The 144,179-nt window shown below is 42.2% G+C and overlaps 2 protein-coding genes, 1 long non-coding RNA gene and 10 other non-coding genes across 14 annotated transcripts in view; 7 read left to right on the forward strand and 6 right to left on the reverse strand.

The window, feature by feature from the left end:
• Nucleotides 1–1,928, forward strand: part of LOC138242341 (antigen WC1.1-like) — an 11,829-nt gene extending 9,901 nt beyond the window's left edge. The window contains exons 16-18 of the mRNA XM_069197835.1: nt 253–339; nt 464–535; nt 1,370–1,928. Of these exons, the coding sequence (XP_069053936.1) occupies nt 253–339; nt 464–535; nt 1,370–1,545 (335 nt within the window). The 3' untranslated portion in view covers nt 1,546–1,928. The remainder of the gene's footprint in view (nt 1–252; nt 340–463; nt 536–1,369) is intronic.
• Nucleotides 1,929–31,107: 29,179 nt separating this feature from the next.
• Nucleotides 31,108–45,155, forward strand: LOC138242363 (uncharacterized). 2 transcript variants are annotated; one of them, XR_011191514.1, is made up of 3 exons: nt 31,108–31,710; nt 34,191–37,308; nt 42,915–45,155. It is a non-coding gene; the product is annotated as an uncharacterized lncRNA (long non-coding RNA). The 2 variants fall into 2 exon arrangements; XR_011191513.1 differs by lacking the exon at nt 42,915–45,155 and having other exon boundaries at nt 34,191–37,452.
• On the reverse strand, nt 41,768–41,840 carry trnak-uuu (transfer RNA lysine (anticodon UUU)). The gene has a single exon. It is a non-coding gene; the product is annotated as a tRNA-Lys (tRNA).
• Nucleotides 45,156–58,193: 13,038 nt separating the features above from the next.
• trnak-uuu (transfer RNA lysine (anticodon UUU)) lies at nt 58,194–58,266 on the reverse strand. Its single transcript has one exon. It is a non-coding gene; the product is annotated as a tRNA-Lys (tRNA).
• Nucleotides 58,267–66,271: 8,005 nt separating this feature from the next.
• On the reverse strand, nt 66,272–66,343 carry trnaa-cgc (transfer RNA alanine (anticodon CGC)). The gene has a single exon. It is a non-coding gene; the product is annotated as a tRNA-Ala (tRNA).
• A 1,541-nt stretch (nt 66,344–67,884) lies between these two features.
• On the forward strand, nt 67,885–67,957 carry trnak-uuu (transfer RNA lysine (anticodon UUU)). The gene has a single exon. It is a non-coding gene; the product is annotated as a tRNA-Lys (tRNA).
• Nucleotides 67,958–83,501: 15,544 nt separating this feature from the next.
• On the reverse strand, nt 83,502–83,614 carry trnal-caa (transfer RNA leucine (anticodon CAA)). Its single transcript has 2 exons — nt 83,577–83,614; nt 83,502–83,547 (listed from the first exon to the last, which is right to left on the reverse strand). It is a non-coding gene; the product is annotated as a tRNA-Leu (tRNA).
• Nucleotides 83,615–92,908: 9,294 nt separating this feature from the next.
• Nucleotides 92,909–92,980, reverse strand: trnat-cgu (transfer RNA threonine (anticodon CGU)). The gene has a single exon. It is a non-coding gene; the product is annotated as a tRNA-Thr (tRNA).
• Nucleotides 92,981–94,630: 1,650 nt separating this feature from the next.
• Nucleotides 94,631–94,702, forward strand: trnaa-cgc (transfer RNA alanine (anticodon CGC)). Its single transcript has one exon. It is a non-coding gene; the product is annotated as a tRNA-Ala (tRNA).
• Nucleotides 94,703–95,944: 1,242 nt separating this feature from the next.
• trnak-uuu (transfer RNA lysine (anticodon UUU)) lies at nt 95,945–96,017 on the forward strand. Its single transcript has one exon. It is a non-coding gene; the product is annotated as a tRNA-Lys (tRNA).
• Nucleotides 96,018–100,279: 4,262 nt separating this feature from the next.
• On the forward strand, nt 100,280–100,351 carry trnaw-cca (transfer RNA tryptophan (anticodon CCA)). Its single transcript has one exon. It is a non-coding gene; the product is annotated as a tRNA-Trp (tRNA).
• A 29,322-nt stretch (nt 100,352–129,673) lies between these two features.
• LOC138242357 (zona pellucida sperm-binding protein 3-like) lies at nt 129,674–130,562 on the forward strand. The gene is made up of 4 exons (XM_069197858.1): nt 129,674–129,841; nt 129,913–130,030; nt 130,216–130,316; nt 130,394–130,562. Exons 1-4 carry the CDS (start codon nt 129,717–129,719, stop codon nt 130,533–130,535), a joined length of 486 nt encoding a protein of 161 aa, XP_069053959.1. The 5' UTR covers nt 129,674–129,716; the 3' UTR covers nt 130,536–130,562.
• Nucleotides 130,563–133,816: 3,254 nt separating this feature from the next.
• trnaf-gaa (transfer RNA phenylalanine (anticodon GAA)) lies at nt 133,817–133,889 on the reverse strand. The gene has a single exon. It is a non-coding gene; the product is annotated as a tRNA-Phe (tRNA).
• Nucleotides 133,890–144,179: the final 10,290 nt, after the last annotated feature.

The raw sequence follows: 144,179 nt of genomic DNA on the forward strand, positions 1-144,179 counted from the left end.
TCTCTCTATGCACTACAGAGCATATCACACTGAGTCTGTTTACTCTGCTGCCATTGTCCAGCTCCACTTCAGATATTTCACAAGGATTCACAGCATTGCACTCTCTGTCCTGATACAGGCTGCACTGTTGTCATTCACCATCTCAATTAAAAAAAATGGAATGGGTTTGAAATGTATTATATAATCAGGTTGCCTGATCCCCTGTATTTTAAATCTGATGTTTAACAGTAAAATTGTCTCTGTGTGCTTCAGGAGAGCTGATGTCCTCTGTGAAAGAAGAGGCTCCAGAGTACTATGATGATGCTGAAACTGTGCCCCAGAGCCCAGACACTGTGTCAGGTGAGTTATTATAAATAAGACTCAGTCATTGGAAAAAAACACTACCTGGAAGAGAAGAGGTCTCTGACAGGCCAGTCTTTGTCAGAATGACAGAGCCATTACTGTCCTGCTCTTCTTTTCACAGGGAGACTCCTCTCTGATGAGGCACCCTCTGGATACAGTGATGTAGGCGACAGTGAGGGAGACCCCACTTCAGGTAAAGAGGGCTGCAGCCAGGGGTCTCAGTGTGAATGAGGTAGTTCAGGGATGGAGAAAACGACCCCCAGTAATCAATTTCTGTGCCACTTCATCCAAGACAAGAGGGCACCAGGTCTAAGTGGTGGCTCAAATTGTGCTTTATCCTGCAGGGATCAATAGTAGCTAATACAGATTGAGAGTCTTGTTTGCCACAAGATTTAAACTCTTAGATCAGGGTCTCAGCAAAACACAGCTACTGTCACATCCAGCCAATCGGATGCTTTCAGTATCGTTTTCTGGCTATAGTCCAGCCAATCCCTGACCAGGAGTCCTGAACTCTACATGTCAGCCTAGTGTTTCCCTGTCCTGTTCAGCCCTGCTAGAGGCCTGAGATCACCTACTAATCTGACCAGAGAGAGGTCTTCAGATACCCAAAGAGAATGACTAATTTTAGACAATACTGTCAAAGCTTTTCCGCACTCTGGTTTTATAACACTGGTACATTGTTGGTAAGTAAAATCTGAAGTAATCATCAATTTGTTCTAAAAGGTACATTTTTAATTTTAATTCAAATGAATTCCTATAAAAGCTTTGGATTATAATATACTTTCAATAACTTATTCATCTGACCAATCATATTCACATGTCTTAAGTATAACATTCTTTTTTGTAATCCTGTCTAATATTATTTGTTTATATAATTAATGGTTGTTAAAATCACAAATATACAACTTAAAAAAAACATGCTTAAAAATTCATGGGTCCAATTCTAAACCAAAAATATAATCTAAGAGAGTCATCCCCATCCATCAGCTGTCCACTGACTGTCTCTTAGTCTGTGTCTCTCTGTCAGGTTTCCTCCACCCTGGCCCTGGAGTGGACAGGGTCCTGCCCACACTGCCCTCTGAAGAAGGAGTCCCTGCCCCTGACAGGACTGACTACGATGATGTTGGGGACGAGTCTCAGGGAGAGGATGGGTGCTGTGAGACTGACAGGGCTGTCTGGGAGAAGCTCCTCCTCCGGGTCTAGACACAGAAGAGCTTCACCAACAGAGTCACACAGTCTTAGAACAACTCTGAGCACTGAGACTGTCTGTGCCCTGAGTCCACTTCACTCCACTGTTTCCACACTGATACTGTCTGTGACCTGAGTCCGCTTCACTCCACTGTTTCCACAGTGATGCTGTCTGTGACCTGAGTCCACATCACTCCACTGTTTCCACACTGTCCTCAATGTCTGTATCTGCAGCTTGTGTTTTACAAAAGGAAGGCTTGAACATCCCATTTTTTCATCCTTTTCTTCTTTCTACAATTTGATGTTTCAGAAATAAGAAATTAAACCATTCATTGATGTAAATTCTGAATGTAACAGTTTTGATGGGAACAATTTTTTATACATTTTATTAAAGGTTTTTTTGCAACAAACTTTTTTTTATGTGCTTATAATTTCTAATGTATGATATTAAAACTATCAATTAAAAATGAAGGAGCTCTTCATATTTCAACTCACAATGAAAATATCAAATACACAAAGAGGAGTGGTGGAGTGTTACTGCAATATCATTCAGAAGGGATGTGATCCAGCTCAGCTCTCTGAGGTCTGTCAGATACATCTTCCTCACACGGATTCCAGCTCGGCATCTTCCGAGTGAAGTCCTGTGATGCATCCGTCTTTGGGCCCAGACATGCACCACATCATCCTCGCTGTGCCTGCTGGGCGATGAGTAATGTAGAGACAGCTTCTTCAGGCTGAAGGAGGGATTTGCATTTCGGCAGCAGGACCTACTTGAACAGCAACTTCAAGGACCTGCTCTTATCAGGTTGCTTTGAAAAGCATCAGAAGGAAGTTTTTCTAAGTCTCGCAGTTCAACTTTCCATTCAGACACTGAAATGGTTTGTCAGCTACTGGGTTGTCTTTTCAGCTTTGACATGAAATCACAGCACTCTGAAACAGTGTGGGCCAGGAAATAATTAACGTCTGTCTTGGCAAAACAGATCTCCAAATGACTAAGTAAGATCCTGCCACGGTATGAGGTCAGTGTGTTTGCTTTACTCAATTGTAAAGTGATTCCCCAAAAAGAAGCTCGTGATCAAGGTAGGAAGTACTTTTTTAATGCACTGAAAAACTGACTGACCACACGGTGTATCCTGAGGCTTCTTTACACAAAAGCAACACCAATACAAATGAAGAAAGTCTGCAAACACTTCCTCTCTTCTGCTCTTCCTTTATTACCGGATAAATTTATTGAAATGAAGAAATTATAAGGAAAAAAAAGTCACATTCAAACTTCGTGTCACTCTGAGCAAATGTATTGCCTATTTTTACATCGTTTTATACACCACCTCACATAGAACAAAAGCACTGCTTAAGAGTGTCCTGAGCCGATGGACAATTGTGCAATATTTACCGGCCTGTAAATATTGCAGGAGAATGTAAAGGAATGAAAGAGCTGTAACCAAAAGAATAACAACAACAAACAGATTGCTTTGTTATGTCATGTCCTTTCGAGACGAGCAATGTCAACGCACAAAGGCAAATGCTTGACTTCGTTAGAACCTGGACAAATATTTTTTATTGGGACTGTGAAAAGATTTAACAAGTTATTCCGACGCCGGTGAGAGGGAATAAAAGAGCAGACTCTTTATGAGACAAAAACAACACATTGTCATAACCAATGTTAATTAAAACAACTGCACAGTGGTTTACTGAACATTTGAATGATTAAATGCATTTTTTAGTAGGCGTTTTTCTCTACATATTTTCTCTACATCTCTACATCCCATCATATCACATCTTTAACAGAGAAAAGGGATTACAAAACACTTAAACAGCAAGTGTGTTAGTCGTTTAGTGAGTAATTTCAATTACATGAAGCTTTATGATTTTAATATGTAAATACATTAACTCGGTCAATTAAATAAAAACTGAATGAGTATTACACAAAATAACAAGCTTGCATCATAAGCAGTTTGGTACAATAATGGTGAACATAGCTGCCTTCCAAGCAGTGAATCCGGGTGTGGTTCCCACCTCACGCATCGATAAACCTTTTCCAATGAATATTTGACCGATATAAAAAACTCCTGAGGCATGTAGCCTAGGGAAGAAGCACTGTTTGAATGGACTGCGAAAATACGCTATCGGGCTGTGCAGCTCCAGTAGCGCAATCGGTCAGCGGTGGTACAACAGTTGGCAGCGGAGTCGTGCTGACGTTGTGAGATGAAGCTTCAGCTAGAGCGCCATGGCTGTGTTTTCAGCTACGGAAACGTCCTGTTGACTTTAAGTTGGTCTTTGTGTTGCTTTTTCTGCTCGAGCTATATTAATGCAGGCACACATGCTTCCACGGCAAGTTATTTTATTGCTGCTCACATACTGCAGACACCTCTGATACTGTCACTGCTTGTGGGCCAAGTGTTCCTGCTGTACTGAACTTCACAAGGATGGAATTCACACCCACGCGTGCAGAGCACAATGGATTAGTAGTCCATCACCGTAAACACCACCTCGTCACAGAAGTTAGCCTCCTGACATGAGTTAACGCTTGAGATGGTCGTCTTTCCTCTACTCAAAGATTATTTTCCTCTTCCACCTGCGATTTCACCATTTTCCTCGAAGATGTCGAACATAAAAAGCATATTGAGTTCCTTGGACTAGAAATTACCAGATAAAAGCCATTTCTCATCACTTGCTTGGTAAGCAGGCTCAGCGCACACAGAACGCAGGTGTCTCAGAGCGGTGTGTCCAAGCGGCTGTAAAAAGAAAGGGCTCTGCCGGCCCTGTGTTAACACGCATGTCTAGCAAATGCAGAATTTGTCGTTATGGACAGCAACAGGTGTCTGCCTTAAGTTTAATGGAAGTGTTCATTTCTGGAACAACTTGTTTTTAAAAAACATATTGCGATAGATTAAATACTAATCTTCCCTGTCGGTGCAGACAATGACAACGATTTTTTTTGTCTTTAGTCTAAAACCTGCGAATGTAGAACAAAAAATGACGTGTCAGTTTTTATGGCACCGTGAGCGTGTCCTTCAGTCAACCACAACATCGGTAATTCAAACACACCCAGAGACACACTTCGAATTAGCTTTGACCTAAATACTATCTCCTCTAAATGTGAGTGGGCTTCTTTCCACATTGTGATATATGCAGAGAATACAAGCTTTTGGCATGAGTGAATATAAATGTAAACATAAAAAATATTAAATATATTGCAATTTTGTTGTATTTAAAAAAAATATTTTAGCTGGGGATCCTCAAATCAGGAGTGTAGAAAAGAGCACCGCTAAACACCATCGGGAGTACAGAACATGTGATAAAAGTGTTCTTTAAACAAAAAGTGAAGATAGTGAATTTGTCTTTCACTTAGACTTTCATCGAAAGCTCAGTAAACGATAAAGTGGAGGCTCGTGTTCTGAATTCTCCTCGCATTTGATTGTCTTCCTTCGACCTTTAAATTGTGCACTGTGTAGACGTGTCACTCTTCCTAACACAATTAAAGAGCCACAGGCAAAAGCACCTCTCAGGAGCTTAGTTCAGTGGTAGGACTAGCATCGTGTGTATAAGCCTTTGTTTTCTATCGCCACTCTGGTTTTCTTTTTAAACACGATATCTTATCCGTGATTATCTTTCGTGTGACTTTCTCCGTGTGTGAATTTCAGCGCGACACATAAAACCGTTTGTCTGTTTTAAAGAGATGCTATTTTTAAAACAGACCAAATGAAAGACCTAGTAGCTAAATACAAGTAGAAAACACGTGATTCTAATTGAGAACATTTGGACCGGAGCGATGTATAGTATTACTAATAGCGGCACAAAGCTCACAGTGGTATTGTCTGGGTATCAGGACCAGTGGCGCAATATATAACAGGTCTGACTTTGGATCAGAAGATTGTAGGGTTGACTCCTACCTGGTGCGTAAAGTTTTTAAACCACACTTCTCAGCGTCTTTTACACAACCTTTCAATCGACTGGATGACTCTCCCGTTACATTCTGCTTGTTTCACCACTGATATTGTTGGACCGCAGAATCGAGAAGAGATACGGTTCCGAGAAACTGTCTTTAATAATCACGTTGAAAAAGGTGACAAAGTTTTTTTTACTTTAACATAACCTTACATTTGCCTGTTCAGTTCAAGTTACTTTCTGTACCCGCAAATTCCACCATTTTTCTGATGTCTCCTGAGAAATACAAGTTTGTGTCAAATCACAAAAACTAATACAAAGAATCTATTCAGTTAACACCCAGATGTGACAGAACACATTTAAGACTTACACCCCCTTTAAATATGTATTTCCTTCATTTAGGTTTTTCTTCCCTCCCCAGGATACCTGCAAATTCACTATTGCATATCAAAGGCTGTACATGCATAACCTGTAATACACTAAAGGACCGAAGGACACCCTGACTGAGAAAGTGACACACATTGTGTTTTTTCTACATTCTACATTCACAGGTTTTTGGCTAAAGACAAAAAAAAATTATCATTTTCTTGCCAGCTGTCAGTAATTCTGCATTTTATCTTTTTATGGATTTCTTGAATAACAAGTTGTGCCAAAAACGAAATGAACACCTCCATTAAACTTAATGCAGAAGAATGGTGCTATTTATAAAGATAAACTGCACAGCAGGACAAGCACCACTGGGATTTGAATCCAGGATTTCCTGTCAACAAGGCAGGCACTTTAACCAAGTGAGCCACAGCACCAACAGAGAAGTGTTTTTTTACGGCCACTTGGACACACCGCTCTGATACATCTGCGTTCGGTTTGTGTTCTGCCTGCTTGCCGAGCAAGTTGAGAAAGGATGGGAAATGGCTTTTATCTGGCAATTTCATGACCAAGGAGCTCAATATGCTTTTCATGATCTACAGGGTGTCCAGCACAGCCGGCACTGAAGTGCAACACAGGCTTGGTGGCTTGAAAAAAGTGTAGAAAAGAGCACTGTTAAACACCGTCGTGAGTGCAGAACATGTGATAACAGTGTTCTTTAAACAAAAAGTGAAAATAGTGAATTTGTCTTTCACTTAGATGTTCATCAAAAGCTCAGGAAATTATAAAGCAGAGGCTCGTGTTCTGAATTCTCCTCACATCTGATTGTCTTGCTTTGACCTTTAAATTGTACACTGTGTAGACGCTTCACTCAATACCTAACAGACTACAATCCCACTAGATAAGGTGTTTAGGATGACCTATATGTAGCAGCATCTAAACTGGACAGTTGCTTTCAGTAGCTAAAGACCTGCCCAGACTGACGTTGCACAAACACAGGGTGAAACAGGGTTTTGGCATGTTTTCCATCTACGCCTGGGGGGGAAGGGACAGTAAAATAGCAAGGAAAATACAAGGGAAGAAAGTTAAAAAACAGTGCTCACTGCAAAACAAAAAGAACATTAAAAGCATATCTGGGGAACAACAAAAACACAGAATCTAAGTGCTAGAGCTTTTTCAGGTTTTTGGTACTCCATCATGCTCCTCTCATCTAAGAAGATATCTCTCATCTATCTGTGCACAGGCCAGCTGGGGGTCCACAGCTGATGGTAATTTAAGTAAGTAGCTGTGTCAGCATGCGTGGGCTGCAAAGGAACGAGTAAAGGTTTATTCCATCCTGAATAACGTTTTGGCAGTGGAGCCTTCTTTGGGTGTGGTACAGAGTAAAACTTTACTTGTTTCATTTATGTTAATTTAGACCTGATCTCCAGCAAATACCTAAGAGCACCTAAACTCAGGAGTTGCTTTCAGTAGCTAAAGACACCGGCCACACTGGTCTAGGTGAGGCTCAAATTCACAACCTGGGCATGACTCCGCTGTGCACTGCTATATAAGTACCACATGCTGACCAGTTGCACCACTGGAGCTGCATGGTTTACATTCCTGTACATTGTACATTGTACAAGTTGCACAAACACAGGGTGAAACGTGGTTTCGGCATGTTTTCCGTCTCCGTGTGGGGGGAAAAGGACAGTAAAAGAGCAAGGAAAATACAAGGGAAGAAAATGAAAAAAATAGTGCTCACTGCAAAGGAGAGAGGAGGTCCCAGGTTTTTTTGCCTTCATTCGTGGACGTAGTGAAAGCAGACGCCCCTATTCTGCTGTGACCCGGATTAAAACCGGGGTTGTTGTGGCCACAATGCAAAGGTTTGGTCATTAGACACATGTCGGGTGTTATTCTGTTCTTGCTAATTGTTTCCTGCCCGTCGCAGGACAGAGCTCAGAGGGCGCACCTGGGTGGCTTTCCTTCTGAGTGACGTTCCTGCAACACTCTCCCGCTACTCCTGGTGCGCTCATGCCGCAACACAGGAAGGCTGGAGCAGGTGGCTGAGTACTGTGCGCACAGCTGAAAAGCTCAGTTGGGAGAGTGTTAGACTGAAGATCTAAAGGTCCCTGGTTTGATCCTGCGTGTGGGGCATTTTGTTTCATCGCACCCTTTGTTCCTCTCTCCAGCGCACCCTTGCCTAAAGTGACACTTCCCTTTCTCAGCCTGAAATGCAAGCGAGACACCAGCAGCAGCCCCTGCAGGTTTCTGTAGTGTAGCGGTTATCACGTTTGCCTAACACACAAAAGGTCCCTGGTTCGAGACTGAGCAGAAACAGCCTCTTTCTGCAGACTCCTGTACTTCACAGAGGTCTTGAGCCACCGGTCATTTGTTCCCAATGTATTTCTGGTGCCTTCTTGCACTCTTGTACCAAACGCTAGTTACTTCTGTACGCGGAGCCGATCATTTGCAATTGGGCTGTGCCGACAGGCCAAAACGAGCTATTTCGGCTTAAAAGCAGCTCAGCACCTGCAAGAAAAACAGAAAGATTAGCATCCAGCGGGGGCTCTTAGTGAGCCCAAGATCTCATCAAGAATCGACTCCAGCAACAGGGCTGGGTGCATTGTTCCGTACTCCGACTACTCTCGGTGTAAACAGGTCCCTCCTGGTCTCTGCTTGAAATGCACTTTCCTGCGTTTGCTTTGGTGTAACTGGCTTCCCCTGCATGGGAGGATGTGAAGAAAATCCTTAGTAAGTCATTGAAGAAAACCGAGAAGAGGTCGGAGTGGCCTCTGTCGTTCATCAACGATCCAGTCAGGCAATACCCCTCTGTAAAGCACCGTTCGTTCACAGCGATTGGCTTTTTTTTGCAGTGATTCGTGCAAGTAGTAAAAGCGGAGAGAGAGCACGGTCCATCAGCGCACTCCAATAAAGGCACTGGAAGCAGCTGAATCGAATTGGCGAAGCTCAGCACTGGGCTGCTGGGCACAGTTTCCCACTGTTTCCGTAGTGTTGTGGTATCACATTCACCTCACACGCGAAAAGTCCCCAGTTACACCCTTGTGTAGCGGAAGACACTGATGTGTGTGACGACAAGCTGTCAAGTTCCGGCTGTCAGGGTGGAGAGGAAGTGGAGAGAAAGGGCGCTTTCAGAAGCTCCACGGTTTCAGCATATGTTGCAGCCGGGCCGAGAGTGTGTAAAATGCGCTGTCCCTTGGTCCCTAGGCTGTGTATGGGGATCACTTTTTTCCAGGCATCCAGCATGTTTCTGAGGTCAAGTGCAGCCCATTAAGTCTCAAGAAAGTCCAGGCAGCGAGTCCAGGGCACTGTAGGCTCGCCAGGTTAAAGAGAGGAATGGGGAAGGTGGTGACAGTGAGCTCCATCCTCGTCGCCAATGTTACACCGCGAAAGCCCTTTATGGTGCATAACTCGAAACTAACACAGAATGGCAAAAACCCGCCAAGGCACGTGAGTACCATTAAAAGGTAACCCCCAACCCAAGCACGACATCGTCGTAAACCCCAAACTGAGGCAGTGAGCGACACAACACACTCTTATTATCACAAAGCTTGAAATGAAAATCAAACATGATACGTGATGTAATTTGCTGGAGCAAGTGCGTTTTTCTATTGGCATTGTAATCTCTTCTGAATGTGTGCATTGATACTGTTGCTGGTTTATATATGACTGTAAAATGTCTCCTTTGTATTATTCTGAATTTATTTGTGAAAGAAGGCTTTAACAGGCAACTATGCGCTTCCACTTTGAAAAAGAGTAACAGTAACAGACGTTTTGCAAGGTACTTGAAGACCTAGATAAGGAACAGGACGATGAATGAAGAAAACACAGAGAGGGCTCAAACCCATGGTCTTCAGTTTACAAAACCAACGACTTCCCACTTGGCCAACACACGAACCAGGGACCTCTAGATCTTCAGTCTAACGCTCCCCCAAGTGACCTACTTCGGCTGTGCGCACAGCATACAGCCACCTGCTCCAGCCTTCCTGTGTTGCGGCATGAGCGCACCAAGAGTAGCGGGAGACTGTTGCAGGAACGTCACTCAGAAGGAAAGCCACCCAGCTGCGCCCTTTGAGCTCTGTCCAGCACATCTTCTTTGCATGGACTCCTGCCTGCGATGGGGAGGAAACAATTAGCAAGAACAGAACAAGACCCCACGGGTGTCTAATGACCACACCTTAGGTTGTGACACGTGCAGGTGTGAGGGGTTGCCAGTCAGGAAGAGTGGAACTACAAGTAAAGAATGTGTCCCTGTGCAGCTGTTATGCAGCTGTGCAGCTTATACAAATGTACGTTGCTATTTTAAATATGTACCTCAATTGTAATATATATAAACATAATTGCTTTGATATGGATGTTCATTTGAAGAATTTGAGGAAACTATCAAGGATCTCAGAACAACCAAAGATACATTTGGGCATCTGCTATTGGTAAAGATTAAAGAGTAACATAAGTGTGAAGCTTGCATACACACGAGAGAAAAAATTAGTTTTAATGCACTTCATTAAACGGATGGTGTGGTTATCAATCGTGCATAAAATGTTTATAACAGAGGATGGTTTCGATCCATCGACCTCTGGGTTATGGGCCCAGCACACGTCCATTGCACCACTCTGCCGACAGCTGTCTTATTATGATTCAACACAACTTTTCTATCTTTGCTTTCGAAAAGTGCGCCCAAGATGAAAAGTCTAAATGGTTAACGCAGACGTCACTTTGAGTACTTGGTCTTTTATAGTACGAATCATCACACGCTGCTCTACATGGGCATGTCTTCAAGATCGTTGTGAACCAAAGCTTCTGCCTAGGCAACTGATTCTTTCGTCGTTAATTCCCAAATCTTCAATGAGAAACAGTTAAACGAAAACCAAACACACTCGCTTCCTAGCATGAAAGAAAAATGATTGAAGCATTTGAGAAATAGCAAGAGTAGTCTGAACAGCTCCAGCCTATCAACTGCTCTACAAAGAGATCGCTCCCTCTACACCCAGTTTATAACACTGAAAATGATTCAGGAAGCACAGCAAAGTTCTAAAAGCAGAGGTTGAAAAGCGTCTGAAAAAAAATAAATAATAAATAAAAAATAAATAAATAAAAATAATAATAAAAAAGCGTCTGGATACATAAAATTTCAATTTATCTAAGTAACATCTTCAGCTTTGAAAGATTGTAATCCATATATTTTTGTTTCACTCTTTTTTACATACCAGGCTTTCGATAAATGAACTGTATTGTAATGAAGGCTGCATTAGAAAATGTGTATCTACTGTAGCATTGTTAAATAAAATCGGGACATGTGCCAGTCTCGAATTAATCACTCTTTGCAGGCACACTACGGAAACCTGCAGATGTTTGTTGGGAGAAGTGACTCCTGCAAAGAATGTTAATCGTCGAGAAAAGCACTCCTCTCGGGAATATATTTCCAATTTCTGAAGAGCCGATTTTCACGTTTTTTTCCCCGATATTTTTTTCCGGTGCGGTTATTGATCGCGTTCGAAAGATGATTTTCATAATAGACGTGTTACCTGCAAAGTCACAGTGAAACTGTTAATGGCGAAAAGATTCAGAATATTTTTTTTAGAATACCCATTTAATTTTTTAGCATTCTTACGAGCAAATTGTTTATGGAAATGCTAGTGTAAATTACAGTGTAAATAGACAGGAGCTATTACTATTTTAAACACTAGTTGTGATAGCTGTAGCTCTTATCACCGGGGTAAAGTTAGCTTGAAGTTCGAAAACAATTTTGGCACGCTTGTAGCGTTTACACGGAACCTCTTAGAGTTGCGAGAATATTTCCTTTGTGTAGAAAATATATTGTGAATGCTTTCTCAGCATTTACTTTTAGTTTTTATGACATTTTTTTGACCAAGCACGAATATTCTTTTGTCGATATCTTTGCAATGGAAGCACAGAACGCCTTCAAACCAAATGCATTTTAAAGACCACGACTTGTGGATATTTTCACAGCATTTACATCAAACTATTAGTGAGCTAATTATCTTTTTTAAAACCTCCGGTTTTTCATTGATGCTTAATTACGCACTAACTGGAACCTGGGGGACTGCTGTGTACAGACGTTCACAACGCGAGAAATACTGTTCAACATGGCTTTGTGCGAAAAACCCGTATATGACCTTAGGAAGCAGAACAGCCCTGTCTCCAATTACCCAGACTGTAAGCATGGGAATAAAGCTTTGTTTGATTTCTGAAACCCTTCCTTTACGCCCTGTTTTCATTCAGGTAAGGGTCAACTATATTGACAATACTACTGACAGCAGGAAGATGAAAATATTCTTTACTCAGCAGCTTATTAAAAACAGCTCCCATGATGTTCAAACCGATTTTTTACACAGAACAATGACACAGCTTTGCGTTCTGAATCTCTTTTTCTCGTGCTTTTATTTAATATGGCACAATGCACTGGGATAGGGGTATTCTGTTCAGAAACCATTAGCATTTAAACCACAGCACCCACAATGCTGCACGTAAGTGTTTTGCACACTAAGCAGGTCCTCTGACTTTTCCCAGCTTTGTTTTGGGTTGTGGAACATTTCTTTATTTTTTAATGATTTTTTGACTGTAATCAAGTGTTGTGCTCACTAGGCAGGCCTCCTGACCTTTCACAGTCATGCTTTGTTGTGTGCAACTTTAATTATCTTTATAGTATTTTTTTAACATGGCAACTTCCACCGAGATGGGTGGGGGGTGTGGGGGTGCTCTTCAATAGCTTTTTCATCTATACACACAAACGGATGTAACCAAGACACTCAGAACCTGTCACACAGAATCGACAGGCGAAGGTGTAGTCAAGGGACTGGCAGGGGTCGGAGTCTGGGAAGGCGTAGAAGTTGCGTCGGTGTGGATTCAGAAGGCAGAGGCGTAAACGAAGAGACAGGCTGGGGTCAGGATCCGAGAAAGCGTAAAACAGGCGAAGGTACAAAATCGAGTGGCTAAAGCGGTAGTCGGAAAAGCGGGGTCGAGGTCCAGGGGAGAAGTCATAGTAAGGCAAAGGCGTAGTTTGAAGGGTAGCTCCGGGAGAGAATCTCAATCGTGAGCAATGACCGGGGGACAGATGAGGGTTTAAGTAGAGGACTGATTGACGCGTGCACATTTGGTATGGGGAGAGCTCGAGGGAATGCGGGATCGCTTGCCTGCGTGAGGGAGATTCGTGACAGAACCAACAGAATCAACCTGAACAAAATTATTCATACTGGTATCGTGAAGCTCATTGTCCTTTAGCTTACCAAAACCAGAATCACTTGGGACTCCGGGGGGATCGGTGTATGCAAAACATGAATTCCTTATGCAAGAAATTGTATATGGTCAATATAGTGATCATACAGATGCAGCCATTCAAAGTGAGCGGTACAGACACGTACCGCAAGTATGATGACACGGGGTACCGCGGTGCGTGATTGGTTGACCGACAGGGGCACTCGTGGTCCGTTGGTCTGTCGTAGAAAGACTTACTGTAAACGTCTTTACTGTGCCCGTTGTAGATATTGAATTTTACCACTGAAGGGAAATCTTGTAGCCTACTGGTCTAGGTGCGTGACTACCAACTGGCAGGTTGTGTGTTTGAATCCAGCTGGTGCTGGACTCTTATTTTAACAAACATTTCTTCGAAAAAATAGGTAAGCGATATTATGGACAATCAATTGACTTTTATATTTCAAAATATCGCAACATGATCGATATTTGCGATATTTTGAACATATCTTCCCTTCTGACAGCGGTTCCTGCTTCTATTGTGTGTGTGTGTGCAACAGTAAATTTTTATAGAGAAATGGAGGCTGGACAGTATGCGTTACAATATAAACATTTATATTGATTTAAATCGTGTTCTGATTCAAATCGCAAACGCGTGTTTAATTATGTGTTTTTTAATCATAATCAGGCTAATGCATTTCTACATTTTCTGTATGAACCAGCTTAGAGGTTCATACAGAAAGACAGCGTGTGTTTAAATTGAGTTTAAGGTAATTTATGCTTCTAAAGTCATGGTCAGTATTATTGTACTGTGCTGTACTGTGTCACATTATTTTATAGCGTTTTTATTGCGTTATTAAATCCGGTGGCGCTGTGTTAGTTTCCTGACTCACATTATTTAAACTGCGACACTGATCATTCATCTCTAAATAAACTTTATTTTATATAGCGTTTTAAGCGAATAGGTAATTAGATTGCTCATAAACCTAATCACTTTTTCTACATAAACACAGCGTGATTGCTCTCTGAAAATGCTTTTCCTTTATTTTTAAAGTAGGCTCAGATTTCAACTATAGATCGTATTATTATAAACTTTCTTGGAAAAATGTATTTTATGTAAACCATGTTTGCTATTAATTCATTTAGGGCTAAAATACGTTCATTGTCTTCCAATCGAGTTGAGTTGACATTGGAAGCCTGCCACACCCGGACTGTTAAACCAACGCATTAGCACGTCAAAGCCCATTGAGCCAGTATTGGCTTTAGTATTTAGTATTTAGTATATTGTAACGCTTACGGCAGACAGGCACTGTGTAGGAGCTGACGCACCAGAGCAGCGCATCGAGGGAGCGTCTGCATTTATAACTTAGTTTTTAAAATTAGTCAAGCAATACGAAGCATCTCCTTTTACTTAGTGCCTGAGCATACTGCAACGCGTGTGAAGCCCATAAACGATATTAATTTTGGAACTTAAACATACAGTATATGGCTGGTCTCGGTACTTTAAAGAAAACATACACACCAGTATTCCATTTCTCCCTAAACATTTTAAGCATCGAAGTCTTTAACTAACGCGATACCGGAGTCAACAAGCATACTTTTAGAATTTGATTAAAAGGGAATATAATATGGAATCGCGTATCTCAAGAATTTAAAGACCAGGCAATCGCAAACTCGTTTTCAATAAAATTATTTTATTCATTCAGCAGTTTGTGAGAGGGACATCCAGCAGGGAGAGACACACACACCGGTTTTCATTGACAAAATTGTTTTTTTTTTCAATTCCTCTTGTCTAACAGGAATGTTTTGTTTGTGGACAGACTGTTAGACAAGAGGAAAAGACCGCCTCCTCCTACGAAGCATTTCGTTGATCCGATCACGAATTCTTTTCCAGTCGTACGCAGCAAGGGTTGAGAATCTCCGATTCACCATCGTTCTAGTGGTTTCCCGGAGATTGCAAGGCAAGGCACTTTTGCCTCTGGACCCATCGAAATTTACAGACGTGGTCCACCTCCAGTAAATTTCAAAAGTCACAAGATTTCGAAACACGAGGGCGGCGTAGCGGTCGGCTCTTGCTTTCCCGTCTATGCCAATGCACTGCAAGTACAACCCCCCCTCCATCTCCTGGGTGATGGGTAGCAGTTGGACATCTGGGAGAATTATTCGTCCCACTGGCATCTGTGAATTCCGCTGTGCTTCCTGGGGGGAGATAGCCGGCGGGGACAGCATCAACAGATTCCTGCGCGGTGGTGAACTGAGAGGCCGGGATGGAGTGTCCTGAGGCGGTGTGTGCTCTGCGGGGGGCAGAGCTTCCGCCAGGCATTGCAGCCTGCGCGGCGGGGAGAGGCACTTTTCGGGACACAGCTGCTCAACTGTTTGACTGCTGGAACTCTAGTCTCCCAATCCTCCCCAGTAATGCATCGTAATGCTCCCGCTGCTGCCGAAATGTCTCCATACAGGTGCTGCTTCTACAGGTTGGCACCCTAGCCAGTGGCCGAGAGCAGAGACCCACGGCCTGTGGCAAAATAACATAATTCATGTAAGAAATAAAGTCACACAGTGGTATTCATCAGTCGCGGAACAGAAGTCAAAATAAACTTTTCTTTTTTTTCGTCTTACCGCTTTCTTTTTTACTGTCCTGGTGGTAGATCGTTTCGCCCGTGCGGTGTTTTCTTGAAGAACAGGCTACAAAGAAATAATTATAATTGAATTTAAAATTCAAAACGGCAATAATACCTTGTAATATGCGCTGTAATCACGTATTTCAGATGAAGTCTGCTGTATTTGCTTACCCTTCGCTCTTTGGAAGCTGGGGTGGCAGAAGCACCCCGTCTCTTCCCGTAAAACGCCTTGGTCTCCATACTGTACTATGGTCGCTGTAGTGCAGGTTCGCAGTTTTTTTTTTGTGATGGGAGCTCACCCAATCCCTTGGTGTCTTTTATGCGTCACACATACTGTATTTCAGCGCCATATATTTCATGGATATTATGGAATATAATGGATGGATATCTTAGTTATCTTTCTAGTTCACAGGTTTGCATGCATAATTTAATTTTGAAAGCCACTGAGACATCAGGTACTACTGTTGTATTTATGAAAAAGAAACAAAACAAAAAACATACTAACAACTGTGCCATCCTACTCCTTAGTTAATACATTTTATTATTCATAAACAGTTAACATTGTTAGCAAAATATTTTGAATTATATTTAACCCTATTTTTTTTTAGTTTTGTATTTAACTTATTATATGATAGTCAGACTTAATGTATATTTGAACAATGAAAATATATTTTTACAAGATTTTACATTAAGCACTTAAAATTAATATGGTTAATAATAGTAAACTGTAACATGCTGTAACAAGATCGGTTAAACTGTGAAGAAAATGCTTTCAGAGAAAATGTTTCAGGTGTGAAGAACATAGATCTCCAATGCAATTTCAACCAAACCTGTTCCCACACACCCCGCCCCCACTACCATTAGAATATACACAAACATTTTAGCGTTTCATTCTGAGCAGAAGACCCTCACACCTGAAGAGTGCTGGCTGTGACGAATTAAACCGGTTTTACAGGTTTCAATCACAGACCATGTGACATGGGACTCAGTAAACTACAGTAACACCGTATTTGATAACGCTATAAAAACGCTATAAAATAATGTGACTTGGCACAGAACAAGTTTACAGCACAGTACAAAGATAAATGCTGACCATGACTTTAGAAGCATAAATTGCCTTACACTCAATTTAAACACAAGCTGTCTTTAGCCCTCTAAGCTGGTTCATACAGAAATGTAGAAATCCAGGCTCAGAACACACAGCTTTATTAGCGAATACATATGCAGGACAACTAGAGAAGACGTTTTACAGAGGATGGATTTTTAGAGACATCCCATCAGACATCCCATCATATTCACAACGTGAAATCTAGAAAATAATATTACGTAACCAAAATCCGCAATATGGAAACAGAACCTGTGTAATTGTTGATAGATGATGTACTCGTAACATTTTTTCAAGACGAACTACAACATTTAAAAAATGACTTGTATGTACTTGATATCTCTAATCAATCCACGGGTCCCAGCACAAAATGAAAGTAAAACACATACCGTTTCGCGCTTCTTATTAGTTGCTCAAAAGTAATTTGACCGTATGAAATGCATAATATAAACCTAGAAACATATACGTGAGCAGTACTTAAGCACTGTAGTATCGGTGTTAAGACATACCTCTCAAATACTGTAAATCAAGTTAAAAATATCTCAAGACCGATTCTGGTCGTAATGAAACCATGCAAGGGAGTTTTTATGTCCGTTGCAGTTCTTTTGCAACATGAATATAATTATATCGTTATTAATTTCTTGAGATACGCGATTCCATATTATATTCCCTTTTAATCAAATTCTAAAAGTATGCTTGTTGACTCCGGTATCACGTTAGTTAAAGACTTCGAAGCTTTCAATGTTTAGGGAGAAATGGAATACCGGTGTGTATTTTTTTCTTTAAAGTACCGAGACCAGCCATATACTGTATGTTTATGTTAAGATTTCCCTTCAGTGGTAAAATTAGATATGAATATTCAATACTTAAACGGGCACAGTTAAGACATTAAATATACATATACATATTGTATACAGTACAGTTTGCATACTGTAATATGTTTATGTTACGCGATTAAAAAATAAATAAATAAAACTGCAAGGTCCAGCACCACCATTATGTTTATATGGTTGTTTTTGTTGGTTGGTTGTTATTATGGTTATTAATAATACGATCTATAGTTGAAATCTGAGCCTAAATAAAAAGAAAAAGCAAGTGATGAGGTTTATGAGCAATCTAATTACTTATTCGTTTAAAACGCTATATAAAATAAAGTTTATTATTAATTTGCTGGACAGAGCGGTGAACATTATTATGCATAAGACAAAGATAACGATCCTGATCAGTTTAGAAATCTGTGTACGCTGTAAGGTTTTTACTTCTTAAACTTTTAAAATACACGTTTTGAATAGAAAGAAATCCTCTTCCTGGTACAGTATGTATAGCAAACCAGCACGTCTTTTTTCTCCAATCAGAGGGGTGTCAGATAGTGTCAGCCAATCACCATTCTGCGTTGGGTAGCAACGGGTGACTGTTCTCAGGCGGAAGATGTAAACAGCTTAATGTTCGTGTTAAACAATTTTTTTAAAATTCAATTAAACGGGCACAGTTAAGACATTAAATATACATATACATACTGTATACAGTACAGTTTGCATACGGTAATATGTTTATGTTACGCGATTAAAAAATAAATAAATAAAAATGAAAAGTCCAGCACCAGCTGGATTCGAACACACAACCTGCCAGCTGGTAGTCACGCACCTAGACCAGTAGGCTACAAGACAGCTCACATGATCAGGCAGGCGAAACAGCCCTACACAGCCCTGCCGCAGTACACGGATATAATCATACCGTTATTAAATTCTTTAGATTCGCGATTCCATATTATATTCCCTTTTAATCAAATTCTAAAAGTATGCTTGTTGACTCCGGTATCACGTTAGTTAAAGACTTCGAAGCTTACAATGTTTAGGGAGAAATGGAATACCGGTGTGTATTTTTCCTTGTGATATTTTAAGCTCTAGTTGAATGATAGGTGTCGCATTTTAAATCATTTTCGTAGCTAGAAATTATGAAATGCCCTGTTAAAAGCAAGGAAGTTTTTATGCCCGTTGAAGTAAAACAAAATGCCTGACAAAGTATGGCTTGGACAGATTCCAAGTGCTTGTACAAATGTGCTAAAGAAATTATACTTTGAGTATACAGCTTGTCCAAAGTCATCCATTATTAATACTATTAGTAATATCTTCAGTAAAGGCTTTGATGCATAAATATTTCTGATAAAGGTAGGTTGTGTACTTTTGTCCAACTGAGCAATCTTGCTTTCATAAAATATACCAACATTTTAATGACTGATGATTAACATGCTGTAATACACAGTTCAAAATTAAAGGCTCAAATGCTGTACATGAGAGGTTAAGCTCCCCCTGGCGGTTTTACAAGGTGACGCCGGATAGTTAGTCACGTGACACACGTGAAATGCGTGATACCGCGTGATACCGCGACACACCCACCGGGGTATGCCGAGAAATACCTCACCCATTTTGAATGGCTACATCTGTATCTTATCAGCAGATGGTAATCTCCAAGGAACAATCTCTGGCCATCACAGAGAACAGTCACCACCCCGGGCATGAGCTCTTCACCCCACTGCCCTCAGGCAAGAGATATAAGAGCACACGGACACTTACCACTAGATTCTTCAATAGCTTCTATCCACAATCAGTGAGACTGGCGAACACATTTAGCCACCCCCTTCGGACCACACCTACACCATCTACCTCTTTATGATTTCTTATCTATTGCACATCTCCAGTCATTGTTTACACATCTGTATTGTTTACATTCAAACTGTCTACATTTTTACTTGCACATTGTCTATTGTTTGTTTGTACATTGTCTTGATGCACTGTTTGCACTTTGTTTTGTTTTTTACACTTGTTTTACAATCGAGAGACTTTCTGTAAGTAAGAATTCCATTGTACCAGTACCGGTTACATATGGCAATAAAGTTCAAGTTCAAGTTCAAGTTCACAAGTAATAGGTTTATTCCATGCTGAAAAATGATCAAATGATTGATGAACCCAAGTGATTTGAAAGAAATGTTCCACAACTCAAAGCAAGGTTGTATAAGGTTAGGGGAGCTGTCTGGTGTGTAAAACACCTGGTTGCAGCACTGTGGCTGTTGTGCTTGAAGAGCTATTGACTCGTGAATAGCGCTCCCCTATCCCCATGTACCGCCTATCTAATGGTGCCATATTGAAAAACACTTGATTTCAGCAGAGTGGCTGTTGTATTTGAAATGCTATTGAGCCATGAAGACGACCCACCTGTCCCAGTGTATTACCTGTAGTAATATCTTCAAAAAATCATAAAACAATAAAGGCTCCACAACCCAAAACAAAGCTGGGAAAAGTCAGAGGACCTGCTTAGTGTGCAAAACACTTACCTGCAGCATTGTGGGTGGTGTGGTTTAAATGCTATTGGTTTGTGAACAGAATACCCCTATCCCAGTGCATTGTGCCATATTAAATAAAAGCACGAGAAAAAGAGATTCAGAACACAAAGCTGTGTCAGTGTGCTGTGTAAAAAGCCGGTTCGAACATCATGGGAGCTGTTTTTAATAAGCTGCTGAGTAAAGAATATTTTAATCTTCCTGCTGTCAGTGGTATTGTCAATATAGTTGACCCTTACCTGAATGAAAACAGGACGTAAAGGAAGGGTTTCAGAAATCAAACAAAGCTTTATTCCCGTGCTTACAGTCTGGGTAATTGGAGACTGCTCTGCTCTGCTTCCTATGGTCATATACACGTTTTTCGCATGAAGCCATATTGAACAGTATTTTTCACGTTGTGAACGTGAGCACACAGCGGTCCCCCGGGTTCCAGTTCGTGCGTAATTACGCATCGATGAAAAACCGGAGGTTTTAAAAAAGATAATTAGCTCACTGATAGTTTGATGTAAAGGCTGTGGAAATATCCACAAGTCGTGGTCTTTAAAATGCATTTGGTTTGATGGCGTTCTGTGCTTCCATTGCGGAGATATGGACAAAAGAATATTCGTGCTTGGTAAAAAAAATGTCATAAAAATGAAAAAGTAAAGGCTGAGAAAGCATTCACAATGTATTTTATACACAAAGGAAGTATTCTCGCAACTCTTAGAGGTTTTGTGTAAACGCTACAGGCGTGCCAAAATCATTTTCGAACTTCAAGCTCACTTTACCCCGGTTCTTCTTCAACAGCCACGACACGTCTGAAGACCTCTGGATTTCCTGAATATGACATAAAATTAGTTCAAATCATTTGGTAGTTAACAGAGCTAAATGCTTTAGAGGTACATTTAAAACAGCAGAGCAACACCATAGCACTTCAAGTGTGCCTGAATTTAATTGTGTAAATCTGGCTCTCTATGAACATGAGCAAAGAGTTCACATTCAACAGAAGATTGCGATGTGAGCACAGTAATATAAAGCACCTGGAGATGCCGAGACCTCATACATGCAAAGCAGGCCTTCTATCACTGAGCTATATCCCCAACAGACCTATCAATGGAACTGACTTAGAGATGTGCTGATGCTCTCTGAACACAATCCACCACTCACAAAGAATGCCTACAGTTTCCCACTTCTGTGTTTCCTTTACTACAGAGTAAATTCATAGGAATGAAGAACTAAGGAAGGAAAAATAATTGCATTGAAACTTCCAGAGTCTGGGTAAAAATGAATCAGTTATTTTTATATCCAGTCACACGGGCGACGATGATTGATTTATCAATGGGGGAGTGCTTTTTTGCCTTCTCACTCAACTACCTTGATTAAACTACGCATAGAACAACAGCAGTACTGATGATTTTCATGGACTGACATGTTTTGTACAATTCGAGTGATAAAGCCGTGTCTGCAAATATTGTAGAAGAACAAAAAAGGGCGAAACAACGCTCCAACCACAGGAATGGTAACAGGAAGGATCATGTTATTTAATATGTCCTTTGGAGATGCCTTGTCAACGCACACAGGCGTTAGAGCTGGACAAATAATTTACAGTGGTGTTTGTAAACAATCATGGAACATGTTACTTCTAAACCAGGAAGAAAGGAGCAGACTTAAACTTTAAGAGACAGAAACGACACCTTATCACAGCTAACATTAATTAAAATGACATCACAACAAAAGAGCGGAGCCTTGAGTGAATCAAATTAGTTTTCATTGGACGTCTGTCTCTTCATAAATTTGTAGGTGAGAGGGAGGTGTAATGAACAGTTCTTTCCGGACCCTATGCGGACGGCACAATCCGACGAAGTGGGGGAACACTGGGGAAACGTCATGCAGGAAAACGGGGCTGAAGACAGGGGGGCGTGTCCAAGGTGCGCTGGTGCACGGGGGAGGTGTGGCCGAGGCGAACAATCCAAGAGTAATCCTTAGGGAATATCCAAAAACACACGAGTAAGTCCAAAACCAGAAGATCCATCAGAACAAGATAAAAACCACGAAGGCCGGGTCGGAACCGGCGGACGGGGAACAGGAACGGGAACCGAGGTTAAAACCTTAACGGGACCAGGCGCTTCCTGGTCCCGGACTCGCACGATATGGAAATCAGATGCAGAGCCCGGAAGAGCGTCAGCGCCTGGCTTTTAAGGTGGGCAGGGAATGGGAAACAGGTGCAGAGAATGAAGTCTTTAGTGAAAGGGCTGGAGCACCCTTAAGGAGGGGGGACTATAGTCGTGACAGGAGGATTGTGGAAATTCGCAGGTGTTTCTCAGAAGTGCGTTGGTGGTATAGGTGCCTTCTAAATAATTGAGCCGGGTTTGAATCCCGGTAAGTGCATCCCCAAATCTTTTCAAGAAAATCTGTGATCCGGTAACATCTTTTGAAACTAGCATTCAAGGTAGGATACGTGTTCTTAAACACCAAAACACTCAATAAGGAAGAAGCAGATCTCTGTACACAAAACGGCAGTGCGATCTTAGAATTCCTGTCTTCTTGACAGATTCAGACTCTTTCTTAGTGGTCATTGCTCGCCAAATAACTTTGCAGCTGAGGAAGAGCACCACGGAAAATACCCAACACAACCAGCGAGCGTGTTGGTTGCTCTAGCTCTTAATCCAAGGAGCTGTTTTTTTTTCCTCGCAATAATCATTATTAATCAGAAACAGCAGCACAACTGGTCGCATTTGTGATTGTGATAAAAGATCTAAATCGGGAATTGAATCTGTTTCTTGATGTTGTTCCTGTGGTTGCGTTGGTTACAAAGCTGAATGTTTTTCCATGTTCTGCTAGAGTATCCACTGGCTTGCCTTTATCAGCTGTCTTGGAAAGATAAGCTGTGCTTCATCAGTACTGTCATTTTATTCTGTGCGTATGGCCGTTATTTAAAGTATATAAAAATCATGAGTTCATAGATTTATCCAAATATCAACGGCATCTTGTAAACCTGTGGTAAGAATTCCTTCAATCTAATAGTTTCACTCCAGGGAAAAGGCAGGGAAACATAGAGAATTCTTATTTAAAGACAACATCCGTATTAGATTGCATGTCAGCAGGCATCACTCAGAATTCCTAATATGATTTTGAATTCAGTTTTGCAGTTCTTTAGTGTTTTACTACTTTCAGAGAGTCCTTTATTGACCTTGCTGAAGCAGAGAAGCGTCATAATCACAAATGTGACCAGTTTTTTTGCTGTTTCTGGTTAATAATGATTATTATTTTGTATTTTGATTAGTATTTTTCGTAGCGTTCTTCCTCAGCTTTTAAGTTATTTGGTGAGCAAGAACCACTGAGAACGAGTCTGAATCAATCAAGAACACATACAGTACTGCTGTCGTGTGTACAACTGCTTCGTCCTAATTGAGCTTTTCAGTGTTGAAGAAGACATTTCCAATTTCGATTGCTGGTTTCAGAGGATGTGCTACAAGATCACAGATTCATTTGAAAAGATTTGGAGATGCATTGGCTGGGATTCAAACCTGGCTCAATTGCATGAAGGCACCTATACTCAGCAACGTGAGGAAAGGAGAGGAGACCAGAGGTAGCGTGGCTGAATGGTCTAATATGCCGGATTTTAGGCTCCACTCTCTCAGGGGCGTGTGTTTAAATTCCACTACTACCCAATGTTTTAAGACCTTACTTCCTGTGATTTGTAATATGGTCAGTAAAAGCACTTTATGTAAGTATCTCTTATGTCAGCGCTACAAGTCACTTACTGCTCCACAGCTCCTGCGTTCAATCCCTGGCATCTCCAGGTGTTTTATATTACTGTACTCACATCGCAATCTTCTGTTGAGTGAGAACTCTTTGCTCGTGTTCATAGAGAGCCAGGTTTACCTTTTGAATCTCACCCGGGATTTCCTGAGAGATCATTCAGCGAGCGAGTCCTCCCTCTGGACTCTGCACTGAGCTGAAAGCTGCACGAATTCCTCACTGCGTGTCCTGTACTGTTACAGGTGGTCCAGTGTAAATGTGCAGCACAGTGACATGAACACCTTGAACTTTTTCTGTTTGTGAAGGAAAATGCAAAAGAGCATGAAAAGTATTGATCATATAAAATATCCATGGTACAACTCGAGGAAAAACTGAAGCCCAAAACAACGACTTTTGATGATTACAAGAGATTCAAGAAACACAACCGTCCGCAGATGGATTTGGATCCTGAACGCTTAAGTTAAAAGAACAAAAGCGAAGTAAACTCTCTTCATTGTCTTATAGTTTATCAAATAAAACAATTTCTTACTTTCTTAATAATTTCTTACTATAGATAGATGATTAATTGAATTTTAACAAAATCACAATTACAAACATTTGGGGTTAAACTGTTATTCACATTCTCTAATAAAGAGAAACATTAGTGTTTTCCAGTGTGTGAGTCAAAAAATGTGTCAAAAAATAACAAATAAAAGTTATATGAATTGAACTGTTCTACTTTTTAGCCTTGCATAGTCTTATTGATATTTCAGTTAAATCTTTTCTTCTGTAGTAATTTCAGTTGATATTATATTAATCCTGATTTACAATTTTTGGACATGGTTCATCTTAAATAATTTGTAATTAGTTTCAGTTTTGGAAAATTGCGCCCAGAAGCTACTAAAACTGGTAATGTTTGCATAATGTGTAATGTAATAGTAGCATTTGGGGTGGAAAACAAAGAGTATTTCTTGGTATGAATCCTAAAACTTCATAGGCAGCATTCTAGGACTTTTTGCTTCAGATAAAGCTGTCAATACATCATTGATTTCTACTCCATCAATATCAGCAGTGTTATCACTACCGAATGCTAAATATAGATCCTGGCAATACTTTGTGAGATCTTCGAAAGAAAATCCAAAATTCTACTGAAGCAATCAAATTTATAAGTTTCTTTTCGATCCAGAAGAGGATCGTTCCTCTCAAAACTCAAACATGCCTGTCTTTTCTTTTTTTCAAGGACAAATGGATTATTGAGGTGTAAAGATGGTTCAAAAACCAAAATCATCTGCGATTGCTGCTGTTTCTTTGATAGTTTCATCAAATCCTTCAACTGATAATCGATATCAAGGAATAATATCATACAAATTGTGGTTTTCTGTTAATTGCCAATTTTATTGTAATTACATCTTCATTTACAGATGTCTTGCATGTATCACAAGGTATAATAGTCGCCGTGCATCCTCAGCTAAAATGTTTTAAAAAGTGCGACAAAAGTACAAAATAACAACATTTATGGTTACTTCTATATTAAAATGAAGGTAAATATACCAAGATATTAAAATACAATTGTACAGTCCTAACCTAATAATGCCTGTGAAGTTTTCCAACACATTTGAACTGTAATTCTGAAATATTATATCTGAGAATGCAAAGAGAGTACAAGTTCAAATTCAATCAGTGAAAATACAACAGTAGTTCACTAAACTAAGTTTCTTCCCTGAAATAATTTGTTTGCGAAGCACCAAGCACCCTTGAATGGATGACGGAAATCAAATATACAGATGGATTGAGAGTGTGCTTTCCAACTTTTGTGTAATATTTTCCTTTGTCTTCACAATCTGGATAATATTAAAAGGAGTAATGTCAGTGTAAAACAGCTTTCCTTCTTGGGGAACAACGGTTGTGTTCCATATTTCTAATTATTTTGGTTTCAAGATCGCAATTTAGTGTGAAACATAAAAGCCAGCTGGAAAATCTGTTACACGTCATTTATAATGGCCTTTCAACTAATAGCCCGTGCAGGGATCAAACCTCAGCTGTTGGTACGTGTTTCTTAAGGCTCTGCAACATGCAGATGAGAAACTAACCTCTGCTTCTGCATTATATACACAGCGAGCTATATTTGCGAGCTTACTGCCCCCTACAGGCTCTGTATTTGATTGCGGTACAAGACCGCCTGTGGAGAAATGAAGTGAGGAGGGTGTGTTCATTAAAAGGCTCAGCGTCCCTGGGAGGGCTCAAAACACCACCTTTTTGGTTAACAGCCGAGCCACAAAGACTCATGTACAGCTTAACACGTCTCGGTCTCAGTGCAAGTGATACACTCCGTAAAAGTTTCGGAGATTCATTTGTTTTTAAAGGAAAATCACCAACAGCGGCCGAAATTTATTGGAGTTTTTTCATTCTATACTGCGATTTCTGAAGGGTACCCTGTGAAAATACGAATTCTGACGAGAAGGGATGGACATATAAGGTCAGAAGGCTGGGGAATTGGACCTTATGGTGAAGGCTGCAGGTTCAGCAGCAGAACCTGTTCAGTATCAGTTGACTCCCATGTACTTAAAACACTCAGACGTGCTACCGTTGCACCATGGGGTACTTAATGGGAAAAAAAAAAACAATCAGTGTTCCTGGATCTGTTGTCGAGAACAATACCTGCTCAAGAGCTCCCAGTGGGCATTGATTCGTCGAATATACGTATATTTACGGCGAAATTACGTCTATACGTATATATACGTCGCCTAGACGTATAATCAACGTCGAATTGCAACCGTAAAATCGACGACATGAATAAACGCATATATAACGTCGAAAACACATCTAACACAGTGCCTGAGGCTTTTTACTGTAAATTACGAAGTAAATTATTTTGGCAGTAATTAATTTACACGTGTATAATACATATAGTAAATATAATAAATTAATTACTGCCAAAATAATTTACTTCGTGCACTGTGCCGTATACTCCTAGTTGCGGCACACACGATACATACAGTAAAAAGCCTCAGGCACTGTGTTAGATGTGTTTTCGACGTTATATATGCGTTTATTCATTACGGTTGCAATTCGACGTTGATTATACGTCGAGGCGATGTATATATACGTATGGACGTAATTTCGCCGTGAATATACGTATATTCGACGAATCAATGCCCACAGCTTGGCATACAAGGGTTTTGCTGAGGGGGTCTTGCCACCTGCCTGAAAAAAAACAGTAAAATGTTTGAGTGCCTAAAGAGTTTCTATTTTTATTTTCTTGACAAAAGTTGATACCATTTCCTGGACACCCCGTCCCCCATCAGTGCGCGGTGCCCGGGGAAAAATCTGTAGGGGGGCGTCTGAAATTCTGAGGGGGGAGTGATATTTCGGTTGAAACGGAGCTGTAAGGTGCAGCTACCCAAATGAAATCTCGCAGCTATGCCATTGATTAGTGCTTCATGATAGAAGATAACGACTAGCAATCTGGTATTTGCGATGAAGTTCAGTTTTACATTTTTCGTCACTCTCATGGTTTGTATTGCCTGGAGCGAAAAGTACCATAAGCGTTCATTTTTGCAGCTACATGGACGTTCTGAATCGTTAAGAAAAAAATGTTGTAAAACCAACAGAAAGCACAGACTGCAGACTGCTATAACTAGTCCTAGTTATATAACGATTTTAAGTATAATGATAAACTACTGCAAGGAATCGGTCCACCTGAGCAAACAGGATCGTAATGTTGACACTCAATAACGACACTGATATGTGCAGTTCCTGGACGGATAGCCCTCCTGCCCATCAAACAGACTGAGTGACTGTTCGTGTCATTTAGTGTTGTCTGACCATTGACAAAGTACAACTATTTTTTTAGGGCACAAATTAAGTTAGGTAAAACTTTTTGCCCAAAACTGAAGGGGCGACATTCCCCCCTCCCCCCGTGATGCCAGGCCTGTCCCCATCCTATTCCATAATGTCATTATATATAATACCATACAACAGTGACTGATCCTTACTAACTGCATGCGTTAAAATTGCACATCAGCTCATAGCAGGGGGCACATGGCCGCGATGTATTATCAATGTTAAATTTCAACCATAATATCGACAACATTAATAAACGCATACGTTGAGAAAATATCGAACCCAGCATATTTTCCGGTTATATACCACAATGCATTGCTAGTATTCGTTGGTCACCATTTTGGACACGTTTTTCAAACGTAGAAGTATATCTGCAAATATCTCAGCAATCCTCTTTTGACGAGTAAGTATGAACAATAATAATACTATCTGAATACATACAGATCTTTCTTAATATTATTTTGATTAAAATAGTATGTGAATAAGCAAAAAAATGGCACATAAAATAGTGTGAATGGGGAAGATGACACAAAACCGTTTTGCCGTTTCTCTTATTCTTATTCTATGTTGTACTTTCAAACTTTGGGTAATTAGGACAGACTTTATTGCTCAACTGCTATGATGCAAGCCAAATTTTATACATTTATTTCAGCTTTGAGCTTAGTAAACCGTTCATTTTTTAGATTATACTAAAGAAGATATTAATCATCATTTATTTGGGAAGTAATATTATATAATTTTCTCCTAGCTGCGGTGCTGAAGTCCCACCCTACATCAACAGAAAAAGAAATAAAGGAGCACGCAATGTGTTACTTGAAGAATGCATATGCAAGGCAGGGGGCCAGGAGATCTGGACTCTGAAAATAATAGGTTTTTGGTTCTAACTGTTAGGACAATTAGACAGGGTTTGCAAATAGTGGACAAAAATCGTCTTAACTTCCATTGTAATATTTTTTTTCTTGGAAATATAGAAGTTGTACATTTTAAAATGTATATTTGAATCAAAATGTGGTTTTGAGTTAGTGTGTTAATGTAATTAGTTTTGTGTTTGTCATTACTATACTGTATATTGCCATGTTACCAGAATTTGTAGCTGAAGTTTAAGACTAGTTGTGTTTTTTATGATTATTGCCCATGTGTTGATTGTTGATTGATTGTATACAATGTATAATTTGAAATACGTATGTTTCAGGTGTGGATGTGTATTTTCAGAATAAATTTCTAAACCTAATCATTGGCTTGGTTTACTTGTTTCTACACCTATAAAATCTATCTTTGATGTATAATAGACCTCTAATGTTATCCGTATAATAGACCTCTAACCATATACGTATAATAGACGTCTAAAGTTTTCCGTATAATAGACCTCTAACCATATACGTATAATAGACCTCTAACCATATACGTATAATAGACGTCTAAAGTTATACGTATAATAGACCTCTAACCATATACATATAATAGACGTCTAAAGTTATACGTATAATAGACCTCTAACCATATACTTATAATAGTCCTCTAAAGTTATCCGAATAATAGACCTCTAAAGTTATCCGGAACTCCAACCATATATGTATAATAGTCCTCTAAATTTATCCGTATAATAGAACTCCAACCATTTATGTATAATGAACGTCTAAACATAGACGTATAATTGACGTATAACTTTAGACGTATATTAGAATTTCATTCTAGACGAATTGTAGACCACATTTAGACGTCTAAGGTATACGTTTAATAGACGTATATTATACGTCTTTTGCCCACTGGGCTGCGCAGCAAGAATAAAATGTGGTCTGGGAAGAAGAGACTCATTTTGGAAGAGCGGCGCTCCTCACAAGAGGAAAAGAAAATTTGCGACGCTGATGGGGGGCTTAAAAGTAGCCCCCGTGATCTCGTGGCGCAACGGAAGCGCGTCTCACTTCATATCAAAAGGCTGCGTGTTCAAATCACGTCGAGGTTTTTCAAGTTCTGCGTGTGCTGAACACAGAATTCACACCATGTAGTTGAGTTCTATCTGTACACCACATAGATAATCTAAACAAAATAGAGTAATATAGATCACGCATTTAGGAGCTCACGCAGCGAATACCCTTGAATACAAGATGTGAACACAACTCACATCTGCTAAACATTACCTCCGTCTTTAGGGACAGCTACATCAGAGATTGGAATCCTGGAGGTTTCAGATCTCCTCTGTTTTATTACAGAGTAAAACAAACCTGAAAGTTGGAGATTTTAAGGACACTTGTGTTTTATTAAAAAGTGTCTTAAACCTGAAAATGTAATTTGAAAAAAAAAACGCTATTGGACATTAGCTGGTGCTTTTTGTAACGATTTGCTATTTCATGCTGGAAAACAAAGAAAACAGACCCAACGTTCGCTTTCAGGTCCGGTTCATTAAATAATCTATTACTGAAGAGCCTGATTAAAATTTACACGAACCAGCTAGAAGTCGAACCTACAATCTTATGATCCGAAATCAGATGCGTTATTTATTAAAACTCTAGTATATCACATAACCTGAATTCCCCCGTAGTGTGCTCAGCGCCGCTACTAGTAATACACCGCCCCGTCTAAAATGTCAAAGTGAGAAACGTGTTTTCTGAATTTTTATGAGTTTTAAAATATAATCTTTTTAAATCAGACAAAGGGTTTATGTTTTGCACTGAAATTCCGATTGATTGAGAATTCAAAGAAAGACTGTTTTCTTCCACAATACCGTGAAATTATCACATCCACCAGACTCTCCAAGTTCTCCAGACCTTGCTGGGTGAGCATTTGCTCCGGTAAATAAGGTCACGTCTCAACACAACAGTTCCTGGTGCACGTTTTCTCTATGAAAAAATACATTTTTCCCCTTGCACGATTTCTCGTTTTTTTTATCAAAGCGTAAAGAAAGAAGATAAAAGTAGAAACAGTGTCGCAACAGAACTCTGTCGCTGTTGGGATATGTCAAACGCATTGAACATGAAACATGCTAGATAAAAGCCATTTTCTCTTCGTTTTTCAGTGTCGGGGCTGCTACAGTAGATCAGGAAAATAAAGTATATGCTCAATAGAGGGGTTGTCATATTTTGTCTGTTATCAAACATAAACAACAATTATGGACAATGGACAAATTCAAACATGAAATATGAAATAGAAATCCTGCTTATCAGTGCAGAAGAAATACTGCCAGTTGGCAAGAAACGACAGCATTTTTTTTCTTTAACCAAAAACCTGCATAGGGAGATCAAAATCCACTTGAAAAAATCCACTTGAGACGTTTTCGTTGGGGAGGAGGGTTGTGGAAGGGCAAAAAAATAAATTTGTTCCGTCACGAACGGCAAAGGTCGCAGGTGATTCACTCCTCTTGACTAGGTGGCGCTAGGAGGTGCAGAGAAGTTTATATCCTGTTAAAGAAACTCCTCTTTCTCAGCTCTGCTTCTCGATTGTTTTGAAGCTGCGGCCGCGCAAACGAATGACGTCATTATACTGCGCGACCCTGCATGTATTTCACCCACGTGTGGGCTGACTGAATCATTTTATTTAGATAAAGGAAGTTGTTGTTTTTCTTTAAAATAACTTCAGGTTCTGAATACGTAACGTCTTGTCGACTGTGTTTATGCTTGAACAGAGCACAGCCCTGACAAAAGGATCTGTGAAGAATAAAAAATAAGTTGTTCTGTTTAAACTCCGGAAGTCAGCCTTTGTTTCTGACCGACTCTGAAGAAGGATGGCGGAGTGCTTGTTAAATCTGCAAACCCAGCTTGACTCTTTCATGCACGTTTTGCTCAAATCGATCGTGAATGAAGTGTCAGAAGTTTTTGGAAACAGGATGTCTGACTCCGAGAACGAGTTTCAAGACAAACTCCGCAGCGTCTCCCAGATCCTGGTGAGACGGCCCGTGTTTAAAATCACACAGTGTGTGGAGGACAGTGTCGGGAGTGAAATGGCGCAACTGAAGAAGGAAAACGAGAGCCTGAAGTGGAGATTGCAGCTGTGGGAGAAGGAGTTGGGAGGAGGAAGAGATCAGGGTACCCAGACGCTTCCCTGTGAAGTGACTGCAGGAATAAAAGAAGAAATGGACATGAAACGATTGTCAGGTCAGTGTGGTGACTTGTATGAAGTCAGAGTGTGTGTGTGTTAAAAACCAGTGTCTATAACTAACTCACTGCTGAGATTTTTTAAATAACAAACTTTATTTTAAAGAAAACATCTCACAATAGTAAACATTCTCATTATCAGTACGCGTTCTAACAAAGTATCAAACTGTCATCAAATAAACTTTCCGAAAGAGGTGAGAATATAGTGGAGAGATGCAGAGTGACGTGGGAAAGACATGTGTGTGCAATGGGATTCTTTATTGGAAACTGAACTGTTTTGTCCGGTTACTGTGCTGAAAACACCTTGTTCAGATTCAACAGTTGTTTCACTGAATCAATTTGTACTCCAACGTCATTAGGAAACAACATTTATTAATATTGTATTTACATTGTATTGGTCTAGATTTTTATATGTCTACTAATGATTGTGTATATAAAAATATTTTAATTAGTTTAAGTATTACAGTCCTCCAGGGTCTGTGTCTGAAATATTAATCCAGTATGTCTGTATTAACCCCCCTCTCTCTCAGTGCAGTGTTAATGTACTGGAGTGTCCAGTCAGTGTGTCTGTATGAACCCCTCTGTCTCTCAGTGCAGTGTTCATGTACTGGAGTGTCCAGTCAGTGTGTCTGTATGAACCCCTCTCTCTCAGTGCAGTGTTCATGTACTGGAGTGTCCAGTCAGTGTGTCTGTATGAACCCCTCTCTCTCTCAGTGCAGTGTTCATGTACTGGAGTGTCCAGTCAGTGTGTCTGTATGAACCCCTCTCTCTCTCAGTGCAGTGTTCATGTACTGGAGTGTCCAGTCATTGTGTCTGTTTTAACCCCCTTCTATCAGTGCAGTGTTGATGTACTGTAGTGTCCAGTCAGTGTGTCTATATCAACCCCTCTCTCTCTCAGTGCAAAGTACTGTTAAAGTACTGTAGTGTCCAGGCAGTCTGTCTGTATTCACCCCTCTCTCTCAGTGTAGTGTTAATGTACTGTAGTGTCCAGTCAGTGTTAACACCTATCTCTCAGTGCAGTGTTGATGTACTGTAGTGTCCAGTCAGTGTGTCTATATTAACCCCTCTCTCTCTCAGTGCAATGTTCAAGTACTGTAGTGTCCAGTCAGTTTGTCTGTATTAACCCCTCTCTCTGTGCAGAATTAATGTACTGTAGTGTCCAGTCAGTGTGTCTATATTAACCCCTCTCTCTCTCAGTGCAAAGTACTGTTAAAGTACTGTTATGTCCAGTCAGTGTGTCTGTATTAACCACTCTCTTTCTATCTGCAGTGTTAATGTAAATGTAATGTAATTATGATATTATTACAGTAGACTTACTTTTTACATGGTAGTTAGGTTTCTGACAAAGCTAAATCAGAACACCCCCTTATACCAACTTATTCCGCTATGTTTAAACAACCCAAATTGATTGTGGGTGTACTAGTATGAGTGTGTAGTTTAAAGTTTTTAAGATCACATGGCCTCAGTTATCACTACTATGCTGATGATACTCAAATATAAATCCATACCAAACCTGACGTTGATGTGGATGTATTTAGTTGTATCTCCGATATAAAATCTTGGATGATTCAAAATGTCCTTCATCTTAACTGTGACAAGACTGAAGTCATGCTTATTGGCACCACCCATCAACTTTATAAAACCAGTGCTGTAACCCTATCTGTAGATGGTCTTGTACTTGAGCTTCAGTCTATATTGGAAACACTTGAGGATGATATTTGATGTTCGACCCACATGATCAGCATGTTGTCTGAACATCTTTCATTCCCCTCAGAAATATTGCTTGACTATGCCCTATGTTATCACTAACTGTGGCTGAAAAGTGTTGTCTAATCTTGAATCGAATACTGTAAAGCTCTACTCTCTTCTAAATCCACATTGAACAAACTCCAGTATGTCCAAAATTTGGCAGCCAGAATCCTGACCAGGTCTAGTGCAAGTGTTCAGATTACTCCTATTCTGGAGTCCTTGCACTGGCTTCCTGTCAAGTTTCTTATCGACTGAACAATCCTCCTGCTCGCCTATAAGGCTCTCCATGGCTTGACACCTCAGTACCTGTCTGAGTTATCGCCCTACTCCCCACCTCCCAACCTTCGCTCTTCTAATTGTGTACAACTATTTGTCCCCCAGTCCTTCTACACCCTATGGGTGACATGGCCTTCTCCTGTTATGCCCCCAAGCTCTGGAACTCTCTCCCTAAGGATATCGGAGAGTCATCTTCTCTAAACTTCTTCAAATCCAGACTCAAAACCTTCTTCTTCAGAAGAGCCTTTATTTAACTGTCCTTTACCCTTCTGCTCCTACTGGACTTAGTACCACCATCTACTGTTTCCTTTAACTGTGCATTCTCACCGTGCTTATATTGTGTATTTTTTGTTGTTGGCCTTTTTTAAAGTGCTTTGAGAAGCCACCTTTAAAAGTGCTATATAAAATAAAGTTTATTATTATAAAGGTCTCGTCCTCTTGTCCTGTGCTTACAGGCTCAGAGGCCAGTGCTCTCTCTGACGCTGGGGACAGGGCTCCTCTTGAACAGCAGCGCAGTGAGGAGGAGTGGGTCTCCATTCTGATACAGGAGACAGAGCTCACTGCTGCAGAAGGGAAAGAGACAGTAAGTGAGCAGCACACAGAGAGGAGACAGAGTGTCAATGATCTGGACTCTGTGCCCATGATGAAGACAGAGCCTGAGAGTGAGACATCTGGGCTCTTAGTATGTGATAATTTTACAGAGAAGATTAATAATCTGGACACGAACAATATTACACAAGGTTGTAATGAACTGGGCTGTGTCTCTGTACAAGAGCACAGTAAAGAACTGGATGTTTTAAATCTCACAGAACAGGACACAGAGCCCCAGTTGATTGACCCTGAAGAGCAGCAGACTGATGTACCTGGTGAAGAGAACAGTACTGAGTCACAGCACACAGAGAAGAGTCAGTACAGGGAGGAGCAACAGCAGCTCCTACAGGGCTTGATAATTAGGCATTGTTCTGTTCAAGTGGAGAGACTGTCATTGCAGAGTCTCAAACAATCATATGATCCCTTTGTATCTAATGACTTTACACACAGGTTTAATAATCTGATTACTGAGAAAATTGTTGAAAGTTTTAATGAACTGGAGACTATGTCTGTTCTTGGGCAAAGAGAGGAACAACTGAATGAACTGGACGGTTTAAGTTTCAGAGAGCTGAAGAAGGAGCCCCAGATGATTCACACTGCTGAGAAGCACACTGAGGGACATGGTGGAGAAAACAGATCTCAGTTTCAGCACAAAGAGCAAGACCATTCCATGGAGCATTGGCAGAATAAGAGTCCCCAGCATGATCAGGGGATGAGGAAGAATCAGTCAAGGCCTTGCTCAGATGGAGTGGATAAACTGCCATTATGGCACAGGGAGAAGCAGCGTTTCTGTCATTCTAGTATTTCAAAACCCTACCAGCACATTCACACAGGAGCGAGACCATTCAGCTGCAGTCAGTGTGAGAAGAGTTTTATTCAGTCAAGTGACTTAAAAAGACACCAGCGTATTCACACGGGATAGAGACCATTCAGCTGCAGTCAGTGTGGGAGGAGTTTTAGTTGGTCAAGTAGCTTAATAGCCCACCAGCGCATTCACAGAGGAGAGAGACCGTTCAGCTGCAGTCAGTGTGGGAAGAGTTTTAGTCAGTCAAGTACCTTAATAGCCCACCAGCGCATTCACACAGGAGAGAGACCATTCAGCTGCAGCCAGTGTGGGAAGAGTTTTAGTCACTCACACCTCTTAAAACTACATCAGCGCATTCACACAAGAGAGAGACCATTCAACTACAGTCAGTGTGGGAAGAGTTTTATCCAGTTAGGTGACTTAAAAACATCAATTTAGTCACCAGGTTTTTTATTTAATCATAGTCTTAGTCAAGTCAAGGTAGATATGTAGGTAGATGCGTCAGCATGTGACATCCGAAGAAGGCTTCACAGCCGAAACGTTTAATTTCTTCCCTTTTCAGCATGGAACAAAACTTTACTTGTTCCCAAAATGTCTATTAGTCATAGTCACTTTGAAGTCACCCACTTTTGAGTTCATCTGGTCAGTTAAATTTTGACTATACTCTTATTTACAGTTGACTAAAACAGAAATAGTTCTTGTCATGGAGTTTAATTTATGTGGATAAGAGAGGATATATATCAAATACAATAAATATTTATGCAATAAAGGGTAAATAATAAAGAATTAGATACTGTATGAATCTCTTTTAATAGGAAAATCTATTTTGGCACCATTTGTAATAATTCCATATATATATATTTTTTTCCAATGCAACTGTTTTTTTAAACAAGACAGGACAAGCAATATATACAGTGCCTTCAGAAAGTATTCATGCCCCATTGTTTATTTCTCCTTCTGCTGTGTTGCAAAGTCAAATTATTTAAATGTTTTTTTCCACTCCTGTAGAAGCAATTCTCTATAATGTTAAAATGAAATTAAGTATTTATAATTCTGAAGACATATTTAAAATAAAAATGGAAAATTACTTAATTGATAAGTATTCACCCCCTTTGTTTTAACAACCTAATTTGGGTCAATTATCTTGAGAGATCACACTAAATACGTTGACAAGGTACACCTGTGTTCATTTCAAATTCACCAGTGTACAATTGCTTGATTGCACAGTAAATATCACTGTCAGGTCTCGCAACTGAAACAGCAGATCAGATCAGTCCTGCTGTCATGAAGACTGAGGAGCTGCCTTTGGAACTTTGAGATGAAGTTGTTAGGATGAAAAAACCTGGAGAAGGTTATAAAAAGATTGGCAAAGTTTTGAACCTTCCTAGAAGCACCGTTAAAAACCCATTGTAACAAAATAGGAAAAACATGGCACAACCCAGACACTACTAAGATCAGGCCCTCCTACCAAATTGAGCAACCGGACAAGAATGGTGATTGTCAGAAAAGTGACCAAGAGTCACTGATAGTTGCAGAGCTCTTTGGCTGAAATGGGAGAAACTGTGCAGACATGAAAAATCTCTTCAGCAGTTTACAGATTCGGTCTCTTTGGGAGAGTGGCTAGAAGGAAGCCGCTTCTGAAAAGGCCAACATTAAGTCATGCTTTGAGTTTGCTAGAAGCCATGTGACAAAAGCTGAAAGATATACTTGTATTTTAATAAAATAAATATGAATCAGGAAAGCAGTTTTTCTGTTTTTCTCCTCCTGTCACTGTCAGCGAGCACAAGAAGACTGGAACAACGTAAGACAGGGAAAAAAATGCTTGTGGTTGGAGGGGGATTTGAGCTCCTTTTAGAGACCAGAACACCTAAATGAGCTGGAAAGACACAAGTCCTTGAGTCTGGCGCCATTGAGCACTTGGCCAGCTGCATGAGTGATACAGGGAGCTGTGCTGAATACACCAGTAAACTGAACTAAACTGAGGTTCCTCCCTGAAACACATTGCTGGAGAAGCACCAAGTTGCCTATTGTATCCTACACGGATCACAGAAATCAAATATATGGACCATTCGGAGTGTGTTTCCCAACTTTAGCATAATATTTTCCTTCGCTGATGCCTTGGAGGAACAGAAACAACAGATTGTCTTCACAACCTTGGTTTCCTAATAAGGAATGAGGTCAGTGTAAGACAGTTTTTCTCTTTGGGGAACTGAGGTTGTGTTCCAGTTTTCTAATTGTTTAATTTCAAGATGGTCTGTGATGTGATGTGTAAAATATTAAAGTATAAAAAGAATAAAAAATAAAAGCATAAAAAGGCTAAATTTGTTGAAACAATACTGTTTCTTACTTTGATAAGTTACGTTTTTTTAACTAACTTTATTGTAAAGACTATTATTAAAATAATTTTAAAAAGCTCAAATTCGCATACTGGTATCTAGAAAGTGCAAAGCAGTCTAGCCCTTATACAACTTTCTGTGCTCACTGAATAGGTCTTGAAACAATATAGTGGGTAGTCTATTATATTGTGGCAATAATAACCCTGTTTTGAAACCAGGTCTTGACAACATAAATTTCACGGAATTGATCTGCTGCCACATGTAATCGACTTTACAGTTTACACAGATGAGCACTACCCGAGCTTATTGGGACCGACATATTTCAAGCCAAAACGTAAAGGTCAGGGACTGTAGTATTTAATTTGAAGCGGAAATGTCAGTTTTCTTTAGGGGGACTGGCTTGAGACTTTTACTCATTGTGCTGTTCGGGTGTTCTTATTTAAAGTCGTATCCTTTACATCCTTGAATATTTGGCACCACAATGGTACCTTGAAGAACATGATAATGAACGTATTTGATTAAAATGAATTTCTTTCCTTTTTTGCGTAGATAATCCCAAGAGTGCATTCAACATATTCACACCATTCACTAGGACTTAGAAAAACCCAGAGCCAATCTTCCCACATTATAAGTTGTTATTGCAAGAGAATACAGATTGATCAGTTCAAAACTGTTATTATTATTATTATTCATAGCGTCAAAGACTTCTTTATTAGCATTTTTTCTATACCAAAAAAAAATTCAAGGTGTTCTTCTCGTTGTACTCCACCTAGATAATCTAAACAAAATCGAATGTCATAGTACAGGCTCGCACAGTGAGAATTCTTGAAGAATAAAACCACATTGCACATCTTCGGAACATCATGTCCAAGTTTAGTAACCGCAACATCAGAGATTTTAAGCTAAGAAATTTCAAATAGCTTTTTTATTAAAGTTTCAAGCAAACTTGAATAACTTTGCAAGAAACATTTCAAAATCTCAATTAAATCCAGTACGATCCCAATGGATTAATCTGGACTTTCTTCCTGCGATCCCGACAAGTTGGGAAACAATCTTATGGTTCTTATGGTAAGAAATATAACACGAGACCACACAGATTCTTAAATGCATCATATTGTTATTGACTAGGACACCGATGTGAATATGTGTTTGGGTTTTGATTTGCCGATTCTTGTTCAGATTTGGTGATTCACGATTAAAGTATCAGTAGCGTCGGAAAGCAGGAGCTCTGTTTCTCAGCGATCTTGAGATCTACCATGTAAAGCACAGTGTGAAGATCTGTACTAAAAAACACCAAGTGCTTAAGGTGACATCTTTTACCGTTGCAACTTTTCATCTCAGGTGTGCTTTTAGGAGGCATAGAAAGAACGGCTGTGTTAACACCTTCATCACACAGCAGAGTGGTGCAGCTGAAGTGTGCTGGGCTCATAACCTAGAATTTGATGCACCAAAACCATCCTCTGCTATGAATGTTTTATGGAAGACTGAAACACACCATTGGGTCAATGAAGTATAAGAAAAAAAACCTAGCCAAAGTCTCTTTGTTTAAGTCCCGTTCTAAGTTTCTTGCTTTTGTGAGCCAACTTACCCAGATCTGCAATATTTTAAAATATATGTAATAATTAATTGGAAATTGACAATATCCAGTTATATACTTGGACAGACAAAAAAAGTAACAATTATGATATTACATATACCCATATACCTCATAACCTACATATTAACACACTGACCAGAATAATTGAAAAGCTTTGAATCAGAGCTCCTGCAGTTAGTGTTAATTAGAAAAACAACAATGCTGAAACCTGAGCACAAGTTCAGCTGCTCTCCAGCTTTGTTCCGCAGAGTTTTTCGTTGCAATTGAGCTCAGAGCTGGAGATGATCTCAAGATATAATCGTGTTATCTAGTCTCCAGCTGTGTGCTCCTTTTGAAAGTTTGTTGCAATTGACCCAAAGTATGTTTTATAGCTGTCAGGTGCAGTTCACTTACATAAAGGACATTTATTACTGAGGAGCTCGATAGTTTTAAAAGCAATATGAGTCAGACAGGAGATGAACCTACAATCTTTTGATCTGCGTTATCCATTGCATTACTGCCTTTCCTCACATTGCAGAACTGCACCAGAGTGAGCTCAGCGCCGTCGTACTATCTAAGGTATATGGGGTTGTGTGGTGGCTGTGCCTGTGGTTGGAAGGTTGTCAGCTCGTGTCTCGTGGCCATCAGAGAAATCCTCTTCTGTTGGGTTTCTGAACAAGGCCCTTAAACCCAAGTGCTCCAGGGACACTGTATAAATGGTTCACCCTGTGCTATGAGAGCAAGTTGTGGGTTTTTTTAAAAGACAAAATCCTAATACCTGAAATTGTATATGGCCAATAAAGTGGTCTTATATGTGTGTTATTTTATCTATATATATTATTATAATAGTTCAGGTGGGTAGCTGCGTCAGCATGTGTAGGCTGCAAAAGAAGTAGTAATAGGTTTATTCCATGCTGAAAAAAAGGGAGAAAGAAAACACAACGTTTCAGCCATGAAGCCCTCTTCAGGTGTGAGAAAGACAAGGCAGTAAGCAAAGGTAATGTAGCAGGAGAACAAAGGCATGGAGAGAGGAGGAGCGAGAGGCGGGAGCAGGGGACAGAAAGAGAGGCCAGTCAAGAGGTGTGAAGTCAGAATAGCTGTAGAGAGGTGTGAAATGAAACATTTCAATGAATGGAGAAAATTTAGAAGAAGAGTAGTCTGTTGTTAAGAGAAGGGGGAAGGTGTGATCAAAGCTGCAGGATAATTTTGGTTTCGGTAGTCTTTCTGATGTTTGAGTTCGGAAAACCATCTTTGAAAACACAGACGGAGAAATTAGTGTGGTCATGGCCGTCAGAGGTGAAATGAGAAACAATGGGCTTGGAGAGATCTTTAATCTTCACATCCCTAACACGTTCTCTGAAGCAATCTCTGAGTTGCCTTCCTGTTTCCACAATGTGGACAGCATGTCCTGTACTGCTCTGTTATTTCATTTAGATGTGTACAGATAAAGCTCAACTGCATGGGGAGCCTTTCAGGTTCAGCAGCAGCAACACCTGAAAACACACTAGCTAACCTCAACATGACTTGAACACTCAACTTTCAGATCCAGGGTCAGACACGCTACCATGGTGCCATGAGGTCAGTCACTCCAAGTGCTTTTAATTCCCCAAAGAGAAAAATTAGCGTCACTGAAAAATATATTTTTTAATTCTCTCCTGTGAGGAGCGCTGCCGAAGAGGGTCTCTTCTTCCCAGACCACAGATTATTCTTCATGCCTGGCTCTCACACAGAGAGCAGACACAGCGTCTCCACTTATGTGTTTACTACATCTATAGATCTGACCCCCTACACAAGGGGTGCACAAAAATTAAATCTTTGTGCACAAATTGCAATGGTAGGAGAAATAAAACAAATATGATTATGATATAATTGTTCAAATTAATTCTACTGAAACTGATTAAATCACATGGAAGCAACAACAACAGAACCGTGATTCTTAACAAGGAGATATGGGGCAGCAGCGGGATACCAACTCATGCCCCCGAAGAGACTGGAGCTTTAATCCAGCTCCTTAGAGCGCTCAGCCGGGTTACCCTTGAGTGGCTTTTCAGCACTTGTAGTCTGACTTTGTGGTGTTGTGATGCGTGGAAGCAACTACACCTACTTTTTCTGAGATGCTTCCTCTCACTTGGTGAAATATTCAATTCTTTGGCCCTCTGAATATAGTTCTTCTGTTAAGCAGGCTTTAGACTCTGCTTATAGCGCCCGTGTAGAGATTTTATTTTTACAGGAAGATGCATTCCAAAACGTATCTCTGTAGTTTTAGAAAAACTTTGAACGGCGGATTTATACAACGCACAAACAGTATTCTAACTGCAGACTGCAGATCTGTGCAGCAATCGTACTCGATTTGACTGTGATTCTGAAATACTTTAGCAAACATATTCAGGTTTCCTTGAACCTTTAATAAAAAAAAAACGACATCGTTTCCAATCTCCAATGTCACTGTAAACTCAGAGGTGATGTTCTGCAGATGTGCAGTGTGCCTTTCCTCTTGTTGTATTCAAGAGTACTCACTGCGTGTCCTGTACGCTACTGTGATTTCATTTAGATTATCTACGTGGAGTAGAGTGACAAATCACTTTGAACACTTTCGGTTTGTTAAATGAAACACCAAAGAAAATACAAGTGATGAACATTTGAAATAACCACTGACAGCTAGAAGAGTGAAAGATAAAAGACAATTTATAATGACATTCACAATAGATTTAAGCAAAGGACAACCACCCAGACAGGCATTTGAACCCTGGACCCTCAGATTAAAAGTCAGGTGCTCTACCAACTGAGCTATCTGGGCTCTGGAAGAATGGAGACACTGTCAGGGTAATAGCAAGTCACATGTCTGTTCTTGTGCCGAAGCGCAGTCATACCTGACCTGTCTGGAATGACCACTGACAGACTTTATCCAGAAGCGACGGCACCACTCCCACTAGAATGAGAGAGAAATACAGCATGACATGGAGGGTCAAGGGGGCTCCTACAATCCATCTTTCCTCACATTACTGATTTTTTCACTAACATGTTGTTACTTTTCACAGTCAGATTTTTTCAAATTTAATAAGATCTTTTAATCAACAATATTTAAGAAAAAAAAACAAATGGAATATTTTTTGGAACAATAATTAAAAAAAAAACTTTCCATGCCTTGGTTGTATTAGTGTGCACACCCTTATAAAGGAGGTTGTATCTGTGCTGAAATTTAACCAGTCACATTCCAGATCATGTACAAAGGTTATTTGCCTTCGCCAGACATCAATTGTATTGATTCTGATTAGTCCTAATTTATATCAGCTTATCTTATATAACCACCCAATCTGGGAGAACAAACGTTCAAACTGCACATGAAGAGAAATCCATTTGCTGATTGTAACCAAAGAATGTCGTTACAAATTATCCGCCGAGCTGTTTTACGTATCCGGTCACCTCTTTCCTTCCTAGTTTGCAGTGAGCACAATTCTTTCAGTTTCTTATCTAGTATTTTCCTTGCTATTTTACTGTCCCTTTCCACCAAGTGGAGATGGATCCACAACCGAAACCCTGTTTTCGCCCTGTGTTTCTGCAGCTCAAGTCTGTATGAGGAGAGGTAGTTACACAGCTCCAGTGGCGCAATTGGTCTGCTTCTACAGCAGAGTCATGCTGAGGGTGTGAGTTTAAATCTCACCTGAAGTAGTGTAGCCTGTGTCTTAAACTACTGAAAGCAACTGACGAGTTTAGGTGCTCTTAGGTATTTGCTGGAGATTGGGTCTAAATTAACATGAAATAAACAAGTAAAGGTTTATTCTGTATCACACCCAAAGAAGGCTCCACAGCCAAACTGCTGTGTTTTCTTCTCGTTTCAACATGGAATAAACATTTTCTCGTTCCTTTGCAGCCCATGCATGCTGACACAGCTACTTACTTAAATTACCATCAGCTGTGGACCTCCAACTGACCTGAGAGATATCTACTTAGACGAGAGGAGCACGATGGAGTACCGAAAACTTGAAAAAGCTCTCGCACTTAGATTCTGTGTTTTTGTTGTTCCCCCGATATTTTTTAATGTTCTTTTTCTTTATGTTTTGAAGTTGTTTCATTTGTTTATTTGTTTTTATAGTTGTTAGACCACTACAGGGATTTTCCTATGTTCCCAGAAGACTTCTCCTTTTGTGGTTGTTGTGTTTTCGGGTTATTTTTTTTTTCTATTGATAGGACCCCACGCATTACTGTTGGACTAGTTAACTTTAGTTCTTACATTCTACCTGAAATTACCTCAATAACTACAACTCTTTTTTCTATATTTAACTACAGTTGCTTTCCAGACACCACAACTATTCACGATGAATCTTATGAATACACGTCTTTATGAATGATAGTATTATTTATTAATAATTAACTTTAATGTTATTTAATGTAATGCATGTACAGCCTTTAATATGTGATAGTGAATTTGCAGGTATCTTGGGGAGGGAAGAGAACTGAAATTAAGGAAATACATATTTAAAGGGGGTGCAAGTTACCTCTGTCACATCTGGGTGTTAACTGAATAGATTTGTGGTATTATTTGTGTGTTTTTACTATTATTTGTGTTTTAACTCTATACTTGTGTTTCTCAGGAGACAGCAGAAAAAGCGGCTACAGAAAATAGTGTGAACTTTATAGGCAAATGTAAGGTTACGTTAAAGAAAAAAAACATATTGTCACCTTTTTCAATTTGATTATTTAAGACAGTTGTTCAGAACAGTACCTCTTCTCGTATCTGTGGCCGTGGTCCAACAATAACAGTGGTGAAACAGGCGGAATGTGTGGAATGAACTGGAACAGAAAACTCATCCAGTCGATAGTAAGGTTGTGTAGGACTGCACACACTAGGTGACAGTGTTGAATAGCATGGTCTCAAAGCTTCACGAGCCAGGCAGGAATCGAACCTACAATCTTCTGATCTGAAGTCAGACACGTTATCCACCACTGGCCCTACTAGCACCTTGCTCAACTGCGCTATAGTGAGCTCAGAGCCGCTACTAGAAATTCATCGCCCCGGTCCACATGTTCTCAATTAGATTCACGTGTTTTGTACGTGTCTATAATTACCTCGTCTTTCATTTTGTCTGGTTTAAAAAAATGTCTCTTTTGTCTCTTCAGACAAAGGGTTTATGTGTCTCCCTGAAATTCACACACGAGGGAAGTCCTAAGAGGTAGGAAAGATATCACGTTTAAAAAGAAGTGGAGACGCCAGCGATTGAAAACGAAGCTTCATAGAGTACATGCGCGCTACCACTGAACTAAACTCCTGATAGCGAGTCTTTTCCGCAGGTCTTTAATTGTGTTAGGAAGAGTGAACCGTCAACAGTGCACATTTTAAAGGTCAAAGCAAGACAATCAGATGTGAGGATAGATCAGAACAGGAGCCTCTGCTTCTCTGTTTGCTGAGCTTTCGGTGAACGTAAAAGTGAAAGACAAATTCGCTATTTTCACTTTTTAATTTTTAAGGAACAAGAAAACACCATCCTTCGAGCGGGATTCAAAACAGTAACATAACAATCACCCGCTGCTTTTTGAAACAGTTTTACGCTATAGCAACTGAGCTATGGAAAGGTAAACTCAAAATGCATACGTTTTGTCATACGCGTAGCCCAATGTAGTGTAGTGTTTCTATCTATTTAAATCCCAGTTCAACATCAAAATACTCACTCCCATAGTCTCTTTTAGTAGAAGAAATGGACCAGGATTCTACTGTATATTCTACCAGAGATCTTACAAAACGTTTGAAGGGATATCAGTGCAGGCAGAAATTGACTCTTTTTCTAGTGGGATCAGGATCATACAAAATCTTTCTTTTGGATTGAGAAGAGGATCATGGTGACACTCAAAACATCCCTGCCTTTGCTTCTTTCGAGGACTAATGGATTATTGAGGTGCAAACATCGGTTCAAATCAAAACTCTGCTACTGCAGTTGCTTCTTGGAGAGTTTCTTCAAATCTTTCAACTGAACATCGATATCTTGGTATATTAAAGATAATATCATACAGATTGTGGTTTTATTTTGATCGAAAATTTTATTAAAATATGAGCCTCTTTTACCTTTTCTTGGATGTTTCACAAGGTATAATACTTTCCCATGCATCCTCAGATAAACTTTCTAAATACCACAAAGTTACAATATATGGAATAGCATTTATTTTTACATATATTTTAAATTTTACTCTTATTTAAAGCTACATTTAGTGCTAGGTAAAGATAACATTGCTAATACTGATGTAGTAGAAATTTAAGATGAATTGATAGTTGTATCTGAGCTCCTATAAAAAAAGTCCTATAACACCTCCTGTAACAGGTAAGGACTCATAGTAAGATTCAAATCCAAACGTTGCTATTGCATTGCGCATTATGTAAACACAACCTGTTTCAGCTTCTGGTGAGTGCAATTTTTCCAAATTGAAATTAACAAGAACATTTTTCAAGATGCACCATGTCCCTAAATCGTTCATCAGGACTACTATTAATGTCAGGTGAAAGCAGTACAAAACATAAATATAACCTAAATATTAAGAGACTATTGTCTGTCCCCTACTGCTGTAAGCCATGTTCAGCCAACGCTAGAAATATTACTGCTCTACTACAGTAGCAAAAATACACAAACCCGACTTAGAAATGGATCACAAGTCAAAAGCTCACAACGATGAGGATGGGATTCAAACCCACACGTGCAGTCCATCGCCTTAACCACTCGGCCACCTCAACAAGAAAGCCCGCCCCTTCGGTTGTGAGTTGGCACACTCAAGATCATCTTAATTTCTTCATTCTTGATGGTCATTTTCCTCTTCCACCTGCCATTTCACTATTTTGTTGAGTGATGTCAATCCACCAGGCGTGTCCTGTGCTTCAGTGGCGATATAGAGGACACCCTGTTGTACACGGAAAGCACATTGATCTCCTTGGATATGAAAAGTGCCAGATAAAAGCCATTTCTCATCCTGTCTCTTAGTATCAGGGCTGCTAGTGCATGAAAAGGAGGCAACTTGCTCAGCGAGCAGGCTCAGCGCACACTGAACGCAGATGTCTCAGAGCATTGTGTCCAAGCGGCTGTAAGAATAGCGCTCTGCCGGCGCCATGGTTTAGCTGCATAAAGCACCTGTTTAATAAAGAGGAAGTCCTGCATTCAAGTTCTAGCTGTACCTTTCTTCCTGTCTTGTTTTACAGAACAGATCATTCGGGACACTCACAGAGGGCTTGATTTGGTTTAATGCATGTATTAATTTCCTTTGTGGAACTTTTTAAAATCATATATCTTACGAAAGATGAAATGTGAGCGATTTTTTTGTTCACCAAAAGTATGTAAATGGAAAAAAAGCGCCGTGTAAGCGTTTCTGTGGTGCATTTGGTTAGCATGTTCGATTCTTAACCCAAAGGTGGGTGTTTTGAGCCCACCCAGGGACGCATTTCCTCCCATAGTAAACATCATCACCACAGATATTTAATTTGTCCGCAAAACCTTAACTATTTTGATATTTGCAGTAGTAAACAACTGAGGGTTGGTCAGAGGTAAAGACTGCGGTAGAGTCAACATTACCGGGAATTTCCAATAATTACCGACAAGGGCAACTTCCAAGCAGATAGTATTCACCCATGGAAATGTATGTTCCAATGGGTGGCGGGAGAATTCACTTATACTCCTGTTGCATCCTCAGCTAAAATAATTAAAAATACAATGCAAAATTATCTGAGAACTTGACAAGCATAAACGACAGATCGCCGGAGTTGTATTTTAATATTTTCGTATATTTACTTTAATTTGAATTCTAAATGTTAACCTAGTGCTGTTCAATATAATGTAATTTTGTTGTACTTTTAAAATATTTTAGCTGAGGATGCGAGGGAGGATATTACACCTTGCCAAACATCTAAAATAACAGTAAAAGAGGCTGGCATTTTAATAAAACAGGCGATCAAAAGAAAGCTACAAATAATACGGTATTATGCTCAATATCCCTCGATATTGAAGGTCAGATGAAGAACTTGAAGAAACTCTCAAAGAATCAACGGCAATAGCAGAGGATGTTGATTTTGAACCATGTTTGCACCTCAATTATCCAGCAGTCTTTGCTTGACAGACTTCCTCAAGATATTCGGTGTTCTATACAGAAAATCGAAAATTAAAGTGCTAATGTGCCAAGAGGGGTGGTCTGAGGCAAAGACTGCGGTAGAGGAAGAATAAGCTCCGCATGATAACGCGTGTCTAATACTCGGCCCCTGAAAGGCATCATATTCGTTCAACTGCCTGCCAGCTCTGACTCTTGCACAAATTTCGCGGTACGTGTGTACGAGCTTATAATTCAGGAATATCAATGGTCAGACGTTTATGGTGGGTTTGTGTTTTGTATTATTTAGTGAATGGAAAAAAACATTTTCAAAACTACAGCTCGAATGAAATAATAAAAAATGTTTATTTGCCTGTTTGTTGTAAGAGCTGTCCCAAAAATATTCATCTACATCAGAATAGTACCTGAACGTGACTGGACCTTCTTGGATTTTAGGAAATTTATTTTTGCACATCTTGGCCTACGATCAGGAATACCTTCCTGATTTCCCCGTGTTTATTGTTTCTACCTGTGATCTCGGAAAGAAAGACCCACTACCTGTGAAATAGGTAAAACTGAAATATTCCGGGAATTAGCTGTGGTTTAAGAGGAGTGTATGAAGGTATTAAAGGAGAGAAGAGACGCGCATTCCGCACGGGGAGCGCAGAACCATGAACCGTGCCTGTGTCTTTTCTTATATAACCGCTGAGCCCGGACACAGTGTCTCAAGCCAGTGAAATACAGGAGAAACTGAAAGGAAAACAGTGTTTCTTTTAATAAGTCTTCAGGTTTTATATTTCGGTCTTTCACATTTGAATGCATACTTTGCAGTTAATCTTTCCTCGATTACAGGCAGCCCAAAGAGTTCTTAAGGCAAAAAATCGGAGCCTATTTGACTTTCTGCTAATCACATAAGTGTTCAAGAAGTATTTCCCTGCCCATCATGTGCCCCCAAGCTGGTTTCTGTTTTCCTCTTCCTGTTGTTGTCAGCGAGCACAAGAAGACAGGAAAAACGCAAGGCAGGGAAAAGACGGCAGCTTTTAGAAGCAATGGAAAAACATGAGCCCTTAAATCTGACACATGAGACCACTCGGCCATCCTGACAAGCTACAGATGGTGGTGGGTTGGAAGCACAAGTAATTCACAAAACTGAGAAATGGTTTGCTGGAGAGGCACCAAGTTGCCTGTTGTAGCCTAAACGGATCGCGGATATCAAATATTCGGATAAATTCAGTGTGCTTTACAGCCTTCGTGTAATACTTTGATCTGCTAGGGTGCAGTCGTCTTCACAATCTGGATTATCTCATAAAGAGCGACGTCAGTGTAAAACAGCTATCATTTTTAAGAACAGACGTTGTATTGCATATTAATAATTGATTTATTTTCCTGATTACAATACAGTATATTTTCCTGATTGCAATGTATTGTGAAGCATAAAAGCCAGCTGCATCAATCTCTATTACGCGTCATTTATGAAGGCGTTTCAAATAGCAGCCAGTGCAGTATTAACGCTTTTGGAGCATGTATTATATTGTAAATAGTCTTATTTAAATAGTTCAGGTGGATAGCTGCGTCAGCATGCGTAGGCTGCAAAGGAACAAGTAATAGGTTTATTCCATGCTGAAAAAAAGAAGAAAGAGAACACAACGTTTCGGCCGTGGAGCCTTCTTCAGGTGTGGCTCCACGGCCGAAACGTTGTGTTCTCTTTCTTCTTTTTTTCAGCATGGAATAAACCTATTACTTGTTCCTTATTTAAATAAGTTTAAATTGGCACACTGTTATTTAGACAGTGCCAACCAGTCTGACCTCCTACAACCTGTGCCCGCTGAGTAGATCTTAAAGCAGCTGCAGCCAGAGTAGCCGTAATGGCAACAGTGTTTGGAGTTCGGCTTATTTCTTCTGCAGAACCACCGGTATCGGAATATACTGATCCGCAAAAGAAGCGCTTTCGGTTTCTGATCGTTTTAATTGAGTGCTGCTCTAAACTTTACATTTGCTCGTACTAGTTTCCTCCATGAAAAAAAATACGTTTCCCTCATTACTTGATTTCACTTTTTTCGTATCAAATAAATAAAGGCAGGAAGGCTCGTTGTCTAAAGCGTTGCATTCAGTTAGCAGTTTCTCCTGGAGACGTTTGTTCAAATCCCACTTCTGATGAAAAGCTTTTCTCGTTAGAGTAGAAACGATAGAAGCCTTAAGTGGGAAAAAAATCACAACATCTCGCATTTCACCTGTTTAATGTTGTCTCAGTGATTGATAGCTCTTCTCCCTTGCAGGGTGACGGCAAACTTCTTCAGAAAGGGAGTCTCCCAGGTACGGCTTTTCTTCGTCAAGAGACAACAGAAACAGACTTCAAACTGACATGAATTACTTCATGAGCGTTTATGACCGTCTTTAAAAAGCTGAGAGAAGGCGAAAACGTCATTGGAAATGAGGAAATGTCTGCTGACTGTAAACAGGGCTCACGCTCAGCTGCGAATAAGCGCTTCTCTTTAGTACAGTGTTGAGTACCTACGCTTGTTGCGCGGGAGACCGGGGTACTTTTCTGTGACAGGGTGCTGGTTGGTTTAATTTTTTAACAACCTGAAAGTGTGTACTGTGTACTAACTTTCGAACTACTTAGTGCGGTAGAATATGGAGATCATCTCTAGCTCTGATCTCAACTGCAAGAAGAAGTCATGCTGAACAAAGTCAGAGCCCAGCTGAACGTGTGCTCAGTGTGGTGCTCAGGACACGGGAGCATTGTTGTGGTTCTAATTAGCACGAACTGCAGGGGCTCTGAATCAGAACGTTTCAATTTATCTGTTCAGTAAATTAAAATGCAGGACACGTTAAAAGCAGATTATGACTATATAACCGAATGTCCCTCACAGTTTAAAAGATACCAGTAAGGACACACAATTACTAATGCGACACGTATTGGAAATAGTCCCAAAACAAGCACGTATCGCAGTTGGTAGACCCCTGTAATAATTTTGCAGTGACAGAACACTTTGAAGATTTGCAATCTATTTAAATATGAATTTTCTAAATTTCAGTTCTCTTTACTCCCTGGCATAACTGAACTCTCACCTTCACATACTAAAGGCATTACATGCATTAGCTGTGATAATGCTTCTAAGAAACACAGAATGACATTTAGTTTTGTTCCTCATTTCCCCCAAGAAAAAAAAAGGAGTCAATTTCCGCCTGGAATGATTGATGCCCCATCAAACATGTTTTAATATCCACGGAAGTTTATACAGTAGAATCCCGGTTTGTGGCTTAAATTCAAGGTAAAAAAGACTGAGGAAACGAGTTGGAAACAATGTCGATCTGGGATTTTACTCATCCGGAACATTTCACTACATTGGGCAGTATGTGCCAGAGAGCAGCTCCTGATATCCCTTCGATAGCTCAGTTGGTAGAGTGGGGAACTGTAATAAAAACACTTGGGAATCCTTAGGTTGTTGGTTCAACTCTGGCTTGAAGGAAGGTGCTTCTTGTGTATTTTAATCAAAGAGTTAAAATAGTGAATCTGTTTAATTCAGTCGTTGATCAAAAGCTCAATAAACGACGAAGCAGAGGCTCCTGTTCTGAATTCAGCTCCTGTCTGATTGTCTTGTTTTGGCCAAGATCTGATCTATGAATTAAAGGACTACTCTGTCTGCTTTGTAATTCAAAAATACATTTTGTAATGCAAATGTCAAGTTTTTTGTAGATATAAAGGTGTTCTCTGTTTTCAAAGGATAGCTACTTAATTGGCTTTATGATTTGGTATTGATTTTGTATCGTTGTATTATCAACTTTGTGCTTTCTGTGTTTTTATCGTATTGTGGACTTATTTTTTAAACAAATGCTTACAAAGGCAGACACAGCACACATATGTTTATACCAGCGGTGAATTGTACATTTTTATTAAGTACAATCTACTGTGCATTTTTGGGAGTATAACAGGTTCGATATAAAGTGGCAAAAATCTAAAAGGGGAAAATACCCCAGACGGCGTGTAAAGCCCTTGTTGTGGCTGTTGTTTTATTTTTAGATAAAAATGGCGTAGTGTGCACGAAATGTTGCAGAAACACAATCTAATATTTTAATAACTGTTATTTTAATAATTTGATAAGTATGAGGCCCCAGATCCAAATCTTCGGTTCTGATTTTTTAAACATGATATCTTCCCTTCCTCTCGATGTGAGCAATTGTTTTTTTTTCACGTTGCGATCCAAAGAGCCTCAGACGCACAGTCTAACAGTAACCAAACCAGAATGGATTCTTCTGGGAGCCGGACTGAGCTCATTCTCACTCCCTGTGTTGAAAACAGAATTAGCTCTTCCCCAAACATCGTCTACAGATCACTTGTGTGCTTTTAACCTTCTCGCAGCTACAGGCGAGACTGAAGCTGGAGATGTGAAGGCAACCGCTGGTGCATCTTCTCCAAATTTCACTTCTCTTTTTTTTAAAAAGTAGATATAGCCCTGAAAAAAGCCTTAGCTTTATCAGTTTTTACATGAATCGATTTTGAAACAAATATTATATTTTTATTGCAATTTACATAATAATAATTATTATTATCATCACTTACACTTATATAGCGCTTTTCTGGACACTCCACTCAAAGCGCTTTACAGGTAATGGGGAATCCCACTACCGCCACCAATGTGCAGCCCCACCTGGATGATGCAACGGCAGCCATACTGTGCCAAAATGCTCACCACACATCAACAATCAGTGGGGAGGAGAGCAGAGTAATGAAGCCAGTTCATAGATGGGGATTATTAGGAGGCCATTACTGGTAAGGACCATTGGAAAATTGGGCCAGGATGCTGGGGTTACACCCCTACTCTTTCAAGAGACGACCTGGGATTTTTAAAGGCCAGAGAGAGTCAGGACCTCAGTTTTACTTCTCAGCCGACGGACGGCACCTGTTTACAGTTTAGTGTCCCCGTCATTATACTGGGGCATTAGGACCCACATGGACCACAGGGTGAGCGCCCAGCGACAGAAACCAGATGGTACCGTGTGTCGGGCTCGGCTGTGAGCAGGACAATGATGTCACGGGGACAAAGTAGAAAAAATCAAAACGGTTCTGTAAAAGACCTGTGTCAGCTGTCGGTTCGCATTCTGGACTCTAAATCCATCGATCTGATTTCAAATCTCTCTAACACCTGAGCTGTGGCTTCTTTTGAGTAGTTATTCAGGAGAACATTATGTTAATCGTATAGATGAAACGTTTAATATATTCAGGTGGATAGCTACTTCAGCATGCATATCTGCAAAGAAACAAGAAATATTGTAGGTTTAATCCATGCTGAAAAGAGAAGAGAGAAAACAAACCTGAAGAAGTTTTCATAGCTGAAACATTGTGTTTTCTCTCTTCTCTTTTCAGCATGAAATAAACCTATTACTTGTTCCTTTAATATATTGTTCGGTTGAATTCAAAATGCTTTACTACTACAAGAGAGGATTATAGTATGGAGGATGAGACAAATTTATGATTTCTTGGAAGAAAATGGTTTTACTTTGCATTCGAAATGAATCAAAACTTTTCCGTGACACACAAACCCTTTGTCTTTTTTAAAGATATCATATTTTTAAACAGACAAGTATAGTTGTCTTACTTAGTATAGTTTTTTACTTAGAAATTTTGGATGGGGGTGATGCATTACTAGTAGTGGCACTGAGGTCACTATGGTGCTGTTGAGCACCATAAGGTTAGGGCCAGTGGTGTAATGTATAATGCATCTGACTTTGGATCAGAAGATTGTAGGTTTGACTCCTGTCTGACTCATGTTGCTTTTAAACCAGTAGTAGATTTTCTTTATGTAAATTAACTGCAGCTGAAAGCTATAGAAAACACATTGGGTAAATTGCAATGAACTGTCGAACTGTTTTGCACGAAGCTGCAGACTACTTAACACGGTACTGTCTGAAGATCAGCTCCTGCTCTGAGCTCAATAGCAATGCAAAACTGTGCGTAACAAAGCTGGCGAGCAGCTGAACTTGTGCTAAGTAGTCAGTTCGGTGATGAGGGTTCAGTACTGGCGTTGTTCTAATTAGCACGAACTGCACAGGCTGAATCAGACCATTTCAAATAGTCTGATCAGTGTAGGACAAGTTAATGAAGAATTATTACTTAGTCTGTCTCTTGTTTGTATATAAATGAATGTCTCTGACAACTTAATGTTAGTTTTTAATTTAGTTTTAGTTTTACGATGTAGATCAGGCGTTGACATATGCACAAGCACACGAAATGTCTCACTCCTGATTCAGCTCATGCTCCATACGAGTGAAGCGATTCCTCCTGCTTCTCGTACAACCATATCAGAACAGAAGCCCGTGTCACCCCGCTCTGATTCAAGAGCGACTCACATCTTGACAGGATGCCTGACATGAAAGGGGGGGGGGGGGTACTGTCACGCTCTCTGCAGCCAGAGGGCGCTCCTTCTCTGTCCTGTCCCTAGTTTCCAGCCTGCTGTCCTTCCTGTCCCTCTCTTTCCCTTGGGCTATATATTTCCGGGTCTTGCACTCTGTCCTCGCTCAGCATTGACGTTCGGATGTCCTGAGACCCGCCTAGCACCAGGGCGCCCCACGTCCGCTCCCTGAGGGCACAGGTTTCTTTACGGCATTCCTGAACTCTTTGCACTAATGAGCCTTTTTCCAGTCTCGCCTCTACGCATATGGGTCTTTTTCCGCTCTCCTACTCCCCATGGTTAGTCCCTTTGGACGTCCGTGACAGGTGCCCCTTTGGAATAGTTGTCAGAAAATGTGAGAAAAGGAAAGTTACAGTGCCTTGCGAAAGTATTCGGCCCCCTTGAACTTTTCAACCTTTTGCCACATTTCAGGCTTCAAACATAAAGATATAAATTTTTTATTTTATGTGAAGAATCACCAACAAGTTGGACACAATTGTGAAGTGGAACGAAATCTATTGGATTTTTGAAACTTTTTTAACTAATAAAAAAATGAAAAGTGGGGCGTGCAAAATTATTCGGCCCCCTTGCGTTAATACTTTGTAGAGCCACCTTTTGCTGCGATTACAGCTGCAAGTCGCTTGGGGTATGTCTCTATCAGTTTTGCACATCGAGAGACTGAAATTCTTGCCCATTCTTCCTTGCAAAACAGCTCGAGCTCAGTGAGGTTGGATGGAGAGCGTTTGTGAACAGCAGTTTTCAGCTCTTTCCACAGATTCTCGATTGGATTCAGGTCTGGACTTTGACTTGGCCATTCAAACACCTGGATACGTTTATTTGTGAACCATTCCTTTGTAGATTTTGCTGTATGTTTGGGATCATTGTCTTGTTGGAAGATAAATCTCCCTCCCAGTTTCAGGTCTTTTGCAGACTCCAACAGGTTTTCATCCAGAATGGTCCTGTATTTGGCTGCATCCATCTTCCCCTCAATTTTAACCATCTTCCCTGTCCCTGCTGAAGAAAAGCAGGCCCAAACCATGATGCTGCCACCACCATGTTTGACAGTGGGGATGGTGTGTTGAGGGTGATGAGCTGTGTTGCTTTTACGCCAAACATATCGTTTTGCATTGTGGGCAAAAAGTTCGATTTTGGTTTCATCTGACCAGAGCACCTTCTTCCACATGTTTGGGGTGTCTCCCAGGTGGCTTGTGGCAAACTTTAGACGAGACTTTTTATGGATATCTTTGAGAAATGGCTTTCTTCTTGCCACTCTTCCATAAAGGCCAGATTTGTGCAGTGTAAGACTGATTGTTGTCCTATGGACAGACTCTCCCACCTCAGCTGTAGTTCTCTGCAGTTCATCCAGAGTGATCATGGGCCTCTTGGCTGCATCTCTGATCAGTCTTCTCCTTGTCTGAGCTGAAAGTTTAGAGGGACGGCCAGGTCTTGGTAGATTTGCAGTGGTCTGATACTCCTTCCATTTCAAGATGATCGCTTGCACAGTGCTCCTTGGGATGTTTGAAGCTTGGGAAATCTCTTTGTATCCAAATCCGGCTTTAAACTTCTCCACAACAGTATTACGGACCTGCCTGGTGTGTTCCTTGGTCTTCATGATGCTCTCTGCGCTTTCAACAGAACCTTGAGACTATCACAGAGCAGGTGCATTTATACAGAGACTTGATTACACACAGGTGGATTCTATTTATCACCATCAGTCATTTAGGACAACATTGGATCATTCAGAGATCCTCGCTGAACTTCTGGAGTGAGTTTGCTGCACTGAAAGTAAAGGGGCCGAATAATTTTGCACGCCCCACTTTTCATTTTTTTATTAGTTAAAAAAGTTTCAAAAATCCAATAGATTTCGTTCCACTTCACAATTGTGTCCCACTTGTTGGTGATTCTTCACATAAAATAAAAAATTTATATCTTTATGTTTGAAGCCTGAAATGTGGCAAAAGGTTGAAAAGTTCAAGGGGGCCGAATACTTTCGCAAGGCACTGTATGGACAGTAAGCTCTCACCCACAGCTCTCAAACACAGCATTAGAGATTGGAATCTGTAAAAAAAAACTACCCGTCTCCCCTGCATTTAACGGTGCTGTTGTTTTTATTTTACATATTGTTAGCATTTTAATGAATTGTTAAAAGATTTATACACAAATAGCTAAATACGAAACGTAAAAAACCCAACTGTAAGCAATTGACCATTCATATTCCTGAATTTTAAATCCCTGTGTTTATCTGTGTCCAAGTGCCTGGTGCAGCTATTTTGAAAGCATACCTCAAGGAGGACTTTACACGCAGTCTGGGGGTATTTTCTCCTTTTACATTTTTGCGATTTTATATCGAACCTGGTATACTCCCAAAAGTGCACAGTAGCTTGTACTGTGTGCCCTGTTTGCCTTTGTAAGCATTTGTTTAAAAAATAAGTTTACAATACGATAAAACAGAGAAAGCACAAACTTAATAATATAATGATTCAAAATCAAAACCAAATCATAAAGTCAATTAAGTACCTAACTTTTGAAAACAGACAACACTTTATCTACAAAAAACTTGACATTTGTATCTATTTTTGAATTACAAAGCAGACAGAGCAGTCCCTGAAAGACCAGAAAGACCAGATTTGTTAAAATCCCTTGTACCAATTTAGATTGATCTTGATCAGAACACGACCATCAGACGTGAGGAGGAATTCGGAACAGGAGCCTCTGCTTCATCGTTTATTGAGCTTCTGATCAACGTCTGAGTGAAAGTTATTTATTGTCTTTGATTAAAGTACGCAAAAGGCACCTGCGTACAACTTTTAGCTCATAAATTCATCGTACATTTATATCCCATCAATATTAGCAATGTTATCTTTACCTAGCACTAAATGTAGCTCTAAATAAATGCAAATTTTAAAAAACATGTAAAAATAAATGCTATTCCGTATATTGTAACTTTGTGGTATTTAGAATTTTTATCTGAGGATGCAGGGGAAAGTATTATACAACTGTGAAAGAATCTCGAATTTTAATACAATTTCGATAAAAAGAAAACCAAAATCCGTAACATGGAGAGATTTGATTTGAACCGATGTTCGCAGCTCAATAATCCATTCGTCCTCGAAAGAAGCAAAGGTTAGTATGTTTTGAGTGTCACCATGATCCTCTTCTCAATCCAAACGAAAGGTTTTATGTGATCCTGATCCCACTAGAAAAAGAGTCAATTTCCGCCTGCAATGACATCCTTCAAATGTTTTATGAGAACTCTGGACGTGTATAGAGTAGAAGCCTGGTCCATTTCTTCTACTAAACGAGACTATGGGAGTGAGTATTTTGATGTCGAACTGGGATTTAAATAAAGAGGAACACTACACTACATTGGGCTACGCGTGTGACAAAACGTTTATTTTCCGACCTCTCGATAGCTCAGTTGCTAGCTCTTAAGACTGTAGAAAAAAACAGCGAGTATTTCTTATTTCCCTGGCCTGAATCCAGTTTGAAGGATGGTGTTTTCTTGTTCCTTAATCAAAAAGTGAAAATTGCGAATTTGTCTTTCATTTTGACGTTCACCCGAAAGCTCAGTATACAAAGAAGTAGAGGCTCCTGTTCTGAATAATCCTCATGTCTGATTGTTTTGCTTAGACCTTTAAAATGTACACTGTGGTGTTTGCTCTTTCTAACACAATTAAAAAGCCGCCGACAAACTTACCGATCAGGAATTTAGTTCAGTGACAGCGCGCACTTAAGACGCTCTGTTTTCTATCGCCGGCATCTCTGTATTCTTTTTAAACGCGATATCTTTTATTCTTTGTGTGTGAATTTCAGGGAGACTCGTAAACCCTTTCTGTTTTAAAGATACATTATTTTAAACCAGCCATAATGAAAGACGTTGTAACTAGACACACGTACAAAACACATGAATAGTAACGGCTTTGAATGCAATACAAACGCCAATGGCACAATGGATAACGTGTCTGATTACGAATCAGAAAACTTTAGGTTTCTACTCCTTCCTGGTTCGTGAAGAAGCTTTTAAACCACACTACTCAACACTGACATCGTAGTGTGTCATCTTGCCTGTGGTACTTAGAGCAGCGCTCAATAAAAATGATCAGAAACCGAAAGCGCTTCTTATGCGGATCAGTATATTCCGATTCCACTGGTTCTGCAAAAGAAATAAGAAAAGCCGAACTCAAAGCACTGTGTTGCCATTACGGGTACTCTGTCTGCTGCTGCTTTAAGATCTACTCACACCGTGTTGCCATTAAGGCTACCTAGTTAAAAAAAAAACTTATCGTCACCTTTTTGAACGTGATTATTAGACACCCGTTAAATCTCAACCGAGGTTTCTTGAGAGATTTTCAGCGAGCGAGTATTAAAAAACTACGTCGCTTCCAACCTCTGCTGTCACTGTAAACTCGGACGTGATGTTCTGCAGAGTTGCAGTGTGCCTTTCCTCTTGTCGTATTCAAGAGTACTCACTGTGTGAGCTCCTCACTGCGTGTTCTGTACTCTACTGTGATTTAATTTAGATGATTACGTGGAGTAGAGTGACAAGATCTACTTGAACACTTTCAGTTTGTGAAATGAAACACTAAATACACTACTGTAAATACAAGTAATGGACATTTAAAATAACCACAGTACAGCTAGAACAGTGAAAGATTAAAGACTATTTAGAATGACATTCACAATAGACTTAAGAACAGCACATCCGCCCGAACAGGGACTTGAACCCTGGGCCCTCAGATTAAAAGTCTGATGCTCTACCGACTGAGCTATCCGGGCTCTGAAAGAAAATCGACACTGTCGGGATCCTCGCAAGTCACATGTCTCTTGTTCCGAAGAGCAGTCATACCTGACCCGTCTGGAATGACCACTGACAGACTTTATCATGAAGCGACGGCACCACTACCAGTAGAATGAGTGAGAAATACAGCATGACATGGGTAGTTAAGGGGCTCCCACAATCCATCTTTCCTCACATTACTGATTTTTTTCAATAGCATTTGGACCTTTTTTCACATTCAGATTTTTTTCTCATTTAATAAAATCTTTTAATCAACAACATTAAAAAGAAAACAAATGGAACGTTTTTTGGAACCATAATTAAAAAACTATTTCAATGCCTTGGTTGTATACGTGTGCACACCCTTTATAAAGGGAGTTGCAACAGTGCTGAAATTTAAAGAGCATTTCTGTAGAGAAAACAGCCTTGATGTTAAGCTTAGGGAGCCTGTCTTTTCGAAATTCTATTTCTTGACACCTTGCACAGCCTCCCGACAGACTAACAAATATTTGTTGGAGAAATTGGCTCACACACCGGAAGACACTAACGTTTATTTACGTTAGAGTATGTGAATAACAGTTTAACCGAAAAAGTTTGTAATTGTGATTTTGTTAAAATTCAATAAATCGTCTATCAACAGTTAGAATTTATTAAGAAATTGTTTTATTTCATAAACTATAAGACAATTCAGAGAGTTTATAGGTCATATCCGTCGCTTATGTTCTTTTAACTCTAGAGTTCAGGATCCAAACCCAGCTGCGGACGATTGTGTTTCTTGGATCTCTTGTAATCATCAAAAGTCGATGTGTAATCCTTCAGTACTTTCTCGAGTTGTGCCATGGATATTTTATACGTTCAATACTTGTCATGCTGTTTTGCATTTTCCTTAACAAACGGAAAAAGTTCAAAGTGTGTTTATGGCAGTGTTTCACATCTACACGAAAGCACTTGTAACAGTACAGGACACGCAGTGAGGAGTTCGTGAAGCTTTCAGTTTAGTGCGGAGTTTAGAAGGAGGATTCACTTGCTGAATGATCTCTCATGAAATCCTGGGCGAGATTCAACAGGTGTTTTCTGCAACAGCCATGACAAGTGTGACGCAATCTCAGGATTTCCTGAATTTGAACTAAATTATTAGTTCAAATAATTTAGGATTTAACAGAACTAAATGAGGTACATTTAAAACAACTCTGCAGCACGTCGAGTGTGCCTGCATTTAATTGTGTAAACCTGGCTCTCAATTCAATTCAATTCAATTCAATTCAAGGTGCTTTATTAGCATGACCGATAGGTACAATCAGTGTTGCCAAAGCAAATAAAAATAATAAAATTAACATAGAACAAAACAAAAAATAGAAGTAAAATAAAATCTACAGACATGTTACAGACATTTACAACAAAGACATATTATATAATATCGACATATACTGTATTCGGCTGGAGCATTATTGGGAGACAGACTCACTGTTCCTCAGGCTGTGACAGGAGATCACATACTGGGCTGCCAGATCAACTGAGTTCCCTCCTCCCTCTCCCAGTAGGATTGGGACCTGTTGTGGTTTTGGCAGGTGTGGGAACTCTGGGATTAGATTTCTGAATTTCGGGAAGAATGTTTCTCTAATCCCAGAGTATCTGTCACAGTGCAGTAGGAAGTGCACCTCTGTCTCTATTTCTCCCTGCTGGCAGTGGGAGCACAGCCTGTCCTCTCTGGGCAGCCAGGTCTGCCTGTGTCGCCCAGTTTCTATGGCCAGGTTGTGGTCACTGAGCCTGTACTTCGTCAGGGTCTGTTTCTGTTTGTTATTTTTTATTTTGGTCAAATATTCAGCTAGTGTGTATTGTCTGTTTAAGGTTCTGTAGCATTCTAGTTTATGTTGTGTTTGTGTGTGTGTGTCCCAGTGTGTGAGATATTGCTGTTTGATCTGTGCTGTGATGTGGTTGAGTCTGGGTTGTGGTGCTCTAGCAGTGCTGTCCTGAGGCTGGTTAGTGTTGGTGTGGCTCAGGTCGGTGAGCCTCAGGACCAGCTGGCTCAGGGGGCTCTGTTTTGGGCTCAGCTCTTGGCTCAGCAGGGCTTTGTGGTGGTAGGAATTTTGGTCACTGTTTTTTAGGTGTAGCCAATACTTTAATATTCTTTTCTGTATGTTTATCAATAGTGGGTACTGGCCTAATTCGGCCCTGCACCCGTTGTTAGGAGTTTTTCTCTGCACACGGAGGATGATTCTACAGATCTCCATGTGCAGAGTTTCTGTGGGGTGTTTGTCCCATTGGGTGTAATCCTGGTCTGTGAGGGGACCCCAAACTTCACTGCCGTATAGGGCAATGGGTTGGATTACACTTTCAAATATTTGGAGCCAGATTCTTGTTGGTGGGTTGATGTTGAAGAGCCTCCTTCTTATTGCGTAGAAAGCCCTGAGTGCCTTCTCCCTCAGTGCCTTCACTGCCAGGTCAAAACTCCCGGAAGAGCTGATGGTGAGACCGAGATATGTGTAGCTGGATGTGTGCTCCAATGTGTTGTTGTTCAGTGTGAATTTGTACCTGTTTCCCTGAGGTCTGGCTTTCTTCTGGAAAACCATAACTCTGGTCTTGTCCATATTGACTGTCAGTGCCCAGGTCTGACAGTACTGCTCCAGCAGTGCCAGGTTCTGCTGCAGCCCCTGTTCTGTGGGCGACAGCAGGACCAGGTCATCTGCGTAGAGCAGGAACTTGATTTCTGTGTCGTGTAGTGTAAGACCAGGAGCTGCAGACTGCTCCAACATTCCTGCTAATTCATTGATATAGATATTGAACAGTGTTGGGCTCAGGCTGCAGCCCTGTCTCACCCCGCGGCCTTGGGTGAAGAATTTAGTCCTTTTGTTTCCAATTTTCACTGCACATTTGCTCTCTGAATACATTGATTTAATTATGTCGTACACTTTGCCCCCTATGCCACTTTGGAGTAGTTTATAAAACAATCTCTCATGCCAAATCGAGTCAAATGCTTTTTTGAAATCGACAAAGCAGGCAAAAATTTTTCCTTTGTGTTTTTGGTGGACGTGTTTGTCTATCAGTGTGTGTAGGGTGTAAATGTGATCAGATGTGCGGTGATCTGGCAAGAAGCCAATCTGACTTTTACTCAGGACATTGTGTTCGGTAAGGAAGGCCAGTATTCGTGTATTTAGGATACTGCAGAATACCTTCCCCAGGTTACTGTTCACACAGATGCCCCGGTAGTTGTTGGGATCGAGTTTATCTCCACTCTTATAGATGGGCGTGATCAGTCCTTGGTTCCAGGCCTCGGGGAAACATCCAGCTGTCATGATGAGATTGAGGAGTTTGAGCAGGGCTTGTTGCAACTTTGGGCTGCTGTGTCTCAGCATCTCATTTATGACTCCATCATGGCCACAGGCTTTGCGTGGTCTGAGGGCCTGGAGTTTGTCCAGTAGCTCCTGCTCAGTGATTGGGGAGTCTAAGGGGTTTTGGTTGTCTTTGATAGCCAATTCCAAAATTTTGAGTTTTTCATAAATGGTGTTTTGGTCTGATTGATTTGTATTTGGGAGCTTTTCATAGAGATTTTCAAAGTATGTTTGCCAGATTGTTCCATTTTGGATGGCCAATTCTTCTGATTTTGATTTGTTTAAGTTGTTCCACTTTTCCCAGAAACAATTCTGATTTAGTGACTCCTCAATTTCTGCAAGTTGTTTGTCTATGTATGTGTTTCTTTTCTTTTTCAGCGTGTGTTTGTAAAGTTTTAACATGTCACAGTACCTGAGTCGCAGATCTGTGTTGTGTGGTTGTCTGTGTTTTTCATTTGAGACTTTTCGTAGTGCATTTCTGATGTTTTTGCACTCCGTATCAAACCACTTTTCTTTTGCTTTTGTTTTTTGGTAGTTTTTTGATGTAGTTGTTTTTAGCTTAGATTTTGATGCTAGTTTGTGGAATAGGTGATTTAGTTTTTGTGTGGCCAAGTTTATGCCTAATTTGTTGGTTTGATACGGAGTGTTTAGGAATGTGTCCATCAGTGTCTGGATTTCGTCATGGCCCAGTGCAGTTTGGTATCTGTCTAGGCTGTCTGTGTCCCATCTGTATGCCTGGTTGAGGTCATACAGCTGGCTGGGCTGTGTCAGTGTGTCTCTGTGCTGGTGTGTTCTCTTCATGTAGAGTGTGATCTGGCTGTGGTCGGAGAGGGGAGTTTGTGGCCTGACAGTGAAGGCACTGATACAGGAGGGGTCCAGGTCGGTGATGGCGTAGTCCACCACACTGCTGCCCAGAGCTGAGCTGTAGGTGAACCTGCCTAGAGAGTCCCCTCTAGTCCTGCCGTTGACGATGTACAGGCCCAGCCCTTGACAGAGCTGCAGCAGCTCGCGCCCGGTGCTGTTGACCGTGGTGTCATGGCTGCACCTGTGTGAGGTGACCGGTGTGTGGTACAGAGGGGATTGTCCAAATATGTGAGTATTTCCCTGTGTGCTGGTGAAGTCTGCCAGTGTGCCTGTTCGTGCGTTGAGGTCACCACAGAGCAGCACGTTTCCCTGGCCCTGGAAGTGACCGATCTCCGTGTGGAGACTGTGGAGAATTCCCTCACTGTAGTAGGGGGATTCTGAGGGCGGGATGTAGACAGCACACAGGAAAACCTCGTTTTCTGTACAGATGGTATTTCTTTTGATTTTAAGCCAAACTCGTGACTCTTCTTTCTTTACTAATTGTATGGAGTGACTGAGCTCCGCTCTGTACCACACAATGATCCCCCCAGAGTCTCTGCCCCGGGTGATTTGGGGTTTTTTGACAGAGGGCACCATGATCTCCTTGTAGCCTGGGGGACAGTGGGTAGCCAAGTCTCCCCGACACCATGTCTCCTGTAGGATCATGATGTCTGTCTCCTTTACATCCTTGATAAATTCAGGATCAGTGCTCTTCAGCCCAAATGCTGACGAGCCCAGACCCTGAATGTTCCACATACTTATCTTTAGAGATCTCATTGTTATCGTTTGAATTATCTTTGCAATTTGTTATTGTTTTCTGGAACTGTATCAAATTTGTGTCGGACATTTACATCATCAACAGAAACAAGTATTGTGCTGGGTTTTTGTCTGTCGCTGTGGGTGATGGAAGTTCAACTCATAAGCCGGGTGCAGATGAGGTTCAGGAGCTGCCGGATTTCTCCCAGCTCCAAACCACTCGGGACTGCTGGTCTGGCCAGGGCTGCGGCGTAGCTGTGCAGGAGGGGCTCGGTCCGGCTCTGTTGTTGTGCTGGGTGGGGAGGGGTTGTGGTTCTGGTCCGGTTCAGCTGCTGGTCTGGGTGAGGGGCATGGGGTGGGGCGCTGGTTCTGGTCCTGTTCGGTCGTTGGTCTGGGTTGGAGGGCTGTAGGGTGGTGCTGGTTCTGTTCTTTGTGGGTTGAGCTGGTCTGGGTTGGGGGTGTGGGTGCTGGGGCGTTCCTCTGGTAGTCCTCCTGTTTCTCTCTGGGATGCTGTTTGGGTGTCTGCCCAGTGTGGTGTCTTTCAGAGTTTTTGTGAAGAGTCCAATGGTCTGTTTTTTGAGGTGTTTATGGTCGTGTAGATGCTGTGGTCCGAGGGTGGAGTGATGGGCCAGATAGACGTTTGGGAGCAGGGCGCAGCACCGTGAGATCTCGGCATTGATTCTCTGGATGGTGTGGTGCTGCTCGTCCTGTCTCGGCAGCAGGGTGGAGATGACAATTCGGGCGCGAGGGAACTCCTGTATGGCCCTCTCTGCCACTCTCCTGATGGACTGGGCCACCTGCTCCCTCTGGGTCCTCAAGTCGTTGGTGCCGGTGTGGATGATGATGTGCTGAGGGGCTCCCAGTACCGACCTGGACAGCAGCTGCAGGGCCTTCTCTGTCGTCGGACACCAGAGCTTTGCTGTTTGTAATCCCGGGAAGAGCCTGTGCTCATCGATGTACCTCCCGTTGGAGTCGATGAGAAGGGCTACTTCCATGCGTCTGCCTCTGGTGTCCAGTCTGCTGGAGGGGCGCTGTGCTGCCGGGCGGGGGGCTGCTTGGGGGGGTGCAGTATGTGAGGTGGGGGAGTTGGGTGGGGCCGGGTGTGTGTGTGGGTCACCCTGAGTGTTCGGCAAGGTGGGTGTGCTTTTGGGCAGTAGAGTTGTGAGGGGATTTGGGGTGCCGGGGGGTGCAGTGGGTGTGGTGTTTGCTACGGTGGGGGTACTGGGTAAGTGGGAGTTGGTGGTGGGGGTTGTAGGGGTGTCAGGTTGTGTGGAGGTGGGTGTGTCTTTGCGGGTTGGTGGTGGGTGTTGTGAGTTGTGTGTTCTGGGTCTCAGGGCTGTTCTGTTGCAGTCAGGGCTGCAGTGGGAAGTAGTGAGTTTCCTCAGCTGGTCTTTGAGAGTCTTGCTTGTCCTCTCCGCGAGCTGCAGCTCCTCTCTCAGCTCTGCTACTTCCGACTGCAGCTTACTGTTGTCCCGCAGCAGCTCCTCCATCTGTGCCCTGAGCTGTTTGTTGGAGGTTTTACATTCGTTCCTGTGTTTGTTCACCTCGTCTCTTAGCGGTTGTGCTGTCTGCCCCTCTGTGAGTCTCCCCAGCATCAGCTCCTTGAACTCAGTGAAGTCCAGCTCCAGAGCAGAGAGTTTCTCTCTCAGGAGGCGCACTGTGCTGTGGTCACAGGGGGGTTGGTGTGGGCTGTGTGTGTCCGGGTGGTGTGTTTCCGTGTTGCCGAGGGCTACACTTTTGCTGGGCTGTTCTGTGGCTGAGGCTGTGTTTGTGGGCTCTGAGTCAGGTGGAGCTGAACTCTCCGGTGTGGCGGGCATCAGGCTGCTGGGTCTCTCTCCTGTTTCTGGGGGAGGTTTCTCCAGGTCGGCCTGTGTTTTAAGGTCTGTGAACTTTTCCTCGAAAAGCTCCAGAGCGGCCTCACTGCCCTGTATCATCACTGTACCATTGTGGTAGGTGTTGACAGTCAGGACAGTGTCTTCTACCTCGCTGTCGCCCCCTATGGAGATTTGCCTGCCTTTGCTGATGCCCCTTCTGGTGGTGTTTGTATAATTCTTACACACAGCTGTGTGCCAGGCATTCGGATGCTCAGTAAAAAAGAGCAGGTTGGTTTTTATGTGCTTTTCTCCTGCCTGGCAGTAGTCAGCAATGAGGGTCTCTGGGTTTTCTTTCATCCAGGAGTCTTTGTACTGTTTCCTGGTCTTAACGGTTTTCACGTCCTCAGGGTACTGGAGTACTGTGCTGAGGGGGCAGGGCTGGTCCAGTGGGGCTGTGTTCTGCTCTGTACTCATCTTGCTCTTTTAAATACAATGGGCCCAGGTGAGAAGAGCAAACAGACGGCCTGGCTCGGGCGTTTTGAATACAATCAGCCCCCTGTTGCTTGGGAACAGGTTCTTCAACTTTGGCCTTTTGAGTGTAGTGGGCCCAAGTGGTATTTTGTTTAATTTAAACTTTAAGGTACCTTTTCCTAAAGACTTTTTAAACTTTTATCTACAAAACAGTTCAATTTTTTAGAGGCTTCTTCAAGAAAGGAGAAGAAAGAACAGGGCTTACCAGGTGTTTTTCGTGTTGATGGCTGAGTTCTTGGCTTCTCTTGATGCTGCTTGTATTTTCCCTTTCCTTCTTGTTTCCTTTGGTGTACTTTTTCTCTTTCTTTCTTTCTTGTCTTCTTATTCTTATATCCTTGTTTTAATGATTCCTTTTCTGTTTGTTCCTCTTCATCTCTTGGGGATTTTTCTTTTTGGAGTTTTTCCTCAGGTCCTTTATCCTCAGGTGTAGCTGTGTCTTATAGTTTATCTTCAGTTTTTTAGATGTTCGCTTTGTTGATTTTTTTTTTTTTTCCAATGGCAAATTATTTCTTTACTTCTGTAGTTTTCTTTAGTTTTGTTAGATGTTGCCTTATTCCTAGACTATTTGTTCAGTTCCAGAAAACAATAAAATCTCAAAGAAATTAGGAGCTCATCTTCTGTGCTGCCTCTCTCAGCCTCTCTCTCTCTTGTGTTCAGGCTCTCTCTGAACACAAGCAAAGAGTTCTCACTCAACAGAAGATTGCGTTGTGAGTACTGTAATATAAAGCACCTGGAGATGCCAGGGATTGAACCCGGGACCTCATACATGCGAAGCATGCGCTCTACCACTGAGCTACATCCCCGATGGAAAAGGTAATGGAACAGACTTGTCCAGATGCTCACTGATCACAATCCACCACTCACGAGGAATGCCTGCAGTTTCCCACTTTCGCGTTTCCTCTACTACAGAGTAAATGCATGGGAATGAAGAAATAAGGAAGGAAAAATAATCGCATTGAAGCTTCAAGAGACTGGGCACAAATTAATCTATTATTTTTGTATCCAGTCACACGTGCGACGGTGGTTAATTCCCAGACGCGGGAGTGCTTTTTTCTACCTCCTTACTCGACTGTCTTTCAATTCTGTTTTATTTGAAAGCTTTTTGCATCTTTTAAGTGCTCTTGATTAAACTATGCATAGAAAAATAGCACTACTGATTATTTTCATGGGCCGATGCACACTTGTTCTGTACAACTCGAGTGATAAAGCCCTGTCTGCAAATATTGTAGAAGAACATAAAAGGGTGAAACAACGCCCCAACCACAGGAATGGTAACAGGCAGGATCGTGTTCTTATTTGATAAGTCCTTTTGAGATGTCTTGTCAATGCACACAGGCGTTAGAGCTGAATAATTTACTTTTAGTGGTGTTTTTAAACAAAGATGGAACATGTTATTTCTATACCAGGAAGAAAGGAGCAGACTTTAAGAGGCAAAAACGACACCTTATCAAAGCTAATATCAATTAAAATGACATCACAACAAAAAGTGGAGCCTTGAGTGAATAAAATTAGTTTTCATTGGACGTATGTGTCTCTATAACTTTGTTGGTGAGAGAGAGGATTGTGATAATTTGCAGGTGCTTCTCGGAAGTGCGTTGGTGGTACAGGCGCCTTCCAAATAATTGAGTCGGGTTTGAATCCGCCAGTACAAACCCAAATCTTTTCAAGATAATTTGTGGTCCGCTAACACATCTTTTGAAACACTACAACAGGTAACACCCCGTGTGAAACATCATGAACATCTGTTAAAGCCTGAGTTTTACATACTCTAATGTAAATAAACGTTAGTGTCTTCCGGTGTGTGAGCCAATTTCTACAAAAAATATTCGTTAGTCTGTCGGGAGGCTGTGCAAGGTGTTAAGAAATAGAATTTCTAAAAGACAGGCTCCCTAAGCTTAACATCAAGGCAGAAAAAATGCTGTTTTCTCTACAGAAATGCTCTTTAAATTTCAGCACTGTTGCAACTCCCTTTATAAAGGGTGTGCACACGTATACAACCAAGGCATTGAAAGTTTTTTTTTAATAATTGTTCCAAAAAAATGTTCCATTTGTTTTCTTTTTAATGTTGTTGATTAAAAGATTTTATTAAATGTGAAAAAAATCTGAATGTGAAAAAAGGTCAAAATGCTATTGAAAAAAATCAGTAATGTGAGGAAAGATGGATTGTAGGAGCCGCTTAACTACCCATGTCATGCTGTATTTCTCACTCATTCTACTGGGCGTGGTGCCGTCGCTTCATGATAAAGTCTGTCAGTGGTCATTCCAGACGGGTCAGGTATGACTGCTCTTCGGCACAAGAGACACGTGACTTGCCAGGATCCCGACAGTGTCGGTTCTTTTCAGAGCCCGGATAGCTCAGTCGGTAGAGCATCAGACTTTTAATCTGAGGGCCCAGGGTTCAAGTCCCTGTTCGGGCGGCTGCGCCGTTCTTAAGTCTATTGTGAATGTCATTCTAAGTAGTCTTTTATCTTTCACTCTTCTAGCTGTACTGTGGTTATTTTAAATGTCCATTACTTGTATTTACAGTAGTGTATTTAGTGTTTCATTTCACAAACCGAAAATGTTCAAGTAGATCTTGTCACTCTACTCCACTTAATCATCTAAATTAAATCACAGTAGAGTACAGAACACGCAGCGAGGAGCTCACACAGTGAGTACTCTTGAATACGACAAGAGGAAAGGCACACTGCACATCTGCAGAACATCACGTCCGAGTTTACAGTGACAGCAGAGGTTGGAAGCAAAGTAGTTTTTTTATTACTCGCTCGCTTAACGATCTCTCAAGAAACCTCGGTGGAGATTTAACGGGTGTCTAATAATCACGTTCAAAAAGGTGACGATAAGTTTTTTTTTTAACTAGGTAGCCTTAATGGCAACACGGTGTGAGTAGATCTTAAAGCAGCAGCAGACAGAGTACCCGTAATGGCACCGCAGTGCTTTGAGTTCGGCTTTTCTTATTTCTTCTGCAGAACCAGTGGTATCGGAATATACTGATCCGCATAAGAAGCGCTTTTGGGTTCTGATCATTTTTATTGAGCGCTACTCTAAACTTTACATTTGCTCGGGCTAGTTTTCCCCATGAAAAAAAGACATATCCCTAATTACATAATTTCACTTTTTTCTTATCAACGAGTAGAAAGAAATAAAATATATACTTCATTATAAGTACTGTATCTGGGAACAGTGTGTAGATGACAGGTTTGTGACTTTCTCATGAGCACGGTATATGAATCCTTCAGATTAAAGGCACTGTGAGTTTGAATAAAATTAAGGATAGTCTGTCCCAGCTCGCCGCGATGGTATAGTGGTCAGTACTTTGTGCTGTGACCGCAATACCCGCGCTTTGAATCCGGGTGACAGCAGCCCAAGACAAGAGAGCTTCCTTCGTCTATGTTATTTCAGTGAAGGGGGGGCATGCGTGTACAGCGAGCGGTCATCGAGTTGATGTGTTGCCCCACATAAGCAATGTGAACCAACACTGCTTTACAAAGGAGCACTACCTGAGCTTATCGTTGGTAAACTGGAGACCAGACCGACCTCTTCTCTGACGAGAAGAAAAGGACAGGAGCCACAGTATTTAATATAAATAAGAGATTTCAATTTTCTGTGGCGCAACTAGTACCAAACACTTAATCTCGGGGTTGTGAATTCGAGCTCCACGCTGGTAAGAAATCATATAGGTTATGATAAATTTACTTTTTTTAAATAAAAAGTAATATTATAAAACTTTCCCGATACCAGTTTGCAGGTGACATTTTCTTTATAAAAGTAATCTTTAGTATGGGATCAATAACCGCGCCAGAACAAATATCGGAAAGAAATCGCCTGTCACTAATGAATTTAAGGAAAGTAGAGACATAGTCAGAAAACCTACATATAGGAAATGTTAGTTACTTTGTATGTGCTTTAGCGTTTTCTTTTATATACCGAAAAAAATTTCAAGGCGTTCTAGTCGCTGTACTCCTCGTAGATAAGACGAAATCACAATACAGTACAGGACATGCAGTGAGGAGCTCACGCAACGAATAGTCTTGAACATGCCAAGCGTAAAGGCACACTGCACATCTGCGAAACATCACATCCTAGTTTAGTTACAGTGAGATTATAGACTGGAAGCTAGGAAGTCTCAGATCACTTTTTTATTAAAAGTTCAAGCAGACACAAATACCTTTGTAAGAGACATTTCAGAATCCCAGTCAAATCCAGTACGATTGCTGGATCCCTCGAATTCGGCAATATCACAGATCTGCAGTCCACGATTAGAATACTTTAGGTGCGTTGTGTAAGACATACCGCCCAGAGCATTTCTAAGACAGGAAATACATTTTCGTTACGAAATGAGATATACTGTACGTAGAGTGAAATGGTCTGGTACGAGTCCTAAGTTTGAATAGTTAAAAAAAGACGAAAAGGGTTAATTACAGACTCTTTTGAAATATAAGAACATTAAAGCTGCGCGGACCTTATCTTCATTTACCTAGTTTAATCGTTTTCAGAAAGTATAATTATATTATTTTATGTACTCCTGACGATTCTACTGATGTTATAAGTGCTCTTGTTTATATTGAATCTATTTTGTTGTTCAAATAAAAAGTAAAAAAAAACTTTCCAGATGCGGCTGCTGTAAAAATAAAATGATATTAAAGGCGTTGTACGTAGAGTTCTGAAGCCTGTTCCACAGAAGAACTAGCTGAGATGAAAAGTTCGATATTCTACTGACAGGGCTATTATCGTCAACTCAGTTTCTTTCTGAAACAACATTTTTCGGGAAAAACTTACACAAAAATTTCACAATTTGAAATAAAATGCTTGCTTAAAAGTGCAGATTATTTTTTACCCAAAAACTGGGTAAAACCGACCCGTTGGAGTCTCTGTGGTACCATTGGTCAGTGCAGGCAGGTCGGTACTAAAATGATAGTAAGGTGTTGGTTCAAGCACATCTAGGCACGCCTTTCTCACTGTTCCATCGTGAACATCATCTAGAGAAAAAGTGGCATGTACTGTTTAGTACATTATTGACCTTAATAATTAATAATTTGAGGGAATACAAGTGCTTTGCATGTATCGAATTACAGCACGTAACAACTGACTACCTGAGTCGATATCACCGGGCAATTTCCAATAACGACCAACATCAGAAACTTCAAGAAAAATAAGATTCCATATCTTGGAATGTAGGGCGGGAGAATTCATTTATAATCCTGTTGCATCTTGAGCTAAACTCAAGAGGGCACAAGCCCTAGAACCCGAATCCGTTACAATAACAAAAGGACAGACATTGAAATATGGGCTATTTCGAAGTAGCAAATGTGAGATATAAAGTCGGAATTCTGAGTTGCTAAGTCGCAATTCTGAGATACCATAGCGGTTTTTTTTTTACTCCCTGGCGGAAACGGGCTTCCATAGAAATCCGGGTTGTAAATAACAACTGTCACTACACACGATTGAGTTCTTGAGGCTGGCACCTAAGACCACTCAGCCATCCTGACAAGCAGTGGAGGATGCCCGTTACTTTGTCAAAGGATTATTAACTACTTTTCTTTTCTTATTATTACAGAGATTTCTACATTGCAAGACAATTGACGATTTAGATAAAGGTATATCGTGGCACGCAAACCAGGCACGGAGAGGGTTTGAACCCGCGCTCTTCAGTTTACGAAACCGATGCCTTACCACTTGGCCACCGCACAGACAGTTTAGTTTTTTTTCCCATCAAGGCTAATACATTTTGAAAAAAAAAATCTGTGCGCAAATTGCAATGGCAGGAGAAGTAAAGAATATAGTTCTTCTGTGGAGCTGGCTTCAGACTCTGCTTATAGCGCCCGTCAAATAAAATAGATATTTTATTTTTACAGGAAGACGCATTCCGAAATGTATCTCTGCAGTTTTAGAAAAGTTTTGAATGGTATATTTTATACAACGCACAAACCGTATTCTAATTGCAGACTGCAGATCTGTGCAGCAATCCTACTACATTTCACTGTGATTCTGAAATACTTCTAGCAAACATATTCAGGTTTCCTTGAACTTTAATAAAAAACTACTTCGCTTTCAATCTCTGGTGTTACTGTAAACTCGGACGTGATGTTCCGCAGATGTGCAGTGTGCCTTGTCTTATTCAAGTTTACTGGATTTGTGAAACGAAAATACAAACTGGACAGTTTCAGACACATGAAGACTCATAAATGTCACTACAAATGACAAATTTGTAGTGTAAATCTGCCGGGCTGATTTACGTGTCTGACCATCTCTCTCCTCCCTCTTCGGCAGTGAGCACTATTTTTTCATTTTCTTCCCTTGTAGTTTCCTCGCTCTTTTACTGTCCCTTTCTCCCACGGAGAGACGGAAAACATGCCGAAATCGTTTTCACCCTGTGTTTGTGCAACGTCAGTGTGTGAAGGGAAAGGGATCTATGTGGCTCCAGTGGCGCACGGTACTTATACAGCAGTGCACAGCGGAGTCATGCCGAGGTTGTGAGTTCGAGCCTCACCTGGAGCAGTGTGGCCTGTCTTTAGCTACCGAAAGCAACCGTCCACTTTAGATACTGTTACTTATAGGTCGTCCTTAACACCTTATCTAACGGGATTGTAGCCTGTTAGGTGTTTGCTGGAGATCCAGTCTAAATTAACATCAAAGGAACAGGTAAAGGTTTATTCCACGTCACACCCGAAGAAGGGTCCACGTTGTGTTTCCTTCTCCTTTCAGCATGGAATAAACCTATACTTTTTCCTTTGCAGCTGACGCAGGTCACTACTTAAATTCCCATCAGCTGTGGACCCCCAGCTGATCTCTACACAGACAGATGAGAGATATCTCATCTTCTTAGATGAGAGGTCTACTGGGACTAAGGGAGCACGATGGTGTACCGAAGACTTGAAAAAGCTCTCGCATTAGATTCTGTTTTTGTTGTTTCCCAGATTTGTTTTTAATGTTCTTTTTGTTTTGAAGTTGTTCCTTTAAGTATTTTTTTATTTTATTTTCTGTAGTCGTTAGACTACTACAGTGATTTACCTAGGTTCCCGGAAGGCTTCTCGCATCGTGGTTGTTGTGTTTTTGGGTTACAAGTATTTTTTTTCTATTGATAGGACCCCACGCATTACTGTGGGACTAGTTAACTTAAGTTCTTACATTGTACCTGAAATTACCACATAAACTACTACTCTGTTTTTCTTTTTTTTTAATAAAGGCACAAATGATGTTTTTTTTTCTTGCAGCTGATTGGCAATGACCCTACAACGGGTCATTGCAACGAACGTGGCTGCTGAAATTTGTCAGCAGCTCCATACTAAACCTGTTCTCAATTGCAACAAACCTAAAATAACATATGCTGCCCATTAGATGTTACCGATGTAGGAGACTAACTTAAACCACCTCTTCACAGGGTTTATGTAGTTCAGTAGAGGAACAGTCGATCGCATTTGAACTGTTCTGAATGTAGTGGAAATAATATAGTCACAAAGTAACGAACATACGCACCACTCGCTTGAAATATTTACTGTAGCTAAAATTGTTTTCTAGACACCACAACTATTCACAATGAATTTGATGAATACATGTCTTTATAAATAAAAGTGTAATTTATTAATAATTAAGATTAATGTATATCTTTATTAGTAGCTGTATTACCGGTAATGCATGTACAGTCCTTAATATGGGATAGTGAACTTTCAGGTATCCTTTGGAGGTAAGAAAACTGATATGAAGGAAATACATATTTAAAGGGGGTGTAAGTCTTAAATGTGTTCTGTTACATCTGGGTGTTAACTGAATAGATTGTATTACTTATTGTGATTTGACACATGTCTCTCTCAGGAGACAGCAGAAAAATTGGGGAATTTGCAGGTACAGAAAATAACTTGAACTGAACAGGCAAATGTAAGGTTATGTTAAAGAAAAATAAACTTTGTCACCTTTTTCAACATGATTATTTAAGACAGTTTATCGGAACCGTATCTCTCCTCGATTCTGTGACTGTGGTCCAACAGTAACGGTGGTGAAACAAGCAGAATGTGCGGAAAGAATTGGAGATGTAACGGGAGACTCATCCAGTCGATAGAAGGGTTGTGTACGCTGAGAAGTGTAGTTTAAAAGCTTAACGAGCCAGGGAGGAGCCAAACCTGCAATCTTCTGAGCCAAAGTCAAACACATTATCCATTGCACCACTGGCTCTGATACCCTAAAGCCACCACTGTGAGCTTTGTGCTGCTATTAGTAATACTGTAGCACTCCGGTGTTCACAACAGCCCCCCACCACCAGGAACTCAAACCCAGGCCTCCTGCATCACTCAACAGGGACCTAGCCTGTTGAGCTAAAGAGCAATCTCCCTTCAGTCCTGCGGCTGTGGCCCTGCTATTACAGGGAAGGGCAGTGACATCACCGCTCTGGTAAGCCGGCTCTTACACACTCAATGGTGGCCGTATGCGTTACACTCTCCCCCGCTTAACTCACCAACCTCAGCAAAGGGCTATCCCATCCCACTGCTGACACCAATGTAACGCTCCAGGGTTCACATGGGCATCCTCGCCACTGCCACATCAGGTCAGTCCCCCACCGTCAGGGACTCAAACCCAGACCTCTGGCATCACTCAACAGGAACCCAGCCTGTTGAACTAAAGGGAGACCGTCCTTAAGCTCAAGCGGCTGGGTCCCTGTTGAGCTATGGTGGCGGTCGCAGGTTTGAGTCCCCGACGGTGGGGGGCTGACTTAAGTGGCAATGGCAAGGGTGCCCACCTGAACCCCCAACCATTACAATACTATACATCGCTCCAGTCCAAATTTTCTCAATTAGATTCACGTGTTTTCTACTTGTATTTAGCTACTAGGTCTTTCGTTTGGTCTGTTTTAAAAATAGCATCTCAAACGATTTTATGTGTCATGCTGAAATTCACACACGGGGGATGTCACATGAAAGACAATCACAGATAAGATGTTGCATTTAAAAAGAAATCCAGAGTGGCAGTAGAAAACAAAGCCTTATACACGAGATGCAAGTGCTCTACCACTGAACTAAACTGATAGGCACTTTTGCCTGCAGCTCTTTAATTGAGTTAGGGAGAGTGAAGGGTCTACACAGTGTACAATTTAAAGGTTGAAGCAAGACAATCTGATGCGAGGAGAATTCACAAAACGAGCCTCTGCTTTAGCGTTTACTGAGCATTCAATGAACGTTTAAGTGAAAGACAAATTCACTATTTTCCCCTTTTGTTTAAAGAACACTTTTATCACTCTTCAAATTCTGCTCTCCTTACTGTCCCCCAAGCCCGTCTACATTGTATGGGCGACAGGGCCTTCTCCTGCTATGCCCCCAAGCTCTGGAACTCTTTGCCCAAGGATATTAGAGAGTCACCTTCTCTAAACTCCTTCAAATCCAGACTCAAAACCTTCTTCTTCAGAAAAGCCTTTACTTAACTGGTTCCATTCTTCACCCCTCTGCTCTTCTTAATACCATCTTCCACGGTCTCCTCTATCTTTATTGTTGTATTGTTGTAATTATAATTGTGTCCTGTCTTGTGAAATTTTCTTATTTATTGTTTAGTCTTCTTATTTATTGTTATTGTCATCCTGTAAAGCGCTTTGAGAAGCCACCTTTAAAGGCGCTATATAAAATAAAGTTTATTATTATTATTATTATCACGTTCTGCACTCCCGGTGTTTAACGGTGTTCTTTTCTACACTCCTGATTTGAGGATCCCCAGCTAAAATATTTTTTAAATACAACAAAATTCCAATATATTGAATAGTATTTATGTTTATATTTATATTCACTCGTGCCAAAAGCTTGTGTTCTCTGCATATATCAGGATGTGGAAAGAGGCCCAATCACATCTGGAGTAGATAGTATTTAGGTCAAAGCTAATTGAAAGTGCATCTCTGGGTGTGTTTGAATTACCTACGTGTTTGACTGAAGGACAAGCTCATGGTGCCATAAAAATTGACACTCGTCATCTTTTCTTCTACATTCACAGGTTTTACGCTAAAGACAAAAACATTTTTTTTGTCGTTTTCATGCCAGCTGGCACTAATTATTCTGCACTGACAGGGAAGATTAGTATTTTATCTATCACAATATGTGTGGAATTTGTTTTTAAAAAAGTTGTTCCAGAAATGAACACTTCCATTAAAGTTAAGGCAGACACCTGTTGGTGTCCACAATGACCAACTCTGCATGGCAAGAGAGGAAGAAAAGCACTGTGGTGATTTGAACCCAGAAACTTATTTACTAGACATGCATGTTAACCAGCTAAGCCACAGCACCAACAGAACGCTATCCTTTTACAGCCTCTTAGACACACCGCTCTGAGATACCTGCATTCTGTGTGCGCTGAGCCTGCTCGCTGAGCAAGTGATGAGAAATGGCTTTTATCTGGTAATTTCAAGTTCAAGGAGCTCAATATGCTTTTTATGTTTGACATCTTCAAGGAAAATGGTGAAATCGCAGGTGGAAGAGGAAAATGATCCTTGAGTAGAGGAAAGACGACCATCTTGAGCACTAACTCATGTCAGGAGGCTAACTTCTGGGATGAGGTGGTGGAGTGGTAAGGCGATGGACTACTAATCCATTGTGCTCTGCACATGTGGGTGTGAATCCCATCCTTGTGAAGTTCAGCGGTTGACAGATGTGCCTTTTTAAACTGGGTGTGCTTTTGTTTCGTCTTTCGCTCCTGTACTACAGCAGTAATATTTCTAGATGTGCATGAACATGGTATAGTAGGCTGACGGCAGGAACACATGGCCCACAAGCAGTGACAGTATCAGAGGTGTCTGCAGTGTGTTGGTTTGTGAGCACTAATAAAATAACTTGCCGTGGAAGCACGTGTGCCTGCATTAATACAGCTCCATTGAGCAGAAAAAGCAACACAAACACCGACTTGTCAACAGGAAGTTTCCGTAGCTGAAAACACAGCCATTGTGCTCCAGGTGAAGCTTGTGTCGCAGGATGTGGGTCATTGAGGCAGTCACGGGCTGGGATTGATTGGGTTATGTTGATTTGTGTTACAGGGTGTTGGTCATTGAGGCAGTAACAGGCTGTGATTGATTAGGTTATGTTGATTTCCAGGATGGTGTCAATGTTGCCTCTCACTCAAGGGGGTGACTGCAGTTGTCCCAATTAATACAGGAACAGTCAGTAAAAACAGTCAAACCCAAGTCGTTCAGGGAGCAATTAGGTATCGAGACTTGGAGGTGTGAGGAGTCGCTGAGCCAGTTTTAGCCAGACCAAGGGGTGAACTGATAAGGTTCCATGACACCTAGCTCAGCACTCCAACACCCCTCAAACAACACAAGCTTCCTCCTGGAAAAATACTGGGCAGACCTGATTTTGACAGGGACAGTGGAAACCCCCCTGAAAGGGATTGGCTAAGGAGAGGGATAAAAAAGACCTGAGACAGAACAGAGGGGGCTCCTGATTCCCACTGGATCCTGGAGACGACACAGGCAGCACAAGGGAAGCTGCAGAGTGCAAGACCCCGGAGGAACTCTGCAGAGACTTCTAATACCTGGAGGCAAGGATCTACTGGTTCAGTAACTGACGACAATGAGAGACATTGGCATTGGAACAGAGGTACTGTACAGAGACTTTTAACACCTGAAGGTGAGGAACAAGGAAACTGGCACAGTTAGCCGATTCAAACTGAGAGGAATGTAATATAGTCACAGAGGATTTCTATTGTTACCTGAACAGAGACTGGGGAAATAGGACTGGGCGATACCCCTCTCCTCAAAGTGGGCCATCAGAGACTACAGGTACTAAGTAGAGACGATCGAGTAACCTCTCTTATGTATTTTACAGGAAAGACTGCTGCCCCTCTGTATTCATTTTGACCCTGGGAAGGACCTTTTGCTGCTGTGAATTCTGTTTTCGTTGTGTTTTTGGGTGACAGTGAATGTGAATGTAGTTGGAAAATAAAAAGGGCACTTATACAATACAAATGCTTGTCGCTGGTCTGTGTGTGCATTGGTGATTCTGGGAGACAAACAGAGCCTGTGGTAATGTAGAGGGGCCCTAGCACCCCGTTTGTATTGCTAGGTGGTGTAGATGTACACGAAGCAGGAACATCCCTCGCCCTTGGGTTCACCTTACTGTGACACCTTCTTCATCTATGTTTTTTGAGTGCACTGCAAATGATCTTAGTATTTGCCGTCCCACATAACCGATCCAAACAAGCTGCTTTACAGAGGAGCACTGCCGGAGCTTATCGTTGGCAAACTGAAGAGCAGGCCGACCTCTTCTGTGACTCTTGAACACTAAATCTCAAGGTTGTGAATTCAAGCTCCACGCTGGCGGGAAACTCCATAGGTAATGATCACATTTTCTTGCATGCTAATCAAAAGAAATATTAAGAAACTTTTCCCGATACCAGTTTTTTAGAAAAGTAAAGGCACACGGCACATGTGTGCCACATCACGTCCGAGTTTAGTGACAACTACCTCAGAGATTGTAAGCTGGGTAGTTTCAGATTAGATCACTTTTTTTTTATCAAAGGTTCAAGCAAACCCGAATACTTTTGCAAGTGACATTTCAGAATCCTAGTCAAATCCAGTACGATTGCTGGATCCTTCGAATTCGACTGAACTATAGCACAGATCTGCAGTCCACCATTAGAATACTGTGGGTGTGTTGTATAAGCCATACCGCCCAAAATAGTTCTAAAACGGGAGATGCATCCTCATTTAGGAATGTGGTATAAAGTGAAATGGTCTGGGAAGAGTCCTACGTTTGAACAGTTCAAAATAGACGTAAAGGGGTATTTACGGACTCTTTCGAAATGTAAGAACAAGCTGTGCGGACCTTATCTTTATTAACGTCGTGTAAACGTTTTTCATAGAGTGTAATTGTATTATAGCATGTGCCCCTGACGATTTTCTTGATACGTTATATGTGCTCTTGTTTGTATTGTATGTAGTTTTGTTGTTCAAATAAAACGTAAAAGACACAACTTTCCGGATGCGGCTGCTGTAAAAATAAAATGACATCAAGGGCACGCAGAGGTCTGAAGCCTGTTTCATTTAAGAACTATATCCAGAGGTGTTAAAGAAGTCGAGATCTCACTACGAGAATGGCAGCATCTCAAAAAAAGCAGGTGCAGTTCGTTACACAGTCGTAATGCCACTAAGTCGGACCAGAAGAGCGAAAGCCACCTGGCTTTCTCTGAGCAAGTAATGTGACAAAGAGACACAGTACAGTGGTAACCGAGCCTCTTCCAACTGACTTCAAAAGGGAAGGAGCTGCTTTTTGGCAGTCTCTCGAGAAACTAAGCAAAGTGTTTAAAGATACTTTGTCAGCTTGACATCAAGGCAGAAAACAAAAACTTTCTTGCGTCCACTCAAACCAAATGCGGTTTGCCACCTTTTGCGTTATGCAGGGAATGACGTCTGCCGAGATCACTTTTGAGTCAATGCAAATCGTTATTTTTTTAATAATTGAAAAAAAATGTACTATTTCTTTTCTTAAATATTGATGGTTTAAAAACGTATTTAATGTGAAACGGTCATTGTGACTGTAAAACGGTCAAAATGTTAGTGAAGAAATCAGTCATGTGAGGAAAGGTGAATTGTGGGAGCCTCTTGACTCCCCGTGTCGTGCTGTTTCTCTCTCTTTCTACTTGGAGTGGTGCCGTCGCTTCTGGATAAAGTCTGTCGTGGGTCATTCCGGACAAGTCAGGTATGACTGTGCTTCACCACAAGAAGAGACACCTCACTTGCGAGGATCCCAACAGTATATTTCCCCTTTCAGAGCCCATGGGAGTGAATTTCATACACAATTAAAAAAGCCTAATTTTATTTAGAGGTTTCAGACACTTTTTTAATTAAAAAAGTGACCTGAAACGCCTTAGCTTTCAGGTTTGCTAGAACCTGTAATAATAAAGTGGTCTCAAACTTTCATTGTCTGATGTAGCTGTCTCTAAAGTTGGCCATGATGTTTTGGAGATGCTGAGATATTGAGAAGAACTCAACTACATGGTGAGAAGTCTGGGTTCAGCACCAGCAGATGGTGAAAAACTCTTAGCTGACCCCAACCTAATTTGAACGCACAACTTTCTGATCTAGAATCAACTACACTACCACTGTGCCACACCCTATAGTCTTCTTTAGCTCCCCAAAGGAGAAAAATCAGTGTCCCAAAAAAAGTGCTTCCCGAAATGTGTTTAACAGAAAGGAAAATGTAGACAGGCTTCCATTTCTGCATTAAGAACTGTTTGTGCTGTCCTGTAATTGAGGAAATATACCACCTAAATCAGCAAAGAGTTCTACGTTTGAATAGTTCTAAATAGATGTAAATGGATATTTACAGACTCTTTCGAAATGTAGGAACATGAAAGCTGTGTGGACCTTGTTTTTATTTACTTTGTTTAACCTTTTTTTCCATAAAGTCTGATTGTATTATTTATGTGCCCCTCACGAGTCTATTAATACGTTATATGTGCTCTTGTTTATATTGAATCTATTTTGTTCAAATAAAAAGTAAAACAAAAACAAATTCCGGATGGGTGCTGCTATAGAAATAAAACAACATCAAGGGTGCTGTACGCAGAGGTCTGTAGCCTGCTCCACAGAAGAACTTTATCCAGAGGTGTTTAAGAATTCGAGATCTCACCATGAGAGGGGAAGCATCTCAGAAAAAGCAGGTGCAGTCGGTTCCATAGTCATAACGCCACTGTCGGACAAGAGCAAAAGCCACCCGGCTTCCTCCGGGCAAGTAATGAGACAAAGAGACAGGACACAGTGGTTAGTGTGGCTGAGGGGTCTAAGGTGCTGGATTAAGGCTCCAGTCTTGTTGGAGGTGTGTGTTTGAATCCCACTGCTGCTAAGAGTTTTTGTGTTACAACCACCAAGTGGAGCAATGTGTTAAAAGCTACTTTATCAGCTTAACATCAAAGCAGGGAGAAAAAAGCGTTTCTTCTTCTCAACACAAATTCTTTTTTCCACCTTCAGCAGGGAAGTTTGTCTACCAAGATCACTTTTGAGTCAGTGCAAATCACAGTGCGCCCTCAATTTTAATGTTGGTTGTGCTCCTTTTATCTGTTAAACGTTAATGTTCTGCATTTTCAAGTCGAGTCATCCTCAGGGGTAGAGCTGATTAAGTCTTTCCGCATAGCGCTCCATCAGAAATAACTTGTCTAAGTTCAAAAGAGATTGTGGGTTTCAATTCAAGCAATCACAAAGCATACCTGGTTGGTTACAAACCTGAACGTTTTTCCATTTTTTGCTAGAGTATCCACTGGCTTGCCTTTATCAGCTGTCTTGGAAAGATAAGCTGTGCTTCGTCTCAGGAAAAATCATCAGTAATTTTATTCTGTGCGTATGGCCGTTATTTAAAGTATATAAAAATCACGAGTTCGTAGATTTATCCAAATATCAACAGCACCTTGTAAACCTGTCATAAGAATTCCTTCAATCCAATAGTTTCACTCCAGGGAAAAGGCAGGGAAACATAGCGAATTCTTATTTAAAGACAACATCTGTATTGGATTGCATGTAAGCAGGCACCACTCAGAATTCCTAATATGATTTTGAATTCAGTTTTGCAGTGCTTTAGTGCTTTACTACTTTCAGAGAGTCCTTTATTGACCTTGCTGAAGCAGAGAAGCGACATAATCACAATTGTGACCAGTTTTTCTGCTGTTTCTGGTTAATAATGATTATTATTTTGAATTTTGATTAGTATTTTTCGTAGCGTTCTTCCTCAGCTTTTAAGTTATTTGGTGAGCAAGAACCACTGAGAACGAGTCTGAATCAATCAAGAACATATACGGTACTGCTGTCCTGTGTACAAATGCTTCGTCCTAATTGAGCTTTTCAGTGTTGAAGAAGACGTTTCCAATTTCGATTGCTGGTTTCAGAGGATGTGCTACAAGATCACAGATTCATTTGAAAAGATTTGGCTGGGATTCAAACCTGGCTCAATTGCATGAAGGCACCTATACTCAGCAACGAGAGGAAAGGAGAAGGGGCCAGAGGTAGTGTGGCTGAATGGTCTAATATGCTGGATTTTTAGGCTCCACTCTCTCAGGGGCGTGGGTTTAAATCAAACTACTGCCCAATGTTTTAAGACCTTACTTCCTGAGATTTGTAATATGGTCAGTAAAAGCACTTTATGTAAGTATCTCTTATGTCAGCGCTACAAGTCACTTACTGCTCCACAGGACCGGGGTTCAATCCCTGGCATCTTCAGGTGTTTTATATTACTGTACTCACATCGCAATTTTCTGTTGAGTGAGAACTCTTTGCTCGTGTTCATAGAGAGCCAGGTTTACATTTTGAATCTCACCTGGGATTTCCTGAGAGATCATTCAGCGAGCGAGTCCTCCCTCTGGACTCCGCACTGAGCTGAAAGCTGCACGAATTCCTCACTGCGTGTCCTGTACTAATACAGGTGGTCCAGCGTAAATGTGCAGCACAGTGATATGAACACCTTGAACTTTTTCTGTATGTGAAGGAAAATGCAAAAGAGCATGTAAAGTATTGATCATATAAAATATCCATGGTACAACTCGAGAAAAAACTGAAGCACAAAACAACGACTTTTGATGATTACAAGAGATTCAAGAAACACAACCGTCCACAGATGGGTTCGGATCCTGAACGCATAAGTCAAAAGAACAAAAGCAAAGTAAACTCTCTTCATTGTCTTATAGTTTATGTAATAAAACAATTTTTTTCTTTCTTTATAATTTCTTACTGTTGATAGACGATTTATTGAATTTTAACAGAATCACAACAACAAACATTTGGGGTTAAACTGTTATTCACATACTCTAACAAAGAGAAATGTTAGTGTCTTCCAGTGTGTGAGCCAATTTCTAAAAAAATTAAAAAATAAGTTATAGAAATTGAATTGTTCTACTTTTTAGGCTTGCATAGTCTTATTCATATTTCAGTTAAGCCTTTTCTTCTGTAGTAATTTCATTTGATATTAAAATTAGTCCTGATTTACAAGAATTTTGTAATAAGTTTCAGTTTAGGAAAATCGTGCCCAGAAGCTACCAAAACTGGTAATGTTCACATAATGTGTAATGCCAAAGCAGCAGTTGGGGTGGGAAACAAAAGGCATTTCTTGGTATGAATCCTAAAACTTCATAGATGGCGTTCTAGGACTTCTCGCTTCAGATAAAGCTGTCAATACATCATAGATTTCTACTCAATCAATATCTGCAGAGTTATCACTACCGAACGCTAAATATAGATCCTGGCAATAATTCATGAGTTGTTCGTTAGAAAATTGTTTATGGTTTTTTTTAAACATATTTTCAATCACCAGACAAAAAGTCGAAAGTTTCAATTTCATGCAACTGATGAAATCTCTCTTCGATGGAAGTTATAAGTACAGTACATCCAAAATACTGCGGAATCAATCAAATGTACATGTTTCTTGTGGATCCAGAAGATCATTTTGAGACTCAAAACATGCCTGTCTTTTCTTTTTTCGAGGACGAAGGAGTAGCAGCAGTAGTAGAAGTTATGCAAGAACGTGTTTAGAGTTCAGCACTTCTCATTTCTAATGCAGAGCCATCGAAAAGCACCGCCAGTGATAAAAGAAATTGCAGAATTGGTCTGTTCATGGTGCCTACACGCTTTGAATTGCTGGGATTTTCTGCAAGCGTTCCTTTTTGAGGGTTCATGAAATTCCTCACATTTGAGCCAACACTAAAATATTTCATTCGGGGTCACCTAATTCATAGTGCAAACCGAATCTACAGGGGAATGCTGTGGCACATGAAGCCGTTTGTTATTCTGTTGTGAGGTGTGAGGGGCGGAATGCAAATCGAGTTGGTGAATAGAAAATGAAACAGGAGTCACTTCTTGAGCTACGAATTCCAAAAAGTATGAAAACCTGTGCATTTTAACAGTGCAGAATACTCACAAATTGCACTGAGTTGCTTGCTTTCTTCTGCTGCTTTTATATTTCAGTCATTCACTGTCAGCTAGCACTGGAACAATTCAAGAGAGGTAAAAACGGAAGCTGTCAGGAGTGGGATTTGAACCCACGCCTCCATTTGGAGACCAGAACACCCAAGCCAGCTGGAAAGACACATGTCCTTGAGTCTGGCGCCTTAGACCACTCGGCCACCCTGACAAGCAAAAGCAAGTGGTGTGCTGAATGCACCAGTAGTTGACTAAACTGAGTTTCTTCCCTGAAATTATTTGCTTGCGAAGACCCAAGTTGCCTTGAATGGATCTTGGAAATCAAATATACGGATGGATTGTTATTCGGTTGTGAGTTTTGAGGGGCGTATTATAAATTGAGTTGGTGAAAAGGCGCTTTTTGTTAGTCTGTCGGGAGGCTGCACAAGGTGTTTAGAGGGAGAACTTCTAAAAGGCAGGCTCTCTATGTTTAACATCAAGAAAGATTTTTTTTTTCTCAATGGAAATGCTCTTTGGCGCTTTCAGCTTTACGTAGGGAACAACGTCTGCCGAGACCACTTTTGAGCCAGTGCAAATGGTAATGTGCCACCAAGTACATTTAATATTGGCTGTGGTAGCGAGCTGCTTTTGTTTGTGAAGCTTTTACTTCTTTAAGCTGAATCATCGGCAGGAGTAGCTTATTAAATCTTTGCTCATTGTGCTCCATCAGAAATACCTTGTCCATGTTCAAAAGAGATCAGGGGATTTACTTCATGCTTTCACATGGCATACCTTACACGAAAGATTTAAATGGGGAATTGATTGTGCTTCTTGATGTTGTGCCTGTGGTTGCCTTGGTTACAATGGTGAACGTTCTTCCACGTTCTGCTAGAGTATCCACTGGGTGGGCTTTATCAATTGGCTCGGATAGGTCATCAGTGCTCCGTCTCCAGAAAAATAATCAGCACTGTCTTTTTTCTGTGCGCATGACCGCCTTTTAAAACATATAAAATCATGAGTTCATTGATTTCTCCAAATAACAACAATACATTTTAACCCTTCAATCCAATAGTTTTACTCCAAGTGAAAAGCAGCGCACTATATAGAGAGATGATATTCAAAGATTTCAACGTTCTTGTTGGATTGCCTGTATGCAGATATCGCTCAGAATTGCTAATATGATTTTAATTCAGTTTTTCTCTACTACTTTCAGAGTCTTTTATTGACCTTGCTGAAGCAGAGAAGTGACATAATCACAAATGCGACCAGTTGTGCAGCTGTTTCTGGTTAATAATGATGAATGCGAAATAAAAAACAGCTCCTTGCACTAAGAGCAAGAGCAACCAACGCGCTCGCTTGTTGAGTTGGGTATTTTCCGAGCTACTCTTCCTTAGCTGTGTAGAGGTTTGATGGGTTTACTGAGACAATTATTCATTGTAGCAGTAATCACGAGGTGGTTCGCTGTGGTTTTTAGAAAATCAATCGTCAGAACAACTAACAACGCACACATACATGTTCAATACACGAGATACAGTTATTAATATAAATTGTGCACCAAACATATACCAGTCTGCCTGGATACAAGCGGCAGACCTTACTGTGAGGATTATCAATATACAAGGAATATAATCTCGAAGAGATGCAAACACAAAGAGATACACATCAGAGAATATATGTCAATATATATCGTTCGGTTACCAAATCGCTAATCAGTGTTATTTCCCACTGTTACTCTAAACTCGGAAGTAAATGCAATACTCGTGAATTAAATTGATAACAACTTGTGTTGAGGTACAATTGAATTCTGGAGACGCAATGTAGGACATGGGGTTTACTTATCCACTGTGTATGGATTTGGAATTTCCCGGCACGAACACCAAACCAGCTGACAGGCTCTGTTGCAGCCTTGGTTCCAGTGGTTGTCCAATGGGCGTTGTCTCGGCATCCTCTGGCTACCGGCCAACCAGTAGAGGTGCAGCTCGGAGTTGGACGGGCGGAGGAATCTAACTGCGATGCGCAGGGCAGTCGTTGCTCCGAGGGGATCTACCAGCAGTCCGGCTGGCTAGTAGAAAGTATCTATGCACAGAGTGTGACCGCAAGTCCGCACAAGTCACTCTTTTGCCCGGGAAGAAGCTGGTTCGTTCCCGGACCAGCGCTGCTACTGAATAAGCTATTCAGGTTGTCGACGAGGGTCCAACTGTAGGCTGCCGTTGATCAAGCGGAGCATTCACGTTGGTAGAATTCTGAGTACGTACGGGATCCTCGGCCTCGCACTTAGAACAAAGTCCAAGTCCCAGTGCAGACAACAGCAGTTATCATGTGATTGTCTCTGAGGATGCGCGAAAATGGCCAAGGAGAGCCCCGATCTGAGGTTGCGCTCCCTTTTTAACCAAGACACAGATGTGTGCTGATTGGTTGAGATTTTGGCGGGCATTGGAGACCCACGTGGTGTTACCACGCCCTGCCAATCCCTGATTGGTTGATCAAGGTGAGATATGAGTCACTTACTCTTGACACTTAGGAATGCAGTCCAGATGTCCATTCGGCACTCCCTAGACAGATAGGCACCAATGGATGACCATTGATCATGATAGCCAGGCTAAGCTAAGTGCATCCCCGTTTGGGAGCTGTCCCTTATCAAAAGAAAATATCTTAAATCAGCCTGCATGAATACTTTCTCTGTGGCTGCACCACAGAGATGGAGAGTGAGATGGGGCCTCATTTAGGAAAGCACAGCAACGCTTAATTCTGTCTTATTACCAAGTATTGCTGCTACAACTGCTTAAATTCAAACTAAACAGGACTATGGGAATGAGATTTGATTTCGAACTGGGATTTAAATAAATAGGACCACTGCACTACATTGTGCTTTATGTAAGACAAAAGGTGGGCTTCCTGTGTTTTCGATAACTCAGTTGTACGAGCGGAGGAATATAGTGGAAACAGCTGGAAACTCTTTGCTCTCTGGTTTGAATCTGGCTGGAAGAAAGGTGTTTTTTATGTTCTTTAATCAAAAAGTGAAAATGTATCTTTCACTTAGTTGTCTTATTTTCTAGGCTTGTAGACTCCTCACTCTTCCTAAAAGAAAGTGCTGCAGATAAAGATACAGTAGTTGTCAGAAGTTTAGTTCAGTGGTAGAGCACATACAGGCTGTATGTGGTTGTTTTCAATTGCCGGTGTCTCCACTCTGGATTTCTTCCTAAGCGCGATATCTTTCCTTACTTGTGTGTGAATTTCAGCGCGACACATAAACCCTTTGTCTGTTTTATAAAGATTATATTTTAAATCAGTTAAAACAAAAAAAGTACCAATTACATACATGTAGAAAACACATGTATCTAATTTGAAAATTTGGGCAATGTATTACTAGTAGTGGAGCTGAGCTCACAGAAGAGCAGTTGATATTGTTAAACCACGTATTATTTTTAAATGACGCTACTAAGCACTGGCACGGTGTTTGTGCAGTCCTACCCAAGCTTTCTATCGACTGGATGAGTCTCCTGTTCCATCTCCAATTCTTTCCGCACATTTCACCTGTTTCACCACCGTTATCATTAGACTATAGCCACTAATACGAGAATACTGTTCTGAAAGACTGTCTTAAATAATAATGTTGAAAAGGTTAATGATAAGAGTTTTTTTCATTAAGGTAACCATACATTTGCCTGTATTGTACAACTTATTATCTGTATCCACAAATCCCCAATATTAATGCTGTCTCCTGAGAAACAGAAGTGTAGAGTCAAATAATATTACAACAAATCTATTCAATTAACACCCCTATGTGACAGAACACATTTAAGACTTACACCCCTTTTAAATATGTATTTCCTTCATTTCAGTTCTCTCCCCGGGATACCTGAAAATTCATTATAGTATAATAAAGTCTGTGCATGCATTACCTGTAATACAGCTACTGATATAGATAACTTTAAACTTCATTATTAAGATATTACACTTTTATTAATAAAATAAGTATTGATAAAATTCCTTGTGAATAATTGTAGTGTCTGGAAAGCAATTGTTCATTACTTAATGACGATATTATTTCCACTACATTCAGGACAGTTCCAATGTAATCTATTGTTCCACTTCGTCTGCTTAGTCTCCTACTTTAGTAACATCTAATGTAGAGCAGCTGTTATTTTAGGTTTGTTGCAATTGAGAACAGGTTTGCTACAGAGCTGCTGACAAATTTCAGCAGCCAGTTTGTTGCAACTGACCCGTTGTAGCTACCAATCAGAAAAAAAACGAAACGCAACAACTTCAAAAGAGAAAGAACATTAAAAACAAATCTGGGGAACAACATAAACACAGAATCTAATGCAGAACTTTATCAAGTCTTCAGTGCTCCTCTTGTCTAAGTAGACCTCTCTCATATATTTGTGTACAGGTCAACTGGAGGTACACAGCTGTAATTTAAGTAGGGAGCTGCATCACAGCATGCGTGGGCTGCAAATGGAAAAGTATAGGTTTATTCCATGCTGAAAATAGAAGTAAACACAACGTTTCAGCTGTGGAGCCTTCTTTGATTGTGACTCGAAATAAATCTTTACTTGTTCGTTTGATGTTAATTTATCTCCATCAAATACCTAAGAGTATCTAAACTCGACAGTTGCTCTCAGTAGCTAAAGACACTGCTACAGGTGAGGCTTGAACTCACAACCTTGGCATGACTCTGCTGTGTACTGCTGTATAATTACCACGCACTGAACAATTGCGCCACTGGAGCTGTGCAACTTGTGTTCTTCATACAGACTGACGCTGCAGAAATACAGGGTGAAAACGGTTTCGGTTGTGGATCCATCTATACATGGGGAACACTAAAATAGCAAGGAAAATACAAGAAAAGAAACTGAAAGAATTGTGCTAACAGCAAAGGGGAACTGAGGGAGGTGGTCAGACAAGTAAATCAGCCTGGCAGATTATTTGTATCGACAGTTTTTGAGTCAATCAGCAAACAGATTTCTCTTCATGTGCCTTAAACTGTGCAGTTTGTATCTTCGCTGTAGATAGGTTTCTTCAGAAGTCCGGTAAACTGACAATAATGGAGAACTAGCTGACGCACCCCGTCGTGAAGACCCTCTGTAAGGTGATTACACGTTTCAATTTCAAGTCGCCTCCTTTACACTCAATTGCAGCCCCGAAACTGAGAGAAAGCATGAGAAATGGCTTCAGTTTCAATGTGAAAGTGCAGTACAGGCTCGATGGCTTCACATCTCCCATCAATCAAATAAAATTGCAGTAAAGCGATCTAAATATGACTCTGAAGTACTGGGAAAGATGATTATTTTGAGCGTGCCTCCAAGGGTCTGCTACGAGGCTTAAGTTGGCTTCTTATTCGCCAGCTTCTTATGCGTGTTTTTCGTTCCACCTTAAATGGTGCTGCTGTGATGTTATGTCACCTTTCGCCTGTAGATGGCTCTCTTCGATCAGTACTAATCCGGCTGGAATACTGTAGACATCTTCACTGAAAAGGAATATCCAAATAAATAGCGACTGTCCAAATTATATTTTTGTATGGAATAGATTTCAGAAAATCGCAAACCAATTTTAAAAACTCACCACAACACGGACTTACACTGGGAAAAGGTGACTGTACTTTCTGCTTATTGCTACGGCCTTCCCCCCGATTATGAAAATGTCTCACAGTTCTGACACCGATGTGTGAAAGACAATGTAACAGACTATCAAAATCCTGAAGTACAAGAAATTTTAATGCACCAGTTTTTTAAATATGACCCTCTGATCCTGGGATGTCAGGATACATTTCGAAAAAGTATGGCACGAATTGCACGAATTGCAATGGCACAAATTGTTGAGAATATCACTGACCTTGCCGATATTTGCAGGGGATACGAATGTTTTGCACATGTTGATCTACAACACGTAAAAATTGAGCTTCTTAGTCAATATCACCGGGAATGTCCAATAATGACGAACATCAGTAGCTTCAAGGAAACTTAGACTCGCACATGGAGTTTTATCTTCGAATGGAGGGTGGGAGAATTCATTTATACTCTCGTTGCTCATTAGCTAAACTATTTTAAAAATATGACACAGATTTGTTCGAGAAACTTGTAATCGCCTTAAAGAGAGTCTTCTTGAAGATGTGCACCAGCTAGCTCTCCACTGTCAATTGACAGGACTTTAGAAAAAACTGTTCTCATACAACCAACATACAAATTACACATCTTAAGGAACATGAAGAGAAATCCGTGTACTAAATAACATAAAACTGTCGCTGCAAATTATCACCAAGCTGTTTTATGTGTCTGACCACCTCTTTCCTACTTTGCAGCGAGCACAAATCTTTTTGTTTCTTCATCGCTATTTTACTGTCTCTTTCCCCCATGTGGAGATGGATCCACAGCAGAAACTTTAGGTCAATTCCTGTTACTCTGTCTGATTGAAAGAGCTGTATTAAAGGCACTCCCATCTCTGCAGGAAAGTTATTGCTGCTCTCAACACAATATACTGCAGCCAAATATAGCGATACTGTCACTGCCTGTGGGCCACGTGTTCCTACTGTCAGTCTATTATGTCATGTTCATCCACACCCAGAAACATTACTGCTGGAGCATAAGAGTTATATAGGCGCAGTCCATAGAGCAAGAATCTCTTAATCTCAGAACTGTGGGTTCAGCCCCCACATCGGGTCCCTCTGTGTCAATTTGATCCCCCAATCCTTCTAGCATGACCTGATGGCGTAACAGTGATACCCAGTACCCAGCGAAATTCAGCTTTCTTTCCACATCGGCCGAACAAGAGTTTGTCTAAATCGAGGGAGATCTGCTCACAAGCAAGTATTAAACACTTCAGCATTTACTGTTCGAATACCACACTTTGTCAAAACACTGCCGCTTCTTAAGCTAATAAGTAACGGTTTTTGAGCACGCATTGTATTGTTAATGCTTATATTAAAAAAGCATAAATTCACATAATGGAATTTTGACGGAACAAAGTAGTCCAGCCCCTTTACAACATTACCTACCCACTGATTAAAGCTTAAAACTACAGCAGCAGGAGTAACAATAATGGCAACAACATGTTTGGAGTTCGGCATTTCATTTATTCTGCGGAAACATCGTATCGGAATGAACTGCCCGAGAAAAAAGAGTTGCTGCTTCAGATCGTTTTTACAGAGCATTGCGTTGTTCTGTTCATGCTGACTACACGCTTTAAATTTGTCATTTACTGCAAGCGTTGCTTTTCCGGGTTTTTCTGAAATTCCTCGCATTTGAGCCAGCACTAAAATATTTCATTCCCGTCGCTGAATATATCGTGGAAACGGTATTTGCAACCGAATGCTGTCACACATGAAACCTTTTTGTTATTCGGTTCTGAAGTTTGAAAATGAAAATAAAACGGGGGTCACCTCATAGGCTTGAAAGAAGTCCAAGCAGCATAAAAACCCGCGAATTCTCACAAAGGCTGCACCTTTATTCTGCTGCTTTTATAAATCAGCCTAAAACATTTGAATGCATACCTTACTGCTGCTAACCACATTCACGTGTTTACAAAGCTTTTTTCTGTCCGTTATGTTTTTGCTAAATAGTTTCTCCGTTTCCCTCGTACTGTGATTGTCAGCGAGCACAACAAGACTGAAACAGTGTAAAGGCAGGTAAAAAAGACAGGGTAAAACGCCTGACTGTCGGGAGTGGGATTTGAACCCGTGCCTCTATTTGGAGAGCGAAACACAAAGCTTAAAAGACACGAATCTGAATTTGCTGTTGTTAACCGCTCGCCTATCCTGAAAAAATGGGTGCTGCTTGCACTAGTTGCATGCGATTTTCCGTAACTTTAGGATGATTGATACGACTGGACGAACACAATTTGTGGCGTTTAGCATGATAGGACTTTCGGAGACACAGGCCACACACTCACAGCCCACTCAGTATTGATGGAACGGAAGTGGAAACAGTCACCAGCTTTAGGTTTTTGGGAATTCACATCTCTAAAGATCTAACCTGGACTGTGAACACTGACTCTATAATGAAGAAGGCTCAGCAGCGCCTTTATTTCTTGAGGTGCCTCAAGCGATGGGGGATGCCAATACATGTGTTGGTGAACTTCTACCGCTGCACTATCAAGAGCGTCCTCACCAACGGGATCACCGTGTGGTATGGCAACACCTCTTCGCGAGAAAGAAAGGCACTGCAGAGAATGGTCAATATGGCCCAGAAGATTAAACACCGAGATTAAACAGCTCTACGAGGACCGCTGCCGTGGTAGAATTCTGCCCATCACAGAGGACAGTCACCACCCAGGGCATGAGCTCTTCACCCCACTGCCCTCAGGCAAGAGATATAAGAGCATACGGACAATTACCACTAGATTCTTCAATAGCTTCTATCCACAAGCAGTGAGACTGGCGAACACATTTAGTCATCCCCCTCGGACCACACCTACACCATCACCATCTACCTCATTGTAATTTATTAATTGTACGTCTCCAGTCATTGTTTACACGTCTGTATTGTTTACATTCAAACTGTCTGCATGTTTACTTGCACATTTTCTATTGTTTGTTTGTACATTGTGTCGATGCACTGTTTGCACTTTGTTTTGTTTTTTACACTTGTTTTATAATCGAAAGACTTTCTGTAAGTAAGAATTCCATTGTACCAGTACCGGTTACATATGGCAATAAAGTTCAAGTTCAAGTTCGATATGGAAAATGGTACCGTTGCATTCGGGTCCGGACTGCCAGACTCAGAAACTGTTTTTGCCCCGCACTATCAAACTATTAAACTCCCAGCCTCTCTCACTCTCTCCTCACCTCTCACCTATGATCTGAACCTCACGGTGCCTTCTTTCTTACCAAAAACCCAAACACACATTGAAAATCTACCTCTCCCTTACATGTCAAAAGCTCACTCCCCATCATTTCTATCCCTTTATTTCATTCTTTTGATGCATGTTTTTGCACATAACCTGTTACCTTTTTGTTGTTTTGCACACTGCCTGTTGTTGTTTTTTGCACATCGGCTGTTGTCTCTTTCTTTTGTTATACAATTGTATTGTTGTTGTGTTTTTTTCTTTGTACTACTTATGTCCGAGAGCTAGCTAAATACCATTTCGTTATTCCATATACCTGCGTATGAGTATAATGACAATAAACTTGAACTTGAACTTTTAACTTGAATTTGAACTTGAACTTGACATAGTCTTGCAGGCAGTATATTATTTTATCGTTTACTCGTATAAAAAAACATGGTCTTCTCGTTCCTAAGTCAGATTTTTAGTGCTTTCGAACGTTACTTCCAACCTGGACTGACAGCTCACCAGATCTGTTTGTGATCAGACCATGGAGTGGGGGACTGTACCAAGCGTAGGTTCCTTCCCAATGCTGAGGCGATCATTTGGAAGATGGGTGTGAAGAGAGACAAGCTTTGTCGACTAAAAAACAAGGCAGGATAAGCATGAATACTAATCACTGGCGACAGTTATGCTCTCTTACTATTGAGACTCCTACATTTTTTTGAAGACTTTGAAACTAAAGGTAAGCGGAGACAAACGAAACAGGTACGGGTGGGGATTGAACCCACGATCTTCGGTTTACGAGACCGACGCCTTACCACTTGGCCACCGCGCCTTCAAACTAACAGGATTACATCGCCTGGAGGCAGCAACAACAATAAAAGGGATACTTAACAAGGAGATGCGCTGTAGCAGTGCGACTCCAACAGATGCTCCTGAAGAGACTGGAGGTTTAAGCCAGCTCCTTAGAGCGCTCGGCCGTGTTACTCTCAACAGCGGCTCTTCAGCTCTTGTTGTTTGACCTAGTGGTTTAATAACGCGTGAAAACGACCGCAACTTCATTTTCTGAGATGCTTTCTCTCATGTGGTGAAATCTCGACCTCTTTGGCATCTCTGGCTATAGTTTTTCCTGTAGAGCACCTCTGCTTATAGTGCCCTTGAAGTCATTTTATTTTTACAGGAAGACGCATTCCCTAACGATCTCTCCTGTTTTAGAAATGCTTCATAAGGCATGTTTGATTCAATGGACAAACAGTACAAACTAATTGTACAATGCAGATCTATGCGGCATTTGTACTGGATTTGACTGGGATTCTGAAATACTTCTTGAAAAGGTCTTCAGATTTTCTTGAACCTATAATAAAAACACAGACCCGAAACTCCCTAGCTTCCAATCTCTTGCTGTCCTTAAACTCGGACGTGATGTTCTGCAGACGTGCAGTGTCCCTTTACTCTCGTTGTTTTCAAAACGACCTCTGTTGTCGGGCGCAGTTAAAGTGGAACTGGCCTGACCGCACAGGAAAGTACAGAATGATAAAATGTTTCTACGGCTCAAAATGTCCCTTTAGACCCTCGTCATGTCTCTGTGAGGAACGGGTAGGTAGAGAGGTTTAACAGATGCTCACGATGTTTCACACGGGGTGTTACCTGTTGTAGTGTTTCAAAAGATGTGTTAGCGGACCACAGATTATCTTGAAAAGATTTGGGTTTGCACTGGCTGGGATTCAAACCTGACTCAATTATTTGGAAGGTGCCTGTACCACCAACGCACTTCCGAGAAGCACCTACAAATTATCACAATCCTCTCTCTCACCTGCAAAGTTATGGAGACACAGACGTCCAATGAAAGCTCAAGGCTCAAATCCTTTGTTGTGATATCATTTTAATTAATATTAGCTTTGATAAGGTGTCATTTTTGCCACTTAAAGGTAAAGTCTGCTCCTTTTCTCCTGGTATAGAAAGAACGTGTTCCATCTTTGTTTAAAAACACCACTAAAAGTAAATTATTCAGCTCTACCGCCTGTGAGCATTGACAAGACATCTCAAAAGGACATATTAAATAAGAACACGATCCTTCCTGTTACCATTCCTGTGGTTGGGGCGTTGTTTCACCCTTTTGCGTTAAATCATCAGTACTGCTGTTTTTCTATGGATAGTTTAATCAAGAGCACTTAAAAGATGCAAAAAGCTTTCAAATAAAATAGAATTGAAAGACAGTCGAGTAAGGAGGTAGAAAAAAAGCACTCCCCCGTCTGGGAATCAACCACCGTCGCCCATGTAACTGGATACAAAAATAACAGATTAATTTGTGCCCAGTCTCTTGAAGCTTCGATGCGATTATTTTTCCTTCCTTATTTCTTCATTCCTATGAATTTACTCTGTAGTAGAAGAAACGCGAAAGTGGGAAACTGCAGGCATTCTTCGTGAGTGGTGTGATCAGTGAGCATTTGCACATCTCTAAGTCTGTTCCATAAACTTTGTCATCGGGGATGTAGCTCAGTGGTAGAGCGCATGCTTCGCATGTATGAGGTCTCGGGTTCAATCCCTGGTATCTCCAGGTGCTTTTATATTAGAGTACTCGCATCCCAATCTTCTGTTGAGTGAGAACTCTTTGCTCGTGTTCAGAGAGAGCCAGGTTTACACAATTAAATGCAGTTTACACAATTAAACTCGACGTGCTGCAGGGTTGCGCTGCTATTTTAAATGTACCTCTTTAAGTTCTGTTAAATCCTAAATTATTTGAACTAATAATTTAGTTTAAAGTCAGGAAATCCAGAGATTGCTTCACACTTGTCGTGGCTGTTGCAGAAAACACCTGTTGAATCTCACCCGGGATTTCTTGATTGATCATTCAGCGAGCGAATCCTCCTTCTGAACTCAGCACTAAACTGAAAGCTTCACGAACTCCTCACTCCGTGTCCTGTACTGCTCTCGTGTAGATGTGAAGCACAGCCGTAAACACACCTTGAACTTTTTCCGTTTGTTAAGGAAAATGCAAAAGAGCATGACAAGTATTGATCGTATAAAATATCCATGGCACAACTCGAGAAAGTACTGAAGGACTACACATCGACTTTTGATTATTACAAGAGATTCAAGAAACACAATCGTCCGCACCTGGGTTTGGATCCTGAACGCTAGAGTTAAAAGAACATAAGCGACGGATATGACCTATAAACTCTCTTAATTGTCTTATAGTTTATGAAATAAAACAATTTCTAAATGAATTCTGTTGATAGACGATTTATTGAATTTTAACAAAATCACAATTACAACCTTTTTCGGTTAAACTGTTATTCACATGCTCTAACGTAAATAAACGTTAGTGTCTTCCGGTGTGTGAGTCAATTTCTCCAAAACAATATTTGTTAGTCTGGCGGGAGGCTGTGCAAGGTGTTAAGAAATAGAATTTCTAAAAGACAGGCTCCCTAAGCTTAACATCAAGGTTGTTTTCTCTACAGAAATGCTCTTTAAATTTCAGCACTGTTGCAACTCCCTTTTTAAAGGGTGTGCACACGTATACAACCAAGGCATTGAAAGTTTTTTTTTTAATTATTGTTCCAAAAAATGTTCCATTTGTTTTCTTTTTAATGTTGTTGATTAAAAGATTTTATTAAATGTGAAAAAAATCTGAATGTGAAAAAAGGTCAAAATGCTATTGAAAAAAATCAGTAATGTGAGGAAAGATGGACTGTGGGAGCCCCTTAACTACCCATGTCATGCTGTATTTCTCACTCATTCTACTGGGAATGGTACACGTGACTTGCGAGGATCCCGACAGTGTTGCTTTTCTTTCAGAGCCTGGATAGCTCAGTCGGTAGAGCATCAGACTTTTAATCTGAGGGCCCAGGGTTCAAGTCCCTGTTCGGGCTGATGTGCTATTCTTAAATCTATTGTGAATGTCATTCTAAATAGTCTTTTATCTTTCACTCTTCTAGCTGTACTGTGGTTATTTTAAATGTCCATTACTTGTATTTACAGTAGTGTATTTAGTGTTTCATTTCACAAACCGAAAATGTTCAAGTAGATCTTGTCACTCTACTCCACGTCATTATCTAAATTAAATCACAGTAGAGTACAGGACACGCAGTGAGAGGCTCACACAGTGAGTACTCTTGAATACGACAAGAGGAAAGGCACACTGCACATCTGCAGAACATCACGTCCGAGTTTACAGTGACAGCAGAGGTTGGAAGCGAAGTAGTTTTTTATTACTCGCTCGCTGAACGATCTCTCAAGAAACCTCGGTTGAGATTTAACGGGTGTCTAATAATCACGTTTAAAAAGGTGACGATGTTTTTTTTTAACTAGGTAGCCTTAATGGCATCGCGGTGTGAGTAGATCTTAAAGCAGCTGCAGACAGAGTACCCGTAATGGCAACACGTTTCTGCTTTGAGTTCGGCTTTTCTTATTTCTTCTGCAGAACCAGTGGTATCGGAATATACTGATCCGCATAAGAAGCGCTTTCGGGTTCTGATCATTTTTATTGAGCGCTGCTCTAAACTTTACATTTGCTCGGGTTTTCGTTTTCCCGTTTTCCCCATGAAAAAAAGACATATCCCTAATTACATGATTTCACTTTTTTTCTTATCAACGAGTAGAAAGAAATAAAATATATACTTCATTATAAGTGCCACGGGCAAGATGGCGTTGCGTTCAGGTCGCAGTTACCCCTGGAGACGTTTGTTAAAATCTCACTTCTAATAAAGAGGTCTTTCTCGTTAGAGTAGAAACGATAGAAGCCTTAAGCGGGGGAAAAAATCACAACATCTCGCATTTCACGTGTTTAATGTTAACTGTCTCAGTGGTTGCTTTGGTGATTGATGGCTCTTCTCCCTCGCAGGGTGACGGCAAACGTCTTCAGGGAGGGAGTCTCCCACGCACGGCTTGTCTTTATCAAGAGCTGAGACAACAGAAACAGACTTCCAACTGACATTAATTACTTCTTGAGCGTTTATGACCGTCTTTAAAAGTTGAGAGCAGGTGAAAAAGTCTTTGGAAATGAGGAAATGACTGCCGACAGCAAACAGAGCTGACGCTCAGCTGCAGACAAGCGCTCCTCGTTAGTACAGTATAGTGCTGAGTACCCCCGCTTGTTGCGCGGGAGACTGGGGTACGTTTCTGTGACAGGGCGCTGGTTTAATTTTTTAACAACCTGACTTCACTTAAAAAGTGTGTACTGTGTACTACGTTTCGGACTAGTTAGTGCGGTAGAATATGGAGATCATCTCCAGCTTTGAGCTCAACTGCAACAAGAAGTCATGCTAAATGTAGTTTAGTGAGTAGACATCGCGAGACAACAGAACGAGAGTAGAAAGCAGGAATATAAGGTGTAAGGGCATGATCTGTGTAGTTAACAAAATAGTTAAAATAATATTAAAACGTCTCTTTATTAAGATACACAACATTTATGGCGACGAGAGATGAGTGCTTGACGGACTCAAAGCGAGCAGAACACTGCAGATTTTAGTTCTCTTGCTGGTAGAAACGAACTTTTGGGTTTTTCACCGGGGTAAAGTTAGCTCGAAGTTTGAAAACGATTTTGGCACGCCTGTAGCGCTTTCACGAAATCTCCCAGTGTATTACCTGTAGTGTTATCTTCAGAAACTCATTACAAAATAAAGAAAGGAGCCACAGCCACAGTAAGGTTGTACGAGGTTCTGGGGCCTGTCTGGTGTGTAAAACACTTGGTTTCAGCAGAGTGGGTGCTGTATTTGAAATGCTATTGAGCCATGAAGACGACCCACCTGTCCCAGTGAATTACCTGTAGTGTTATCTTCAGAAACTCATTACAAAATAAAGAAAGGAGCCACAGCCACAGCAAGGTTATATAAAGTTAGGGGGCCTGTCTGGTGTGTAAAACACTTGGTTTCAACAGTGTGGGTGCTGTATTTGAAATGCTATTGAGCCATGAAGATGACCCACCTATCCCAGTGTATTACCTGTAGTGTTATCTTCAGAAAATCCTAAAAAATATAAAGAAAGGTTCCACAACCCAAAACAAAGCTGGGAAAAGTCAGAGGACCTGCTTAGTGTGCAAAACACTTGCTGCATTGTGGGTGCTGTGGTTTAAATGCTATTGGTTTGTGAACAGAATACCCCTATCCCAGTGCATTGTGCCATATTAAATAAAAGCATGAGATAAAGAGATTCAGAATGCAAAGCTGTGTCAGTGTTCTGTGTAAAAAATCGGTTTGAACATCATGGGAGCTGTTTTTAATAAGCTGCTGAGAAAAGAATATTTTAATCTTCCTGCTGTCAGTAGTATTGTGAATATAGTTGACCCTTACCTGAATGAAAACAGGGCGTAAAGGAAGGGTTTCAGAAATCAAACAAAGCTTTATTCCCGTGCTTACAGTCTGGGTAATGGGAGACTGCGCTGTTCTGCTTCCTATGGTCATATACGGGTTTTTCGCATGAAGCCGTATTGAACAGTATTTCTCGCATTGTGAACGTGTGCACACAGCGGTCACCCGGGTTCCAGTTCGTGCGTAATTACGCATCGATGAAAAACCGGAGGTTTAAAAAAAGATAATTAGCTCACTGATAGTTTGATGTAAAGGCTGTGGAAATATCCAAAAGTCGTGGTCTTTAAAATGCATTTGGTTTGACGGCGTTCTGTGCTTCCATTGCGAAGATATGGACAAAAGAATATTCGTGCATGGTCAAAAAAATGTCATAAAATCGAAAAAGTAAAGGCTGAGAAAGCATCCACAATGTATTTTATACACAAAACAAGCATTCTCGCAACTCTAAGAGGTTTCGTGAAAGCGCTACAGGCGTGCCAAAATCGTTTTCGAACTTCGAGCTAACTTTACCCCGGTTTTTCACCATGGCAAAAAACAAATGGGCTATTTGAGTATTTACTTTTTTTTTCCAACAGCCTAAACATTCATTCAGATCTGTGCATGTGATGTCATACATTTTACTGCCCTTGTGTGTTTAACCCTTGTCGAACGGGTTGTAAAAGTATCTTCCCTGAGTGCTGGCTCACTGAAAAAAAGGCTACAGGAGCTCCGTAAATAAGTTGTTGTGTGTGTGCTGCCCAAGAACTTTCTCTTGGTTATTGCCTCACGAACCCCACGTTCGCTACAGCGCATCGTGGAGCAAAACAGACTGGCTGTGATAAATTAGCCAACAGTTTGATACGTTTGCCTATTTGATAGTTGTAGTGTTTGAGCGAAAAGGATTAAGCAAAGAGACCGAAAACTTACCGTTATCACAAGAAAGTGGAGCATGACTATTTTTTGTACTTTCGCATTCAAATCTGCAATGCTAGCGCCTACGCGAAAAAGGAAAATATAGAACCACATTTATAAATTGCACACAAAACGTATGATGTAGACTTTCCTGCTAAAAGTCAGTGACAGAAAAGAAAAGTTTAAATAAATTAAATTACAAATTCAACTAGCAGCAGTCGGGTTTCACGAGGTCTAGTACGAGCTTACTGCCTCCTACGGGCTCTGTATTTGTTAGCGGTACAAGACCGGCCGTGGAGAAATGAAGTGAGGAGGGTGTGTACGTTAAAAGGCTCGTAGCGTCCCTGGAAGGGCTCAAACCACCACCCTTTTGGTTAACAACTGAGCCACAAAGACGCATGTACAGCTTAACACTTCTAGGTCTCAGTGAAAGTGATACACTCCGTAAAATTTCCAGAGATTCATTTATTTTAAAAGGAAAATCACCAACAGCGGCCGAGATCTACTGGAGTTTTTTCATTCTATACTGCGATTTCTGAAGGGTACCCTGTGAAAATACGAGTTTTGACGAGAAGGGATGGACATATAAGGTCAAAAGGCTTGGGGAATTGAACTTTAAGGTGAAGACTGCGGGTTCAGTAGCAGCAGAACCTGATCAGTATCAGTTGACTCCGATATACTTTGAAAATGAACTTGGGGATTTAGAGTCAGACGTGCTACCGTTGCACCATGGGGTACTTAATTTAAAAAAATAGAAAAAACAATCAGTGTTCCTGGATCTGTAATTGAGAACAACACCTGCACAAGAGCTGCGCAGGAAGAATAAAATGTGGTAAGAAGAGACTCTCTTCGGAAGAGCTGCACACTTCACATGAGATTTTTTTTTGTGAAGCTGATTTGTCTCCTTTGGGGAATTCAAAGGCACGGACAGCCGTGACTTCGTGGCGCAACGGTAGCGCGTCTGACTCCAGATCAGAAGGCTGCGTGTTCAAATCACGTCGAGGTCAGCTGTTACTTTTTCAGGTTCTGCTGGTCCTGAACACGGAATTCACACCATGCAGTTGAGTTCTATCTGTACACCACATAGATAATCTAAACAAAATAGAGCAGTACAGGACACGCAGTGTAGAGCTCACAGAGGCTTACAGTCTCCAGCATTGGAGTGAAGAGGGAAAAAAGAACTTGTTTTTTTTTTAAGAGAAAAGGCACAGTTCACATCTGCTTAACATCACGTCCAACTTTAGAGACAGCTACATCAGATAATGGAATCCCGGAAGTTTCAGATAACTTTTTTTAATACAGGTTCAAGCAAACCTGAAAGTTAATGAGTTTCCGGACACTTTTGTTTTATTAAAAAGTGCCTGAAGCCTGAAAATGTAATTTAATAAAAAAAAAAACCGTTATTGGACATTAGCAGGTGCTTTTTGTAACGATTTGCTATTTCATGCTGGAAAACAAAGGAAACAGACCCAACGTTTGCTTTCAGGTGCGGTTCATTACATAATATACATCTATTACTGAGGAGCTTGAATAAAATTTACACGAGCCAGGTAGAAGTCGAACCTACAATCTTATGATCCGAAATCAGACGCGTTGTTTATTAAACCGCTGGGATTTCACATACCCTGAATTTCCCCATAGTGTGCTCAGCGTCGCTACTAGTAATGCACCACTCCGTCTAAAATTTCAAAGTGAGAAACATGTGTTTTCTGATTTTTTATGAGTTTTAAAATATAATCTCTTTAAATCAGACAAGGGGTTTATGTTTTGCACTGAAATTCCGATTGACTGAGAATTCAAAGAAAGACTGTTTTCTTTCACAACACCGTATAATTATCACATCCACCAGACTCTCCAACCTCTCCAGACCTTGCTGGTTGAGCAATTGCTCCGATAAATTAGGTCACGTATCATGTTAAATCATTTCTTCTCAACACAACATTTCCTGGTGCACGTTTTCTCTATGAAAAAAAAGACATTTTTCCCTTGCACGATTTCTCGTTTTTTTATCAAAGCTACAGAAATAAAAAAGAAGTGTCGCAAAAGAACTCTGTCGCCCTTGGGAGATATCAAACGCATTGGACATGAGAATGCCAGATAGAAGCCAGTTCTCTTCGTTTCTCAGTGTCGGGGCTGCTATGTAAAAGAGGCAAGTTGCTCTGAGCGCAGGTTCAGCGCTTACTGAACGCAGATGTCTCAGAGCGGTGTGTCCAAGCGGCTGTAAAAGGGGATAGTTGTCCTGTCACCGTAGCCTAGTTGGTTAAAGCGCTTCTCTATTAAACAAAAGAACCGGGATTCAAATCCCAGCCGTGTCTTTCTTCCTATCTTGTAGTACAGAACGTATCATTACGGGCAATCACAAAGGGCTTGATTTCGTTAAATGCATGTATTCATTTCCTTTCTGGAAAACTTGTTTTTGATTAAATTCACACAGCTTGCGAAAAATGAAATTCAATTCTTGGTTATCAGTGCAGAAGAAATATTACCGTCTGGCAAAATAAACGGTAAGAGAGTTTTGTTTAACCCAAAACTTGGCGCAATCGGTTAGCGCATTTGGCTTTTAACTGAAAGGTTGGTGGTTCGAGTCCACCCAGGGATGGGATTCTTCTGCAGTATAAACGTTGTCTTAAGTCAATTGCATTTCTCAGCGAAACCATAACCATTTTAATATATGCAGGAAATGCGAGTGTTTAACACGTGTCAGGGTCACCGGGAAATGTCCAATAATGCCCAACATTGCAACTCCCCAGAAAAAAATATCGTCGAATCTTCATTTATACTCCAGTTGAATCCTCTGCTGAAATATTTTAAAAATACAATGCAGGTTTGTTTGATAACTTGACAAGCATTGTTACGATAGCACTGTGCAGTTGGATTTTGATATTTTGACATATTTACCTTAATTTTAAACATACATACTATACAGTCTATTGTAATTTTAAAATATGTTAGCTGAGGATGTAAAGGGGTGAAAGGGAAAGGTCAGAAGGTATAGTAAAAACAAGGTTAGGATTGGTGGTAGGGGTGTTGATGGTTTTTCTCTGTAGAGGATGATTGAGTTTTTTATCCTTCTCTGAAGTGAGAAATTGGAAGAGTTGGGAGTTGAGGGATCTGATGAGGTTAGTTATAAAAGGAAGTTGATGTGGAGCTGTTAGCCGTAAAACTTCCTAAAGTCTTTAAACTGCAGTAAGCAAAGATAAAGGAAATTATCTTTGCTTACAGCCCTGTCTTTCTCACACCTGAAGAAGGCTCCACGGCCAACACGTTATGTTTCCTTTCTTCTCTTTTCAGCATGGAATAATCCTTTACTTTTTCCTATGCAGCCTACGCATGCTGACACAGCTACCCACCTGATATATAACATTCCTATAATCACAACTATGAATGTCCACTGTGGGTATTTTTTTCCATTATTATTTATTTTGGCATTGAAGCATATTTTATGTAATACTGAAGTGTCATAATCACTGAAAAACATATTTTTTCATTTAGAAAGAATTAAAAAAATATAAATCACTATGAATTACATTTAACCTGTTCTGATCTAGGTTTTCTATATACTTTAACATGCCATGTTCAGAATGTCACAACGCAGAAATGCAACAGTGAAGTTTTGTAAATTACAAATGTTCGTGATGAGTGATTTTGTCTCTCTTACCTTAGTGTCAGAATACTAAGATGTTTTGGTAACGAGGAAGGAGGGAAAAAGTAATTCAGCAGAAGGGGTGCTATTTTGTTGACTATAAATCCTCACATGCCATGTTCAGAGGGTCATATTAAAAAAATGGTACAGTAAATTTTCTTATGCTTCATGATTTTCATAATTTGTTACATTCTGTCTCACACCTTTGTGTCAGAATTCTGAGATGTTTTTTTCTAAACAGGGGCCATCGCAATACAACAAAAAGAGCAATTAGCTTTTCCCTATAAATTCTCTCATGCCACATTCAGAGGGTCATATTTTAAAAATGGTACAGCAACATTTCCTGAAGTTCAGGATTTTGAGAGTCTGTTACATTGTGTCTCACACCTCAGTGGCAGAATTGTGAGACGATTTTATAATCAGGAGGGAGGGTCATAGCAATAAGCAGAAAGTGCCATCACTCTTTGCTCATCCTCCGTTAACCATATATTCTCATATGTCATGTTCTAAATGTCCCATTGTAACTGCTATAATAACATTTCTTGCAAAATGCAAGATTTTGAGACTTTGAGAATTCACGTTTTGCCTTTGTCTTATTTACTTGTTGTCTAACATGCCAGTTTGTGTTATTGTGAGTTTTGAAAATTGGTTTTCGATTTTCTGAAATGTGTTTCATACAAAAATGCAATTTGGATAATCATTACTTACATATTCCCCTTTACTGAGGATATGTGCAGTAATCAACTCGGATTAGTATTTTTAAAAATGACTATAGAGAGCCATCTACAGGCGAAAGGCGGCATAACATCACAGCAGCACTTAAGGTGGAACGAAAAACGCGAATAAGAAGCTGGCGAATAAGCAGCCAACTTCAGCCTCGTTAATGCAGCAGGATTGGGTGAGGTAGAAAAATATTTCTTCCTCTGAATCCTAACATTTTTGTAGGTGTTCTAGGACTTCTCGCCTCAGATAAAGCTGCCAATACATCACTTATTTCTACTCCATCAATATCAGCAGTGTTATCAGTACTGAGCCCTAAGTGTAGGTCCTGTCATCATATAAAAACTTGAACGTATCGACTGCATTCACCTGAAAAAATCTGATAAAATTGAAAAATACATCGGAAACAAATTTGCACTGTTTTTTTTTTTCAGATCCAGAAGAGAATCATCATGAGACTCAAAACAGACCTGTTTTTAATTCTTTCCAGGAGGAAAGATTATTCAGATGCAAACATGGGTCCAAAATCAATGTACTCACCTATCGCTGTTGCTTCTTCAAATCCTTCAACTGAACGTCGATATTGAGGGATGATTTCATACAAATTTTGGTTTTCTTTTAAAGCAAATTTTATTAAAATATGAGCCTCTATTATAGTTGTCTTGGATGTTTCGCAAGGTATAATAGACCCCCTTGTGCCCTCTGCTAAAATATTATAAAATACAACAATCTTTATATATATATATAGAACAGCATTTATGGTTACATGTATATTAAAATTAAGATAAATATACAAAAGTATTGAAATACAAATGTACAGTCCTAACATAATCATGCTGTCCAACTGTCTTTTTTGCTTTTCAAGTTCTCCAACAAATCTGTGTTGTAATTTTAAATATTTTAACTAAGGGTGCAACGAGAGTATAAATGAATTCTCCCGCCAACCATTTGAAGGTCAAAGTCCGTGACTGAATACGATTCCCTTGAATGTTGGCCATGACTGGTCATTCCCAGTGATAATGACTAATGTACTCACTTGTTTACTTGTTGTAGTTCATCACACAAAAAAACTGCATTTCATGCAAATATCAAGTGGGTTAAGGTTTTACTAAGAAATCCAATTAAGTAGAATAATGAGAAATGGGCTCGAACCACTAACCTTTCAATTAACAGCTTCCAGAGACTCACATGCATCCCTTTTCTCCATTTGCAAGCTTTTTGTAAAAAAAAAGACTTTATTCTTGCCAGCCTGTGATATTTGTTTTGCACTGATAAGCAAGATCTGTGTTTCATCTTTCGCAAGCTGTATGAATTTCATGAAAAGCAAGTTGTTCTAAAAAGAAAATGAAAACTTGCATTTAACAAAATCAAGCCGCACATGATCATCCATAGTGATACATTCTATAAGACAAGACAGGAAGAAAGGCACCACTGGGATTTGAACTCAAGATCTCCTGTTTAATAGGAAAACGCATTAACCAAATCAGCCAAAGTGCTGTCAGAGTATTAACATCATGTCTGATGTCAGTGATTGCAGCTGACTATCGCTGGAGGACAGTTAACTGTGAACAAGTCAGCCTGCATAATGAGGGGAAGAGACCGGCCTCTGTGATGCACTATAGAGTTACACTAACCTTCTGCCCTACTGTTCTCTGCTGCATTCTACCCTAGCAGATAAATATTGGTTTCCATGCGTGTAAGGTTTCTTTTTTTTTGTCAAATATTTTCAAGCATATTTTTGCTGTTGAAAATAAGTGGTTTGTGGTTTTGAGTGTTGTGTTCCTCTTCCCTTAGTGTCACCTAAAGTGATACATTGTGCTTTGGCAATTCTTCAGGCTATAGTGTTAAGAGGAGATCAGTTGAATTAGTTTGCATAGATAAAGTATTTATTTTCCTTTTAATCCTTTAAAGCATATTACATTGTCAATACATTGTATCTTTCTTCTTACTAATTGTCATCATTTTTTTTCTGGCTTGATCTCGTAATCAGATATTTCAGAATCTTCCTTAAAAACTAGTAAAAGAAGTGGGACAGATTCATGCACATTAAAAAATATGAAAGGGTAGCAGGACACAATAACCACCAAACATCTCGTAGATTATGAATGTGCCTAAAATATTTCAGTACTTTAGAGGGTTCTGCCATTTTAGATGTTGTACTGTGCCTGTCTGATTTATCAAATGTGTCATTTAAATCTCCCGTCATTTCTATATCAGTCTTGCAGTAAAGATTGCAATTCATCCCAAAATGCCAAGTTTCCCACTGATGATACGTACAAAGAAATTAATGTACATTTTCCCCTAAAATCAACCAATTTAAAATCAAATGCATCCCTCCTCATCTGCAGTTGGAGAGAAAAATGTCAGAATAAATACAGGTTTTAGAAGTCAGGAGCATTGATAGTCCTATTTTAAAATTTCTATAAAATGCAAAAATAATTAAAACATATTAAAACAAGGTAAAAAGAAATGATACACAGTTATAAAGATCAGGAATTATCAATTTGAAGTTACAATCCACTTACAATATGCCAAAAATGGCAAGGATATGTAAAACAGGTGTATACATTTTTTTAAAAATAAAACAAGTTAAAAATAAATACTAAATACTTTTAAAATTCAGGAATGTGATTGGTCAGATGCTTATGATGAGTGTTGTTGGTGTTTCGTGTGATTTAGCGAAATGAAAAAATATTCAATTTTAAAACGGCAAGAGCTCGTATGAAAAAAATAGTTCGTAAGTATCTTTGTTGTAACAGCTGCGCCAGAACTAGTGTATTCATATACATCAGTACCTGAACTATCAGTAAAGTACCTGAACTTGACTGGTTTATATTCAGTTATGTGCATTGGGAACAAAAGGGAGACTTACATGGATTTTATTAGGTTTTAGGAATCAGAAAATGTATTTTTACACGTTTATGCCTACGAGCAGAAATAACTTCCTGCTTTCAGCGCTTTAATTGTTTCCGCTTGTAATCTCGAACAGAGAAACCCAGTACTGACTCATAGAAACGCCCCGCAGTTTCTGTGTTCCTGGGATTTAAGAGGGATGTATTAAGACAGTAAAGGGAAGTTTTTTTTTCCCCGCTGTAGAAGGCGGTGTGACGAGTCTGGAGGGAGGAGACGCGCATTCCGCACGGGGAGCGCAGAGCAATGAGTTTCACCTGCAGCTCGCCGAGTCCTGTCCTATATAACCGCTAAGCCCGGACACACACAGCGTCTCCAGCCAGTGTTGGGGATGCACTATATCAATAGTTTTTTTTATGCAGAAGCTGGGATTCTATTATTATTATTATTATTATTATTATTATTATTATTATTATTATTATTATTATTATTATTATTATTATTATTATTATTATTATAAGTGGATTATTGGAGTTAGTGGTTACTATGCTAAACTGGCGCGAATGGCGCTTCTATTTCTTCTGTCTGCTCAAACACTGCTGGGCAAAGTTTAAATTAAAACCCTTTTTCTGAAACATTGAGTGTGAGGGGTAACAGGTGGAGTTAAAAGCCAAATAAAGGGCTATATTAGATGAAAGTAGTAGATTGCGTGAGTGACGAGTAACGAGCTCGATCAGACCCAAACTCCATACGTGCGGTAAAGAGAAGAGTACAGATGCAGCCATTCAAAATGGGTGGGGTATTCCGCAGCATACCCCGGTGGGCGTGTCGCGGTGTCACGCAGTATCACGTGGTTAATCGCGTCATTTGATGCCATGCCGGAAACTATCCGCGTCACCTTGTAAAAATCATCAGTCATTAAAATGTTGGTATATTTTATGAAAGCAAGATTGCTCAGTTGGACAAAAGTACACAACCTACCTTTATCAGAAATATGTATGCATCAAAGCCTTTACTGAAGATATTACTAATAGTATTAATAATGAATGACTTTGGACAAGCTGTATGCTCAAAGTATAATTTCTTTAGCACATTTGTACAAGCACTTGGAATCTGTCCAAGCCATACTTTGTCAGGCATTTAGTTTTACTTCAACGGGCATAAAAACTCCCTTGCTTTTAACAGGGCGTTTCATAATTTCTAATTACGAAAATGATTTAAAATGCGACACCTATCATTCAACTAGAGCTCAAAATATCACAATGATCCTCAAGAGCACAGCAAAGACTGTATTAAAAGATACTTGTATGTATCAACGCATTCTTTTCCGTATACCAGATTTTATGGAATCACTTCAGAAGGGTGTCAGCCAGTCAGATTCCAGGAATCGGGAAAAATACACACTGGTATTCCATTTCTCCCTAACGATTTTAAGCATCCAAGTATTTAACTAGCATGTGAAATAGCATGTGAAAAAGTGGTAGTTTTAAGCTTTTCTGCTAATAGAATATGGAATCGCGTATCTAAAAAATTGAATAATGATATGATTATATTCGTGTACTGCGACAGGGCTGTGTAGGGCTGTTTCGCCTCTCTCTTCATGTGACTTCCCTTGTAGCCTACTGGTCTACGTGCCCGATTACCAACTCACGGGTTGTGTGTTCAAATCCAGCTGGTGCTGGACTTTTCTCTTAAACATTTCTTCGAAAAAATAGAATAGTGATAGTATGGACAGTCAATTGACTTTTTTATTTCAAAATATCACAACATGATCGATTCTAAGTCATTTTTGATAACAATGAATAGTCACCTTCTTGCCTTCTGACAACGGTCCCTGCTTCTGCTTCCTGGTTCTATTGTGTGTGTGTGTAATAGAGTAAATTTTTATAGAGAAATGGAGGCTGGACAGTATGTGTTACAATATAAACATTTATATTGATTTAAATCGCAAACGTGTGTTTAATTATGTGTTTTTTTTATCATAATCAGGCTAATGCAACATAAATTGATACAGTATTTTTGTCTTCTAAGTATCTTAATAAACTTTCAGCATAACTTTCTACCCGTTTAGATTTATATCTCTTGGGATTTTGGGATCAAACGTGGAAGGATTAGATTGTAATCATTTTTATTTTTCAAGTACGTTTTAGAAAAGTGTTATCTATACCTGCCCAGACTGAACGCCTTCCTATACCCCACCTTTCATTCCTGTAATGCTCTTCCCCACGCACCCCAGCCGGGCGCTCTTCGGCCTCTGCCTGGGGCGAATGTATATTTTCATATTTACACCCGGCGCGGCACCGAGGGAGCGTCTGCATTTAAAACTTAGTTTTTAAAATTAGTCAAGCAATATGAAGCATCTCCTTTTACTTTTAAGTCCCTTAAATACATTGAGCACAGCTTTCTCACCACTTAAGATTGCTTTTTGATACCATCCTTACACGAAGCAGAAACTTTCCGATGACATACAGTACAAGTGGAAAGATTACAGATTTTAATCGTCTTTAATTTTGTTACGTTATACGTTTCATCTAAACAAACACCACAAAACTATTCTCGATTGTATGTCTGAATGTTATGTTACACCTACAGTAGTTCACTGCTTTAAATACATCGAATTAAGAAAGTTATGTGTAGCACTTTAGATCTTTTTTTCTGAACCAGGGAAAATCTGATCATGTTTCTCTATAACAATAATAAAAAACTTTATTTTACATATCACCTTTAAAAGTGGCATCTCAAAGCAATACAGTAGATCGAAAAACAGTTAAAAGGGACCAAAGTAAATACCAGGCAAACGCGTTTTTAATAAAATGCTTTTATTCATTCAGCAGAGAGACACACACACCAGTTTCCATTGACAAAATTGCTTTTTTTCAATTCCTCTTGTCTAACAGGAATGTTTTGTTTGTGGTTAGACTAGAGGAAAAGAGCGCCTCCTTCTACAAAGCATTTCGTTGATCCGATCACAAATTCTTTTCCAGTCGCACGCAGTAAGGGTTGTAAAGCGCTGATTCTTATGGAATGTGTTCCACCGGGGATTCAAAAAAAATATTTTTTTTAATCGCGTATCTAAGGAAAATTGCAGTATAACTTTGTTCATGCACATCATTATACAGTATCTCATTTTGTATTTCGATAAAAAAAAATCGTTTGCCCAGCCACTATTGTTGTTATTGTTTTTATCCTGTAAAGCGCTTTGAGGAGCACAGCTTTCTCACCACTTTCTCACCTTCTCACCAAACCATCCTAACACAAAGCAGAAACTGATTGTATTTTCCGATGACATACAAGTGCAAAGATTACAAATTTTAATCGTCTTTTTTCTGAACCAGGGAAAACCTGATCATGTTTCTCTATAACAATAAAAAACTTTATTTTACATATCACCTTTAAAAGTGGCATCTCAAGGCAATAAAGTAGATGGAAAAACAGTTAAAAGGGACCAAAGTAAATACCAGACAAACGCAAATGCGTTTTTAATAAAATGCATTTATTCATTCAGCAGAGAGTGAGAGGGACATCCAGCAGAGAGAGACACACACACACCGGTTTTCATTGACAAAAAGTAATTGTTTTTTTTACATTTTTTTTACATGTTTTGTTTGTGGACAGACTGTCCACAAATGTGAGACTCTTTCTCAGACTTACATTCCCGAATGTCCTCCGCCCTGGTCAACAATCCTAGGAAGAACACGAAACAGCCTGTTAATAAAATTGTTACAATTTTGTTCGGTCAGTTCTTCCTCACAGAATTTATAGATCGCATCGATCAGTTCCTGCTTTGTGACGGGCTTAGCAGTTTTCCGAACGTAGTCTTTCAACGAATGCCAAACCATCTCTATCGGATTTAGATCTGGTGATTCGGCTGGAGTTTTCACCCAGTTCACTCCTGCTGCTATAAGCCTCGCCCTTGCTGCTGTGTGTTTCGGATCGTTGTCTTGAAAGAGACGGTGCCTTGATCCAAACTGCTCCCTGATATATGGGGCGGCATGGTGTGTGACCACGACTTCCTCGAAGAATACACGGTCCATAATTCCTTCGAAAATAAGAAGTGGTCCCGGGCCTCTTCTAGATATACCCCCCCAGACGTGAACCTTCAGTGGATGTTTGGGCTTTGGCTTGTCCACATGTCTCCCCTTTTTGCAAAATGCCATTGTTGAAAACTGTTCCAGAGCCACTGTTTCGTCGGTAAAAAGTACATCCTGAAATGCCTCCCCCTGTTCAATCCATTGGAGCGCTTGCTTGAGTCTTTCCTCTTTGATTTTTAGTCTTATCATGGGGCATGTGTTGGTTTTTCTGTATCTCCATCCAAGCCTCCTGCGTACTCTTCTTATCGATGTCGGGCTAATGGTTGCACCAAGGTCAGCCCAGAGCCGTCTTTGGACTTGCATCGCCGGTAGCTCATCATTTTCATCGGTCAGTTTGTCGATAACTCGCACAATAGGACTTGAAAAAAAAGAGATCAACAGTTAGTTTTAAAAATAATGTGCGTAGTTGTATTTACATGCAAGAAAGGTATTTTTAGAAATTTATTTACCTTTGAATCGTCCTCGGTTTAGATTCTCTTTGCCTCCTCTCCCCTTTATAATGCCGTCTCACTGTGCTTTCAGAAACGAAGATGTCCATCGAAGCCAACTGCTGTACAATGTCCCGTGTTGACTTCCCGTTTCTTTTCATCTTCATTATTTGGTGTGAGAGAGTCTTCGTGATTTTGGTCATTGTCCGTCTCCTTACCAAAGTGATACAGTGGTGCAGCTTGAATTCTGTACCTATATACTGTATTATATGGTACAGATAAAACTTACACCATACCGATGAGCTAATGCCAGGGAAAGACACTCCTATTTTATTTAAAACACAATATGCCAGGAAATGTGTCTGATGCATTAGCAAGTTAAAACAATTGGGTTGAAAACCTGGGCGTAACACCATTTCCTTTTTCTGATCACTCGCTTTCTGGATACACGTCTCACCTGTCCTGTTCTTTGTTTTCCTGGTTTGCTGATTAAGCCTGCTGCGGTCCACTCCTACCCTCACACCTAAAGAATACTATTTTAAATTTCTTGGCGCAGTTCATTAACCATTGTATGTGCTGTCCGTGCCCAAAATGCAATCTTAAAAAAAGTCAACAACTGCGCTCAAAATGCAATTTAGAGCTCTCTGGCAAGAGGAGACACCCAAATCAATGTAACATGCCACAGTTTGTGCATGAACAGGGTTATACTGCCTATTCCCTTTGATACCCGATTAAAAAAATGAAATAAAAAATGTTTTGAATCCCCGGCGGAACCAGGCATCCATATGAATCAAGTAACAGGTTTATTCCATGCTGAAAAAAAGAAGAAAGAAAACACATTCCATAAGAATTGACTGAGCTCCTATTCTTTTTATGCTCAGCTACTAAGATTTCCCTTCAGTGGTAAAATTCAATATCTACAACGGGCACAGTAAAGGCGTTTACTGTACTGTAAGTCTTTCTACGACAGACCAACGGACTACGAGTGCCCCTGTCGGTCAACCAATCACATACCGCAGTACCCCGCATCATCATGCGTCACGATGCGCGACGCCGTAGCCAATTACTTCCGGTACGTGTCTGTACCGTGCACTTTGAATGGCTGCATCTGTACCTCCTTGTGATGCATCAAGAATACACAAAACTACGGAAGCCCGTTTCCGCCAGGAAGTGGGAAAAAAAACGCGCTATGGTATCTCATATTTGCGATTTCGAAATTAACCCCATTTAATTCTGTCCTTTTGTTATTGTAATGGATTCAGGTTCTAGGGCTTGTGCACTTGCCGCTCCCGCCCTAGTTTGTGCCTCACTGTAAAGGCTCGAACCCAGGTCTTGCCAACTAAGTTACGGCAGGGTGGGGAGTCTGGTGAGGGCCACAACTTCCTGGGGTGTGAGCGCCAGCCGCGGCTGTGTGTCAGACTGGTTGTCAGGCCAGCTGGCTTATATTCTACACAAGCCAGCACGTGTGAGCTTTAAGAGAAGCAGGACGCTGGTACCTGAAATGGACTGGCAGTGGCAGGCCGACTTGGTGAACATGAGAGACTACAGTGAGTTCAATGATGGTTTCTGTTACATCTCCTCACATATAGACATGTTGTCTAAATATGCCTGGGCTGTGCCACTGAAAAGTCTGGAGGTGTCGTGACAAATGATTTCCGAAATATATTTCAAGAGGGTCGTACTCCTAAAATGCTACAAACTGATGACAGAAAATAATTTCTTAACAGGACCTTCCAAAATTTTCTCAAATGTGTGAATATTGAACAATTCATTATGGCCAGTGATGTGAAGGTTAGTGTAATAGAGAGGTTTAACAGAACTTTTTCCACAGCACGTTTCATTTCATGTATGAGCTGATCGATGTTGCAGTAGTACCCTCTAGGTAAGGTACATGTTCATCAGCGATTAGACTATATGGACAGAAAATCTTCATTTTGATCAAACATGTTTAGCGTATGCGGATAGTGCAGCTCGACCAGACCCACTTCCCAGCTCCTGTCCAGGTCAATCGCCTTTGCCAGATGCTCTGTGAAGCACACGCTGGTGTTCTTTGGAAACATCTTTGAGGATGAATTACTGGCCAGCGTAACCTAGAAGACATCGGGGTTCATTTTTCAGCACCTATATATTTCTCTGACCTCGGAAGCCTTTACCCAACTATTGAATTTATTGCTCTATTTGCGCCACTTTACCAAAATCTGTTTGTTTTTTTCACGCCCCCTGGCTGCTTTAATCTTTTGGATGCGATAGACGCTCTCAGAATTGGGGTTTATCTTCTGTAGCTGTTCTGCGTAGAAAGAGCCCTTAATGTCATCACCTGCGTAGTCCTGCAGTTTGTAATAGTCTCAGAGCCGGGGTCCGCTCTTTGACAATGAAAATTTCATCTGTGAAGGTCTGTTCATACCCCTTCTCAAACATTCCCTTTTATTTTGGACACCCGCACATGATCACCTACATTAAATGAAAACTTTGACGGTTTTCGCTTAAAGTGTTCGCCATAGACGGTTCTCCACATCTCAAGGGAGTTATCAGTTGTAACAGAAGCCGTGGGTCCTTTAATAGTCATGTGGTAACTATGATTATAAAAGTAAATAAGATCAGACAGATCGATATATCGAAAGGTGTTTTTGTGTGTCAGGTACCTCCACATTTTTGTTTTAATAGTTTGGTTAAACCTCTCTATCACACTACTGCTCTGTGGGGGAAGGAGGGACATCCACCCTATAACAACACCATTGGTTGAAAAGGGGGTGGCACATGGGGTTTTAAAGTTTTGACAGACGCTGCACACCACAGTGGGGCAGACTTGAGTTTTAGTAGCTCTCAGTTACCAGCATTGGCTAGCAAGGTGCCCGGTACGTTGATTTCGGCCATTGCCCCTGTGAACACATCCCAATCTTTTAGCTTCTTACCGGCCTCAACTGATTGCTGTTGTGTGAGAGCCCTGACAAGATTAATCATGTGAGACCCCTCAACGGGTGCCCCCTTGTACACAAATTTTCTTTAATTCCCGGCTATTAACGGTTTATTGTGTGCCATAGTCTTTAACAATATCTCGGCATTTCTCTGGAACCACTGAGACGCACTGTCTAAAATATACCCAAAGTCAGCGTCGGTCGATGACGGCTGTTGTGGTAATGCGTGTGATAGATCGGCGGGTGCATTTTCGGGTCGTACAACAGTTAAAGTCCCCTCTTCAGAAACTTCCTGGCATACTAATGTCAAATACCGTTGTAACAGCTGATTATATAATTTCACGTTATCATAATCAGGCAGATGCGAGTTCTGAAAAATGTCTCTCATTTCGTCATCCAACCTGCGGGTTGTTATTTTTCTCACATCGGTTTCTTTGCCAGACCAGTCTAGGAGTCAATCGAGCTGTTTTTGAGGTACAAGGTACATTTTTTTTCAGTGTGGTCCATTATCGGTGTTGTAGAAGCTCCGTAATCAATGGTACTACAATACTCAACAGTGTCCCGATAAAACTGCCGGACTGGTTCACCAAGAGTCTCTTTCTTTTAAGAGAAAGACCCCTTTGACTCAAAGTCTTTAAAAGCTTATGCTTTCTCTTCAGGGTCCCAAACTGCTTAGCAGGCTTAGCTATTGCCTGTACAAGATCATCTGAAGCCCCACAGAGAATAGCTTCCCGGTGACTGGGGCTGGCTTTTACCAGAAAATGTAAGTGTTAGGTTTCTCCGAACGCGTGAAGACATAATGACGGCCCGAACGTGTTTTTTTGACTGAGTCTGTGGTTGCGAGATCACCGACTTTTAGATTCTTTAAATACATAAGCCACGGGTACATCTGGGGGGAAAAGACCTGTTCACAAGCGATAGTCATCTGGGGTGTCGGCATTTAAATCCACCAACAAGTAACCGAAAGGTTTTTTAGTAGCGTCCTCAAACGCTTCCAAAAAAATCTGGCTTTACCGGGATACATATGCCGTGACAGGGTTGTAATCTGTAGTTTATCTCTAGGGTTTTTAAACAGCACCATGTACTTTGTATTTAATGCTATGGTTCTACTTTTCCGGCCTTGACAAAACACATTTTGGATGATATACATGATGCTGAGGTTTCAGTGGTGTACGTATTTGGTGAAAGCTTTTTCTATCTCATTATTTTCACACGCAGACTCCATGAAATCATCAACTATAATCAAATTTACTCTATCCGGTGGCAGTAGCTGGTCATCGGAAAACGACGTCGGTAGCCCTTCTATAAAATGAATGTATGGAAATTTCACAAGCAACTCAGCGTATAGAGGTTGCCAGCAGCTGTAACACCAGACTATGTTTTCGGGTTTACGAGTCATAACGGTATCACTGTTCTCCAAGAGCTGTTTTATAAAAACTTTTACCGCAATTCGAGGGTCAGGACAAAATGCATGAAAAAGGGTGTTTTAACCTGACATCCATCGTGTCAATATCCGTAGGGCAACGATGTCAAATTTTCTTGCAGCACCCGCTTGTCGTACACCACCTTCTGGGTTTTCTTTAAGGTCCGGGTCTCAATGCGCCAATCCTTTTTAACACGCACGATCATCGGCTGTTGAATAGAAATGTGTTTAAATTCCCGGCACTCTGCATAAGGGTTAACGCCATAGTCAAAAACCAAGTCCCGCAGACTCTCAAAGTTAACTTTTTCACAATTGTTCACATTGAGCGTAATGCCTTTCACCTTTAAACAGGCTTTCCCACCAGACAGCTTGTACCCGTACGACTTGGGTCCTGTTGATACAAACTCGGTGATGTGTTGTCCAGCATCGATTTCGCTGGTCAGCTCACCCAAATAGTCACCCAGCCCCGGATTCCACTCACCCTCCCGGCTCACAAAGATAACGGAATCTGTGTTGTGGTACAGACAGTGGCCTTGCAAAGCGTTTAGCAGATTGTATAACTCCCAGCGGGCAAAGGCGGTTGTAAAGCTAGCAATGAAAATGTTAGTGTTTGAATGGCCTGTATAGTGGTGTTTAGTGTGTTTCCACATAACACAGGCTGTGTTTTCATTGATAAACTTGCAGGCTGACACCTCATGATATGGCGTAAATAAGTACTTGAACAATTCATCGGGGTTTCTCACAATGGTGGTCTGTGGTAAATTGTCTCTTTGTCCATACTTCCCCCACAAACTGTTCAAGGCAATTTTTGAAAGCTGTCTTTTGGCCGGATTCTTTTTAATGTTGCCGGGGTCCAGCCGGACACCCTCTTTTTCATAATATTCGCTGATATATTTTTGTTGTTTCGCGACATCTGTACACCCCTCTGGAAACCCCAAAGCTTCCTGTTTCCCTTTCAGATGCAGTTTGATGTAGTCGGTAAAAAGATTGTGTGAGGACTTTTCGAAATGTCAAATTTCATAAATTTTACCCACTCTATACCCCAGATCTAAGGCCATAATTCAGGGGCGCACCAGACACCAGTCAAGGCGCGATCTTCATCACCGTGCTCACAGGGGGTGGTCTGTTTTGTTTCACCACATGTACGACAGTGTTGACAGTTTTTTTGTCAATTTTGGTTGGAAGAACTGGAAAGTACAAACATCTGGGTGGGTAACCTTTCACCTTTGCTAAACCGAAATATGGTTTTAAATCTCCAAAGTTTTTATAAATTATTCGGGGGTGCCCCAGTGGGTTTTTTTAGTTTTGTTCACAAATGGATACAGACTGGTGAAATCATAGTAATGGATTTTTTCACCGGGCTGCGCTGTGTAATGCAAACAAATCTCATTTGTTCTCCCCCCAAAAAGCGACTCGTGCGGTTGCAGAGGCTCTGGTAACTGCGCAGCTGTTAGAAATTTACCCAAGTCTCCATTTTCAACAAGCATGTCTCTGAACTCGTGCTCCCACAAAACACGCACATTAAAACCTCTCATTTTGAGAAAATTAATTTTCACCATCGTCTTTCTGTACAACCAACCAAAAGTAGTGTTTGTCATCGGATTAAAATCGTTTTTACAATAACAAACGCTACAACCGTGAAAAAAGCAACCGTTGAACTCAAAGGCTGTCGGCACTCCGTCAATTACAGCATAACCATCCACAAAATATGGGCCAACCTTGAACTCACCGGCCGTGGTTAACGCGTGTTGGATTTTAACGGGCTCTGTGCGTTCGATGTACATAAGCCATTGAATGCTGGGTGTAGAAAATCGTTTTTGCTGGCGGTGGTAATTTTCATGGGGTAGCAACGCAATCGTCTCTTCCTGTAAAAACATAAGTCTGAACATGGCCATGCAGACACTAGCGATGGTCACAAACTGAAAGGGGTCGATGCAGACAACGCAGGCGGCCCCTGACTCAGTCACGCGTGTCTGTCTGGTCATATTCATGACCTCGTCCCGAAACCTGATACAGCCTTCTCTTAGAATTGCCACATCCAACTGGCAGTAACGTTTCAACTCTCTCTGTAAGTTAAACACACTTCCCCTGCATTCTTCTTACCAAACCAAAAACTCGGCTTTCTTGCTCGGCAGCATGTAGTTAATGCCGTAAAGTTCTGGCGGCGGCATCGGTCCGACATAATTTTGGTTTTCTGAAGTGTTCATCAAGTGTGGAAAATTCCCCTTAGCCCCAGGGAACCCCATGGCGGCCGGCAGTTTGCTTAATTTCATAGGTAGAACGTTTAAAGAATCGATAAATCTGATGTTCAGAGCTTTTACAGTCATACACATTATCTTACCACCCTGATTAATTAGTTCAACGTCCATCTTTTCAGCTAACAACTGTCTGATTACTAGGTAATTATCATATCCCTTGCCATTGTGCGATATGAACGTATGGTTTTTAAAACGTCTATCGATAAATTTACACACAAAATCCTTTAGACAAGTTTCACCATAAAATTCCCAGCTTCGTTTATTGTCAATATGAAGGGCGTGGACGTTATTTTTGTATGTGTGTCCCCGGTTCTTGCATGCATTCAAAGTACAAAAAAAATGTACTTGTTTGAAATTTAGGGGTTGTCCAAAGGCGGTATGTAGCACAAATGTGTGTCTGGGGTGTCGATCATGTTGTTACAACGCGAGCAGTTTCTCTTTACATTTGTGACTTGCGAGGTTATAAACCCCACATTTCTCACGAAAGACCCTGCGCTCACACTTACTCACACCCGTCGCCTCATTCCGCAAGTGTCTCGCCAAACACCGAGAGCTACGGCAAAAGACCTTACAGGCCGGGCAATTCTGAATTTCGGCATCAATTTTGCAACACTGGGGATCTAAACAGGTTTTACAAGCTTTACCACAGGCGTGTGCGTTCTTGTGGCTATACGCCACATGGCAGTTAGTGCAAAAATACGCCGCCCCCACAAAAGCTTTAATATTTAAAACCCCATAAAAATGCTCTTCATGCAGTAGAACAAAAAGTATTTTAGAAATTTGGTGGTGTGGGCCCCGTTGTAAAATATTTCCAATCACCCTGGTAGAGGTACAAAATTTTAATGACCACCTTTAAATGTTTTTCAAAAGCGGTAATGTCTGACAAACTAATTTTCTGATTCTCTGGAAAACCCAACTCTTTGTGCATTCGTTTAGCACCCTGTAACATTTCCCCATGGGTACAACCTTCATTCAACAAACCGTACACACACCCGGCGAAACACAGATTACCTCCCGTGTACTGTAAGTCGATAAGGTGCGCTTTTTTCTGAGCAATTACCCGGCTGTACAGACCGAATTTAAATCTTCGGCGGGCACCCCCCTGCATATTCCTAACTATCGTTACCACTAATCGGTGTCACGACCACCAGGCAGTCAAGACCAACTCGTAAGTGAGCTAATCAGCCCCAGCAGCGGGTGATTAATTACAAACGCCGCCGCACGAGTTAAACCACCTGCTCACACTCACCGTGCGGTACGCAGTGCTATTTATACCATCTTCACCTGCGTCTGCACTGGATCCTTCGGAACAATCGGAGGCTGTCATTGGTGAGAACCTCTGTGTGGCTCTGTAAGAGGTCTGAGATGTGGCTTAAAAAATCAGCAGCATTTAATTCTCCGGGTTGTCTCCTGCGTGAGAACAACGGTTTGTTAAAACCACCTGCAGTCAAACGCAGCTGTACAAAATCATTCACCCCGATGTTTGGAGAAAGTTCATCCAATATTCTCTGGACTGCACCATGCACAGTGTCTATAGCCTGTACATACGAGGCTATTCTGTGGAGATTAACAAAATGAAATTCTTCATGGTGCTCTGTTGCTCTAAAATTATTATAAGACCTGTTATAACTACGTATATGCTCCAGGAAAACTAAGGGGTCTCTATTCGCCCCTGCACCGCCACCAACCCGATTCAGATCGTTCAGTACAACCGGTTCTCGGTTACCAACATCCTGTTCTGCTACAACACCCTTGGGCCTTAAGTTATTTTCTACCACTGCATTCTCATTGCATGGTTAGGGCGGCCCTTTGGAAATCTGATGCCTCTCTCTGAATCTTTGATGACGCAACAAACATGCTTTTGCCAGTTTAATTCTTTTATTTATGTACAAACGATGGTGGCAAGCAGTCAGTCTTTTAAACACTTTTTAGACCGCATGCTTAGTCATTTATCACCGGGGATTTGCACCAATGAAGCATGAAATATCATCATCATCATGGTCTGAAATCCTGAGCTTAGAGCGGCATCTTCTGTAGAAATTATATCCAAGAGGTTAGCGGTGAAAACCTGGGTCTGTTTTGGAAACAAGGTCTGTACACCGGCTAAAACCGCTCTTAGACGCTCTAAAGCTTGTTTTTTGGACACCTCATTAGTGATTGCCGTTGATAGTGACTGTGTAATACCGCGCACTGAATCTAGCACATCACCCAACACCAAGTCTTTAGGCGCGTTATGATTTCTCTCCGCAGGCTTGACACGTCTGGCTTTGGTCAGGGTCTTAACAGCCGTCTCCGATGCAGTCACCACCTTAGGGTCAAGGAACAAGTTACCCGGACATGTTGTTACACCGGTTTCCTTTACAACTGTGGTGGCGCTACTGGGTCAAGCGGCGTGGTTAACGGCCTATAGACCCTCCCACAGACCAGTCGCTTTTAACTTTAAAAGCTAAGCAGTTTTAAAATAAGGTTTTTTAACACTCCCAAACAGAAAACTACTCGAAGTAGGATCTTTCAGCGAATTAACATCCTAACAAAAGAAGTAACGTTTGCCGTAAGTGGATCATAACACATCTTGACCACGCTTAAATTATATTAACCTTTGATTGTTGATTTCAGACGTTTTGAGCTCGTTGACCCAGTTAACGTGTTGGCTCGTCGCAGTTTATTTTTTGAAGGTCCGGGGTCTGCACGGAGTGGGAAAATACCATTATTGAAAGAACTCAACACCGCAAATTACCAAAAAATAGAAAAACGGTGGGGATTTTTATTATAGACATGTTTAAATGGCCATGCTAAAAGAATGTTTTATATAATAGCGACCTCTTCTCTCAGGCGATCTGATAATATGCCCCGCACCCCCTGGTATGACGTGAACATCTGCATGTTTTTTGCGGTGGGATTGTAAACCCCAAACAAGGTTTTTTAAATGTGTAGCGACTTGTCCCTTCTCCCGCGTCTGTGGAATAGACACATACGAGTTTTGGTGTGGAGTATGTACCCCGGTGTCTTTAAGACTCACATGGTCGTAAAGCGTTATTCAAAACATTGTCGTAAATACTCACCAGTGTTGGGCTGCGCCATAACTGGCCTTTTTACAGCAGTGGTTTTCGGGGCTAGTGGAAATGAATGGATACACACAGTCACGACCACATTACGGAACAACTCCCTGGTATTTCCATTATAATAATTCAATATTGCCTAGTATACAACTATTATACAACGTTTTGTAACTATAGCAAACATGAGACATGCACCGTGACGTTGTAATTGTCTCACAAAAAGCCGGATATACATACCGCTGAAATTCGTGGAGTCTTCGTCTATCAAGTCGAGCAATGTTAAGTCTGTAAATAGAATATCTTCAGACCGTTGAAATTGATCGGCGTGATCCATTCTGACGAGTTAGGCGATAACGTGAGACTGTAAGAAATGGAATGCAGCCAAAACTTCGCCTGTTAAACCGCTGGTACTTATACACAAACCGATAAACTCTTCTAAGAAACCCCCTACATAAAACCATTAATCTTCGGTATCGTTGGGTGTGCACGTACTGGGCTGTAGAAATTAAGAAACATTTTAGAAAACGTTTTAGTCCGATATAATGTTAAAATCTATATTATTTTAAGGCATACAACGGTGTCTAAATTTCATAGCTGTTAAAACGTGTTGAAAATGTGCCACGGTGTCTGTGTTTGATTCACCAACAGACCGCTAAGAATATTATCAAGCAAAATGTTTTTTATTAACGCTATAAGAAAATGTATCTGTTCTTTATAGGGACGTGTTCACAAACCAAGCTTGACGTTTTCAGGTTTTATTTTTTCGCGCTGCGCTGTTATGAACATTTTTGCGTGAAATACATGTGGTGCTTGTAAATTAGAAAACTTTACATGAATTTAAAGTGTTTGTAAACTTTCCCAGGGGGTCAATTTTACCTCCCCCCTCCACTCTGCATTCCAGAGCCTTTAACTAAGCTCCCCACACACCGCACGTCTCCAAAAATCACAAATTATCTCTACAAAGTAATTTTAGAACTTTAGGGGCAATCCGTTAAAGTATGAAGAACAACACCCCATCAGTTGTTGCCTGTTAATACCTTAAAGACTTTTACGCTTGCGCTGTGTGGAAATTTATCTCAAGCTTTCGAAAAAGCTGTCGCGAATGTGTTATTAAAAATAAACTGTGTCTTATTAAATTATTTTAAAAACTTTAAGACCAACCCCGCGTGTTTAAAATTTATTTTCTGGGGAAACACAACATTTGTGTTTGCGTTCTGTGTTAATACTTTAAAACTTATAAACTGATATGTGAATACTTTTCGCTCTCGATAAATCAGGGGGTCATCACAACCAATGTTGTGATGCATTTTAAAGCATTTTAAAGATAGATGTGTATGTCGAGAACTTGAGTGAAATTATTGCAGATCTGATGTTTTCAGATCAGAAAAGGAAGCCTGGGGGGGTTCTACAGTGTGTATTCCAATATAATGCGTGTTTTGCACAGAACCTGTGGTAACACCATCCCGCTGATTACGCAGGCAAATTTTTAGGCCCTGCTAGATCAGATCGCCCAGTGTGGTTTGCATGGCTTTAGACATGGGGAGCGGAAGGGGGTTATGAATGCTTTTTCAGATGCCGCAAAGTTTCTCGGCAATGTCGGGGTGGTGGTTACGTGTACCGAACTAATTTTCCGCACCAACATTTAATTGTTGAATGCAAACAGGAGCTGGTAACGCGTGTGTGCTGCGTTGTTTCAGTGTTTGAAAACCCCCTCTTGAAATAAAACGGTTCACATTTCACATACTTGCAAACTGGAGTCTGTAACTTGTGCAAAAAGTGCTGCTGCGCTGTTTCTGTGTTTGAAAACCCCCTGTTGAAATAAAGCGGTTCACATTTCACATACTTGCAAACTGGAGTCTGTAACTTGTGTAATAAGTGCTGCTGCGCTGTTTCTGTGTTTGAAAACCCACTGTTGAAATAAAGTGGTTCACATTTCACATGCTGTTTGTCCTGCAAATTATTTCCGTGAGACTTTACGCAGTCAGTGTGTATGTGTGTACTTACACCCCTGCTGCTTTTGAGACACGGCTTGTGCAGCGTATAAGCAGCCTGGCCGGACAACCACTCGGCCACCCGGCCGCGGCTGGCGCCGCTCACACCCCGGGATCTCGCGGCCCGCACCAGACTCCCCGCGCCGCCGTAACTACCTGATTTCCTAGGGTTATAATAGAGTGCACTCATCCCCGCGGCAGACATGGTCCCCTTCCAAACCAATACACACTTTCACACACCTAAAGCACGGGGATGCACCGGCTGGGGGCTTTTGGACCCTGAGGCGCCGGGCCGACCGGCCGGGGGGGGGTTCCGACGCACACCATTGGCTCCTGAGGGGGCGGGACATGCACAAATAACAACACGCCATTGGCTGGCAAGGGGGCGGGACAGCCAACCACCGCGGACGACCATTGGCTGGAAAAGGGGGCGTGGTACCTGTCAAAAGTTTGACGAAAGGTGTCGCTTTATACTACTCATATTCACCCATGGAAAAGTATCTTTGAATGGCTGGCGGGAGATATAATTTATATTGCTGTTGCGTCCTCTGCTAAAATAGTTTAGAAATACAACGCGGATTTGTTTGAGAATTTGACAAGCATTGTTACGTTAGCACTGTGAAGTTGGATGTTGATATTTTGATAAATTTACCTTCATTTTAACATAAATATAAACATAAATGCTGTACAATCTACGATGTACAAACACAGGTATATTTTGAGTCTCATGCTGATCATCCTGTGGATCCAAAAGAAAATTTTAAAGCTGATACATTTTCGATTGTTATTTGCATCTAACTACAACGTCCCTGGAAAAGAGATTTTATAAGTTGCGTGCAATCGGTATCGTTTACTTTACGTATGGAAGTGGAAATAGTTTTAAAAATGTTTTCTAAAGAAGATTGTATTGCCAGGACCTGCCTTTAGCGCTCAGTAGCGATGACGCTGTTGATATAGATGGAGAAGAAATGTAAGATGAATTGATGATCTAAGCTAAAATAGCCCTAACACGCCTCCTGTAACAGTGTTTGTATTCATAGCAAGTAATATTCTTTTTCAAACCCGAACGTTGCTTTTGCATTAAGTGTTATGTAACCACAAGAGAGAATGAATAAAATATTTTTTAGGGACGCTGATTGTTTTCTTTGGGGGAATTAAAAGCACTTGAGGCGAGTGACCTCGTGGCGCAACGGTAGCGCGTCTGACTGCAGGTGCTGCTGGTGCCGAACCTGGAAATTACACCACGCAGTCGGGTTTTAGCTGTACACCACATAGGTAATCTGAACGAAATAACAGCGCAGTACAGAACACCCAGTCAGGAGCTTATGCAGCGAATCATCTCGAACATGACAAGAGGAAAGACACACTGCATATCCGCGAAACATCACGTCTGGCTTTAGAGACAGTAACATCAGAGAATGGAAGTTTCAGACCTCTTCATTATTACAGGTTCAAGCAAACCTAAAAGTTAGGGAGTGTTTGGTCACATTTGTATGAAAAATTGTCTGAAGCCTGTAATTATAATTTGCCCTTTTTTAATTGTGGTTGAAATCAACTCCCATGTACTAACACCTTACAGTATATTCATGTTTACTTAAATGACTAACGCTATTGGACATTAGCGGGTGCGTTTTGTAATGATTTGCTATTGCATGCAGGAAAAAAGGAAACCAGACCCAACGTTTGCTTTCAGGTGCGGTTCATTTACATAACGGACATCTATTTCTGAGGAGCCTGATTTAAAATCACACAACACCGATAGAAGTCGAATCGACAATCTTATAAACTGAAATTAGACACGTTATCCATTAAACCATTTGCCCGTCACATAACTGAATTGCACATGGTGAGTTCAGCGCCGCTGCTAGTAACACACCACCCCATCTAAAATTTCTAAGTGAGAAACGTTTTTTAGATTTTTATCAGTTTTAAAAAATCTCACTTTTAAACAGAGAAAACGTTTGTGTCGCTCTGAAATTCTGATTGATTTAGAATTCAAAGAAAAAAGTGTTTTCTTCCACAGTGCCGTGAAATTATCACGTCTTTCACTCTACTTCTCTTTTGTAGTAAAGCAGACCTTGCTGGGTGAGTATTTGCTCTGGTAAATTAGGTTGCGGATCATGTTAACTCACTTCTGCTAAACACAACATTTCCTTGTGCACGGGAGTGTGTCTCTGTACAGCTGTTAAACAAAGGGCTGGTGGTCAGGGACGCGCTTCGGATTGTTTTGATGTAAACATAATCTCCGCTAAAAGCCCTCTTGAACTTTGCAGGAAATGTGCGTGTTTTAAACAATTTTAACGTGTGGAATTTTATCTTCAGCTGGCTGTAGTTAGAATGCCTTATACACCCGTTGTGTATCCTTAGCAAAAATATTTTAAAATTATAACACAGTTGTTGGAGAACTTGACAATCCTTGACAATCATTATTAAATGAGCACAGTACAAATGTACATTGATATTTTTGTTGTTAGTACTTTAATTTTAAAATATATAAACATAATTGTGCTGATATGGGTGTTCATTTGAAGGATTTGAGTAATCTATAAAGATGTCAGAACAACCAAAGAAACATTTGGGCATCTGCATATTTGTAAAGATTAAAGAGCACCGTAAGTGTGAAGTTTGCACACACGAGAGAAGAAATCAGTTTAAATGCACGTCATTAAACTGATGGTATGCTTATCAATCGTGCATAACAGAAGATGGCTTTGATCCATCGATCTTTGGGTTATGGGCCTTGCACACTTCAGCTGCGCCACTCAGCTATGGTTAACACCTGAGATGCACCTGAGATGAAAAGTTTCAACGGTAAACGCAGACGTCACTGAGCACTTGGTCTTTTGTAGTACAAATCATCACATGCTGCTCTACATGGGCGTGTCTTCAAGATCGTTGAGAACCAAAGCTTCTGCCTTCCTGGCTACTGATTCTTTCTTCGTTAATTCCCAAATCTTCAATGAGAATCAGTGAAACGAAAACCAGACACATGTACACACTCGCATACTAGCCTGAAAGAAAAATGATGGAAGCGTTTGAGAAATAACAAGAGTAGTCTGAACAGCTCCAGCCTATCAAGTGCTCTACAAAGTGATCGCTATCTCCACACCCAGTTTATAACACTGAAAATGATTCAGGAAGCACAGCAGAGTTCTAAAAACAGCGGTTGAAAAGCGTCTAGATACGTAAAACGACAATTTCTCAAAAGTAAAATCTTCATCTTTTAAATATTGTCATCCATATATTTTTTACATAACGCTTTCGAGAAATAAACTGTCTTGTAATGAAGGCTGCATTAGAAAATGTGTATCTAAATTAAAATCGGGTTTATTCTGCGTATTTCAGCTTTCTTAGCGCTTGGGTCTCGATTCAGATATTGCAATGAAAGCAACAGGGGAGTAAGTTTTCCTTTTCTAAATCAAAGGTGATCTGCTTACAAGGAAGTATAAAAACTTCAGCGTTTACGTTTTGAAGACCGCAAATTGTCGAAACAATATTGCTTCATAAGCTAATAAGTAACATTTCTGAGCACGCATTGTATTACTAATGCTGTTATTAATAAAAAAAAAGCTTAAATTCACATAATGGAATTTGGACGGCTCAAAGTAGTCTATTCCTTGTACACCTTTACTTGCCCGCTGAGTAGAGTTTAAAGCAACGGCAGCAGAAGTAGCAGTAATAGTAACAACGTGGTTAGAGTGTCACAATACACTCTATGAAAGAATTGCGGCTTCAGATCGTTTTCTTCTGTTGAATCTGCCTACAGGCTCCGATGTGCTGACATTGGCTGTGATCTTTTTCATGAAATTCTTCACATATTTGAAATATTTAATTCGGGTTCGCCTAATACACGGTGCAAACAGTACCTGCAGCAGAATGCTGTGGCACATGAAGTCGTTTTGTTTATCGGTTGTAAGGATTGAGGAGCGTACTAGAAATCGAGGAAGCGAAAAGAAAATTAAATAGGAGTCACTTTTTGGATTGCTAATCCATTGTGCTCTGCTCGTCTAGGTTCAAATCCCATCCTTGTCATGGTTAAGGCCTGAGACGTGTGTGTTTTTTCTAAACGGTGTTTGCATTTGTTTCCTCTTTTACTCCTGTAAACTCAGGATTTTTTTTCCTTGGTGGCAACAATACGCTTCTGCAATACAGTAAATGGTAGACTCTGCTTTCAAATTAGCTGCACCAGGCATTCGTATACAGAAAAACACAGGGATTTAAAATTCAGGAATATGAATGGCCAATTGCTTACAGCTAGGGTTTTTACGTTTTCTTATTTAGCGATTTGTGTATCAATCATTTAACAATTCATTAAAATGCTAACAATATGTAAAATCAAAACAACAGCACCGTTAAATGCTGGGGAGACAGGTAGTTGTTTTTTTCAATCAGATGCCAATCTCCAATGGTGTGTGTGAGAGCTTACGTACCTTTCCTTTTCTCACATTTTCTGACAACTATTCCAAAGGGGCATCCTGTCAGCTCCTAATACTTTTCAAAAGTCTGCCTGCATGTTTGATTATTGTCGTTTTATTTAGAAAAAGTTCAATATTGATCATAACTAAAGAAAATTAGGATCACGAATAAAAAAAGGGCTGAAGATGCGAGTCGCTCTTGAATCAGAGCTGGGCGACACGGGCTTCTGTTCTGATATGATTGTACGAGAAGCAGGAGGAATCTCTTCTCTCCTATGGAGCATGAGCTGAATCAGGAGTGAGACATTTCGTATGCTCGTGCATATGTTAACGCATGACCTACATCGTAAAACTAAATTAAAAACTAACATTAAGTTGTCAAAGACATTCATTTACATACAAACAAAAGACAGACATAGTAACGATTCTACATTAACTTGTCCTACATAGTAATGTATCGCAGAATTCCGACTAAGTAACTCAGAATTGCGACCTAAAAACTCAGAATTTTGACTTTATCTCTCACATTTTCGACTTCGAAATAGCCCATATTTCATTGTCTGTCCTTTTGTTATTGTAACGGATTCGGGTTCTAGCTGGCAAGACCTGGGTTCGAGCCAATACAGTGAAGCACGAAGTAGGGTGGGAGCGGCAAGGGGACAAACCCTAGAACCCGAATCCGTTACAATAACAAAAGGACAGACAATGAAATATGGGCTATGTCGAAGTCGCAAATGTGAGAGATAAAGTCAGAATTCTGAGTTTTTAGGTCGCAATTCTATGATTCTAAGTCACAATTCTGAGATACCATAGTGCGTTTTTTTTTTTACTCCCTGGCGGAAACGGGCTTCCGTAGGTTCTCAGTGCTGCGAAGCAAAAGCAATCTCTGAGAAATCAGACAAATTATTATCAGATCATGTCAAAAGCTGATCAGTATTTCTTTACTGGAAAACAAAGAAATGCTTGTATTACACATTTTAATATGACATGCAATTACACATGAAAAATAGTAAAATTATTGTTGGTACATGTTGATAGAACAGCCCCCTCGATAAAAGAAAGTGTGGACGGACGTGTCGCATGTTCCGTACTCTGTATGACAGCGAGTTTAACACACTGTCCTTGGAAATTAGAAACTAATTGAACAATAAATTAATCTGAGCAAATTTTACACGTGTGGGTGATTTAATTCTGTCGAAATTGCGTGGAACTCCTCCGCTGAGGTCAGATACACACGGGAAAGTGTTCAGGAGGCTTCACGGAGTCCCGCCTCAGACTGGAATCAGGTCCTAATTAGACCCTGAGAACAATCCGAGTCTCTGTGTGTAATTGATTGTGTTGATTGAGCGGTAGTGTGACCAGGTGTGTGGTAGCAGGTCCTGCCAGTATAAAAACCTATTCACCGCATTCACACTTTATGCTTTCTTGCTTCAACACAGTTTATTGGTTTACTTATTTTACTCCTGTAGCAATTTAGCGGGACGTTAATTTGGCAATGCGCTCGTTTCTCTTTGTGCTGTGCCTGTGCGCAGGGGCTGGGCTCCCTGCACTGATCTCCGCCGGGCCTGCTGGCTGGGACTCTCGGGAATTGGCGCTCCAGGCCGACCTCTCGGCTCTCGAAGACGCAGCCCAGTAAGAGGACTTGAACCTCGCAGATGCGCCCTCCGAAGACCTGTCTGCAAGCGAGAACGACTCGCGGTCCTTAGCTCCCGACTTCCGCAGCCTTCCCGTATCCAGAGACGCGTACTCGCCCTACTTTGACAAGGAGAAGATGAAGCCGGCAGCCGCCCCTTACCCGCCTACATCAAGAGCGTCCTGTTTCCTCCCCAGCGAGGGCGGCAGCCGGCTCGGCCGGCCATCGGGGGCACCCGAAGAGTGGTTGTGTGGTGCGACTCCAGCAGGATGTACGTGAGGGTCAGTCGGCTCCTGTTCGGCTTCAGCTGTCGGCCATCGGAGGTGACCTTGGGCAACTGCAGCGTCAGCCGAACCACACGCAGTTACTTCTACTTCATCTACGGGCTTCACGAGTGCGGCACCGAGCGATCGGTAAGCGGGTCTTCATCTACAGGCAGTGTATCGATGTGAGCAGTAGGGCCAGTGTCGGGGTTGCCTTTTCTGGGAATATCCCTTCCTCTGTGACCCTGCAGGTTGTCCAGGGCCGCCTGGTGTACTCCAACACTCTCCGCTATGCCCCGCCCTCCTCCAGTGCACCTGTGTATCGCTTCATTCCCTTCTGTGCCAGTCAAGTGCTCCTACAACAGGTAGGCAGGGCTCTGCTGCTGCGGAGAAGCTGCTGGGGAAAGTGTCCAGATGCCCCTCATCCCCTCTGTCCTGCAGGTTCCACTACTCCTACAAGGTTGGCTATGTCCCCACGTGGGCCAGGAGAAGGACCTTCTTCAAGGACCTGAAGAACAAGCACAGCTTTGTGCTGCTCACCACCAACTGTAAGCTCCTTGAGTGAGTGGCTCCTCCTGCCTGCAGGGGGTGCTGTGTGCAGGTGTAATGCTGCCTCTCTCTCTCTCTCTCCAGCCCATTGGGTCCGGCTCTCTCCTAAGGATGAGTACTTCCTGGGTCAGCCCATGTACTTCCAGGCCACTGCCTACTTTGCCACAGTGGAGCAGAGGCTGTACATCCACTCGTGTTACGTAACGGAGAAACCGGACCAGCATTCCCAGCCCCGTTTCCCCGTGATTGACAACTTGGGGTACGGCCCCTTCTGGGCGGAGAGGTGGGCAGGAGCCCCAAGAGCCTGCAGGGGTTCATCCTTGTCCCCAGGTGCATGGTGGACAGCAAGGCAGATGGCTGCCTGTCCAGGTTTGTCCCCTCCAAGCAGAAGGATGTGCTCCGCTTCACAATTGATGCCTTCCTCTTCCAGAAGAAGCTGTCCAGGAAGGTGCTGCTCAGCCTTCTTGCTCTACTGATCCATGGTCTGCTTTCACGTCCATGATCTAGATGTGAACCAGACTGTGACAGCTGTAGTGCCTAGAGCTGCCAGCTTGCCTTCATTGATGGCAGAAGGTCCTTCTCTGTCCCTCTATTGGCCTTGATCCCTTAATGCTGTGACCTTCCCTCTTGTAGCATGAAGTGACTGAGCTGTACATGCACTGTGTCATGGCTGTGGCTCCTGCTAAAGCAACACCAGGGACCAAGTCCTGCACCTACAACAGGGAGGTGAAGAGGTACTTCTGCAAGGAGCCTGCTGAGGGTGCTCTGGGACATGCCAGGTGGAGGCCTCACCTGTCCTCCTCTCCTCCAGGTGGGAGGAGCTGTATGGTGACCATGAGGTCTGTGCCTGCTGTGAGTCCAGGTGTCCTGGCAGCTGTAATGAAGGTGGGTCTGGTTCTCTATCCCTTGTGGATGCATCTCTGCCCAAGAGACAACCATGCTTGGACAACTGAGGAATGATCCTGTGCTGGACAAAAGGACTGTGTAGATGAGTAGACTGTGGGTCTCTGGGTATAGCAGATCCCTCAATCCTGGGTGTTGCTTGTCCACAGGTACCAGGAGCCTGGTGACCAGTAGTCGGGTGGCTGTGGCACCAGTAGAGGGTCCTCTGGATGTGGGAGCTGACTGGAATGAGGATGAGGAGGGAGACCCTCAGAGCTCCAGTGAAGATGCTGAGAGCACCAGTGAGGATGTGGAGGGAGCAGAGGACTTTGGAGATGTTGGCCAGTGGACAGGTAGGGTCTGGCAGGAGGAGCTCCTGTAGGGGTGGTGTCCTGCAGTGCAGCTGGATTGTTCTCCTTCTTCCTCCCCAGGTGCCTGAATGAAGGCTCCAGCCTGGCCCTTGTGACTCTCCTGCCTCCACTTGCCTTGTAATGGCAACATCTCAATAAAGCTGTGAAAGACCCTTCTGCTTGCCCTTGTTTCTTTATGGTTTATAGGTTTGAATGGGATGGAGGAATTCAAGGGAAGTGAGACCCATTAATCAATGGAAGTATTTGTGGGGGGGGGGTTCCCCTTTCAAGAATGCTTCTTGTATTGCTGCCAATGAGGACTGAAAATGGCTGGAGTAATAAAGCATTGTACTGGGGGAAGATGGCTGCATTATTCCTTGGGCAGGGCATTGTGACTTTTTTTTACTGGGGGAGAGACAGAGGTGTTCAATATACTGGAAATCCTCCCATTTCCGAGAGGCGTAGTGCTTATGGAGTGTGAGTTGCTACTGTAGTGCCCAGTAAGAGTGAGATCTGGTGTCCTATTCTAGGCTGCACAAACTGACTAAAATAAACACAAGGAAGGAATTGTCAACAGGGGCTTGGTGTAAAGTAGGCCTTCCCTTCCTTAGCAGAGGAACAATACTGGTGCACAAACATCAGTGAATAATGGTGCAGTTAGAATCTCGGAGGTCTTGTCTTATGGGCGTTGGTTTCACAGCAGTGGTATTGGACAGTCATGAGGAGTATTAGGATTGAGACTGGAGATCCCAGCACTTGATGGGGAAGACAGGTGTTCACAACCACCTCTACCAGCAGCACAGACTGTGTGGATTGAGACTGAACACTTACTACACAAAGCCTCTCCCCTGTTTCAGTGTCCCATGTCGTGAATCCTAGTCTCCCTTTGTGACTACCTATAATTTGCACAAATCATGATGGCCCACTAACACTGTTAATTTTTAGCCCTACTGCACTGCCCTATTAAAGCTTCAAGGTTTTAGGATAAACTATTTTATATAATGGTTCCAAAGGTGGCTTCTCAAAGTACTTGACATAATTACAATTAGAATACACAGGATAAAACAATTCCAATAGACAGAGGAGACCATGGATGGTGGTACTAAGGAAAGTAGAAGCAGAGGGGTAAAGATTGGAACCAGTTCAGTAAAGGCTCTTCTACAGAACAAGGTGTTGAGTCTGAATTTGAAGGAGTTTAGGGAAGGTGAATCTGGTATCCTTGGGGAGAGAGTTCCAGAGCTTGGGGGGCATAACAGGAGAAGGCCTTGTCACTCACACAGTGTAGATGGGCTTGGGGGACAGTTAGGAGACCAGAATAAGAAGAGCGAAGGTTATGAGGTGGGGAGCAGGGTGATAATAGATCAAACTGCTACTGAGGTGCAACTGAAATGTGACGGCATGTTCTACGATTTATGCAAGAAAGGGTAATGTTAGGCTTTTATGGACCGTTGGTACAACAGCAGTGCTCAAGGATTCATTTCTAATATTGAGGACAATGGGTTATATACCCCTCGTTCTTACCAAAGGATCAGAGACCTTTTGCTATATAAAAAGACTCCTTTCCACCACTAATTTATACAGGTTTGGTTCATTTGGGTTTTATCATTTAAGTGAAGTCAATGTCCTGCTCGCAGCTGAGCCCGACACACGGTACAGTCTGGTTTCTGTCGCTGGGCGCTCACCCTGCGGTCCATATGGGTCCTAATGCCCCAGTATACGGCAGTGGCAATTTCCCTAAGGAAACAAATACTCCACATTAGTCTGAATGCCACATTCTTCATTGGTCCCATAACATCACAGAAATATAAAAACAAAACTACTCACTCTTTAATCTCGTCTAATCCAAGACACACCAAATATCACAGTCTTCTTTAAACACGTGTGCTGTGATTCCTCTATGTAGCAGAAATAACAACCGAGGAGCCAAGAGATCATTTCAGCATTTCGCGTCTGAACGGAAAACACAAACGACCAACTTGGAATGACTTGCTTTTGACGCTTTTCAAAGCGTTCTTTGTGCACGACAACTGCACCACCAAGCAAACTACATAAATATGAGAAAACACGCAAGAGAGTTGTCACTCAGTGTCGAAGGGTCGATGTATACTGGGGCTCAGTTGAAATACAACGTCAGGACTTTTCCGAATTATGTCACACAAAGAGAGCACAGCCTTTTCCGCCCTGCCACATGTAACTTGGTAACTCGCCGTGATCGTATAGTGGTCAGTACTTTGTGTTGTGGCCGCAACAATCCGGGTCACGGCAGAATAGGGGCGTCTGCTTTTACTACTTGCACGAATTAAGGCAAAAAAAAGCCAATCGATGTGAACGAACGGCGCTTTGCAGAGGAGTACTGCCTGACTGGATCGTTGATGAACGACAGAGGCCACTCCGACCTCTTCTTGGTTTTCTTCAATGACTTACAAAGGATCTTCTTCACATTGGCCCATGCAAAGCAAACACAGGAAAGTGCAATTCAAGCAGAGACCAGGAGGGACTTGTTTACACCGAGAGTGGTCGGAGAATGGAACAATGCGCCCAGCCCTGTTGCTGGAGCCGATTCTTGATGAGATCTTGGGCTCACTAAGAGGCCCCCGCTGGATGCTAATCTTTCTGTTGTTCTTGCAGGTCCTGCGCTGCTTTTGAGCCGACAGAGCTCGTCCTGGTCTGTCGGCACAGCCCAATTGCAAATGATCGGCTCCGCGTACAGAAGGAACGTGCGTTTGGTACAAGAGTGCACGAAGGCACCGGAAATACATTGAGAACAAATGACCAGTCGCTAAAGACCTCTGTGAAGTACAGGAGCGTGCAAAACGAGGCTGTTTCCACCCGGTCTCGAACCGGGGACCTTTCGCATGTTAGGCAAACGTGATAGCCGCTACAGTACGGAAACCTGCAGGGACTGCTGCTGGTGTCTCGCTTGCGTTTCGGGCTGAGAAAGGGACGCGTCACTTTAGGCAGGGTGGGCTGGAGAGAGGAACAAAGGGCGCGATGAAACAAAATGCCGAAACCCGGGATCGAACCAGGGACCTTTAGAAATTCAGTCTAACACTCTCCCAGCTGAGCTATTTCGGCGGTGCGCAGAGCCCACAGCCACCTGCTCCAGCCTTCCTCGGTTGTGGCATGAGCGCACCAAGAGTAGCGGGAGAGTGTTGCAGGAACATCACTCAGAAGGAAAGCCACCCAGCTGCGCTCTCTGAGCTCTGTCCAGCGCATCTTCCTCGCATGGATTCCTGCCTGCGACGGGCAGGAAACAATTAGCAAGAACAGAACGACACCCCATGGGTGTCTCATGACCACACCTTAGGTTGTGACACGTGCAGGTGTGAGGGGTTGCCGGGCTACTCTGGAGCAGAGCTTGGGTGGAGGGGGGGCTGGAAAGCAGACAAAGAGGTGACACCTCAAGGTCTGCACGATCACAGCTCTCCGCCGCCCCAGGCTTCCGCTCGATAAGCTACTGGACACACCCGCCCCTCCTCACACAGACCGTGGAAAAGCCCCCGAGTGGGAGGGCTCTCTCTTCCTCCCAGGAGCTCTTGGACACGACGCACAGACAGAGCGCGGGGAGCTGCCGCTTGCAAACACGGCTCCAGGCAGGACTCCACTCCGCAGGAGCAGTAGAGCAGAGGAGATGGGGGCAGCTTAGCTCCTGTGCAGAGACCTGAGCTGTTGTTGCTGTGGATGCTGTCTTTTCTGCACTCGGGGTAGGAGTGAATGTTGAGTTTCCCTTAGAAATGAAGCAGAACACTTCAACGGCACGGGTGTGTGTGTGTGCGTGCGCCCTGGTGATTCTGGGAGACAGATCGAACCTGGGCTAAAAGAGAGGGGGCTTAGCCCTCTTCCATTTGCTAGTTCAAAGTTGTACAACCCATTTGTATCTGCTAGGCGGCGCAGTCGTCGTCAACAAAGAAGGCTTTGAAACCCACCCCTCCACTCTTTGAATAAAGCAGTGTCGTCAGGCCCTGACATCCCACCCCCGCCACTGTATACGTAAAGTAGTATCGTCAGGGCCTGACATCCCACTCCCGCCACTCTCTGTGTAAAGTAGTGTCATATGGCCCTGACACCAATCCCTCCACTCTCTGCATAAAGCAGTGTCTTATGGCCCTGAAACCCTCCCCTCCACTCTCTACATAAAGCAGTGTTGTTAAGCCCTGACATCCCTCCCCCGCCACTCTCTGTGTAAAGCACTGTCGTATGGCCCTGACATCACACCCCCACCACTCTCTGCGTAAAGCACTGCCGTATAACCCTGACACCCACCCCTAAACAATCTGCATTAAGCTGTGTTGTCAGGCACTGATATCCCACCCCCACCACTCTCTGCAGAAAGCACTGTCATATAGCCCTGACACCCACCCCTCCATTTTTTGCATAAAGCAGTGTCGTCAAGCCCTGCCACTCTCTGCGTAAAGAAGTGTCGTATGGCCCTGACATCCCACCCCCACCACTAACTGTGTAAAGTAGCATCGTCAGGCCCTGACATCCCACCCCTGCCACTCCCTACGTAAAGAAGTGTCGTATGGCCCTGACATCACACCCCCACCACTCTCTGCCAAAAGCACTGTCGTATAGCCCTGACATCCCACCCCTCCACTCTCTGCATAAAGCAGTGTCGTCAAGCCCTGACATCCCACCCCCACCACTCTCTGTGTAAAGCAGTGTCATATGGCCCTGACATCCTAGCCCCACAACTCTCTGTGTAAAGCACTGTCGTATAGCCTTGACACCCACCTCTCCACTCTCTGTGTAAAGCAGTGTCATCTAGCCCTGACATCCCACCCCCTCCACTCTCTGAATAAAGAAGTGTCGTATGGCCCTGACACCCACCCCTCCATTCTCTGCATAAAGCAGTGTCGTCAGGCCCTGACATCCCACCCCTCCACTCTCTGCGTAATGCGGTATCGTCAGGCCTTGACATCCAACCCCAGCCACTCTCTGCGTAAAGCAGACATGTTACAGACATTTACAACAAAGACATATTATAAAATATTGACATATACTGTAGGTGGCTGGAGCATTATTGGGAGACAGACTCACTGTTCCTCAGGCTGTGACAGGAGATCACATACTGGGCTCCCAGATCAACTGAGTTCCCTCCTCCCTCTCCCAGTAGGATTGGGACCCGTTGTGATTCTGGCAGGTGTGGGAACTCTGGGATTAGATTTCTGAATTTCGGGAAGAATGTTTCTCTAATCCCAGAGTATCTGTCACAGTGCAGTAGGAAGTGCACCTCTGTCTCTATTTCTCCCCGCTGGCAGTGGGAGCACAGCCTGTCCTCTCTGGGCAGCCAGGTCTGCCTGTGTCGCCCAGTTTCTATGGCCAGGTTGTGGTCACTGAGCCTGTAATTCGTCAGGGTCTGTTTCTGTTAGTTATTTTTTATTTTGGTCAAATATTCAGCTAGTGTGTATTGTCTGTTTAAGGTTCTGTAGCATTCCAGTTTATGTTGTGTTTGTGTGTGTGTGTCCCAGTGTGTGAGATATTGCTGTTTGATCTGTGCTGTGATGTGGTTGAGTCTGGGTTGTGGTGCTCTAGCAGTGCTGTCCTGAGGCTGGTTAGTGTCAGTGTCACTCACTGCGAGTGTGATTTCAGCAGAGTCTCTGTACTCTTGGGACACTTGACTCACCTGTCTCTTTATTTCTCTCCCTGTGCTGTCCCTCTCCTGCCCCCTCTCTCCCTCCTCAGACTCCAGCTGGAGGAGGTCCAATCACCACCTCCTGTGAGACAGAAGAAAAATAAGGTGGGTAATGCTCTGATCCTCTCTTTACTCCTGTCCAGTGTCCAGTCAGTGTCCAGTCAGTGTGTCTGTATGAACCCCTCTCTCTCAGTGCAGTGTTCATGTACTGGAGTGTCCAGTCAGTGTGTCTGTATGAACCCCTCTCTCTCTCAGTGCAGTGTTCATGTCCTGGAGGTTCCAGTCATGTGTCTGTATGAACCCCTCTCTCTCTCTCAGTGCAGTGTTCATGTCCTGGAGTGTCCAGTCCGACTCTTAACGTGACTCTCCTGTCTCTGCTGCAGAATCGCTGGTGCGTCTTTTTAAACTCCCTGAGCTGTGTGTCGGTGGAGACAGATGATCAGGACGAGCCGATGGAGGCGGCGGAGACCGTGGGTCAGGAGAGGAAGAGCGAGGGAGAGGAGGAGCAGGCTGCCGGGAAGGACAAGAAGAGGAAGAGGAGGTGCAGGTGAGCAGACAGGGGGGCGCCGCTTGGTCGTGTCTGTGATTCAAGGAGGAGTCTCCTCTTGCTGTTTGATGTCATGGTGACGTCTGTGTCTGTGTCCCTCACACCTGCAATAACAATATTCTTTCCAGGTTCCTTTCCTGGTTCTGTGCCAGCTAAGATCTGGACTGGACTAGACTGGACTGGACAGGAGCTGAAGGACACCAGACTGGACTGGACTGGAGCCTAGGGACACCAGACTGGACTGGACCGGAGCTGAGAGACACCAGACTGGACTGCACCGGAGCTGAGAGACACCAGACTGGACTGGACTGGAGCTGAGGGGCCCCAGACTGTACTGGACTGGAGCTGAGGGACCCCAGACTGTGCTGGACCGAAGCTGAGGGACCCCAGTCTGGACTGAAGCTGAGGGACCCCAGTCTGTGCTGGACCGAAGCTGAGGGACCCCAGTCTGTGCTGGACCGAAGCTGAGGGACCCCAGTCTGGACTGCACTGGAGCTGAGGGGCCCCAGACTGGACTGGACTGAAGCTGAGGGACCCCAGACCCCAGTCTGGACTGAAGCTTGTAATTTTTGTTCTTTTGTTAAGCATCAATAAAAATTTTTTAAAAAAAATCTGTTCAGCTTTTGTTTTTTTCCCTCCCCCCCCCCCCTAAGGTTGCTGCTGGGAGAGGTGTGAGTGGGGCCAGCAGGGGGCGCTCTCACCCTGTGGTCTGTGTGGGTCCTGATGCCCCAGTATAGTGACGGGGGACACTGGACTGTAAACAGGCGCCGTCCTTCAGATGAGACGTCAAACCGAGGTCCTGACTCTCTGTGCTCGTTAACAATCCCATGGTGTTTCTGGAGAAGAGTAGGGGTGTTACCCCAGTGTCCTGGCCTGATTCCCCCCCTGGTCTTGACCCATCATGGCCTCCTAATCACCCCCCTCTCTGAACTGGCTCCATCCCTCTGCTCTCCTCCCCACTGGATCCCCCTGACCTGGGAAGAGCTCTGAGTGGAGAGTCCAGACGGATTAATTATTATTATTATTATTCGTGCTGCACTGGGCTTCAGTCCTGGTAGTGAGAGGGAGACTCTGTGATCAGTACAGACACTTATGACTGTATAATAATACACGATAGAAATGGAAAACAGGGTAGCGCTGTAGTCCCTTCGAAACGTTTTGAACTGCCAGAAGAAGTTTTCACAACCCGGACTCGTGAAGGTACAGGTCTTCTCCCATCGTCCGGAGCAAGGTGTATGGTGTCCTGGTGATTTCTCCCGTTTTGAACGGAGTTTAATGTCTTGTTTCTACTTTATTAGAGAGAGGCACTGAACATCCTGTGATGGACTGGTGTCCTGTCCAGGGTGTGTGAGTGTGTGTGTGTCCTGTGATGGACTGCTGTCCTGTCCAGGGTGTGTGAGTGTGTGTGTCCTGTGATGGACTGCCGTCCTGTCCAGGGTGTGTGAGTGTGTGTGTGTCCTGTGATGGACTGCTGTCCTGGCCAGGGTATGTGAGTGTGTGTGTGTCCTGTGATGGACTGGTGTCCTGTCCAGGGTGTGTGTGTGTCCTGTGATGGACTGGTATCCTGTGAAGGACTGGTGCCCTGTCCAGGGTGTGTGTGTGTCCTGTGATGGACTGGTGGATCACAATATTAATTCTCCTCCTTGATTCCCTCCTTCATCGCCAGAGTGAAAGCGGGACACGGCAGTAAAAGCTCAGCCCTGCGGGTGGTGGTCCTCTCGGCCACACGGGGGCGCTCTGGCTCCACGGGGGGGGGTTATGTTCAAGTCCCGCTGGGAATCGCACCAACGCGGTGGAGTTCGTGAACGTCCCAGACACCAAGAAAACGAAAGAGAGATAAAAGGTCGTTTTCGGGGTTCAAGAAGCAACCCCGAGATTCAGGGAGTTTCCCCGCTGAGCTTACTCTGCCGAAAACACGCAGGTTTTATTTTTTTCCCGTGCCCCCCCTCACACAGGCCGTTTCTGTAGCGTGAAGTTGTGTTTTTTTGCGCGGCGGTCGGTGAGAGGCGAAATTTTATTTATTTTTTTCCCACGGTTTGAAACAGAAACAGCCGGGTGGTGTTGTAGAGAGGTCGAGAGAGGTTTTGGGGGGCGGGGGGGGGGGTCGTGAGGTCCCACGCAGCGCTCGGAAAAGAAAATGGCGTTTCTTGTCCCGGCAGGACGGGGGGGAACCCGTGTTTTTTGGACATGGCGTGGCCCGAAATTTACGCCCTTGGGCGCTAGAGGGGGGTGGATGTTGGTCTTTCTTTGATTTTGGGGTCGGGGGGGGGGGGTGCTAATTTCACTGAACCAAACCCCACGGAAACCCGTGTTGGACGTGGGGGTGCTGAATGCGCCCTCGACGTGATTTTGTCTTTAAATTCAAGTGCAGCTTTTGTAACGCTTGGGCCGGAAACACCTGGACCCGTTTCCTCTGCCTGTCCGAGGTGGCGACTACCGGGGTCGTACAGGGACACCCGGCTGGCCGCTGAGAGTTGGAAAAATAAAATGTCCACCCAAAAAAAAAACAACAACCGTGAAAAATGTCGGCCATTTTTGTTTCGCGGCCGAGCCGTGAGCGCGTGGGGGGCGACGTCACGGGGGCGTCACAATGAGCCGCCTGACGTCACAGAGCGGCGGAGAGGAGGAAAGCGCTATATAGTCCTTTCTAAACACGTGTTTCTTCCAATAAAGTTACTTCGACTTCAATCATTAGTTTCAGCTACAGAATCGCTCTTCAGTATCCCCGTGAAACGGTAAGTCAGTCAAAAGTGCCGCTGGCGAGAAATAACAAAATAAGTGGAGAAATAAGTTGTTTTTTTACCGTTACTCAACTCTTATGGGTATGATCGTGCTGTAAAAAGATATTGAGAGGAGGTGCACCTCTACATAGAGAGTGGCGGGGGTGTGGAACAAGCTGCCCAGCCCTGTGGTTGAAGCCGATACCCTGGCTTCTCTCCAGACACAGCTGGGTGAGCTCCTCCAGTCAGGACAGGAGGCTCTTCTGTACACAGAGGGGGGCGGGGGTGGGGAATAAACCGCCCAGCTGTGTGGCTCCGCCCCCTCCCCTCCCCACTGTGACTCTGCTTGTCTCGGCAGGACGATGCACCGACAGAGATGCCGCATGGCCATGCGCGGTCGCAGCAGGACCCGGGCCCGGCGAGGCGTCGTAAGTCCACCCCTCCCGCCCGCCGTCCAGCGTCCAGCATCCAGCCCTCCTCCGACTGACCTCTCCGCCCCCAGCAGCACTCGCTGTATTATAATAATATTATAAACTTCACTGATAGAGCACCTTTCACACACATAGCAGCACAAAGCGCTTGACAGACCAGGTCTCACGGTAACACCTCCAGACGAGGAGAGACACTTCCAGTGGTGATCTTGACTGAGGACACGCCCTCGGCTCAAGAGACAGGGTCACGTGTACAGTATGGCCTTCTGAGAGCACAGATTGCCTCTGGATGACCCAGACTCTTCCTGGACACACTGGACACACTCGCCTGTCCGGACTCTTACTGGACACACTGTACACACTCACCTGTCCAGACTCTTACTGGACACACTGGTCAGACTCACCTGTCCAGACTCTCACTGGACACATTGTAGAGACTCACCTGTCCAGACTCTTACTGGACACACTGGTCAGACTCACCTGTCCAGACTCTCACTGGACACACTGTACACACTCACCTGTCCACACTCTCACTGGACACACTGTAGAGACTGCCCAAGGCCCCTAGTCTCGACACGACTGGGCTGGGCTATTTGGTCAGAGCTGTCTCGGAGATGGGCTGTTTGGCGTCTTCACAGGTCACACCGGTCAGGCCGAACCCGGACTGGCAGCGGGAGAGGTCCCGGCCCAAGTCCCGGTGCTTTTCCGTAAGTCTGACCCGGTCGCCTTCCGCGAGACTGGACCGGCCGCCCTGTGGTGGGCCCGGTGCCCCACATCTACCCTACAGCTCCCCCACTGACCCCTAAACTCCCGATACCCTACAGCTCCCCCCACTGACCCCTAAACTCCTGATACCCTACAGCTCCCCCACTGACCCCTAAACTCCCGATACCCTACAGCTCCCCACTCTGACCCCTAAACTCCCAATACCCTACAGCTCCTCACACTGACCCCTAAACTCCCGATACCCTACAGCTCCCCTCACTGACCCCTAAACTCCCGATACCCTACAGCTCCACACTCTGACCCCTAAACTCCCGATACCCTACAGCTCCCCACTCTGGCCCCTAAACTCCCGATACCCTACAGCTCCCCACTCTGACCCCCACAGTCCTGATGGCCGAGAGGTCTCTGCTTGCTGTAGTGATTGAGTGAGCTCTGTGGACCTAACCTCTGTCTTGTGTCCTCGTTTCCAGCATCTCCTAGTGGTCCGTCATTTCACCAGAGCTGAAGGTGAGATCTGGGGAGGAGACAGAGCACCCCCTAACACCCCTGAGCTAGGTTACAGGGTAAGACAGCTTCTTACTGTTGGACACACCTGTCCACACTCTTTCTGGACACACTGGACACACTCACCTGTCCGGACTCTTACTGGACACACTGTACACAACCACCTGTCCAGACTCTCACTGGACACACTGTACACACCCACCTGTCCAGACTCTCACTGGACACACTGTCTACACTCACCTGTCTGGGCTCTTATTGGACACACTGTCCACACTCACCTGTCCAGACTCTCACTGGACACACTGTACACACTCACCTGTCCACACTCTCACTGGACACACTGTCCACACTCACCTGTCCAGACTCTCACTGGACACACTGTACACACTCACCTGTCCAGACTCTTACTGGACACACTGTACACACTCACCTGTCCAGGCGTAGTCTCTGCTCCTCATCCCCCCTGCGTTGTGTCTCCCTCTCTCCCCGCTGGACAGAATCCCGTGGTGTCTTCGTGTTTCCCTGAGCTCGTCCAGAAGCTGGAGAGGGTGGCCGAGCTGCAGCTGGAGCTCCCGGGGTCGCCCAGCTCGTTCGGCTCGGTGCCTGTCTCCCTGTGTCTCTCCGTGTGTCTCCCTGCTCTCTGTCTGTCCTGCGTTGTCCCAGCTGGGTCTCTCTCCCTGTGTCTCTCCGTGTGTCTCCCTGTCTGTCTCTCTGTCTGTCCTGCGTTGTCCCAGCTGGGCCTGTCTCCTCTGCTCTTTGCCTTCAGCTCTGTTCGCCGATGTCCCGCCAGCCCGTCACTCTCTCAGCCTGTCTCTTGACTTGCAGGAGGAAGAGGAGGTGGAGACAGCTCTTCCGGCAGGAGAGAGTAAGGAGGTCAGTGCTGGTCCCACCCTGCCCCCTGTCCTGTCTGTGGTGGAGTTTTGCCGTCTTGTCTGTCCCTGGGTCTCAGTGTCTCTCTCTCTTTCAGCCCTGTCTGTCAGTGTCTCTCTCGGCCTGCTGTCTGCCTGTCCCTGCCTCTCTGTCTCTCTCTCTTTCAGCCCTGTCTGTCAGTGTCTCTCTCCTCCTCCTCTCTGTCCTCAGTGTGTCTCTCTCCTCCTCTCTGTCCTGTGGTGTCCAGGCGGTGTGTCTCTCTCCTCCTCCTCCTGTCTGTCATGTGGTGTCCAGTGGGTCAGTATTAGTGGGCTACACCCAGGCTCACTCACTGCGAGTGTGATCTCAGCAGAGTCTCTGTGCTCTTGGGACACTTGACTCACCTGTCTCTCTCTTTCTCTCCCTGTGCTGTCCCTCTCCTGCCCCCTCTCTCCCTCCACGGACTCCAGCTGGAGGAGGTCCAATCACCACCTCCTGTGAGACAGAAGAAAAAGAAGGTGGGTAATGCTCTGATCCTCTCTTTACTCCTGTCCAGTGTCAAGTCAGTGTCCAGTCAGTGTGTCTGTATGAACCCCTCTCTCTCTCACTGCAGTGTTCATGTACTGGAGTGTCCAGTCCGACTCTTAACGTGACTCTCCTGTCTCTGCTTCAGAAGCGCCGATGCGTCTTTTTAAAGTCCCTGAGCTGCGTGTCAGTGGAGACAGAAGATCAGGACGAGCCGATGGAGGCGGAGGAGACCGTAGCTCAGGAGAGGAAGAGTGAGGGAGAGGAGAAGCAGGCTGCCGGGAAGGACAAGAAGAGGAAGAGGAGGTGCAGGTGAGCAGACAGGGGGGTGCCGCCCGGTCGTGTCTGTGATTCAAGGAGGAGTCTCCTCTTGCTGTTTGATGTCATGGTGACGTCTGTGTCTGTGTCCCTCACACCTGCAATAAGAATATCTTTCCAGGTTCCTTTCCTGGTTCTGTGCCAGCTAAGATCGGAGTCGCCTTCCCCACCAAGGACTGGACTGGACTGGACTGGACCGGAGCTGAGAGACACCAGACTGGACCGAAGCTGAGGGACCCCAGACTGTGCTGGACCGAAGCTGAGGGACCCCAGACTGGACTGGACAGGAGCTGAGGGACCCCAGACTGTGCTGGACCGAAGCTGAGGGACCCCAGTCTATGCTGGACCGAAGCTGAGGGACCCCAGTCTGTGCTGGACCGAAGCTGAGGGACCCCAGACTGTGCTGGACCGAAGCTGAGGGACCCCAGACTGGACTGGACAGGAGCTGAGGGACCCCAGACTGTGCTGGACCGAAGCTGAGGGACCCCAGTCTATGCTGGACCGAAGCTGAGGGACCCCAGTCTGTGCTGGGCCGAAGCTGAGGGACCCAAGACTGTGCTGGTCTGAAGCTGAGGGACCCCAGACTGGACAGCACTGGAGCTGAGGGACACCAGACTGGACTGGACAGGAGCTGAGGGACACCAGACTGTGCTGGACCGACGCTGAGGGACCCCAGACTGTGCTGGACCGAAGCTGAGGGACCCCAGTCTATGCTGGACCGAAGCTGAGGGACCCCAGTCTGTGCTGGGCCGAAGCTGAGGGACCCAAGACTGTGCTGGTCTGAAGCTGAGGGACCCCAGACTGGACAGCACTGGAGCTGAGGGACACCAGACTGGACTGGACAGGAGCTGAGGGACACCAGACTGTGCTGGACCGACGCTGAGGGACCCCAGACTGTGCTGGACCGAAGCTGAGGGACCCCAGTCTATGCTGGACCGAAGCTGAGGGACCCCAGTCTGTGCTGGGCCGAAGCTGAGGGACCCAAGACTGTGCTGGTCTGAAGCTGAGGGACCCCAGACTGGACTGGACAGGAGCTGAGGGACACCAGACTGTGCTGGACCGACGCTGAGGGACCCCAGACTGTGCTGGACCGAAGCTGAGGGACCCCAG

Source organism: Lepisosteus oculatus, chromosome 14 (assembly GCF_040954835.1).
Source record: "Lepisosteus oculatus isolate fLepOcu1 chromosome 14, fLepOcu1.hap2, whole genome shotgun sequence".
Classification (NCBI taxonomy): domain Eukaryota; kingdom Metazoa; phylum Chordata; class Actinopteri; order Semionotiformes; family Lepisosteidae; genus Lepisosteus; species Lepisosteus oculatus.

Coding starts and splice junctions, on each gene's coding strand:
- LOC138242357 (XM_069197858.1), top strand. CDS start 129,717: ATGTACTTCCAGGCCACTGCCTACTTTGCCACAGTGGAGCAGAGGCTG. Junction 130,031..130,215: donor AGAAGAAGCTGTCCAGGAAG/GTGCTGCTCAGC, acceptor TCCCTCTTGTAG/CATGAAGTGACTGAGCTGTA. Junction 130,317..130,393: donor TACAACAGGGAGGTGAAGAG/GTACTTCTGCAA, acceptor CCTCTCCTCCAG/GTGGGAGGAGCTGTATGGTG.